The 144,179-nt window shown below is 42.4% G+C and overlaps 1 protein-coding gene across 1 annotated transcript; it reads left to right on the top strand.

The window, feature by feature from the left end:
- Positions 1-38,257: 38,257 nt before the first annotated feature.
- On the top strand, positions 38,258-128,056 carry galnt10 (UDP-N-acetyl-alpha-D-galactosamine:polypeptide N-acetylgalactosaminyltransferase 10 (GalNAc-T10)). The gene is made up of 12 exons (XM_084564642.1): positions 38,258-38,513; positions 68,744-68,837; positions 70,032-70,170; positions 77,271-77,437; positions 101,138-101,323; positions 102,499-102,682; positions 110,460-110,577; positions 117,347-117,454; positions 121,040-121,261; positions 121,352-121,468; positions 124,528-124,677; positions 126,881-128,056. Exons 1-12 carry the CDS (start codon positions 38,355-38,357, stop codon positions 127,043-127,045), a joined length of 1,809 nt encoding a protein of 602 aa, XP_084420768.1. The 5' UTR covers positions 38,258-38,354; the 3' UTR covers positions 127,046-128,056.
- Positions 128,057-144,179: the final 16,123 nt, after the last annotated feature.

Below are 144,179 nucleotides of genomic sequence, written 5' to 3'. Positions count from 1 at the left end.
TTTATTCTTCTGTCGGGAGCCATCCAGAGCGACACGGCGGCCGGGCAGTTCGGCTGCTCACTAATCACACTCTGAGATCTGCTCGCTCCCAGTCTCCCGGGATTAACGCTGACAACTCAACAAGAAGTGGAGCAGATAAAGAAGCAGCATGGTCCGACTCACACAGTGGCTGAAGGTGCACACGGGGTTTGTGTTGGAATTAATTATAATCAGAAATCCTGTCAAAGTACAGTTGTCCATCCTTTGTTTTCAGATTTGACAGAAACCTTTAGAAACCTTTGCAGATGCAATCTATTTTGTTGTGGATGGTTAAAACCTCAGGGACAATTCACTCCAAATGAATCCAAAATAAAAGTTAGTAACCAACCTTAGAATGTGAAGGTTCTCCAGGTCATGGTACAAAAAATAAATAAATAAAAAAAATAAGCAGGAACTAATGCAACTGGACTTTTACTGTTTCCTGACAACACTTCAATGACTCGCCAACTTTCAGGTGGGCAACACAATAGACAGTAAATAAAGATGGAAGTGGAACTACTCCTCAAATGTGAAGCCAAAGCAAGAGCTCCCCCTGGTGGCTGGCTGCAGTATAGGTCATAAGCTCCACCTCCTCCATGTTAGTGGGCGGGACTTGCGCAAAACTCAAAATACACTTAAATAATTTTTTTTCTCAAGGATGGTTTCTGTCATTTTAGCAAGTTAATAAAATGCTGATGAATGTTCAAGTGTCAATTTTCTGGATAAGTTTTGTTTCAGTTATTTGACGCTACAGAAACAGGATGTGACATAAATGTGACTACCAGTTGCCATGTCAACCTCTCCGTAAAGCGGTACCGTGGGACTGTGAGAGTTGATGCTGTAGGCCAGACCCTGAAATGTAACTACGCGTTGCAGCAACGCAGACCACAAGACCTGTGATTGGACCGCTTGGTAGCAGTGTGTTTCTGCTTTAGTATTTCTGGCTGCTTCTCCATCTCCACAATTTTTGAATTGACTGTCTTGGATGAATAAAGATGGAACACATGGAGGAAAGGTTAACTGAGGAGGTTCAGAGATACAGATATTTGTATGACTCATCCACAGCGAAAGTTTCATTGTTGAAATTGAAGCAGGAATTAGAAACAAAAATTAACCCGACTGGTAAAAAAAGATGCAGCGCCAACTAGTGTTTGGGTGGAGTTGTTACAGACTGACAAGCACAAAGGTATAAATGGCTAACACTGGCGTAGGCCACGTACGTAGGTCACGCTGTCTATGACCCGCAGTGCTTTAAATCGGCCTTAAGCCTCAGCTCCCCACCAGTCTTTTAGAACTAAAGAAGCTCCTTGGGTGAAACGTCTTCAAGAAACCCTGCAGGTCCAGGTGCCCTCGTTTTTTAGCTGTTTTTTTTTTTTTAGACAACCTTTTAAAACGGACTTTAAAGGACAAGGAAAACTTAAATGTGACACAAAAGATGCAAAAATTACATGTAGTTGTAAAACCGCAAACGCTGGAAAACTTCGACCACAGTTGAACAGAACAGACATTTAACAGAAGTTCCCATTTCATGTGTTCTTTTCCTCCGCTGCATCTGTGACTCAGATCTGTTATCAGCGATCAGATGCTTTATCTTCAGCGGAGCTAAAAATAACCCCTAAACCTCATCTCTTTTCAATATGGCGTTCTTTACTTTCTGTGTGTTTTAGCTGATAACACCACTGCGCCGTGTTCACCATGACTTGTGCTCTTAATCAGATGTACCTTCCAGCAAATGCAGCTCCCTCATTAGTATTCACAGCGTTCACCCCGCTGCACTGCAGGCCGCTCTCATTCCCACTCGCGCTGCTGTCTTCTTCATCGTAGGATATGATACATAATGCATGTACTCCAATGACTCCCCTCTTACTCTATCCCTATCCTGAGGTCCAATGAGAATAATGGGGTAAAGGATGCAATATTAGCTGAAAGAAAGAGATTCATTACCCCCTAATCCAGTCGGCTGAACTGACCTCGGGCTCTACATGAGCAGCAAAATGGCCTTTATGCAAATGTTGTTTATGATAATGTTCCTTGCTCTGTGATGGACCGACAAAGGATGAAGGGATGAAATATGATGATAGGGAAAAACATGAGGTTTGTTCAAGACAAATGAAAACTAAACTAGCAGAGATTAGACAAACAACCTGAAGTTGCTATGAGGGGAATATGAGCTGCGTTATGTAAACCTCTTCCACATCTCTTTATAGCTTGGTCGCTAATGGATGATCAAGGCTCTGCCCGCCTAGGTAGCCCTCTTGTATAGTTCCCATCTTAAAGGTTTCAGGATGCAACAAGCAAAATAAAATGCTGTCAACGATGCCGCTGCTCCATCTGGGTTCATCTGACACTCCAGCATGCTGAATTTGGTGGCATAAACCAAAGTCATCGACGATGTTTCCTTAACTTTCCGTTGTTCAAATGTCAGTGCAACAGTCAGAAAGTTCCTGCTGGATTAGTGCAGAAGCTCAGTCCTTTCATCCACTGTATGCTCTTTGGGTTTAGCAAATCTGTCCATCGATGAGAATCGTCTCTCTGCTGCCCACAGATCCTAAAATCCGAACTTTGGTATAAAAAATTGAATGTCAGGTTCATTCAGGCTCAGCTTTATCTGCTGTCTGAGTCTTTGTTCTCATTGGATTTGTTTGTTTCTTGTAATATGGAGATTCTTTTTTTTTTCCGCCTGCCTTGTTTCACCTGAAAAGAATGTCCATAATGTGTGTCTGAGTATTTCATGTGAAACCAGCGGCTGACAATAGCTAATGTCATCAGATTAGTTGCTGCTGTGCAGCCTTGTCAGAGCAGACAAAGTGGTGCTCATCAGTCCATCTTTCCTCTTGGTTTCCCTCTCGTTCTTCTTCCACTGAGGACATCTTGTATGTGGCAACTAATTTCCGTCAGATTGAAAAATCCATTACCAGCCTTCTCTTCTTTTTTTTCCCCCTCTTTCTTTGTGTCAGTGTTTCTCAGCTTCCTTTCTCTAAACAAACCTCATCAATCCGCTTCAACAACAAAGCCTCCACAGACTTCAGAGACGGTCCACATCACGCTCTGCTGCTCCTCAGACACCCCTCAGCGACGGGCCTGGAGGTGAGGATTCAGACACTGTTGGGCCCTGGCAAAACGATTCTCTGACAGACGACGGTGATCGTGTTCCAGGCCAAGAAGCCTCAATCCAAGGCTGTAACCTGCACGGTATACAAACTGTGCCAGCAAATGTTACAGAAGGACACATCACAGACGTCATGCTGGGCTGTGTTTGGAAACACACAGAAAAATGGACAGAAATCGGTGGATTTGTGGGCGCTGCTGACAGTAACCTATGTTACGCCTTTGCTCAGGCAGAACAAGACAATGTCAAGATGGGAACAGCCAGTGGCGCTGTTTAGGAATCCTAAGGGCCATGTCACAAAGAGTTCATTGATCTTTATTTACAGTCACAGTGTAGAATAACGTATGATCCTGATGATGTGTAATAGAAAGAAAAAGCAGGTGACACAAGCTCATAGGAGGAAATAAAAGTGTTTCATGTGGTGATTTTTTTTGTCTCTTTATGTGGGATGTGATAACATTTAGTGAAATAAGAGTATTTATTTCTACGGTGGAGTCAGTGCAAATGCCACTAATGGAAGCAGAACTGCCCACTCATGGAGCCTTAGTATTTGTGAATGGCTTCTGTAACAGTCATTAACATTCACTTCATGCAAGAAGGAAATGGAGATGGGGGGGGGGGGGGGGGACATAAACAGAGACTGAGTGAATAGGCAAATTGGAGGAAGAATAGTTTACCAAATGAGCTGACAATAGAGAGCTTCACCCATCTCCAGACATCCAGCCTCCCCGGGATTCTGCTGTTTGCTTGAGGCCATTCAAAAGAAAATAAAGACATGTCCTCATAATAATCAGCCGCTTTGAAATGAAGTTAGAGGATGCTGCACTTGTTAAAGTCCTGTTACAGATGAAAGGACCCTGGTCCGGGAGAAATGGGATTTCAGATTCTTTTTCTTTTTTAGCTAGCAACGACAACCACTTATCTTAGAAACAAAAGCAGCCGCGGCTAAATCATCAAACCGTGAATGTGGAGATAATTTATTAGAACTTTGATTCTGATAGCTGAGATTCAAATACAGTTTAGTATCTCACTAATGTTTCTGGATAAAGATTAGCTCCCAATCACGCCTGCTGACATTACAAAACCTACAGATTATTCACTGTGATGCTGCTTCTGCAAGTTTGTTGTCTCTGCATGTTTCAAAGTCTTTTTTTTTTATTAGCAAAGCGAACAGTTAAGCTTTACCCTACTGCTGTGCACATACATTCACAGTATTCATAGACTGGCACAGATCAACAGCCCCCACACTCACATCTGTCTGAGATGAGGCTCTCTGGGTGAAGTCCTAATGTCTCTGCAGCTGGTGGAGAATCTTCTCAGGTTAAGAGGTGTCGCTGGAGCGCAGGCCACCTCATGTCTGCCCAGTCTAATCTTCTGTGTGATCCACGGGTCGACAGCTTTCCCAGTACCCACCATCTGCACCCAACACATGAGCAGTTTGGAAGCGCTGTAAAAAAAAAAAAAAACACACATGCACAGAGAAATGGTCAAAGAGGCTAGCAACTGTCACTTAGTGCACAGCGGAGCAGCGCTTTCAAATCCAGCATCATGGCAATTTCACCAGCTTGGTCTTTTTTCTTTTTTTTTTTAAAGCAGAGGAGGTGGACAAACACAGTGTTTGTCACCATCTGAGATAAAGTGAGAGTCAAACACTTAAAATATGTGTTTACCTCTGTCAAGCCTGATATATTAAATAAAAGGCAGAAAGGTCTGTTGTTTTACTGAAGTGGTTTCCTCATGTGATTTGAATCATATTTGATGCATCACAAATTCATGACAATATCATTTATTTTAGAACAAACGGTACAAACTGTCCACTGTACTTTGAATATTTCTTTTGGTTCTTTTGGTCTGGTTGGATCATTTTCATTACCTTTTTATTTTGCCTTGTGACAAGAGAAAAACAGTTTCTGTCTTTGAAATGGTAAATCTATATCATATAGGTTATTGTATTTATTAGACAAAAGACAATAATTACCAAGTGAACCTCTGAAACATTAGGTTACAAAGAAAAATCAGATATTAGTTCCGCTAATATGGAATAAATGAATGCATATTATAAAGTATAAAGTAATTAGAGGTTGCTTTCTTGCCATAACTTTTTTCAAAATTAGCAAAGCTTTCCCTGCAACGAACTAGAAGGCCAGACATTTTCGGAAAAGACATGCTTTGCATCAATGAAATATATATTATTGACCTGAATCCATCTGCTGAGAACAGACAGCTCATGTGCTACATACTGTGAGCTGCAGATATGTATAGCCTGTATAAAAACATGCAGCACCCCAGCACCATCACTACTCCACAGCGTCTCTAAAGCCTTGTCTGTACTGCAGCTAAAGGTCTAACATCTTTGACAATGGAATTCACCATCAAATAGTTGATGTGCAGCCTCCTTCTCTTTGTTACCACAATTTGTTTGGGGAAGTTGTTAACTGACTGGCTTTGAGAGGATTTGGACCGTTCCTCTGCTAGCGTTAGCGTTAGCCTTTTCAGAAGCATTGCAGTAGTACTTTAGTTGTATTTCAGTGACTTACACATTTAACATGTCACAGCAGTATGGGCTTATGGGCTTGTGAAATGTGAACGTGAAAAACAGCAAATCTGTCAGACAAGGTCACCTGTATCAGTAAACTGAATCATATCAAGGTGCAAATTTCAATCAAAGTGAGGACAGGAAAGAAGTGAGGTATTTAGTAACCGTTTAATTAGAGGAGGGTGTTGAAGACACTTTACAGGAGATATCTTCGTTTAAAAAAACAGCTCAAGGTTTATCAGTGTGTGCAGCGGTTTTAAACTGATACCTTGAAGCTTTAATGGATTAGCTTCAGTCATTGCGCTGTCTGCCCGCTCTACTTACCAAGATACATGTTTATCTTTGGAGAGGAGCGAAGGTTATCAAGCTCAGGGTAAATAATTTTACCACTGGCGCCGGAGCTTTACGGTGATATTGAAGGTGAGTGAAAATTGAAATTTTAATGAATTAGTTCTACATGCTGTATTATGGCGGTTTCTGCACATAGATGGGGCAGACGGGTTTCTGAGATGATGATAAATCACGTGGCGCGAGGACACCCAAGGTGAGGGTGGAACTGTTGTCCTCTGTGAAGGAGTGAGGGGCCCAAACTTTGCTTTTAAAGCAAAGCACGCATTGGGATGTGGCGACATTCAGCTGTGAACACGCTACCAATGAAACACCGGCTTTCCCAGAGGAAGACGGAGACACAAGGTGATTGAATAAACTGATGAAACAGCAAAGAAGAAGAGACACGCGTTAGTGAAAGTCTTGTGTCTGGTGAAGCAGCAGCGGCAGAACGCTCCACAAACCGAGGGAATTGCAACGAATGTAATCTGGGGGAAGATGGGACTTCTTTTTAAAGCCAGCACTGTCTCACAATGAGAACACAGCACGGCACGCCGAGGCAGCTCCTCGGAGCGTTCTGGACTGGAAGTAAACCCGGCGTGAGTTGTAGCTGTCGAGGGAACTGAAGGTCAGCCACACTTTGCTTTTATGTGTCCATCACCTAAATGTACGTTTTCATACATCAGTTAACGTCATTCAGTCGTCTGATCCAGAAACGTAAAGGCTCCCTCCATTATAGCTGGATAGTTCATACAGCTTTATACGCTGGATTCTTTTAAAACGAGTCTTTAGTGCCTCAGGTTTGCAGTAAAGGCTTTTTACAGACTAGATCTGCCAAGTGATGAGAGATTTACTTCTTTCATCAAGTTTTAGACACTCAAGTAGAAAACATTAAAAGAGCACACCATAAATCAGCTGCTTGGAACATTAGTTGAGCTAACATCTGAGGAAACATTTGCTGACAGTGGTCGTTCAGACGTGTTTGTGTCCATGCGGTCGATGTTTGACCTTCATTTATGACCCTTTTAACCGATCTGGTGTCTGATGGACACACTCCTGGAAACCGGTGTACTATAAAACCACATCTATAGGTATAATGGAGGTAATAAATAAAATAAAATACGAGTAGGATAGATCTAAATTCTCAGACAGGGCATTATAGATAAATAAATAAGCATCTGAATCAGCTAATGTGATAAAAATGTAAAACTGACCAAATGTATATGTTAATTTACATAACCTGCCACGTCCTTGATCCACCTCTGAAATGCCTGACCTTCAGCCATTTAAAAGATGAGCATTAGAAGCTGACTCATTGAGAAAAACACCAACAAAAGTAATTTAAAGACGAGGATGTTTAAAGCAGATCAGTCTAGTTGTTGTTTTCAGTCAGACAGACTGCATTTAATGTTCACGATTCTCAGTAGAGCATTTCTCCGAACTACAGAATTATTTGTTCTTGTGTTCTCCAGGTCTGAGTGCAGACACTCCAGACTAAAATCTGCACTTACTCTTCATATGTTTGTGGATATTTTGCAGTCAGTACTTAGCAGACACTTCAGACACAGACAGGAGACATGGAAAGGGACAGTATTTGCTCTAGGTCCTGCTGATGCAGTCACGTTTCATGGTTTGTCTTTGTTCCGGCTGCTGCATTGTCCTGTTTCTTGGCATGTTAGAGGCTCCAATGTGTGACTAGAACAGCCTGAAACCATTTACAAGAAGGTATACTGCATCATGTGCACGTGTGCCCTGAAGCTGAGAGGATTTGGACCGTTCCTCTGCTAGCGTTAGCATTAGCCTTTTCAGATGCATTGCAGTAGTACTTTAGTTGTATTTCAGGACTGACATGTCACGGTAGTATGGGCTTCATCTTTAGTGAAGTATTTCCACACACTTGATGAACCGATGACCCACTGGGCTCCTCACCTGTCTTCATGGAGGCGTCCATGTTGTTATTGTCACGTGATCAGTGACTAGTCGATGATGCTTAAAGCGTCATGTTGCAGCAGTGAAGTCGACCAGTCTGTACAACCCCTAATACGGACTGCTGCCATCTCCTGGTAGGAACAGTTATTTCCTTTTACAGAAGTGCAGAACATCTGTTCCAACCAAGCATTTGACTTTGCTGTGTGTCCAACTGCAACTTTTTGGTCCAGATCCAGGTGAACTGAGGTGACGTCACAGGTAGTTCTTTCATGTGTCTGTAACTTTGAATTAAAAGCCATCTGGACGGAGGTGGTGGACAGAGGTAGAGGGTAATGCAGTCAACATTTAACAGTGAATCCACAAATAGTGGATCTAAAATAAACTCACATTGAACACCACTGTGCAATAAAGTGGGGCAGGTGGTGTTGGAGTGATACCTGGAAGATCACACGAGTATTTCTCTGTCCCTACTATCGTTGCCTATGGTGGAATTAACTAGCCATGTGTTTTCTGCATGTACTGTAACTGGATCAGTGGAAAAACATTTATTTTTCAACAGACAGCAGTGATGGTATAAAAAAAGACCTAGCTCCGTCCACAGACTGACGATAGTTTCAGACTGTTTGTTTTAAGAGGGTGAGTTCAAGGCAACAGTTCAGGGCAACGAGAACCTTCAACATCCACTAAACTGTTAAACTGTCTGCTAAGAAGTGTTGAATGACGAGCAGTAAAAGCAATTCAATGAAACTAAACAACTGACTGAGACTGTTCAGGTTTTAAAGTGACATCACGTGACACAGGACAGGATCTGGGATGAGAATCTGTCATGGTTGGTATTTTACTACCAGAAAGTTAAAGAAATGATATGGAATAAAACCTGAGCACTGTTTGATTACACTAAGTTTCTGTCCAACAGTATGAAGAAGAAGAAGAAGAAGAAGAAGAAGAAGGTTTCCATTTTCTGGTGTAGTGCAGCTCTAAAATAAATCTGGTTTGAAACTTGATGATGCAGATTATATCATTTATATGATACTTTGATGAATGTACGTTCAAGGAGAATAACGTGTGATTGTGTTAAGTGAGTTGTCAGTGTTTTCTTCATGTTAAGTTTTCGGTCACAGGTTTAATGAGGGGGAGTCGAGTCTCCCGGTTTATTTTCCTAAATTGTCTTGCTATTGATTTTAAAAAAAGAAAGTAAGGGTTTTGTTTTTTCCTCTGGGTTTAAACTTTAAATTAGACACAGCGGCGCAATCACCTGCACAACAACACAATCAGCTCACAGAGGAAATACAGCGGCTCTATGAAGCCTGTTTCCAGACTGCTGCTATTACGTGGTTTTATTTTGGTTCAGATCTGGAGTGTGTTATCAGCACTGACCAAAAGAAAGAAGAAGGTTTTATTTCTCAGAACTCTGAGCCTTCTAATCCTCGGAGGGGTGTTGTTGACTCCTGCTGTTGCCCTCTACTTCCTCTTTTTAATTTTTCTCTCTTCGTTCCCTGCAGTTACAGTGGGCTGCAGTGGCTCTCTGCGCTCAGAGCCCCTCTGGCTTCCAGTTATCAGTCGTTTATGTTCTAATCTCTCCATCCAGGAGCAGCCTTTTCTGGCCTCAGTGTGGGAAAGAGCTGAAGCTGCAGTTGGACCTTTATCACAGCAGGAAGGTTGCACACTCTACTGTAACACACACAGTGATTATCACAAATAGATTATCCGGCCAGATCAGGGAGCAGCGAGCGCTCCACTTCAGTTGCGATCTCTCAGGGAAATGGATGTAGACGGAGCCTTGTGCAACACGTTGCTGCAAATTTACCCGTCTGTGGTTCTGTCTGGGAGGTGGCGAATAAATGCACCAATCAAACCAGAAGAAGAAGGAGGAAAACTAATATGTGTGTGTGTGTGTGTGCAAAGAAAAATACAAACTCAAGGGTGCTACAAGGATGGTTTCTGTCATTTTATTTAGTTAATATAATGATGCTGCATGTTCAAGAATCCTTACTCTATGTATCTGACTGTAAAGAAAAATCTAATTTTTGAGTGAGAATTATAAAACTGTCTAATAAGTCACAGACTAATATTGAAGATGATGTGGTTGACAGGTCAGACAGTGACGCTTGGAAAGCTCAACCACCCGAAGCTGCATGATTGATACGCTGATGTTTGCCTCTGAATAAATGAGCACACATCGCTCTGCTTGATGCATTCTGCAACATTAATTCGTTTAATGAGCGAAACACACAAAAAAAAGCACATTTTCTCTTTAGACTACCCATCATGCACCACTGTATAGTCAAATCCGCTCTAGTTAAGCATCCATTGTGTTTGAGACCCATTGTCAGCGTGGATAAGTGATGAAATAAGGACCTCAGGGACAATAATGGACGTTCCAGCTCATCCAGCCTGCTGCGGTCTGGGCTAAAAAAAAAAAAAAACTTGATGGACAAGACAGAATCCTTAATAACTGCTAAAGCTGTTCTGGACAGGAGCTTAACGGCTGACCAGCTGACCTGGGCCAAGTCCGCTCGTAAAAAACCTCGCCCACAGCACAGAGCAAAACTGGAAAGACAGCGGACTGTGTTAATCAACAACTCACCGGTTTAACATTTAAAGAAAATGTGCATCGGTCTTCTGTGATACAAAGGCGAGGGTATTTTCATATTCTCGTCCTGAACCGAGCACTTCTGGTCCACCTCCAGTGCATACTAGGTGCTTTATGTTGAATTCATAGCACTGGAAATTTTGTATGACAACCCCGATCTCTTCCTCTGCCAGGTTAAAGTGCAACCTCTGGGTACATTTTGAGGATCCATACCTGAGGAACCAGAACCTGAACCGTCCTGCAGTCAGAGGGCACAAAACACAGTTGTTCTGGTGTAAAAAGGCCAATACAGCAATGTAAAGACAAACCTATCTTCTTTTTATTTTCTGTCTCCCTCAAACACACATCACACCAGGAAGGTTTCTACAGTAATCCTCCCCCCCGCCCACCCCACCCCAAACAGATATTCCAGCAGAGGTACAGAGAACCACAGTTATGAATAACTGATGTCTTTCACCACCGTGGTCTGCACTTCCATTTAGGTGGGAACGCGCCGCTGGAGACTCAATAGTTCGGCTCGGCTGAGGTTTCCGTCTTTGAAGATGTTGCTACTTCGCGACTAAAGCGTCCCACTTTGCAAATCACTTCAATATCCCTGCCACAGACACTTTCCATTTTCATGCCAAAAAAAGTCATTTTGCCGGAACGGGCGTCTCATTTTCAGACGGCGAACATCTCGGCTTTTCACAGGAACAATTCGCCGTTTGCTGTGATTACGCTTGAATGTCAAACACTTGGAGCACCGATCTGATTACTGCGTACAGAGAACCAAAATAAAAACATGAAAACATGAGCTCTTATTATTTATACTTAGACTCCATCACCGTCGGTTTAATACATGTTTTGAGGCATGTACTTCTCTCTGTTGTTATGTAGGAATATACTTTACTAGAAGGAAGCTGTGAACTATTAAATTCATTGATGCATGTTTGTGTGAACACCACCAATTATTTGGGACTGTATCGTCCAAATTCATTCATCTTCTGTAACCTCTTGTCCTGTGAAGGGTCAGGGTTGTGAGGGGGCTGGAGCCTATCCCAGCTGTCATTGGTCTAGAGGGGGGGTCCACCCTGGACAGGTCTCCAGTCTATCACAGGGCTAACACAGAGAGACACTCACACCTACGGCCAATTTAGAATCACCAATGAACCTAACCAGCATGTCTTTGGACGGTGGGAGGAAGCTGGAGAACCTGGAGAGAACCCACGCAGACACAGGGAGAACATGCAAACTCTGGGCCGATGGGTTTGTGTATGGTTCAAATGCAGATCTAAAAACTATTAGCAACTTGTTAGCTACAACACATAACATTAACATTTGATTTCCTGACCTGAACACATTAATATTGGTTTCCTTGGATAAATAAAAGAGAGCTTCTCAATTCCAAGCTCTTCCTATTTGACATAGAAATATTTGGACTATTTTTCACTCATCTAAAGTCGAAGCCGACGCTGCTGGGAGCACAAGGAGGTGATTCGAGCGTTATCTTCGTCTTCAGATGCACACATATCTTTGTTTGTACCCCAGAACACTACTCTCACACTGCCTCCGTCTTTGGGCCCTCTCCTCTTCCTCTGTGTGTCTCCCTCTACCAGGCATAATTAATCGCCCACAGACTGCTGTTTACACAGTCTGATGGTTTGAACAGAAGGAAGCGTCTCTGAGGCGAAACTCCAACTCCCTGCCTCAGCAGAATCACAAAAAGGCTCCCAGAAGAAGAGATGAGAGGGAAGAGCTTAACTCCTGGTGAGTCCTGTGGGGGGTAAGATTCAGTGCCACACTTTGGAATTATCACAGCCCTTTAATGTGTGTGGTGGGGGTGGGAGGGGTATGTCATGGTGGTTAATTAGTTAGTTTCCATATTTTTTAAAAGAATTCACCATTAAAACGGGCAGGAAGTATGGACGTGTTTTGCAGACTCTTTATTAGATCATTAACCGTTCTGTCCATGTTGATAGATAACGTGCAGTGAGGATCAGAGGGACATGGTAAAGGTTTTTAAATGGCACCTTTGCTCTTTTGGCACCACAGGTTTTACTGGCTATATTAATTATTCGGACACATCTGACATGAGGTTGGTTTTGATGGTTCAAATCCTGAGAATCTGTTGTTAAGCACAGACTATAAATCTAGCAACAGGCGATGTGGATTAGTTGGTCAACGTGCCAGTCAACAGGAGATCCTGGGTTCAAATCCCTACACTGTCTTTGGATAAATCAAGTAGACTCATTTCACATTTAATTCAGCAAGGAAAGTCTCAAAAATACAATAAAGTTAGTACAAAAATGTAATGAATCTATCAAAACAAAAGTTCTTTATTTAAAAGAATGTTGCACACACCTGTACTTTGACAGTCTCTGCAGTAACAACAACCTCCCACCTCCTGTTCTAGGCCTGAACATGGTAATATAGAGTCCTTTGTGTGGAGCATTGATAAAATGATCCAACAACCATAATTTGCAAACAATAAACTCACCAATTTGTGATTTATAATGAGTATCTTTGACCATTTGTTTGTTGTCAGAGAAATATGACAAAAAAAAAACATATTCCTTCTCTGGAGATGGCGATAGTTATCATCAATTAAACATTTTTACTTTTTGTTGAAGACTATCTTTAGTCTCAGTTTGTTTTCTCACTCTGCGGTGCATCAATAAATACTGTATGATCCATCTCCCTTTCACTCATCGCCCAAAAACTGCATTATTATTATTATAAGCCAAGTGTTTACATGTTTGTGCTCGCTGGCTCTGGCTTTAAATCTCGCAGCATGAGAGAGAATTATTAATCAGATACGAGTTTCTCCGACTGCTTCCTACTGTTTTACATCAACTGTTGCATCACGAGCTGTTTGTGCAGCTCATGAGCCAAGCGTGCAGCCTCCTCTGTGGATTGCTTCTACGTGCAGGAGGAGGAGAAGGAAAAGAACTCCGCTCATCCCTGAAGGAGTGACCTTCTCTCCTCTTTGTGGTGTTTCGTAAACAATGACTGCGCTCAAGTTGGATTTGGTTTGTCAAGAAATAGGAGACGGAAATGTAAACAGCTTTACGAAAGATAGAAAATGGCCCCAGCGTCGGCAGTCTGTATTTAGGTTTGTGTCTGTTGAATCGATGATGTGTTCTTCTTCCTCATCAAACTGTGATTCCCCATGATTGCCGGATGTGATATACAAAAAAGTATCCACCTGGATTTAACTAATCAAACAGGTAGGAGCCTCCAATTGGATAATTACTGCATGGGTGATTATCTTTCAGCTGACAACAAGTTATTTAAGCCCAACTGATGCAATGAGTAGCTTCTCATTTCTTCAACAACCATGTCTAAAGACACATCCTGTGGTCGTGGAAAAGATGTTAGTCTGTTTGAGAAGGGTCAAATCATTGGCATGCATCAAGCAGAGAAAACATCTAAGGAGATTGTAGAAACTACTAAAACTGGGTTAAGAACTGTCCAACGCATTATTAAAAACTGGAAGGATGGTGGAGAAGCATCAGGGTAAGAAGAGAGGCAGATGAAGTGATGCACCCATCATGCCTAGTGTCTACTGTACAAGCCTGTGGGGGCAGTGCTATGATCTGGGGTTGCTGCAGTTGCTCAGGTCTAGGTTCAGCAACATTATGTGTCCAAAGAATGAGGTCAGCTGACTACCTGAATATACTGAATGACCAGGTTATTCCATCAATGGATCATATTCCAAGATGACAATGCCAGGATTCATGGGGCTCAGATTGTGAAAGAGTGGTTCAGGGAGCATGAGACATCATTGTCACACATGGATTGGCCACCACAGAGTCCAGACCTTAACCCCATTGAGAATCTTTGGGATGTGCTGGAGAAGGCTTTGTGCAGTGGTCAGACTCTCCCATCATCAATACAAGATCTTCCATGACGCTCAGATGACGTGCATGACTACATCACTGTTACTCTTCTGTCCATCACAGCATAAAGCCCGCCCAAACCATTTGATTGGCCCAGAAGGTCTTTGCTGGGGCATGATCAGGTCCCAATGGAACAAATCCAGACCAACTTTCCACCACAAATACGTTGTGGGCAGTGAAAGTTCAGTCTGACTTCGAGGCTTGGTATTTTTCCCTATATGTCTGAAATAAAGAGTTAACCCGGGTAGTTATGGTGCATTTCTCACACTGAACTTAAGCTGAGCTAATCAGGATGACTGTCTTTATCCTCTCTCATTTACAACTCCCCCTCTCTCTCTTTTCCCGCTGCTGTAATCAGCTGACTCTGGGAGTTTCTGGTTATTCAGATTTTGCCATGATCCCCATCAGCCAATCATGTCCTTGCAATTTAAATTTAAAATTTAAATATGTTTCTCCCCTGCTGATGTGAGATGTCATTTTATTTCAAAACTACTGAGACCCTCCTAACTGTTCCCCATCCCATCTTCACATTCAGCGTCCGGGTCAAGCTCATCGGAGAAGAAGCAGATCTCCAGGATTATCCACTTTTCATCACCACCTCCAGTTCCTAGACCCATGATAGTTCACTCAGAGCAAAGTCTCTCCTGATTGAAATATCATGTTCAGATGGGCCATGAGAAGAACATCCAGAAGACCAGAAATCATCTTGAAGGATAATGTCTGTAGACAGAATCTGCATATGAATGAAGGACAAGGTTTTGGTTGCATACTGTGGAGAACAAAAGTGGTCAGACATCCTTTTGGCAAACAAGTTAACAGGTCCCGTTTGTCGAAACCCTTAAACAAAGTCCTTTAAATTGGTTGACTACTGTGCAAACTGTGTGCTTGTAGATGTCGTTTCTCAAGTACCCTCAAGTGCAAATGATGAACAGGAAAAGAAAATCAGCTGGAAGCACCAGAAGCCCTGAAAACATTGGCCGTAGACAAGCCGATGGGTGCCAACATTGGCTGGAGCCATCTCTCTAAGTTTGCTTTTTTCCTGTATGCATACATTTATGCTACATAATCAACATTACGTTGGACAGGTCATTTCCATTTGTGTTTAAAGTCATGACTCTGTGGTTGCAGCTCTTGGTTTATTTGTGAAACTCACATGAAACTTCAGACCTGTTTCTTGTTTTTTCTGTTTTTCTATTTCGCAAGAAGCATGACAGATGATAAAACTAAAACTTGGGGCCAATGAAAGAAACAGATCTTTGTCGTTTTCTTTTGGCTGAAAAGGACACCGTCGACCGGCTTCTAGAGATCACAGCATATTTGCTTCAGATTCTTTTGGAAACACAGGGTCCAGCCCCGAGTATTAAATACAGTGAAACATATTCAAGATGATGGGGAATGGCGCTGACTAGTCTGAGGCTCAGACTTTAATCCTCAATCATCCGGTTAGTGATTGGAAACGAAGCCGGTTGCTTCAGCTCAGAGAAATTCTCATTTGAACCGAGGATGTAACTCCTAAATAAACTCTAAAAGTTGCTGAGCCAGCAGCCAGTGAGGGCGACAATAATGACAACAATGGGGACGGTGAAGGGTTTAATGTTTTGATTATTGAATATTGAGTCTGCTGTCAGATTTTGGCTCGCCTCAGCAGCTTTGCAGCACCTGACAAAGCCCCCGGTTTAGGATCTTGAGTTAAGCATTGTTTCCATCGACATAAATTCATTGATCGGACTGCTGCTCTCTGGTTGATCTGCTCGACTTTCTCCCAGGCGGCTTCACGTCAGTGCTGTCACTGTAGTTCCTCCTGCACTGTATGAATACTGTATGCAAAAAGGTTTATGGTGTATTGTTGCCTGTAGATTGTAAAAAAAAGTGGACGACATGACAGCTCCTCAGAAAGTGAAGGCAAAGCATGAGGCGCTCCCCCTGGTGGCTGGCTGCAGTATAGGTATTATATTTAACGCATTTAATGCCACACGGAAAAAACAGTTTCCCAGAGTGTTTTAAATGCATTTGAGGATTGATGTGTTACAGATTTTTTGTATATGCTGCATTGTGCAACTACATCATTTTGTACAGACACACAGTCCTCTGCACACATGGTTCTCTTGTACTACCACCTTGTACTGTAGTCCTGCCTTGTCTGTACAAATGACCAGTGAGATGATGAATGTTGTTGTCACCTCTCCACAACGCTGCAGTTCTGGCAAGAAGAGGAATCAATGTAGAAGCCCCTCCAGAGACCCATCCTGTTCTCTATATCCCTGCCACAGCACACGCTCAATGACCACGGCGTGACAATCCCAACAACACCTCATTCATCATTCAGTCTCTTTGTGTAAGCCTGCGTGAAAGACAGTGAGAGGAGAGGGAACTTTTTTCACACTGAATTACATGCGAGCTACGTGTGCTCAGCAGTCTCTGCTGGGAATCTGAGAGCGGGACTGTTTGCTGAATCAGCAAAATGACGTTATACTGACCTCACGTTACATGATGTCCCACAGCTGCATCTCATGGCTTACCCTCATAGCATGCCAAATAAATACTAACCTCAAGATAAAAATAAATATTTGCTGCCTTCAAATGGAACTTCTGAGCTTGTGGTTACGACAGTGTACATGAAATGTTTGGTGTTTAAATGGGAACATCAAGTGGGTAAAAACACAGACGTCAGGCAACTGTTGGCGTCTAGAAGCCAAATCTGGAAGGTTTGATCCGTCTTGCCCCTCTCATTTTATTGAGGACGCATTGGGGGGTAACTTGTGTGGACTTCGTACAGCCACATATCCCAGGAAGCATTTCGAGGGCGTCATCAATTACACTGAGGTACTCCAGAGTTCATACATCAGACTTGTCACATCCAAAGTTTGCATACTTGGCATTGCTATTACTTTAAGGCAGTGGTTCCCAAACTTTCTCTGCTGGGACCCCCTTTGGTACATAAGAAAATCCCCCTCCCCAAAAAAATAAATATTTTCAGACTCCATTGTAGTTTATTTCACACATTGTAATTAATACAAACCTCAGCCTTTTTTGAACAAATAAAAGATAAAAGTAAACTTTACTGTGTAATACGTTCAGTGTTACGTTCAGCCCGTCAAAAACCTGTCCATCTCATCACTTCCATCCCATCCCGAGCCCACAAAAATACTCCCATCATATCCCGATCACGTGACTGCCCCCCTAAAAAAAAATCCTGTCCCGCAAAATCCCGACAGAAAGACTCCTAAATCCCGTCCTGCTCTGTTTGTTGTTGTTTAAAGTTGGGCGCACTCACCGCATTGCAGCGTCATCTCCGGCTCCGTCCCGATCCGGCCTGGTCCCGTTGATTATTTGCTCTATCCCGTCCCTATCACGTTACCAACAGTGAAAATGACTCCCGCGGGAATACCGTGACTTGCGAAAGTCCCGAAAGATTGTCACCCTCTAATTCGATTTCCCACTTTGGGAACCACTGCTTTAAGGCTAGGAGCAATTTACTGGAATATAATGCAAGTTCCCAAAGACTATCCGTGACTTTTGTTCCTACATAATAACCAGAGCCTGGGGCGTCCACTAGGGACCAACTCTCAGTCACAAAGTAGGTTTTTTTGCATGTTCCTAATTTAAAGGGGCTGTTCAAATACCCTCACTCACTTTTGTTCCAAACGTTAGACGAGAGAATCAATACTACCTTCATGTCTGTGCACTAAATTTGAAGCAAGAGCAAGCAAACTATAAGTTTAGCCAAGCACTAAGTCTGGACGTCGTGTGAAATGGTCCAAACTCTAAAGATCACATTTGTCTCACACCGCTGGCTTTAGCTTCACATTTACCCTAAAGTCATGAGAGTGGTGTCAATCTCTTATTACTCTTATTCTCATCTAACTACCAAGTATAGTGTGTCAAACTTGTTTTTCTTGTTAATTGGATGTCAGGTTAAAGGTGAACAGAGACATCCTTGGAATTACAGTCAGTGCAACTAATAAGAATAATGAAGCTGCAAATAGCAAAACAGGTGCAACCAGATCAACAGGAGTTTGCAGTTCAGCGCTCCTTACCTGTCAGGAGGAGTGATCTTATCAGGCAGTCGGTGAAAATGTCTGTGACTGTGGAAGAAGTTTTTACATTAACAGACCTCAGCTAGCATATATTTTATTTTAATGGAAAAACCTTTGAAATGGTGAAGGTGACCCAGGAGTCACATATTTGTCAGGCTTTAGAAATAAAGAAATGTCTGCTGTCTTTTATATCGTGGGTTCTTGCTCTATGGTGTCTCACCTTCCGTTTGTCCCGTTCAGGCGTCCCGCCGTTTAGTAGAAGAAGAAAGGCACTTCTGATGAATAAAAGAAAACAGGCTTCGTCAGCGCGCAGCACTCTGAGCTTATTGCGTCTGACAGGAATCAGCAGGATGTCAGGGAACACGGTAATGTTCTGAGAAATGTGGATCCTGCAGTTTATCTCTGCTCTCATTAAAGATGATTTCACTTTATTCTGTTTCCATATATTTATCTTATTTTGCAACATGTTTTTCATATTTTTCTTTAGTTTATTTTATTTTATTTATTGTATTTTATGCTTCTGTGAAGTCAACTGGGCTCCATGCACCAAGAAATTCATTACTGATAACGAAATGAAAGTATCTATCTATCTATCTATCTATCTATCTATCTATCATTCATTGTTATGAGTATTTGACCATCTAGGTAAAGTTTAGACTTACACGGCCTGTTCTTTTTCTCCTGACGGAGCCCGTATCGTCCTTAGCTGTCCAAAAAACTAAGATAAGGAGTCAGAGGAGTCACCTGGCTGCTGGTCCCCTGAGACGCATACATATTCACAAACAACACTTCAGCTGGAGACGGATTTTTTAAAGGCTCTTCACATAATAGCAGTTCCAAACGGCACTGAGAGGTTTTTGCTCAGAAATCTTGCCAGGGCGTCCCGCTGTGTCTTGACGGCATCGAGACATTTTACCATCTCGGCCGTACTGTGCCACTTTATATCAAAGAGACAAGGGAAAACATCCCAGAGCAGCTTTCTCCCAGCAAGGTGCTCACTTTATGCTGATGTGATGCAGCTTGTTCTTAGGCTAAATGGCCACCTCTTCTATCAAGGATAAAGTAGTCCACGCACCACGTCAGTTTATCGTCCAAATCTCTCAGGGGGGGCAGCGCTGGAAAGTGTTAGACAATGTTATTGTCATTCGAAATACACACCACAGGTGCACACATGAATGAAATTTCATTGCAAATGGCTCAGATAGCAACACTTAAGGCACAAGTACTTCAAAAAAATAAAGGTGTCTAAAAGCAAAACAGTAAAAAAGTATAAAAAACACCAGTAAACAGTAATAAGGTAATAAAATAATAAGGTGCATAAAAATACTGCACTGGATTGTTGCAGTGAATTATTGTACTGAATTATTCAATTCAGTTTTATTTATACAGCATCAATAACAACAAAAATTGTCTCAAGACGCTTTACAGCATCCGGTCTGAAACCCCCAGAGCAGCCTGAAGGTGACGGTGGCAAGAAAAGCTCCCTTTTAACAGGAAGAAACCTTGAGCAGGACCTAGCTCATATGGAGGGACCCGTCTGCCTAAGGTCGGCCTGGTAGAGCTATGGATGTTGCATCATCCTCAAACCTGACAGCAGACTACAGACTATTTGCAGTTCAGAAGTCCTATGTCCTGAGGTATGAAGCTGTTGCAGAGCCTGGCTGTTCTGCACCTCAGGCTGCCAGAGGCCAGCAGAGAGAACTGTCCGTGATGTGGATGTGTGCAGTCTCTGATGATGTTTTTCACTCTGGACAGACAGCGTTTGGCATCCATGTACTTGATGGAAGGAAGAGAAGTCCTGATGATCTTCTCTGCCATCCTCACCACTCTCTGGAGGCACTGAAACAGCTGCCGCACCATAGAGAGATGCTCAGTGTACTCTTTATGGTGCTCCGGTAGAACATGGTGAGGATGTTGGCAGGCAGATGGATCCTTCTCATCTCTGTGAAGGAAGTACAAACGCTGCTGCGCTCGCTTTTGCATCCTCTGCAGAGCGGTTTGGACGGTGAGCAAACTGGAACCGGTCGAATGTGGAGGTGAGGTGGGAGGTTATGTGCTGCTTTATCAGCCTGTCGAAGCACTCCATCTTTATAGTCAGTGCTACGGAGCGATAGTCATTTAGACTAGGTTATTTTTTGGCACTAGTATGATAGCGGCCTGCTTGAAACATGATGGTACAGTGGCCTGGTTCAGGGAGGTGTTATAAATGTCCGTCAGAACCGAGGCCAGCTGGTCTGCACACTCCCTGATTATGTTGTCTGGCCCTGCTGCCTTATTGATGTTTATTCTATTCAGGGTTTCAAGCTGCAGTCCCTCCTCATCCGGCTGTGGTGCATTGCTGGGGTGATATTCAGCGCCTCAAACCTGCCAAAATCACCATCATCACCAGATTTTAAAAACATGTTGCAGTGATGTCTAAGGTGACCCATTCAATGGGTGAGTTAACAGCAGGCCAACCAGATATTATCACGTTACATTGAACAATTGTTTTTTCTGCTCAGTTCAGTTAGGAGTACCAGCAGTAACCACTTGATCGCTGCCATTTATCAGTCCAGCAGCTTTGGATGTAAAATCAACTACTTTTAAAACGAGTGGTGTACCAACCCAGCTGCAGCACAGTCAGAAAACAGGAGGGCAAAGGTAGAACTCATGGTCGGGAACAGAAGCCTGAGACCGGGAGGCAGATGGAGCAAGAGAGTCAGAGACAAGGAAGGTCGGGACCAGGAAGTCATGACTTCCTGGCACCGACCTTCCTTGTGCAGGATTACAGAGCTAACTGATGCCCTGCTGAAAAACAACGGATCGTCTGAGCGCTGAGGGGGGTGTCACTGTGACGTAGGGATATTAAAGTCATTAAAGCTTTGAAACAGGTTTCATAATCTGCACATTTGTGCATTCGAAAGAGGTAAGTTTAACCACCCAGCTCCACCATTGCCAGCAGATTATCAGTCTGGACAGCTGGCATTCATAGAGGAGCAAAAAATAATTCACTTAATCTGCCTTTTGCAACTCTCAGGATTTGATGGACCTTTTCTTTTTCTAGTCTCACAAAGTGAGAGGACTGTCTCGGATTGCGACTCTTTGCAATGAGGAAAAACTTAAACAGGCTCTGCCTTTAGAGCCCTGATTGCTGCACATTCCAAGCATAGCGCTTAACGACTTCTTGTCATTCTTGACTGTCTACATCCAAGGCTGCGGTTCTTGCTAGATAGAGCCTGGAGCGTATCTGATTTATTGGTTTAGCAGATCATCTGTCATTGACAAAAGTGTCAGTCAGGGAGAAAATTGACCAGCTGGTGGTACACACAGGAAGCTAATGTGTCGTCAAGATTATTAGTAATCCGCCTCTAACATAATTATGCATATCCACTGCAAGTTGTCCTTATCTGAATGCTAAGTTCTGCATGCACAGAGCAGCGTTGTTACTATCAGTTAAAGCCGTTATCAGGCCACAGGCGTTTTATTGTGCTTGCAAATTCGAACAGAAAAGGAGAATAAAACGGGTTCTTGGTTCTTTTACTGCCTGAAAGTGAGGAAGGATTCTGAATCCTTTTGCACTTCAGAGCTTATATCCTCCAGGACACATGTCCAGGCTTCAAAATCATCTTGAATATAATGTGGTGCCTAATATATCCACAGCCCTCCGAGCTGCTGTGACAAGTTGAGCATTATATGACATCCCATGAGACTCTGGGAAATGGGCCACGCTGCAAAAGCAATATCACTCCAGCTATGAAGACATCAGTGATCGCTGCGGACTATCAGAGCTTATAACATGCCAAGGGAAATGATTATGGGATTAACATTCAGAGAAACTGTGCTGTAGCTTCATCAAGTGAGGGAGACGATTAAAGTAATATAAAACTGACAACCACGAGTGACAAGGGGAGGAAATTAGAATGCTGTGGGCACTAAACGTTCCCAGGGAACTTATTTAAAAACGCTGATCATGTCTGGAATGATGGAGTAACGTGGAAGGAGGGAAGAAGCCTCGTCCTTTGTGGGAACATGTTCAAACAGGACAGCAGAAGACAGTCTGATTACACTGCTGTCCTACCGTTCCCACACAGCATCAGGACGGTTTTATCGCCTGGCTTAGCAGAATATCAGGGTGATTAAACTCCATCTGGACTTAATTATGAGGCGTCTAAGTGACACAGAGAAAAAAAAAACATGTCGCAAACAACTGGACATTCTGTAGTAATATGTGACTGTAAGCGACTTTACTGGAGCACAATCAGTTCAGAGACTCAAATTTGAAATCTGTTATCGTTACTAAAATGACTTTGCAAATCTGGCTTCTTAATTACGTTTTGTAGCAGCTGATACAAATTTCCCATCAGCTTGTTTTTAAAAATGCAATAGATTAAATGCATCAAAATCTTTTTTTGGATAAAATGTGAGAAAGCTGTCATGGTCCTTGGTTTCCTGTGCATCCGGTGCCTTGTCACTCTCATTAGTCTCACCTGGGCAGGTAACTGGTGGGAGCACCTGACCCAGCTGCAGCCAATCACCAATCAGTTCACTTTAAAAGGCTGGCCGTAGCTTCCTTCTTGTGCTGGCTAATGCCACATTTCGGTCCGTGCCAGTACTCGAGTTATGCCTCATGCTTTTGTGTTTTTTTGTTTTTTTTTCTTGTTGCAAACGTAGAACTCTTCTCCTGTGTTTACTCTTTTTTCAGTGCCTCCCTGAGAGAGCCAGCTTCCTGCCCTTGCAGCCGTTTTATATTTTTTCCTCACCCCTGGAGACTCCAGCGTTTTTTTTTTTTGTTTTTTTTTGCTTTTGGATTTCCTGCTGAGTTTTTTAATAAACTCACTTTGATTAACTTTAACACGCTGTGTTTCAGTCTCATGCATTTTGGGTCTGGCCTCCGACTGGACAGCCCACAAATTTGACAACCTACTACATAATATATTACATAATGATGATTCTTTCCATTAAATCAGGAATACCACCTTAAAAGTAGAGAATAAAGTATCTACTACTTAAATTAAATGTGTTTGGAGACCTGACTACGGTGTAACCTGCCTCCTGAGCCCCTCGTACCCTCTACATCAGGGGCGTCAAACTCATTTTAGTTTGAGGGCCACATACAGTCCCAATTTGATCTCACGCGGGCCGGACCAGTAAGATAATAACCTATAAGTAACGACAGCTCCTGATTTTTTCCATTTGTTTTAGTGCAAAAAGAACAAGTAAATTAGGAGAATGTTTACAGTTGATAAACTAGCCTTTAAAAAAAGGACTAAACAACAGACAGCAAAGTCTGTTGTTTAGTCCTGGGTGTCTGTGTTCTGTTCTGTTCACTTCTCTTACTAAATCAGTGGACAACTTAGGGCTAACAGTTATTTTGATTGAAAAACTGCAGTCTTCTATGTCATTTTTGTACTTTGCAAATTCACACTGTGGGCCAGATTAGACCCTATGGTGGGCCGCTTTTGGCCCGCAGGCCGTATGTTTGGCACCTGTGCTCTACATGATCAGCAGTTATATATAATGGAAGCAAAGAAGCTAAGAGTGTGAGTGCAGCTGTATTTACAGTAAACATACCTCGCTATCGTCCCCCGATGGAATTATTTGAACAATATGGACACACTTCATCTCTTATGCATGAACCTACTCCAGGTAAATATCCCCCAGTATTACTCATACAGGCCAGCCAAGATATAGCTGAGTAGTATTCATGCATACTAAATATCCAGTATGTTGTATAGGAGGATATTCTCAAGGTCCAGGTCAGGATATCATATTCAAGCAAGTAGACACAAAGCTGACAATGAAATGTAAAGCATTATTTTGTGATGTGTTTTAGGAGAAGAGCAGCAGACGTGTGTGAATTCTGCATTTGGATCAGTGAGAAAATGGAGAGAGAGAAGGAAGAGGTGCAACAGCGCTAATTGACTCTCAGAGGTTGTGACCCAGGCAGGATTCTATCGATCACCGTGACAATTTCACAGACGAGGAGATAAGGACCCGCCAGTCCAGCGTCTGAGCTTCACCGGCTCGCTCTCTGCTGACATCCGCTGCGTCCTTGATGCGTTTCTGGCGTCTGAAATGAAGTCGAACATGCACGTATGTGGAATACAAGCTGGGTACGATAAAAACGATGGCAAAGTACCATAGGATAACATTAGCTATATAATACATGGAGTGACTTTCAGGTCAGCATAGAAACTTAGAAACATAGAGACTTAGACTTGAACAGACTTTATTCATCCACAAGGGAAATTGCTTGGTCACAGAAGCTCAGTTACACATAAAAAACACTCTGGAGAACCAGTAGTAAAAAGAATAGTTGGTGAAGATAGTTAAAAAACAAATAAAAATAAAATAATTAAAAGATAAAAATAAAATATAAGTAACAATGTAGTAAAATAAAATAAAATAAAATATATGTAAAATTGTAGTAAAATAAATTAAAATAAAATATATGTAAAATTATAGTAAAATAAATTAAAATTAAATATATGTAAAATTGTAGTAAAATAAATTAAAATTAAATATATGGAAAAATGTAGTAAAATAAAATAAAATATATGGAAAAATGTAGTAAAATTAATTAAAATAGTATAAGCAAAGAAATATATATATATATATATATATATATATATATACAACATTTGCATATGAACAGGAAAAAGAGACCGAAGTAGAGTTTGGGATGAATGACGTCCTGTAGCGTTCACTGTGGGAGTGGAGCTGGATCAGTCTGTTGGAGAATGAGCTCCACTGTCCCTCTATAGTCTGGAGATGGACTGTCCATGATGGAGAGACGTTTGTCCAGTGTCCTCCTCCTAAAAAGCGGCAAAAAGCAGAGATTAAAAGCACGAGCAGAGAAAAAAGTTATTTGTGTGACCAGCTCCACCACTAAGAAACTGTAGACGGGGAGATCTGAGCTCTGCAGTAAGCAGCATTAGTAAAACAGCTTTGCAAATCTGGCTTCTTAAGTACATTTTGTACTTTGGGTGTATACAGTGGTTTAGAGAGGAACTGGTAAATTAACATTAAAGTGATGAATTCCTTACTTGTGTTAGTAAAATGTTAGTAGGATGGATTTTGTAAGTTATTCAAAACAAACCACTATCCCTTGGTTGTACCAACGCCGTAGATGTAACCAGAGTCTGTGAATACTTTTAGATCCGGTACACAATGTGTGCGCGATTTAACTGCATGTGTTTCCAGATGGAGATGCAGCGATTCCACCCTCGCTCCACAGGGCTTCATCACTCAAGGATAAACATTGACCCCCGTATTGATTTATGTATAAAAAACAAAACAGCGAACATTGATATTATGTCTGTGGTCCGCCCGGAAGCTGCAGAGCCTTTGCAACTCAAAATACTGCGTGTTACAGTGTCAGCAGGGAGCCAAAGAAGTACAGACTGTTAAATCAAACAGCTCAGGCCCTGATAGGAAGCAAAGGAACATTTAAGATCAGTTTGCTTTTTGTTTAGGTGCTTGTTTATCATATACACATATAGTTATTAATGGCATAATGTTTCTCAGTCTGACTGGAGGGTAGTAATACTCTCTGTTTTGAAACATCTGATTTGTCTGCAGACGAAGAAACCAACACAGTTGAGAAGTTGTGTGGGGCATCAAGAATGCAGCCAACCTTTTTTCCTTCCTCCTGAAACTCATTTTCATTCTGCACACAGACAAAGTTAGCGGAATGTGAAACATCTTGCAGCTAAAGAGACAGATGCCTCTCAACGGTTGGACAAACTAGTGAGTGTGTTCACTCTGCGTGTTACAACATGCTCAGAGTTGCCATTGTCACTAATCGATGGGGCTGTGTGGACCGGGTGAAGCAAACACATGTGACCGCTTGTTTGAAACCAGCCACGCACCTCGGCCAACACATAGCGACAAGTGTTCAGCATCAGCTTAGAGCCACCAGTCAGATGTGGAAGTACAACAAATGCTTGATAATATGTTACAATGATTGACTGATTATACGGTAGGTAGTCATGGATGTCGGCCTGCAGCTTGTCACATAGGTGTTCTGACACAACGTGGTCCCATAAATCAGTTGATGTAAAAAAAGGATAAATATAATCATCCAGGTTGTAATAGTAGTAACATGTCCTGAACCTTGCAGACCAACCAAGTGTTTATTCACCAACAAACCATCACAAAAAAAGACTGAGGGGAGGGGCCTCTGTGGATCATCCCACATATACTTGATCAGTCTGGGATCTAGTGAATTTGGAGGCCAGGTCAACACCTTGTGCTGTTCTTCATGTTTTTTTTTTAGTTGTTCCTAAAGTGTTTTTGTGTGTGTGTCTGTGTCAGGCTGCATCCTGCTGGGGATGGCTGCTGCCATCAAGGAGTGTCATTGCTATGGGGTGGGGGTGCCTGGTCTGGTCTAGGTGGGTGCTACATGTCTAAGTAACATCCACACCAATGAATGCCAGGTCCAGAAGTTTCCCAGCAGAACAGTGAACTGTCACAAGATTGTTGATGTTATTCACTTCTCCTGGTCATAATGTTATGGCTGATGGGTGTATTTCTAATCAGTCACAGTAATGAAGAGGACCCTCATTACAGCCTAATTAGTCAGCTTCCACTGCAGGATCCTGAGTTAAATAGTGAATGGTTTTGCATTTCCATAGCACTTCTCTAACTACTGGTCCTCAGAGAGCTTTACAGCGCCATTGACACGTTTACCCACTCAGTCACACACCAGCACCGAGCACTGGGAGCTTGGACCTATGATCGAACCGCTAACCCTCTAGTTGTTAACCTGTCAATCTGCTTAACCTACTCCATTAAGTTGCATAGTGGACATTAAGGTTAGAATTAAGATGTCACGTGACAAAAACATCTGCTGAACAAAACATCTCTGCAAGGTATGGAGATGATCGACCTGCCAGTCTTCAGTTACTTTATTTGTTTTTAATAATGTGAATAACTGTAAACCTGTAAACGCCACAAAAGAAACACAGCAGTGTGGCCTTGAAGCACCAGAACCCGCCGTGTCTAAATCAATCCATCTGAATCAAAATCGATGTAATAACATTTCATCTGCAGAGTCTGACCTCCTGCCACATGCATTCAAGAGAATGAACCACTATAAGGATGTTACAATAATTTCAGCTCTGGACAGTCTGGTGGAAAGTCACTAAATCTTTACCACTGTGAGAAAACGCTTTGGCATTCTAGCGAGGCCTTGACTCCTGGACAGAAACCTCTTATATATTTTATGACTAGCAAAACAAACTTAGAAACTGAACGGTACAATAGACGCTACACCCACCCACATCCTTTTTTCATGTGTGGTAAATTCAAATAAAACTTACTTTTGGCAAACTGCAGTATACGTATATTCTTTTTTTAAAGGTGGAAGGTGGAAGAATTCCTCAAAATACACAAATCTTCATGTTTTCTTCATCCTTGTGATGGACTGGAGACCTGAGCAGGGTGCAGTCTGCCTCCTGAGCCCCTCCTACCCTCTACATGATCAGCAGTTGTAGATAATGGAAGCAAAGAAGCTAAGAGTGTGAGTGCAGCTGTATTTGCAGTAAACATACCTCGCTATCGTCCCCCGATGGAATTATTTGAAAAATATGGACACACTTCATCTACTAGCAGGTAAATATTACTCAATACTTTCAAGATATACCTGAGCAGTATTCATGCATACTAGTACGATAGATGCAACTTTTATTCTTGTGTTTAAAACACATTTGACTAACAATTTGCAGCGCAACGTTAGCTGTCGATCCTCTCACCTGGCCGTGTGTGGGAGTGCAAACAGTGATAGATTGATTAAAGCCGGCGCCATAAATCAATTCAGCATAATAGGATTACATGCATGAGGGAATATTTGTTGCTATAGCGATAGGTTCCTTGCAGTCTGTCAACTAAACGCCGTCATCCAGATTCCGACCATATTCCTGAGCAGCCACCTTCAGGCTGCCGTGTTACAGCATTACACTGTGACTGCTAGGACCGGCGACAGTGTTGGTGCCAAGCCGTCCATACGGAGCAGATGTTCCAGTCTAATCAGACACTCAGTCTTTTTATTGCATCAATATCCAGCAGATTATATGGCTTTAATGGACAGGTGGCCACGTGTGGGAGGTTTAAGATGCTTGACTCTGGGGCGTCAGCGTGATTTGAAACTGAAGAAAGAACAAACACTATTTTGAGCATCCAATACAGGATTACAATTATTCAATCATTTCATTATTGATGTTTCCTGAACAAAGTGGAGGAATATAAAACCTGCTTCAGATATGTATTATCCTTTAATTACTTGTGGTATTACAGGATTCAGATTAATGGACACTCCAGACTCTATGACTTTAACCTCTTAACATAAGACGTTTTCAAATTCCCACAATACTTTTGATGATATTAATAATTCATTTGTGCCTACTATATGGATATACTGTTTATAATATACTGTATATCATCTGAATGCAAAACTGTTTGTATGTGGACTTCCAGACTTTGGATATTAGACATCAGACATTATCTTAGATCACCAGACCATACTCCAAAACATGACCTGAAACTGATGGAGGACAGGAAAGCCATTACAGGCTTATTGGACGTTTCTGGGAAATTATGGCAAATAGGTATATATAATTGTTAGTTAATGATAAAAAGTCAGACGTTGAACCTTTTCTACGAGCACATGGTTTACAGCAGCTACAAATCTTATGGAAGCCACACCTCACGGTTTACATCCAGAGTCGAGATCTAGTGTTCTACATATAGAAGTGTCATTCCCTATACTGTATGTAACAAGCTACTAGTTAAGGTTATGGAGGTCCAGGTGGTGGTATGAACTGTGTCTAACTTTCATGTTGAAGACCAGAGTTTGAGACATGTGAGAAGCCTGACAGGAAGTTAGAAACAAAAAGAGCATTTTACATATCCGTCCCATCGGACAGGTGCACTGGACAGGAACCTGCAGATCAGCTGCTGCAAGGAAACAACCTCACATATAATTAGTCACATCCACATCGTAGGTTTCCTTAGTAGATGATGCCTTTATGTGAACAAAGTATGAGTGTTCATTCATTCATTTATTATCTGTTGACTCACCTGACCTGTTTTCCATTCTACGTCAGGCCTCATACCTGCCTTTATTTTTTCATCATATGATGTTCTTCCTTCGTCATTTGGTGATCTGGTTGTTCTGGTTTTCCGTCCACCAGTAAATACAATGGTGGTTTGTTCTTTACGTCAGAGTTGTTCTTTGTGAAGAGTACATCATATCGTCAGCAAACCCAGAAGCAAATTAGAATTAGATGTTAAATGACCACTAGTCTCCTGTTTTGCAGATTAAGTATTTTTACTCTCTTTGCAATTCTACAAGTTGACAGTTGAAAAGTGGAGTTTTTCCCTTTTTCCTCCACAGTCAGCGTTCTCATTTATTCACTACCTTCAGCATCCAGGAACATGCTTGGCATTCTGCATTAGTAGCATGCTTTACTTTTTACTGCTGAGCAGCTGTCGATCATGAGGTTATCATTGATTGGTTTCACGGCAGGAGAAGCAGAGTCCTTGCTCCACACCAGGGGATTAAAATGAAAAACCTAAATGTAAACATGTTTAGTTGCTCACACGCCACAAGTTCCATTAGTGAGATTGACGTTTCACATATGTGAGTGTTCATACTGGTTGTAATTAGAAGGCAGAAGGCTGGGTAATGAAGGTCCACGCACACAAACACACACAAACACACACAAACATGTGTTTCTATCTTTTAAAGGATTTTACATTTGCATTTATTTATAATGCATCCCTGTGCCTTCATCCTAACCCTCTCAAGTGAGTGTCTGCATCCTAACCATAAGAAATTTACCCTCAAAAAGTCTTAACATGTTTTAATCCATTAAAAGTAGTTGGGTTCAGAAAAATGGCCCCACAATGTCAACGTTGCCCCACAATAAAAGTAATCTGCAAGAGCCTGGCCCCCACAACGTAATAAAAACAGACACAAATGTGCACACAGTCTGTCTAAACACATACCCTCATGGATAGCTGCAGGAGTTTAATGTGATTATAAAAGCTAGTTGAGCACCGTAAGAGTCACACGTAGACCGGAAGGTTAAGAATTTAATTTGAAAAATATTTTTTTCATTTCATTTCAAATTGTACCAAGCAAGATGTTAAGAACAAATCCTTATTTCCATCGAGGGATCAGAAGGCAGGGCGGACACATGAGGGCCAGGGACAAAATTAAAACTATACATGGAAAATTAAACTGCCACATTTTAAATAAGGCTCATTGTTGCTTTTCTTTCCATTTTCTAATCACTGCAGATAGAGACATCTGACCAGTCCTCACCGCCAAGGGCCCCTGAACTGCAGCGTCCTTGACGGCAGGAGTGCAACACAAATTAATGATGCTTTGATTGACTGAACATTTTCTGTGTTTCCATTACATTAAGCAATTATATCCACTATAAACCTGGCACACTAAGAATTAGCACCATCTAAAAATCCCAGAAGTGGTTTGGCACTTCTTCTGTAGAGGATGATGCATTAACTCCACCGGCTCGTACATTTGGCCGCTGGTATTTTGATTTCAAAGTTTTCTGAGACAGTTTTTTGAGTGGAAATCCGTTTCCTATTATTTCCTGAATCCAAAGAATGCGTTTTTCAGCCTGACCAAATAGTTGAGATGTAGTATGAATCATCTCTCTATATTCCACCGGACTCTCTGCATAATCTTGGTACATAAACCAGCCAGTTGTATCTCTTGGCCTGTACTAATGCTCAAGGTTGACATGCAGACATGTAACGGGTCATTGTGAGCAAAGATTATCAACATTAGCAGAGTGGACTTGAACTCTGGATGTGTTGGAATTGCTCTCAGTGCTAATCCCGCCTTTCTCTAATTCCTGCTCAGGACTCACAGAGAGATAACGCCTCATTCCTCTCCTTGTGTGTACCAGCCCGAGTTGTGACAATTCAATCTGTTGAGCGCCCTCCCAGCATGAATTATGGATGAACCCTGCAACCTCCGAGTCTGGCGGGGATTTACGTTGATCGAGGAGCCCTTTTCTTTACAACCCGTCCTGTCTGTGACATGGACATGGCGTTGGTTTGAAAGAGGTCAGAAGAAAAAAAAATAAAAAATCTAGGTAATTTGCAGAGCATTAACATCAGAGCTTCCTGGTAGCATGCTGTTCCTCTGGCGGAAAAAGCAATGATTGTCTGTTGTGAGCTAAAACTCATTAGCTGTCTTCATTCTGGCATTGAGTCCCTGCTAATAAACAATTAGTAAGCATCAGTCCTCTTAAGCAGACAATGCTCTGATGCTGGAGCAGGTCAGGTAAATAAAAGCCACTCAACTGTAAGAAAAAGATGTTTTTATGTGTAATCTATTTCGGTGGACTTACAAGATGTATTGAGTGTGTAGACGAAGGTTATAATACCGCTATAAATACAAAACAAAAAAATTGTAAGGTGAGACTTTTTCCATTATCAGGGCTGGAGAATCATTCAATCATTCAGAATCATTTTTTCCTGTTTTTTCTTTAGCTTTGGTCGTGGCATTGGCTGATCTGCTAAAATATCTCAACAGCTACTGGATTCATTTCTATTAATGTGCAGAGGACGATCAATGAAGATATTTCAGAAGACATTTCTATATTCGCTGGATAGACAGGAACAAAATACAACACAGCTCCCAGATGATGTATCCCAATGAGGTCGGTGAGGCTGACTCATATTCCATTATAGCACCGTCACAAACTAGTAGACTGACGTAATGAACCCTTCATTTTTCATCTAGCGCCATCACCAGGTTCAAATTTGAAATAAATAAATAAATAAATAAATAAATGCTAACATGCTATGACAAGGTGCGTTAGCATTTAGCCAGGTCTCGGTACTTAAGCTCCAGCAAACTACATCCATCCATAATCTATTACCGCTTCACCTTAGAGGGTTGTGAAGGCAACCAGGTAGATTCTGGACATGTTGCATGTTTATCACAGGGCTAACACAGAAAGACAAACAACCATTTACTTGTGGTGCATTCACACTGGCAGTGAAAGACCGGCGAGCTACAACACCTTTTCAGTGGAAGCCAGTTTTATGAAGAAACAAGACGTCTAACACTTGTCTCTGCATGACAGCCGAGCCGGTCAGCCCTAACCCTAACCCTGATGACGTGATGCATCAACCAATCATATGCATTCGCTTCATTTGAGTTTAGACTTGGCGACAAGGTTGCTGTCAACGCTGATTACATGCATACCCACAGCTAATTTAGAATCAGCAGTTAATCTGTACACTGCAGTTATTTACAATACAGTTACTAAAGGTCCATATTATCCAGCTGATGGAATTTTCCTGCAAACCATCAATGAAAATGTGAAAGACCTTTCATACCATTTTCTAAAGGAGACAACTACTGTTTATCCAAGTAGCAAAGCAGGAAAAAGTGTACACAAAGAAAATCAGGTGGACCCATCTCCAAACCAAGCGCTTTGCATTAGAGTGGGTAAAAAATAAATAAATAAAAACTAGACAGCTATGTTAAATCATCTGTGTTCCCTTAAGTAACATTTCAGGCACCAGTGCAAACTAAGTGAAAAAGAACCACTTCTCGAGGCTACATGCCAACAAAGCCTGGAACACCAATATAAATGTGCTTACACATTCCTGCACAGACCGACAGCTGGCTGACACACCACAGTATATGTACAGAAAGGCAACAAAACACAAGCAGTAAAACAAATCAATGGGTTTTCCAGACATAACAACAGCCTGGCACAGCAGCCAGATAACCAGACACCTGGTGCAGCAGCTACGTTCACTCCTTTTGAAGTCACTGAAACAGCAGCATGGCGTCTGCGCCATGTGCGGAGTAAAATATATTAGGAAATTCCACCAGGAAGGAGGCTGTAAATAGCACACCTGTGATGATTGCACATAAGCGATGAAATGATTCCACCGTTGTTCAGTGTTTCAGCTCTGTTTAGTATGGGAAGAGTTTGGTGTGTGAGTCATCACTGATGAGCTGATGCCAGGTTCCATTTGACTGACACAGAGTGATGCTTCTGTGCAGTTTGTTATGCGCGACGACTTGCAGGACGCAATTCATCTTGACGAGTATGTCACAGAGGTTTAACTTCTGCTCCAAGGCCACCGGTGTTGAAAAGCTGACAGGATGATTTAAGGACATTTTTTATTTTTTCAGATCTTTTTTTTTTTTTTTAGATATCATTCTGATGCCTCATCAAACTCTCTTTTTTTTTCCGGTTATGTTTGGTATGTTACAAGCTTTTTTATGTGTGTGCATCATAAACTGTAGAACGATGGACCTCCTCAAATGTGAAGTCAATGCAAGTAGAGCTCCCCCTGGTGGCTGGCTGCAGTATAGGTCATAGGCTCCACCCCCTCCATGTTAGTTGTTGGGACTTGGGCCAAACTAAAACACTAAGGTACACGTCAAACATGCATACAGATCCATACTCAAGTGTCCATTTTTCTGATAAGTTAAGTTAATTCCGCTAACCTTAAGCCTTGACATAATTTAAACAAGTGAGTTGTATAAAAAAAAATTTCTCTCATACAGTTTTCATGAATGGAGATATTAGGTATAAAGGCCCAAACTGTTATTGTACCAGGTTATAAACATGTTTATTTCTGCTGTACAGTTGCTCATTTTAAAATAGAAGTCTATGGGGACTGACTCGCTTTTGGCCTCAAGCGGCCATTTGTGGAACTGCAGCTTTTGGAAGTTAAGCATCGATCCTGGAAGTTACTGCTTGGTCCACATACAGTCTGTAGTTTATCAGTAAAGTTATTGACCAGCCACGCTATTTGTACTTCCAGATCACTTTATTTCTATCCACATGAATCATTAATGTGAGTAGTTTGTGGTTTCCTTGTACCTTTAACAATAGCTTGGAATAATAGCCCGTCCAATTCATGCTATTCTTGCACTATACCATTTTGTTAGAAGGATGTACTTCCCACATAATGCAGTAATGACTTTCTGTTTCAGACTTTGTGCCAGTCTCTGGCTGTGTGTGATTCTCCCAGAACAGGTTATTTTTCTCATTCTGCTCATGCATTTGATTCCCTTTGTTGTGCCAGCCACACTCCTCTGTCTTGACTCGCATTGATTTTTGCCAAGCACTTTTTAAATCCATAACTCTGCAAGTTGCATGCAGAGACATAGAGACAGTGGTGGTGCTGTGCTAGCAGTCAGCAGGTATAACACTGATGCAACAAACACTGTAGAAAGGAAAGTCAGCGGGCATAGAGCAGGGTATCTCAATACAGAACGAAAAGACCTTCTTTTAAAATCTTAATTTTTAGTTCGTGGTTCGAGAAGTCAACTTGGGACTGTTCCCAATTCCCAATTCCTAATCTTCTGCCAAGGGCTGCCCACTGCTCCTGGTGGATGGGTTAAATATGTTTTTGCACCCTTCAGAATTTTCTACATTTCTGCATAATTGCATAAAGAACCCAATGAAACTTATGAAACAGAACTATTATACTTGAGTATTTGTTTATTCAGGGAAATGAGCCAATATTACATATCAGTGAGGTGCCAAAGTAAGTGCACCTTTAGTATAACAAGTTCATTTTAAGGCCAAATCATTTGTTCAAAATTGTTTCCAGTCAATGTAATGAAATGAGACTCTGGCGTCGTTCAGTGCCACGTCTAGTTTGGTTGGTGATATTCTGATCTAAACAACTCATGTTTATTGAAGTGTATGATGGCAAGGACGAAGGAGCTTTCTTAGGAGCTCAGAAAAAAAGTTGTTGTTGCTCATCAGACTGGAAAATGTTACAAAACCATCTCTAAAGAGCTCAGAGTTGACAAATCTACACTCATGCAGATTTAAGATGATTGAAGCAAGCAGTTCATTTAATGAAACCCACCAACGTCTCAGAACTGAAGCGGGTAGTGGGCTAGAATGCCTTCAAGCTGAAAATGAGGGTTCATTGACTTTTGCAACTCACTAATATGTATAAATGGTTCATTTTCTTGAATAAATCAATGCACAAGTACAATGTTTTTGTTTCATTTGTTTGATTGTGTTCTTTTTGTCTACTCTCAAGACTTCCACTGATGTTTTGAATAATTTGCAGAAAGGTAGAATATTCTGAAGGACAAAAACTTTTAAGCAGTAACATCAATAAAGCTGATTCATATTCACATCTGAGAAGGTCTGGGCTGACTGTACTCCCAGTATTAGCCCTTGCAGGATTTCTAGTTTGTACCTTTTATGCAGCCAGACAATCCCAATGCACCCAGAGGAAGACCTGAAGACATACTGTATGTTTCTGAGTTACATTTATGCCCACACATTGAACAAGTAGTATTAATGTTAACAAGCTGCTCAGCCTTAGTTGTCATTATAGCAGCCAAAAACCATGGTGACTGAATAAGTTCACCTCAGACATCTTGTTAACACACTTATATAATATATAATAATATAATATTTTGCAACTCCCCTACAATAGGTCTGATTCCGATAGAAATAGTTATTTGTTCAACTTTTCTATGAACCTTTGAGTCCTATTTTGGAAATACACTCACAGCCAGCCCACAACACACTCAGGCTTTACTCTGTGCTTTCGAAAGTAGGCGTGGTTGCTGCTTGGATTTCCATCTGAGACACAATTTCCTCCATTTGTTCCACCACAGGCTCTGACTCAGCTGTATTGAGCAACTGCTGGAGGATCCTGATGAAATGTGAGATACTTCAGTGATCTGTCTTTACAAAGTTGTGCGTCTGTCAACTGAAGTGCCCTGCGTTTTAAAACAGATGAGACAAGTTAGTAGTTACTGGATGCAGACAAGGGTTCTCTCTGTTTATTGTAACAGTCACTTAATTTGTAGGGAGTGCAGTTTTTGTTGGTGGCACTTATTAAAAGCTTTATGTGCTTCGCAAATCGACCTGACATGGTGGTAAAACCAAGCAGATATGAGCTCAACATCCCTAACAAATTTAGTTTTCTCACAACATGACTACATGCAGATGTCACTGTTAGCTTGTTCCCTGCTGAGTGGCAAACACAAAACTGCCAGCGTTTGCCACTGTGCATTCACAGGCACTACTGAAATGGTACAGAACTAGAAACAAACAGATTTAGAAGGAATTCAGGCAGAACATTTTTTAAAAATGGACATATGTAAGTAAGTAATGTAAGTAATGGATGCTTTTAAAAGGGATTAGTTTCATTCACAAACCACTGACATCTCCACAGGAAACCACTCAATGACTGGAAGTTCCTGTGAGGTTCCTATGATCAGATAGTTCCTGATCCACAGGGGAGATTGCTTGGTCACAGTAGCTTAGTTGCACATAAAAAAGCACTCTTAAGAACCACAGGTAAAATAAATATTAAATAGAATATAAGTAAAATAAAATAAAAATAGTATAAGCAAAAATGTACAAATTAGCATATGAACAAATGTACAAGAAATAGAGATAGAAGAATATATATTATATACATACGAATGTTAGTAAGGTACATTAGTGTCCATTAACATAAATACATGGAGTTGTTGTCCAGCTGGACAGAGAATGGTATGAATGACATCCTGTAGCGCTCACTGTCGGAGTGGATCCGGATCAATCTGTTGGAGAATGAGCTCCACAGTCCCTCTATTGTCTGATGGAGTGGATGAGATGGATTGTCTATGATGGAGAGCAGTTTGTCCAGTGTCCTCCTGTCCCTCACTGAGACAAACGTCTCCAACTCACTGCCAATAACATGTCCAGTCTTTTGGATCAATTTGTCCATCCTACTTATGTCCTTTCTGCCGGTGCTGCTCCCCTAACAAACCACAGCAAAGTATAGACAGGTCTCCAGCAACTTGCTGCATTCATTGCATACATTGAAAGACCTGATCTTCCTCAGGAACTAGAGTCTACTCAGTCCCTTCTTGTCCACAGCATCACTGTTGTCCCTCCAGTCCTATTGTTCATGCGGACTCCCAGGTACTTATAGTGGTTCACTACTTCCACCTCCAGGCCCTGGATGGTGATGGGCTCTGCTGGTGTCCTCTTCCTCTTGAAGTCAATGACTAGCTCCTTGGTCTTGTCCACATTCAGGAGTAGGTGGTTTGGCTGGGACCACTCTACATAGTCTCTGATCAGGCGCCCAGATAGGGAGTTAGGCTACACATCCACGTGTGTGATATTAAACAAAAAAAAACAAAAAACAACGTGTGTTGAAATGCTGCAGTTTTCAGACCTTAAACAGAAATAACTTAACAGACTTTGTGTCAAAGCAAGGTTGGCTTTGACAGGGAAGTCTATCCGGCTAAATCCGACAGCTGGAAATCGAGGGTGTTAACCCTGTAATATTTGTTCATCGTTTCCAACTATGCAATTGAATACTCTTTAAACTACTCATGGGTGTTACAGCTGAGCTCAAGTTACATTAAAAAAAGAACAGGTGACTAAATGACGTGTGGTGAGCTCTTGTATGTCAACAGAGGGCTGAACTGTAACGCCTCTTGAGCCAAAGCCTTTTGTGTGGCGGGTGCAGAGGAGTGTAACAATGAAGCAGTTTCCAAATGCCTGCACATATAACAAAACCTTCCACGAGGAGCAACCCAAGACTCCTAGAAAACACTAGTTGCCTTATTTCCGAGGTGCCTTTGAAGGCAGCCTAAGCTGTCAGTTGGTAATTTTAGTTAGACTTCCATCAGCTGGTTGTGATTACACAAAGGAAAACTTACATTCAAAACACATCCTTTAAAAACCCACACACACACACAAAGCTCCCCTGCTGGCTGCACCTCCTCCCCCCGGCTCCGGTTAATCCGCGCCCCCTAGCGGCGGAGCAGGCGGCCGTGGAGCGTCAGAGCGCCGGTGCCCGTCCCCACAGTCAGAGTGAAAGTTGTCTCCGCTCGGAAAAGCGGTGAGTCGGGACTCGCTAGTTCGCAACCGCCGCTGCTTTTCATACGCTTCCTCCCGGAGAGATGAGGCGGAAAGAGAAGAGGCTGCTGCAGTTCGCTGGGCTGCTCATAGCGGCTCTTCTTTTCCTCCCCAACGTCGGACTGTGGTCTTTGTACCGGGACCGAGTGTTCGACAACTCGCCCGACGCGCTGGACGGTCCGGGCGGCATCCCTCCGGTACAGGTAAGTGGAGCTCGGCTTCGTGTGGCTCCGTGTAGCCGCTGGTTGTCTCGCCGCGTAACAGCGGCGCCAGGAAGACTCGAGAGGGTTATTTAGGCTCGGTGCTTCATCCTCAACATTCAGCTACATTCCCATACTGTGTGTGTGTGTGTGTGTGTAGTGTGCTTCACAACGTGGGCCGTGCTTTAGCACCGTGTTCGGTGTGGCAGGTCACGCCGCCGGCCAGACCGGACGCAGAGCCACGTAGCTAACCGGAGCTAGGCGCAGCAGCAAAGTTGCAATAACACGGACTTCAGGAAGTTGACAGCAGCGCGAGGCGGGCGGTGCTGCGTTCACAGGTTGGTTGACAGGCGGCTGCGCTCCGAGCGCCGCAGCTGCAACCGCTGGCTCCCTGTTCAGTTCCGTGTTCACGGTGATTGGCTCAGATTAAATAGTGTATAATGTTATACACTTATATGCCAGTTCATTAGGTACACTTGTGAAGAGGAATGCATTACAACATAACAGCCCTGCACTAAAACGACTCCATAACTGAAGCTGAAACAGCAGCTATGGTGATAAAAAGTCCAAGTCCCCATAATGTCAGTCATTTCATTTAAAATAAGGATTATGTAGGTTTTTTTTTTTTCTTTTTTCTTTTTTCTTTTTTGGTCAGGGTTTTGGGTACATAATATATTTTGGCCACCATGTCAACATGAAGGAAGGGGGCAAAACATTAGGAACACTTTCAAATATACCTCCCACAACCACCTAAATGTTGAGTGGAATAAGTTGAAGTAGATTGCACTGGTGTCCCTAATAAAGTGCTCAGTTAGAAGATGTAACTTGATGGAGAAATATTTCAATAATAATAAATGCTTTGCTCAGCACTGGTTCACATGCACTCACATGCCAGTTCATTAGGAACACTAGTGAAAGGTCCTGCACTAATCCCCCTCCATGACTGTGAAGTTGAAACAGCAACTCAGTGTCAATCATTTTATTTAATATTAGTATAAAGTAGTAGTAAAAGTAGTTATTATGGTTTGGGTACATTAATGTAAATATTTTGGCCACCCCATCAACATGGAAGGAGTGAAATATTAGGAACATACCAACCGCTGCCATTTCAGCATTGAGTTGAATTCAGTTGCAGAGGTTGAAATGAGGAATTATTTCAGTGGTTCTATGGCCTCTCATTCACCCCGATCCCGAGCAATCTGATCGCAAGTGGCCACCTTAAAGAGCAGGTGTGAACGCACCCAGGACGCATTTGACTGATCCGATCTCAGACCACATTTGGAGGTGGTCTGGGACACATGTGACTGCATTTCTTTGGTAGTGTGATGGCACAATGCTTCCTGGGTCACATTAAGGACCGCCTACTCAACAGGGACGTGTAAGTGGTGTTTTGCTAATTTAATTTAGTAATCAGTAATCACGAGTGTCTCTGGTTAACTTGCCTACCAGATTTCTTTCTGTCAGTGCTTCAAACAGCAGAGCGGTGAAATTATGGTGTGTATGGAAGCTTCTAGGGTTAAATAAATTAAAACTTAACTAGTGTGCTTTCAGTGAGAGAAACTTTACAGCTTGTTCCAAAATATGCATCCAAAACCCATGTCACGACACACACAAAACAACCCAGTGAATGCTGTGAATTTAATTGTTAAATAGGTAGGCTATATAAGTTTAAATGAGAGTAGCCTGGTGAAAGATGTCAGTGGAGTGTGGTGCCAAACCTTTTAAATCCTCAGTGACAGAGCTCAGCTTCTTCAGGTTGTGGTTTAAGAAGTATCAGCCAGAACAAAAGCACCATGTGTATTAGTATAGACTGCAAAGTATATGCAACAGATTGAGATTTTATTCCTCCAGCTAAACTGAATTGGCTGCCAAAGCACTGCAACTCTCTTGTTTGTCCTGTAAAGACACATTTGATTCTCCAAAGGTTTAGTCTCTGGCTCATTCAGCTATATAAATGTTTCTTGCTCTTACTGTATATTTTCACATTGAACAGTGCATTGATATTTTCCGTATGGAGATGGATGGAGACGTCATTTCTGTTTAGTTGAACAGAATGATTTTTGCAGTGAAGAGGATAGAAGAGGCTTTTACGTAACCCAATAAGTTTGTGTTTTCATAGTCTTTATTTCTTGAGGGAAGCTTGTTTGTGGCTCGAACTGAATCATCAACAACAAAAACATCTGAAAAGTGAAAGAGCTGAATACACGAGAGGCCCCAGCTGATGGTGGCTATGCTGTTGTGTTGGTCCACATAAAACTTCTGGGAAAATTGAAAGGCAGCAACAAAAACTTAGCCCGTTTGGCAGACAATAGCAGCTTCTCTAATTCAAATGAGGCAAAATCTGCTGAATGGATGCTTTCATGGGTGGTATGTGTGTGTGTGTGCATGTGTGTTAGTGGGAGTTTTGGCTGATGGTGGTGTTTGTCCAAATGCTGCAAACTTGCTTGACTGGAGTGATTGTAGAAACAGAGTGAAAGCAGCAAGTGAAGGCAGAGTTCGGTCTAATGCTTTAACTAGCTCTTAAAATGCATGCTGCATGTTCCTCTTGAAGGTGGACTGGTGCCTCAAACAGCTCTTTAAACAAGTCCATCCATCATCAGGTCACTGTTTAGCACATGGATGTTGATAAATCTCCATCACATGTCCAGTGGAGTAATTTGGGTCGGGATGCCTCAACGTACTCAGTTGATTACGTAAATATGCCAACTTGGGTTGTAATGTTTCTGAGACTTTATCTGAACAGTGGTGGTCAGTCGTTTTTTAGACAAGAGCTTGTGAGGATTCTCTAGTGCCGATGCTAATGGCTAGTATGGCTAGTATGGCTATGTCTGTGAAGGTTCTCGGTCATCCAGGTCATGGTATATCCAACAAAGGTTCAAAAAAAGGCAACTGGACTTGTAGAGTTTTTTGAGAAGACGTGTCACCACTCATCCTAGTAGCTTCTTCAGTTCTAATGGAAATTAGCTGCACCAGTTTCTGGTTTTTAGCATAACAAGCAAGTTTTTTCAGGAGGATTTCCTATTTAAACCTCAGCCTTCCCATCAGTCCCCTAGAACTGAAGAAGCTACACGGATGAGTGGTGAAACGTCTTCTCAAAAAACTCTACAAGTCCAGTTGCCTTTTTTTGAACCTTTGTTGGATAACCCACATCTTTACTAATTAAGTTTCCGTTGACTTTTGTGATGAATAATATCATTAAAGCCTAGAAGCCAGAGCATCCGGCCCACAACATTTTTGCGGCATAAAGTTGGTGTGAAGTTCTGTTGGAAGCTGATTATGACAAAGACCTGTGGTGATGGGTAGAAAAGTAACAGCAACATAGTCATACTGAGTGTGATGGAGTTCAGTTTGTTTACAGCAAGATGACTGTGATTGGCTGTAGGACCATCTATGCATGCATGGGGACTTTTTTCTACATATCAGTTGAAACATTCCCCATAATGAATTCCATGTTAGCTAAAGTTTAAGTTTTAAATGGTTTCTTCATTTGTATGTGCATACATTACATGTTAGAACAAACAATGGTAGAAGTAGCAAATAGATTAAATAAATTAACTGAAAAAGAAATGATCAACAGATTAACTAACTAACCAAACAAATTTGCACATTTCATGTTCAGCAGTAGCGGCCACTGTTAATCTTTTGGAGCTGTGGAAATGATAAAGCTGGCATTCTGCACAAATCTCCTCCAAGGATTACTTCCACCTGCTCACTCGTATTTGATGTCAAGATGTCATGAGTGGGGATTAAAAAACAATGTCAACGAAGCAAGCTCGTCTGAGAAAGGAGGTTAACGCTTCTCGGTAATAAAGGAACATTTGAAGGGACCAGAAAGTTTTAACTAGTTTAAGAATTGTCATATAATTTTTACAGCTTGCTGATTGAACATGACTCACCTGCTCCACCTCAAATGAAAATAGAAAGGTGCTACCTGTATTTCTCTAGGAGTTGACCTTTGTACTAACACAGTGATATCTGATCCATTAGATAGTCTAAGCTGTAATCATTTGCCCAAGCAAATTGTCCCTGTTTCACAGTAAACAGTCAGTTACAGAGCCTCGCCATTGTGACAGTGACAGAAAGGTAATTTGCACATCCTGTTGAAGCAGAGGTGGCTCGGTGTCCTCCATCCTGCTCCAGCCACTCGGGTTAAGTGAAGGTTGCAGAACACGAGAGCAATGGTAGAATTAAAAAGACGTTGTGTGGTCTGACCTGCTGTGCTGCCCGGCTAACCGTGTGATTGACTGGACGAATGAGTGTGTGCTAAGTTGCAGAAGATTTCAATTTCTTCGTCCAATTTAAGTCGGCCCATTTTGCAATTTCCGTACTGTCACAAACTTTTTAAAAAACATTCCATCGTGATAGATGGGACAGCCGAGACTTTTGATCTCAAGAAATGAGCCCAACCACAATAGGTGGCACCCGTCGTGAGAACTATTTCAGTAGACTCAGCTGTGCAGGATTTAATGACCCAGAACTGAAGCACATGTCTGCCCTGCTAATAATTCAGGCTTGGACCGACAGTGATGTCACTGTGTTTAAGCCTTTCATCCTAAACTTCATGTTATCTGCATTGCATTAAATTGCACTTTGGCCTCGTTCAGACTCTGTGTTAACATCCATCCTTGGGATTCCGATCACAAGAAACCAGTTTAAAGTACAGGTGTGAACACATCAGGGACGTGGTGAGGTCGCAATCGAGAAATCCGATTGATGATTCTTTTGGTAGTGTGAATACACAACGCGTCCTCAGTCACATTAAAGGCACCTAAAAAAAAAACGACATAACTGCAATTATAAAGTATCACCTGAAAAGGATGTCTGTACATGAGCAAAGAGAGCCTTTTAAAGTATTCTGTCCTTCTAGCTGTTAACTAACTAAATAATAAATAAATCTAAACAAGTTGAATATGAATACACTGTGTGTGGTTCTATCATTAAATAACGCATTGGCAGGTGGTTAATTATTAATGTGGTCATGTTGATGTGATGTATGAGGAGCCCCGTGGAGTTAAGTGTATTTCCTCCAATCACTGATGGCTTTATTTGCTTTTATTACTGAAGATTATGGGTACAAATTAGAGCAGACATGCGACCTGCAAGCATTAGCATGCTAACTTAGCCCCGTGGTTAGCTCTGCTCTCCACCGTATAGTAACCACCATTTGTCTTGTTTTATTCCGGCATCAATTCAAAGTGTCGATAACAGAGAATTCAGACAACATACGGATAAAGTTAGGAAACCACACTGTGGACTGTTAATCTCACAATGTCCTAGCGTCGTATTGGCGCCAGTTGGTAAAACAGTCCCGGGAAAAGTGTTTATTAAAGTTTTTTTGTCCCGTTTATTAAAGTTCAAATCATATTGCTGTATGAATGATTTCTGATAATACATCTGAAAAGACAAATTGTGTCTCACTCTAAATAAATGTCCACTCTGATTGGGCCATGATGTGGAGTCTCTTCTTAATTTTGTCCCCCTCTTTGATTGAGTTGGACACCACTGCTTTAGAGACGGCTGCTATTAAAATCTTCTACTGCGCTCCGAGTGATGGCGATGTTTATTTGCATATGAGCTGACTGGAGACGTTAATGGCAGGTGTGAAAACAGGCACTAAGAACTGGCCACTTGCAATCAGATTTCCCAGGACGGACATTAATGCGAAGGCTGAACAGGAGCCTTTGACTCACTTATAACTTTACTAAGCTTCCTCTTGTGACTGTATCTCAGCGTGTCCTTATAGCTGCTTCACTGCCTTCCAGCTATGACAACTGCTTCTGAAAGGATGCTCATTGTTTTGGCCTGAAGAAAATTGAGATTAATCTAGCATGAATTATTAATGGACAGCTTGAGAAAATGAATCAATAATGTAAGTGGCTGCTATTCTGTGACTGGCAATCAAACACAGTTCTGAGGTGTTCAGCTTACTCTGGACACGTAAACTATTGTCTGGAGTCTCTCCCTTGGAAGCTGATTATGACCTGGCAAATATGTTCCAGAATACAGAAAGTTTTATTAATCCCAGAATAAAGCTTTCCTGCTAGTACATGATATGGCCTGGGTTCAAGTCCAATTAATAAATGTCAGAAAGCAGAGTAAACAATGAGAAAAGAGAATAAAATAAGATAGAACTAACAGCCCAGAATAAAAGGTAATATGTGCTTATTAGAAACACGTATTCATTACTAAAACAATTTAGATAGTGCCAAGTTAAAAGATGAGTAATAAATAAATGGATGAATGAATCGCACATATCGGTTCTACCTAAAGTACACTGTGCCAAGAACAGCTCAGTCAATAATCATTTTCTTAGCTGAAGGAATAAATGATCTTGTATCTCCGGTCCAGTCATATTGATGTGGCGGGCTTTATGTTGGAATGAACTAGATCAGACTTCATATACCTTTTTATATATTCCCAGGCCAGGTTCTATTTTTGGAGTGCCTTGCTGGTGGATATTCCTGCTGCTAACTGAATGTGATCAGTTCTGATAAAAGTCCAGAAGATAAAGTGTGCTCTTGAAAAGAAAGTTGGCTGAGATTCACGGCCCTGTCACAGAGAAATGAGAATCATACGGGCTTCTGTACACTGGAGGCTACATTTATGAGCCACGCACAATAGGCTGGATTACTGTTCATTCATCACTGCAGGACCTTGTGCATTTCGCCTCTGACACGCGTCCAATGCTCTCCATGACCCACACACACTGAAACACACACACTGACTTACATATACTGCTTTTAGAGCTAGTAGAAGGTCAGTCAGTGACAGTCTGGTCTTATTAATGAGCAGAGCTCAAAGTAAACAAGGACATTTATGTAGAACATCTCAGGAAAAGGAAAAATCCCAACTGAAAAAAATCCCCCACGTCTTTTAATCTCTCATTTCAGCCTCAGAAGATAACGGATTGTTGAAGCAGAGCTTACAAATTACTCTTGAACAAACTGGTTTTCTGAGTAAATACCACCAGTGCTGTTTGGAATTCCCTTAGCTGTGCGCATGTGATGTATTCTCACCCCACAGTCACAATGCAAATCAGATATCTCCTCGACCCCTCCGTCCTCCAGCCTCCCACGGGCTTTAAGAAACACTGAGAGCCTGACTTTTGTCCTTTATGGGAAAATAAACCAACCTTTAATACTTTCTTCTGTCTATTCGAAACCTTTTGAAGAACTCATTTCGGCTATAATTGAACCGGAGCTGTGGAGAGATATGATTAGACCCAAAAGAATTTGATTTGTAGCTGACAATATTGTTATAAGCCACGCTAACGTTTCCTAGCAGCGTATTATAAAGAAGATGCATATTAACATAATGCTGGTGTTAATTACTCGACAAGCAATATAACTTATCGAATAAATAATTTGTCCTTTGGCAGCTGAAGGGAATGTATTCAAGAAATAATTGATGTTTTTCTTGCTTCTAAAACTGAATTCTAGGAACTAGATGTATAAAGTCATATAAATGTCCCAGACTCTGACGCCTGGGTACAGTCATCTGTTAGACCTGGTCCCTGGTTGTCTTCAGCAGTGTCGAACTTTGACCTGAAACTGTCTGTTACCTCGCTGTTGCTATTCTGATACGCATTAAAGTTGTATAAGAGTTTAGCCTGTGGTCCTGTTAAAGGAAAAAAAACAACAAAAAACTCTCCTTTCTGCTCTATTGACATTATGTGGGAGAAAGGAAAATGTTCTATGCCGATAGCGAGCAGTGATTTCTGAACGCCCAGGAACCTTGAGGCTGCGCCTACAGGAAATATGAATCCGAAGTGCACAGAAACAAATTGAAATTTTGTGGATTAAGGCTGCCCTCGCAAAACGGCTCAGGATTGGCCTCCTCAAGGCACGTTTTGGAATTGAGGGTAATTTCAGGCTGCACTGGATGTCTTCATATGACAGCAGCAGGAAGTGTAGGAGAAGAGGCCTCTGCAATTAAGGAAATCACATCGGCTCCATGAATCCTGTGAGGTTAAGAGCAATTAGAGGGACCGTGAGAGGAGGATTAAGACAGTTTAACATGGTGTACCATAACTGTTGGGTGAGTTCATTACACTGCACACGGCTGTGTATTGTGTTAATGTAAAAATAACAGTTTATTTCTACATTAACATTTCACCAAGTCAACTGTTGAGGTCTTGAATGTGTAATCATGGCTGTGTTTCAGTTTGAACTACAGTAAGTTGTGTGTGGAGATGTGATGCCGACATTTGCTTATAGCTTTACACCTAAAGAAAGGGTTTTAGATAACTGTTGATTTAACTGTTGTTTATGACTTTGTATGACTTCTTATGTATTTTTCACTGTTAGGTCTTGGTGTTTGGCAGCATTTGTGGACATTCATTCATTTTTTAAATGGAACTACAGCTGAAACTCTAAAGTTAATAGGCATTTCATTAATCATATCATAAAAAGCAAGTTAACTGAGTTATTGTTATTTTTGAGAGTACTTTCTCTCAAAAATACCAGATTGACGGGTTTCCGCCACTCAAGCTTGAGGCTTGGACAGTAGATGGATCTTTTTGGTGTGCTGTTTGTATTTTGTGGAACCATGAATGTTAGATTTTTCAGGGCCGGTCTGTTCTGTTAGTGTAGATGTGCAGGCAACACAACAAACGAGCATGTTTCAAAAATACAAAATAGTTACCTGACTAATCAGATAATGGAATGAACACATCGCAGTCACGTTGAAGTATTTGTTGCTCTACAGAGAAATGATTAGTGTGTGCCTCTCATACATAGTTTGACATGAGTGAAATGATTTAGCCAGCTCCAGGGTTTCCTGATGAGGAGGGAGGCTGTTAATGTCAGTACCTGGTGCAGTCTCACTGAGCTGTGGGCTAGCTCTGCTGCTAGACTGGGAAATGAGATTTTATCTTTAATGTGTTAAGCCTCTGGAAACGAGGTAGACTGAGGGGTGAAAGTCATTTGCAAAGACAAGTGGAGTTACTCGCTGCGGACTTAAGTCAGTGCACTTTATCACTCAGAGCGGAGAGAGAAGGAGGGAGGGAATGAAACACCTCAGGAGAAAAAGGCAGAGTGAGTGGGTAAAAGAGGTGTTTGTTCACAGCCCCGACTTTGTTGGAGAGCGTTTCCTCCCCAGGTTCCTCACACAAGGCAAGACGTTGACTCGCTGCTGGCTGCGGCACAGACTGAGCGCGTGCAGAAGCTGCTCTGTATGCCCGTCAGGGATCTGCTGCCCCAGATCAGGACAAGGAGCCAAATGAGGGACAGGTGCAGGAGACAGCCTGTGGATACAGAGCGAGGAGTCAGGCTTTTAATTACAGCCACGTGGGTTATGGAGACGCTTTTTTATGTTCAGATGATTAAGCTAATCCCTGGATGCTAATTTTCGGCCTGCTCTTCACTTCACTGTGCTGAGCCTCAAAAAGAGGAAGATGCACTCGAACGTTTTCTGCTGATTTTTTTCCTTTTTTTTTTTTTTGAGTGGGATTATTTTCAGCATAAATCGTCACTCTTACCTAGTATCAAATATGAACACTTCTGAGCTCCTCATAGAATCTTTGCACAGACTCTGCAACATGCTGTCATTGCAGTAGTTTGTAAAGCCCTATAGATGCACGAGTGTGTATGTCACAACAGTCTAAGCATGCTATAGTCATGCTGAGTTCAAACAGAAAGTCTTTATTACAATCATGGAAAGTCTTGAATCTGGAAACTGGAGCATCTGGAGATCGATGTCTGGGCCGATCCAGGCATTTTTTAAAATGATCGGATCGGTATCTGGCTTCAGCCAAGGCCGAGCTTGTGTAGTTATTTGTTTTAGGTCTGGCATAAACCAAAATCACATCCCTGTAGCATCAAAATACTTTGCTCTGGAAATAAAAGTCAGTCAAACAGCAATTTGTAAAATCGTCCCTAGTTTGAACATTATGGGTGTGCACTAGGCAGGGAATGTCTAAAATGAAAGATACTACTGAACTGACCCTTTGTTGGCTTTCTGATTGGTCTGCTGAGAACCAGAGGGCTCCTACCCTTTGTCAAGGCTAGGGACTAATTTGTCATTCAGCCAGCTGTTGGTGCTAGAGGAATGTAATGTAAATGTAAATCAGCTTTAGTTATGTATATGGACACCCAAGGAATTTGTTCTCCAAATGTAACCCAACCAAATGAGCACATTTGGAGCAGTGGGCTAGACAAGGTGCCCAGGGGAGCAGTTTGGGAGATTTAGGTCCTTGGTCAAGGACATAGAGGGGATTTGAACCAGTGAGCTTACAGCCCCATAGTAGGTCACCATTTTTGAAAATTTCCATCTTCTTGGTACAATGATTTATTTTAGGGCTGTCAAAATGAACCTGTTAACGTTGATTAATCCATCTTCGTGATTAATCTGGTTAATACTTTTAACGCAGTTAACCCATCTGCAGCGCAGAATGACTCTAAACATCTCTGGCAACGCATTTCGGGCAGTTTGTCCAAGTAGAGTTACCGTCGCGCAAATGGGCAGTTGATCCAGTAGTGACAGGCAGCAGAACCAACTGATTAAGATGAAAGACGCTAAACAGCACGTTACCTCTATTGGTTGGTTCTGAATCTATAACGCAGATTAATCGTGATGATGGATTAATCCACGTTAACGGTTTCATTTTGACAGCCCTAATTTATTTATCAACTGCTTATTGAGATCAGTCTTGTGCCATATTGTATTGCTGTTCCACTATCATGGTTGAAACAGGATCAAAGAGTCTTGTTTACAACTTTACAGACGTTTCTATAGCTGTCATGGTTGGGTTAAAATGTTGTTCATCCCCCTGGAGAGTTTTTTGTTGCAGTTTTCCACATTTTACTTTATTGCTTAAAAAAAAAAATATGTTGTAGATTTTCTATGCATGTTTTTTTACCACCTGAACACCTCGTTATCAGCTGCTAGTAACTGTGATGAAGAAATCACCTCCCGTTCCTCAATAACTCCCAACACTGACAAGCTGCCGGCTGGTAAATTGGATTCCAGTTCAGCTCTTCTTCACACCAGGCTGTCATCGTTGTAAAAGATTGGCATGTGTCTCCTTTGTTTTTTTTATTTATTTATTTTTTGGCCGAGTGTACTTGACCACAACACCAGACCTGTGATGAGTTTATCTCTATCAGGGGAAATGCACCAGTGTAGTTTTTCCCGGGAGATTATTCTGTTTGTCTTCTTCCAGTGGTATGCTTTGATGCGTGAGATGTGTGTCTTTCTGGAGCTCATGCTCTCGGAGTCTGCTGCGTTTAAAGGCGCTCTGCTGTGGGCTTTGTGCATATGAGATGAAAGCTCTGGATGTGTGTGTGTGTGTGTGTGTGTACAAAAGACAAAAAAAATAAAAAATCTTTTCCACTTCACCTGCCTGGCTGCACAGCAGTAGAGATCAGTTGATAAGGAGAACTTCTGTTAAAGCAAGGCAGACGAGCATGATGGGGAAACTTTGAGTATCCACAAACCATTTAATGTGAGCCAGGCCGCTGCTACCGTATGTTCTTCTCAATCAGCTGTGTCCATTAACCTCTGAGCGCTGTAATGTGTTCACATGCTCTTCACTAGCATAGTCATTCCTCAGGCAGGAACACAAATCAGAAATGTCAGTGGAGACCTGGATTTATTTTTAAGAATGCATCGGGGAAGTAAAGCTGCTGGAGAAACGTCATCAATTGGCTGAAATTTCTGATGAGGGATCAAGCATCAAGTTTTGTGAATTAATTATTATCATTATTAGCCCCCAAGATAGGTTACACTTAGGTCAGGGGTCTGCAACTTTTATGGAAAGAACATATCTGGAGTTGCAAAACATATTGACCCCCAAGGTGAAGATAATGCAGCTATAAAGTGTACCACAGTTACACTGTCTGCTCAATATCCTTTACATCACTTGACTCAGCGGTTGAGTGTGGTAGAGCTAAATTGGATTGAGCTCAGCAGTTCCAAAATTGCTCTTTTTCGCTTATCTCCAGCTTAGTACTTCTCAGCAAATGCTGTGTGCTGGTTATGGAAATGTCTGGTGATTCCTAAAGGCTTTTCGTCTCCCTTTGTATCCTCCTAGATGTGACTGGATGCAGTTCAATAAGTATGTCTGTCAAAGTTACTGTAGTATGGAGAGGGTAGCTCGTACCTTAGCTCCAGAAAACCTGTGTTCTCTACTCCAGAAATGGGCTGATCATCCAACACTATAAACTCCCTCCACACTGTCTCCAGGAGGCCTTTCTCTTATTTTAAATGTAGCATTCAGTGTTTTATGTTCTTGTTTTGATGCTGCCAAGTTCACTCGGTGTACTACGTATTTTTTTTTGTTCTTTGTTTTTTTCCTGTGCGGCGTCTGAATCAAGTTGTTGCTACCAACTCGCTCCCACATTGCACAAATTTCTGTCTGACTGACTTAATGTTTTCCTCTTCTTCTTAAAATTTTGGCAGCTTTACGCTAGTCATCCAACCGCCCCTAGAACAGAAGAAGAAGAAGAAGACGTTTTGACCCTAAAAGCATGTGGTTTTGGCTTATGGCAGACCTTGGCTGAAGCTGATCCGATACCAGTCCGATCCCATCATTATAAAAATCCCTGGACCAGCCCCCAGTACTGATCTTCCAATATCGATCATCATATCGACATCCCTCCTTTCAAAATTAGATTTTTTGCCGATGTTTTTTTCACCACATATACAACCAGCATCCGTCTCTCTGCACCTCCACTGGCCTTGCAGTGGAAGTGGAACGGTGTTTATCAATGCCAGGTACAGACTCTGGAGGATAGGAAGACGCAGGATGATCATTCTGGAATTTGAACAGCACCGTGCCTGAAATGCATTCTGGGATACCTGGCTGCACCATGTCCATGCATATTTAAAAAAACGGACAAGGGGAGGAAACATACCTTATTGAACTAAACCCTTTCTTTCTGACCGGTCGTGCATCTCTTTGGAACGTAGGAACTTGTGTTTGGCATTATGATTGCCAGTTTTCTCGTTATTGATTGGGTCATTATGTTGTTTGTACGTTAAAAGTTCTTTAACTATTGATGTATTCTCCTCAGTTTACACAGATTTGTGAAGTGTACCTCAGAAAACACTCTACCACTCCGCCTGCAGCAATCTGGACACAAATGCAAAATCATTTTAATCGTTTAAGCTACTCAAAATGTTCTTGAAAATGGAACAAATGTGCATGGATACACATTGTGTGGAAAATTAACTTGTATAGTGACAGCAGGAGAAAATAATTACCCAATCACATTAAACTTGGAGTCCATATGCGAAAACGGAACAAGAAATGTTACTATAGCAATACCACGACACTAGACTGCCTGTGTTTTCCATCCAGATTGCAAGTCTGTTCACTTAATACTGTGTTTTATCAACATATTGTACATTTTTTAAAGGTTGATTTTTAGGTGCAGCGGCACCAGAATTGTAGCAGTGGAACTACTAATGAAGTATCTCCATCTGCTTTCAGAAACAGCTGATTAAATCTGAAGAAAAGCAAAAAATATGAAAAACCTGCCGATAAAAAGCACAGAGCTGGAGCAGATGCTGGCCCGTAAATGCTTTCAGTGAATAATCCATCTTCTTTGCATGTGTGAATGATTGTGAACGTGTTGATGAAGGGCTCAGCTCTATCCACAGAGGCACGTCGGCAGCTGTTGCTTGCCTAGCGCGAGCTTTGTAAAACTTTCCTCGCCCGCGTTTCCCACAGTCCCGATTCAAACCACCAAGCTTCTAGAATGAAACCTTTCTTCTCTCACCATTAAGCTGCCGCCGCCCTGTGAAGTGTGACGGCTTCGTTTCATTTCTGACAGATCATGGTGCAGTAGATGTTTCCTTTTAGCTCAGACAGCTTCAGAGGAAGGGTTTGAACTGAGGCAGCCGGTCTCGTTTTCTAGTCTTAAAGTACTTTTCGGTAAAAAGACTGCAGCCACACCAGCACTTCTGAACAGCTGTTTGAAGATTGACGTGCTGTCTGAGGAAGAAATTGCAGCATTTTTTGCTCTGCTGGACCATGGCCTTTATTTATGAGCTTTTCGTAGGAACAGCAGGTGATGTCACTGGTATTAGAAAAATAAAAAAATAAAAAAAATAACCCCCTCCTGTATTCAACTTGGATCATAGACAAGGGAAATATGCTTTAATCTTGTTTTATAAAAGATTTGCATCAGCATTGAGGGATATAAAACAATGCAAAAAGATATTTGTTTTGTATGTGAGCAGGATGAAAATAATCCATGAATGCTGGGATTATTTTCTGAACGCTGGAAATGTCTGAGCTGGTAGCTGATGCAATGTAGGAAAAGTCCAACACTGCTGTCATGAAATGCTCTGGATGGATTTTACACAGTTTTGTTTTGGACATCTTCAGTATAACTTTGAATTAATGTAACGTGTGTTCCAGACATTCAGTCTCACGCTCTATGAACACAACCAACAGCACTTCAGCCTGAGCTCTGTGATATTTCCATGCATTAACCCAAGGCTGGCTGCTGCTACTGTATGCATCATCTCAATCAGCTGTGTCCATAAACAGCTGAGCAACACTTCTGAGCGCTATAATGTCTTCACGTGCTCTTCAGTATTGTAGTTATTCTCAGTGCAGGAATATGAATCAGAAATGGAAGCGGGGGAACCTGGTTTTGTTTTTTAAGATTAGATGGTGACTGGTTTTATTAAAACCTTTGCTTCAGTTAGGGCTTCAGCTTCAAGTAGTGTGAAGGAATTATTATTATTACCTCCACACATCAGGTTTCATGTAGCTCAGGGGTGTGCAGCCTTTACCGTCAAAAGAGCTTTTTTTTTGACCCACAAAATAAAATTCGTCAAGCACAATTGACAATGAGGATAACACAGCTATAAAGTTTTATATGTAGTGATATTGTGCTAACGTACAAGCCTGTTGTAGTCAGACTCTGTTCTTATCAGAATATGTCTGGTAACCATTGGGATTTCATTATGGGGCGTGTTTCAACTGACGCACGGGGGAATAGTCCTACAGCCTATCAGAGCAGTTGTGTTGTAAACAAACATGCCTCTTGTCTCTACATGTGTTCTTGTGAAACGTCATCAGTTGCTGCTCAAGCACTGTTCTAGTTCAAAGTACCATCTGCCCAAGTACAGTCCAAATACCTAGAACGTAGATTCTTGCCTGTTTATGGAAGCATGGGGAGGTGACTTCTGTGAACTTGGGACAGTAAGAATGCATTTTGTGTGTGTTATCAAATACACTGCAGGATGACCATAGTGCATCCTCCCATCTGTACTTAAAAGTCTGAACTACCCCGATGTTTGCATGCTTGGTATTGATATTGATAAATGCCCAAATTCTACTCCATGGCGCTCTTTTTTTCTGTCACCGCTTATAAAGCATGTCCAAACATATTGATTGGTGCTGCAGATTATTACCAGCGTGTAATCAGCGAGGCGATTGTAGACCAACATTCACTCACAAAAGGTTTGGGTTTGGTACAGTGCACCGATCCACCTTAAATAAGCAGCATGAGTAAAATTGCTCAACCATTGCTGCAAAATATGAAGCTTGCTGTTGTCGGGATGGACGGCACATTGGTGTGGTGGTTGGCATTGATGGGGCTGACTGGGGCCTTGCATGTTCTCCCTGTGTCTGCGTGGGTTCTCTCCAGGTACTCCAGCTTCCTCCCACCGTCCAAAGACATGCTGGTTAGGTTCATTGGTGATTCTAAAGTGGCCGTAGGTGTGAGTGTCTCTCTGTGTTAGGAGACCTGTCCAGGGTGGACCCCCCCCTCTAGACCAATGACAGCTGGGATAGGCTCCAGCGACCCTCCAGACGATAAAAGCTTACAGAAAACGAATGAATGAATCCTGTCGGAATGATGTTTGGGTGCTGTAGAAGCTGAGGTTGACATATAAAGACAGTTTTATAGTATATTTGCAGGTTATATGGCATTTAATGATGGGATAAAGCCAACATTTCAATCTGAACTGACCAGTTTTTCTTTCTTCACCCTCAAGGTTAGTCAGGTCAGGGCGGTTCTCTAAAGTTAAGGAGATTTTTTTAAGATACATGGCCCGACTGTTACTGTTTGAACCCTAAAGAAACCATAGGCTAGATTTATATATGCCTTCAGCACCATTTAAATGTTATAAGGTTGTTTAATGTCAGGTTCATGCAGATTAATGGCTTTTGTTTTCTCTGCAGTGATGCAGATGGATTGTTTTATTTTTGCTGTGGGAAAGGATGATGAAACACTTCTGTCTGACTTTAACATAAATAACAGAAACGACTTGGAATAGACATTCAATAAATAGTCCTGTGAAGCTTTTAAAGCCTGTCAGGTGATGATTCACCTCCTTGTCCTTTTCTGAAGCTACAGTGCGTTGAATTGTAAATCTAATATACGGTTGCCCTGACGACTTTTCCTTTTCTCACACTACAGTTGTTTGTAATGTTTGTGAACGATGCTTGTGCCGGAAGCAACTGTTGTGCTATCTTTATACCTCCATAATTGTCATATTTTGGCACTAATTTATATAGAAATGGTGGATGTCAACCTTTGAGGAAATGTGACGAACGGTTATTTGGTGAGTCACTAGTGCAGCTGCTGGTGGAAATGCGATTTGCTGTAGTTGCTTTCCGCCATGAATGTGTGACTGACAAATGTGAATTAAGCTCATGACAAATATGTCATGCTGTGGGGAAAATATCTCCCCTCCTTAGCTGTCATACAATCCCACCTTTCTGCCAATGAAGAGACTCCAGATGTCACCAATGTCAACAAGTTTCTAATTGTTCCAGCAGCAGTTTCAACGCTTAAAATAGTCTAAGAAATTAAAGATATGTTTTTGAACAGAGTGATAGAGATTCACTGATATCAAGTCTTCTCTGCGGGAAGAGGGTCATCAAGTGACTGCAATTGGACTGTTGGATGTTGGAGAAGGAAGAGAAGAGCTCTCAACAGCTTTCGAAATTTTGCTTTTACAGTTATCAGTTGATTCTGTTCTGAGCTGTTGAGCTGCTTTACCACATTGTTATTCATGGGTTCAAGCTGGCTCTGTTGTGTGAAATCATGCCCTAGCCTTATTTGGCAAACCAAAAGCTGATGGCAGATGACCATTTCATCATTTTGAAAAGTTTAAGGCTGTTACAAGACTTCCCAATGATGTAATACATTTACTAACCAGTGTTTCTGGAAGCGTTGGTTCATCCAAAGAACAAAAAACAAATTGTCTGTATTCAGGTCTTGATGGTTCAACCTCTGGGGAGTCTGTAGGTCAGTGGGATTTCATTTATGCAGACTAAAGCATTAAAAAGTCAAAACTGACATGACTTTACAAAACTATGTCCTAGTACGTGGAAATACCTAATCATACAGAAAATAGATCCAGTGCAGACCGTTCATGCCTCGGCCTGTGGGTTGTCTGGAGTAACTGGGCATAAGGGAGTTATCTGTCGCTTACATCTAAAAAGATTTCTTAGTCAATCAAGTGCTTGCCAAAAGAGATCAAAGGTTGATTGCAAGTACTGAAAGCCAAGTCTTCTAATATTTATTAGTCTCAAGTTTTATCCAAATAATTGTCTTAGGAAGCCCATGAGATGTGGAGACACAAAGCAAGTAAGTTGACTAATGAGCTCCTAGTTCTTATAAAGCAAACTGAGGAAAAATATTTTTACTGGCGCAAATTGCGACTCGTGGCCATTAGCAGGTTCCAAAAGAACGCCTGCTTTGACATTGACTTCGACATTCATGACAAGTTTCTCGCATTGAGCAGTTTGAATGACGGCTTCTGACTTCAACTCAGCGCTGTTCCAACAACAATAAGGTTTTTCGCAGTAACTAACATTGGCATCGACAAAGCGATCTGATTTGATTGAGGAAGCTACTTGAGTTTAAGTTTTTACTCTGTCTTTGCTGTCTACCAGTTTTCTTCCTACACTGTTAGACCCGCTTCACCATGAAAGGTTTGCAGGCTGTGTCAAAAAACCAGAGGTAAGAATGGAAATATAAACTGTCTGAAGCATTGTGGCTTCTTTTGGTATCCTGATCTTGAATCTGATTCCCCATCTCTGCCTCGATTGTTGGGTCTCTTTATTGCTCAGTTGAACTGGAGCTCGTCATTAGTCTCAGGACCCAGCAGTGATGTGTGCGGCGGGCTGAAGCGTTTTGGTATGTGTGCAGCTTGTTATTCTATTATGAGCCAGCCTGTGAGTAGGGGTCTTTCCAACAGTTCACAAAGCTCCCTACTTTGTTTCGCATTATGCTCTCATATTGGGCGGTTGTCTGTTGAACCCCAAGCTATCATCCGGCAGCCTGATTGTCCCCTTACTGACAAATGTTGATAATTACCTTCCAGTGGAGCTGTAAAAGCTCTCCCCGCTGAGCCCATTGATTCTCTCTTCCTAACCAGTGGTGGGAAGGAACGCGGTGCCTCGGGCTCTTTGGCTCTCCACGGCACAGTAAATCTTGGCGCAGCACGACGAGGAGATGTACAGAGGGATGCTAGCGGGATTGAGCCACCGAGATAACTGATTTGATGATCATTATGTAAGCCACATCTGTCCTCTGTCCCCTCCGTGGCACCCGGCCTCCCACGCTGTGACGCAGCCAAACCCGGCAGCAACACGAAGAGATGAGGCTCAGAGCTCTGCTTACAGAGGGGGAGACAAATGATGGTGTTGAAATGCTGAAATTGAAATGTTTTCAGTTTCAAAACAAAAGTCTAGAGACAGTCGTTTTCTGTGTTGCTCACAGCGTCGTCATTTCAATCAGCCATAATGGCCTCCTCTTTTTTATTACCTTAATAAATATAAGCGGGCCTTACTGTTCTTCTGTGTGGCCTTCTGCTAGATGACTCGCATGCAGCATGTTATTGGAGGCATTAATTGCCATACCCAAGGATACATCAGGGTTTTGTCTCTCTATACCTTCTACCTACGCATCCCTGAGGGTTCTTTTGCATCGAATAAAGGATCATAGAATTTCAATGTCTCGCATGAACAACACAAGAAGATGCTCTTTGAGCTGACTGCATCATGGCTCTGTGTTTAATGGTCACTGTATGCTGTTGCCGTTCCTCCTCTCCCTCAGATGTCATAGTGAGGAGCTTATCTGTATGGTAGTTTGGGCTTAGTCAAGAGTCGTGGCCATGTCGACAATTTACCATCAAAGCTACTTAAACGTCTAACACACTATGCCTCCTATGAAAATGAATCTTGTATCTTAAACGCCATGAGATAACTGCTCCTGCTCAGTGTTGACTTTGCTGCTTACAGGAATTTAACATATGCTGTTGTCTTAAACATCTGCCCGAGTTCCAGTTTTGCCACAACTGTGTTCCCCTTGTTTTATCTGGACTTTGCTTTACCTTTGCCCATTTTATTTCCAGAATACCTTGAACTTTCAATATCTGGCAGTTATTTACAATTTACTGCATGTTATAAGAGTGTAATAACCTTCGGGAGAGGCTCAAGTAAAATTACCGTAACGATACTACGCAACGTCTCAGCTTTCAGAAACCGTTGGAATTTTTTTGACACATTCACTTAATTAATTCAGTTTATTTAAAAATAGTCAGTGTTCATGTGCTGCGAAACAAAGTCTCGTATACCGTGGATGGATTGATAGATGGATAGATCCTGCAAGGGGTGACGCTGTTCACACAATTTGAACGTTTCAAAAATTGCCACTTCATTTGCATCTGTATGTAATCCATCCAAGACCTTAGGACAGTGATGTTCCTGCAAGAGGCAGAGAAGCAGCCATCTGTCATATTCTGTGTCCAGTCCTCTGGACCTGGTATCTCTGGTTGCAGCAGAGCTGTGTCTAATGACTCCTGTTGGGAGCTGAGAATCACTGTCACAGTGCTGCTGGGTTCCTCTTCCAGGGAGGTCTCAGTGCCTCAACCTTTGCCTGGAGATCTTCAGCTTCAGCTGCAAAGAGCAGTAGGGGATGGGCAGAGGTTTGGAAGAGAGGCTATGTACGTGACGGGACAGAAGGCGGAAGCCCAGCGTGAATGGACACACAGGATTCAGAACATTTTAATTCTGTATTCCTGGCGGGTCGTAGCATTCGCAGACCGTTCAGAGCAGCAGATTTTCTTTTGTGTACTGTTTGTGTTGGTTGAAGCCGCTGACATGGCAGCGTGTCATTGCTCATCCTCACTCCAGACATAGCTGCAAACATCAACACCGCTGCAACACATCTCTAAATCCTGCACTAAATACTGTCCTTGTCTTCTCTTCTATCTACTGTTTCAATGTGCGTTCATTTCTTCTCTGACTGTGTTTTAACTTGACACATAATGTTAGTGAGTCACAGTGTTGGCTGCATGGGCAGTCTAGCTGTCTTACTGTTTTCTAAATAATTAATATTAATTAGTGTCTTTTCCACTTTAATTCCAGACTCTTTCCTACTTGTATGACAAAGCAAGAGTATTTGTACGTCTTCAGGCTTTGCTCTGTGTATTTCTCAGTGAGCTACTCTGTGTAACTCACAGTTTTTCTGATCGTTGAGACAATGGCAATCAACTCAATCAAGTTCATCAGTGTAGCTGTCTTCACCTTATGTCATGCCTTATTTTTTGTTTTCAGTTGGACTTCCTTATCATAGGCACATAGAAACAGTATGAGGGAGAAGCCAAAACTTTCAGCATGATGATGAATCCCACTGATGTGCAGCATGTTCAAATCCAGAACAGCTTATGGCACCAAAGGATACCGTTTGCCAGCCAACCTGTTCACAGGAGATGACATGACTCACCCCAGTTTTGCAGTTGAATCGACACCGTGTTGGATGTTTAACTGGAGGAGGTGTAGGCTGGTGCTGGGTACAGCGGTAACTTATAATATTTTTAGAAAGTGTGGTTTGGTAGCTTATGTTTCTGCAGGATGAAGCAGTAAAGGCATTTATATATATTTTTTTACATTTTTATTGTTTTTCTTTAACAACAACACACAACCCATTTTAGTAATAAAAACTCGGTTTCTATTTAAAAATAAGGTTAACAAGGCATGCAGGATTAAATTACAGACAGCTGAAATTGGATGCAAGAATGTACGGCACAGATTATTATGGGAGGACTGAGAGAAAGTCAGGGCTTCGAGCAAAAATGTTACAGTGGAGACCAGTCAGGTTTTCCAGAGGAAGAAGGGTCGATATCTGTGAGATCCACATGACAGTCATTGGGACATGAAGCGTAGACCACCTCAGTAAGATACCATTTTTGGTGAGAAATAAAAGAACTGTTAGCAGGAGTCTCGTGTCAGTATCCACACCATTATCGGACAGGCAATTTGACTTGGCTGTGAAGTGGTTGAGCGGAGGAAGAGGTGGAGGGGGAGGACGAGCAGAGGTTGAGGTGAAAGAGGAAAGACAGGTAATTGTGTCTCGCGGGGTTGAGGATGATCTGCCTGTGATCTGACAAAGCAGGAGGAGGAAGGAAGAAAGAACAGAATAGTTTCCTCTTCTTGCTCTGAGCTACTGTCTGCCCTCAGCAGGACGAGAGGCAACAGAGAAAGAAAGTATTGACCCAAGGTGGTCTGACTCGTCCTCCTCAGAGAATAAATGCTCAGCTCTGTTCTGCTGGTAATACCAGTGCCTCTACTTCAAACAAAGGCAGTCCAACATTACCCCAGAAACAAGAACACGGGTATTTTTCTTTCTTTCTTTCTTTCTTTCTTTACTATGGAAGTACAGTGGCCCATGAAATTCAGGCAGCAAGAGCTGTAGAGTTTTTCAGAGTTACCTCTGAAACCTTTTTCCTGAACCCCTACAGACATTCTTACAAGCTCAGGATATCTTACTGCTTTTCAACTGTGGGAATGTTGGCTCCATAAGGTCTTATGGATGAAGCACAGAAGTGCTCAGCTAGTCATCGCTCTCACAGGTTCTTCCATCCATCAGAGTAAGAGTGTGAAAACTAATGAGATCCAAATACTTTTTCAAGTGACTGTAGTCCGAGTTTCAGGTCCTGAGCTGTGATACGCGTTCCTTCTCCTAAAGTAGTTCTTTTCAGATGAATAAGTATTGCAAGAGCAAGAATTACACGTCACTGACTGGACAAACACAGTTTAATGAACGTTAAATCATTCCATTGTTTGTTATTATACCGGAGGTCCACAGTTTTTCTTTTCTTTCGACCCCTACGGGAGGCTTTTTTGTTTCCTGCTTTATTGTAAAATCTCTGGTGCAACTTCACCTACTACCAAGGTGCGTAGAGGAAGAAAAGACATACGAAAAAATCAAGACTACAGCAACAGAGGCCACAAGTCAAAATGCATCGGTCTAAAAAGTTTGACTTCCCGTCGGCTCGATCGTCTCTTTGCAGTGTGGTGTTGCTTCTGTCAGCAATGTTGTAAAGATTTTTTTCCTGTGGAAGAGTAAAAGTCAAGACTGGATACTTTTTGGAAAAAGTTAACACTAAATACCCAGAAACCCTGCAACAAATGAAACCTTTCACCCTTTCTGGCATTTTCAATCTCGCCTTCCAACACATTGAATGAAATACGTTGTTGTGTCGTCACCTTCAGATTCAGGTTATACACGATGCTGTTTGTTTGCTAGGTGGTTGTCTCTGTGACAAGCAACAGATTAAAGATTCAAGCATAGAAATGGTCTGTTCCATCACTGAACAGATACAAGAAGAAAACCACAGGCGCCACCATTGTGTGCTCCACGTTTGCACTTCACACCTCAGGGCTTCATTCAAGCCTAAAAGCTGAATGTGTCAGGCAGCCGGCAAGAAAATTAATTTGTAAATGAGAAGACGAGGAAAAAAATGCTTTGTATTACAGAGTTCTTATTTTCTCCTTCCTTTCAGCAGCACCTTAGAGGTGATCATTCATGGGTGACAGCAATATTACCTGGGCACTGTAGCTCTGAAAATGAAAGGCTGCACTGAAAGCATTCTGGCAGCTGGCTAGTATTTGCAGCTGGTTCCTACCTTAGTGCAGGGCTGAATGCTGCCAAAGGAAAGCCAAGCACGGTGTTTTGTAGATTAAATAATGATAATTAAAAACTAAACTGAAATAATTAGGGTTCCAATAAAGAAGAAGATTGCTCTCGGTACAAGACAACTAAAGACATGGTCTGCAGCTGAGGATGGATGTTGAAGAAAGAATAAGAAGGCGAGGAAAGGCTGAGTTGATGATGAAATTAATGAAGGTTTGACATCTGCTCATGAGTGACCGAATGTACACAACGTCTGACATCATCTTATACTCAGAAAGAATCAAAGACACCGTGATGCGTGGCAAGTCGGCGCTGTATTACTGTGTAATGTCCCACAACAGCTGCTGAGAGTCTCAACCCACAGCAACAGCAGCCTCCTGCTCCCTGACCGAATAGCAAACATAATCTGCAGTTGGGCAGATTAGCAGAAGACCACAGCAGCATGGAAATGAGGTTAGGCAGCCAGCGGTTCAGAGACTCGACATAATCTGCAAATCCCTCCATCGAGGTCAGTGGGAGGAAAACCGATGGACTATTGACTGTGATTTCAGTGCAGCTCGTAAAGTCCTAATTTAGGTGGTATTCACATGTTTGTATGAATATATGACATGACTCAGCCATGCTGTCCCCTTTCATTTTCCTTATATTCACTAAGAGATATTCATTTATTTTGCTTGGTTGTTGGGGATCAGGCGACACGGTGGTACAGGGATTAGCACCGACGCCTAGGTTCGAATCCGCCGGCCGGATGGGTATTTACGGTGTTTGCATGTTCCCTCTGTGCTTTAGCTTCGTCAAACAGCCCAAAGACAAGCTTGTTAGGTTAATTGGTGATTCTACACTGGCTGTAGGTGTGTTTGTGAGTGTCTTTGTGGTTTGTCTTTCTCTATTAGCCCCATGAGAGACGGGCAACCTGTCCAGGGTGTACCCAGCCTCTGCCACTGGTAGAGCCATGTAATTCTGATTGGCTGGAAGATGAAGTTGTTCCTCACTGGCTGCAGTATAGGTCATAAGCTCCACCCCCTCCATGTTGGTGGGCGGGACTTGGGCCAAACTAAAACACTAAAATACTTGTCAAATATATATATTTTTTTCAAGGATGGCTTCTGTCATTTTAGGTAGTTAATATAATGCTGGTGTTTGTTCAAGACATCTGCTCCGTGAAGTGGTCCCATAGGAATGTGAGTGTTTCTTTATAAGGGTGTAGGTGGAGTAGAGCATCGTATTAATTAAACGAAAACGCCAGTAAGCCTAGAAGTGTGGGCGGGTCATTGATAAAGTGGCTCCACTCTCGGACAGTCCTGCTCAGAGTTTTGATGTAGCCAATTGGAGGAAGTGGAGACATGTCGTCCTATTTTCCTACAGTCTCTTGTACTACCGCCAACCAAGGCTGAATATGACGTCGTCTCACGTTGCCTGAGTCGGGACCACTGGTCAGCAGTTTGGTGTGTCACAAACTTAAAGAAAAGAGTTGGAACGTGGTCTTGGTGAAGCTTGCAAACATCCAGTATTGAAAAGGACATACCTCAAAACGTTGTGTCTGTCTAAGGAGACAATTCCTTAATTTGGACAGAGCTGATGTGTCGTTTCAGGTCCATTAGAAGACGTTTCTGTGTCATAGGCAAATACACACACACATTTGTTAACTGACACGCTCAGTCTGTCTTTTATGAATCTGTGTGCAAACACTGACTGACATGTGGCCTTTTGTCATCAGTTAAATAGACCACTAAAAGGCTACATTAAATTTAATGAGGGATCACGCTGCCAGGTGACAGGAGTTACATCCCTGTCCTTTCAGCTCCCTCACAGCTCTCTCACTCGGCCTCACTTTTATTTCACCAGAACGCGTGTCCTTTCTTGGACATTTTGTATTTGGAGGCCTCTCAGTTAATGGGAGACTGTGGGATGGAGACAACACAGCCTGCAGAGCGGGGTGTCACTCCTTCAATGTCCTATCAGTGTGTTTGTGCTCTGTCTTGAATATTAATAGAGCAGAAAAGTGCCCGGAGTGGAATGAGTTTGTGGCAGCGTGGAGCCTCAGATTTCTGATGATGGTGATTAGTAGAATGGAGGGAGGCAATATTCTGCTGTGTACTGCAGCAGAGAAACAGATGACTGTGTTTGGTACTACCTCATTTTCAGCTCCGTTTCAGTGCCTCATCCAGGCTGCTGTGAGTGTGTGTGCTCCGGCAATAAATGGCCTTACTTATGAGGAGGATGAAATGAAGCTAAAGTCGTCTTGGAAATACTTTGTGCCTTACATCTGCTACACTTGTCATCGCACAAATTTAAAGATACCCTATTGAGGTTTCTTCCAAATAAATAATTTTATTACATTTATCATATTGAACCAGAACACACTGTGTGCTTCCTGTAGACTGTATATAAAGATGGATGTCACCCATATGTTTCCTGAAGAGTGTTTTTTCAAAGCTCAGTGCAGTGTCTCTGGCCTCCACCATCTTGCCATGGACTTATTCTAAAAACGGCCAAAGAGGCGGCGCAGAGGTGATACTGAGGCAGACAGCTGTCGACCTATGAGTTGACCCACCTGTCACTCAACGCAGCCACGCCCCTAATTATGCATACCTTCACACCTTAAACAACGTACATTTGTCATAAAAGGAAAAAACTAGACATAGAGACTAAGGCGCCTTGGCTAAAATTCCACCTAATTAGTTTGATCCACATCACAGTCTGTAATGTCTGATCGTAAAAGCCAGTCAGATGGTGCAGGAACAGAGAGATCATTTCCTGCTGCATGCCCATGCAGAACGTTATTTTACTTTTTTCTATTCTGTCATTTTTCCAAAAGAAAGTAACGCTACTTCTGTTTGCTTTTATGTGTTTAAAAATGTGTACCGCTGCTTTCTTTAAGTATTCCTGAGCAATCGATGTATAAATCACATTATAGTGGTATATAGATATTTTTTACTTCTTATTGGAACCACTTCCAGCAATCAGGCTGCAGAAATGCTGATTGGTGCACTCCTAATAGAGACCAAAACTGTTTTCTGTACCAGGTTGTAAACGTTTTTAATTCTGCTATAAAACCAGACATTTTAACGTGGAGGTCTTTGGAGATTGACTTTGTTTTGGAGACAGCCTTGAGGTTGCCACTTTCCTTGTATTTTATTATACATGAGGCTTTATAACGAACATCTTTTGAGAATCAAACTCTTCTAGTAACGCTTCTAGTATATATCTAATGACTGCTTATGACACTGAGACTCTAGATTTTCTTCTGTCAAAAATAAAAATAAAGAAATGACTGGTGGCACATTTTTATCTTGTTAGAAACTCTCTCCTACCTCAGGTCTACATGCCTCATCAAAAATCTTTACAATGTTTCAGCAGATTTCGCAACATTCACTCTGAAATCAACTCTGCATTAAATAAAGACCGACGTTGATGGTGTTAATACTGGGAAGTTAGCAGCGTTCGGTTTATCCCACATATAAATCTACTGTCAGACAGGATTTATGATAGGACATTATCATGGTGGATATTATCTTTTATTTACACAATCACTAGTTAAATAATAGAAATATGGCACCCTAACAATAATAAAGTAATAAAGTGATCTTGGAGGAACGTGTGTGTGTGTGTGTGTGTGGTCACTGCTGTGTTCTCTCTCACAGAACTGAAGCTGGTCAGATCAAGGCCATACTCAGTTTTCTCATATCATAAAGCTCTGTGGTGAACATCATGGATGCATTATGCTTCTTCACCTGTATTTCATGAACTTTAGTGTCTGTCTGTGCTGCTTGTCTGTCTATTCTACGCCTGAACCACTCTGTGGGAACAGGAACAAGATGAATATTGAGTGGAATAGCTTTGACCTTGCCAGGGACAGCTGTACCAGCCTGCTGGTCAGCGGGGTTGTGTGGTCGAGACTGAAATATTTGGATGGCGTGCCGTGACATTAGAGTTCATCCCTCTGGATGAACAAATAAGGGCTTTCCCCTGACTTTTCTTATGGTGGCATGACCAGGCCAGAAGTTGCTCTGACCTGTCTAGGTGTTTGTGATGTGAATTCAGTTGGGATGTTTCCATTATTTTAGGTTTAACACACAACGTGCATTTCCGCTGCAGCCACTCCTGTCCTCAGATTTCTCTGACATTTTTATCTGAATCTCTGCAGCCTGGAGTCTAGTTTGAATCCTGTCTCCTGATTTGTTCACATGTACATATCTGAGTGAGTAGTGCTGATTGATGGCGATGCAAACCGATCCTTTCCTGCTGTTTCTGCTTCACACTGTAACCTTTCTACTGAGGTTAAAAAAAGCTACAGCATAACACCAGACATAGAACAATATTTGCCCCTTTAGTTAACCCTTCATAAGTTTTTAGTTGATGCCACTTAAACAGTTTCTGAAGTGTTCATCCTTAGAGAGATTGCAAGGACACTTTTTTGTCCCTGCAACGTCATCCTAAGCAACGTACACCATAACCTGACATCAACCAAACTAAGTTATAGAAAAACATAAAATCTTCAGACAGAACCAGTGAAAGCTCTCTTAGGAAGGTCGTCACTGTCAGGGTATATGAGTATGTTCAAGTCGTTATCGAAGAAGCAACGAAGGCCAACGTTGACATCACCTGTGTTTGGACCAAATTATTGCACAAATTGTCCTACCAAGCTGGCCTCCTCATTCTTGATGGACATGTTATTGTTCAGAATTTTATATATCTATCTATATATATCATTTTCATCTGAGTGCGTTGTGCTAATTGTTGTTTCCGCTTCATACAATAATAATCTTTCTACTGGCATGTAGAATGCTTTAATAGTGAAGTTAAATGAAATGCAGAATGCTGGACAGAGTTAGCAGAGCTTCAGGTTAGGTGTGCCTTACTTGGCAGTTCTATGCTAATCCCATCGCTGCAGACGAACCTCAGCTTCAGAGTCCTCTTACTTGTCTTACCCCCCACCCCCCCTCCTTTCCTCAAGATTATTCTCTCTTCTTCATACACAATCAGCTCGATTACCTTCTCCCGTTTCAGCGCCCGCCCACGTTCTGCTTCCACAAAACTAAAACATGTGCTCACATTAGCTGGGAAGTTTTCCCTTTCTCCTTGCCGTGTGTTTCAAGGTCTTGTTGCACAGCGAGAAAAGCCCCAGAGGAATATCACGACGACATGCGCTGAAATTTTAATCAGGAGGAAATGGGGCGGCACAATCTTGCTTCTTTTTAGGATAAATCTGAACAGACGGACTCTTGCTGCTTGTCAGGTTTCCTGTGTGACGTACCGAGGGCGTCCGTCCGTCCATCCGTCCGTCCGCGATAGAGAGAGGAGACGTGGGTTCAAAAGGGGAGAGAAGGGAGAGAAACGGAAGAAAAGAAGAGGTGAAGAAGGGGTAGGAAGGGCTGAATGGACTTTTATAATGGGCACCTACACACAAAGTAGAGGGGCCAGTCATTCATCACACCAACAGGCTGAAGGTTTTTCTGTGTCGGCTTGACCCAGACAGTTGATTACTCGGTGGAGTGAGGACGCAGAGGGGCACATAAGAGCTTTCAGTGGAAGAGTCAGGATTAAGATAAACACTGAATTCAGAATAATTACTTTTATCCTTTTAAACTGACGTGAAGAGCTCCAAGTATGAAGGTTGATTTTCCCATATCCATGCTGCTGCAGCCCGTTCATGCAAGAAAGTTTACCAGACTAAAATCCTCATCAGCTACACTATGTCTTATGTCTTATGTCTTAAATATGTTGCTAGTATTGAACAATGATCTCCTACTACCACCTCACCAAACATCCACATTGCACAGTTCACAAACTGGTGTGTGAAAGACTTTATTTTCCAGAACAAAGTAAAGTAGTTAGTCACGTGATTTTGGGTGTTGGGTGCTAGCTTTGACGCTAGCCACCTGCCACTAAAACAATCAGAAGAAGTTTTGAAGCTACAGGGACGTGGTTTTGGTTTATGTCTGGTTCCAGTCGGATCGTGGATCATAAAAATGCCTGAATCGGCCCTGATGTCAATCTCCCTATACTGATTAAAACATCTGAAGATAAAGGCAGCATGTCCACCTGTCAGACTGGTGTGTCTCTGCCCTAAAACGTGGGTCTCTGTGGTTGGACACTGTATATAAATGTATTCGTTTAGTATTCAAGGTCATGTTCCTCTGATTAATCATTCATGTTGTTTCATACAGTCAGTTTGTATTTAAAGTGTTTTACTAATTGCCTCCTCCCCTTGAGCTAATTATTTCTCCATTGTGCTGTGATCCTGTAATTCACGACGCACAGTCACTGAAAGTCACCGGGTGTGTAGAATGGCTTAGTGGAAGAAGAAGCAGCCTCTGCCTTTGTATGCTGAGCTGCAGCACATATCTGTCTGTCTGTCTGCATGCATGCGTGTGGTTGTGTATATAAAGCCTCTGCAGAGCTGTGTGTCATAGCATTGATATTCTCCTCACAGGGTTGTCAAGCATGAAATAGAAGAGTACACTTTCTGTGGATAAACTCTCGGCAGAGCGCTGTTAGATAGTGAGAGCTGATGCTCAGGAGAAATCTCTTGGCTGACACGGATACCGACGGAGTGCATGAAGAAAATCATTCTGATTATGTATGCGGCACTGTTGTATAACCACGCAACAGTGTTTAAAGGTGCACACTGGCACTTCTACTAATTGTAGGTCATTTAACAACACATTGTGTTTCTTTAACGTTTCAAGTTGAGGCTTTGGCCTCACCGCTGAAGCTCAGCAGGTCTGGGATGGTAGGTTGTGTCCCACTGGGGAACAAACACAGACAGACTACCAAATACTATCCAGGTGTTCATCCTAAGGACTTCTGCTGAAGGATGAATTGATGTTTTTCAGCACATTGATAATCAGTCACAATTACCACTCTAGCACATTTTATCAGATATGTCCTCGCCATGTTGAGAAGAAAACTGCAAGCAGACTACATTTAAAGACTCTTGCAGCTGATTATCCAATTTTAAAACTTAAACATGGACATTTTCAGTTGTAGAAATTGCAAATATTTCACAACTTACTGTACATAGCTCATGGATTTGTTTGCTATTAATAACCAACTCCCAAATTTCAGATTCCTAAATGTCATTGAAAGCATCATTGCTGACCATCCTGTTTTACAACAGAGATCTGTGGAAATCAGTCCGAAATCCTGTAATCTATCACGAAGGGTAATATAATATAGATAGTTTAGATTCATTCCTTCAGTTGCTAAGTGGATGCAGCATCAACAGATCAGTGGTACGGTGCATTAAAGTAGCTTTCGGTGCAGAACAAATACAGATTTGTGTCCTGGTGTATTACAACACTCATGACTGTGTCTTTGTGTGCTCGTGTTTTCCCACAGGGGCTGAACCGGATGGGTCAGGTGGGACGGGACGGCGTGCGGAGGAAAGACTGGCACGACTATGAAGCAATCAAAAAAGACGCTTCTCGATCCGGTAGGTCCAAAACTTCTCATAGTCTGTCTCATAGTCCCGCTGTGGATTCTTTTGAATGGAGGAGCGGCCCACGTGACAGATTCACTACGTGCTCAATTTCACTCAAAAACCATAAAGAGAAATGTGTTTATTTCCACAGTGACTTGTTCTTTACTCACAGCCTCCTATTCCATCTCTGGGTCTAATATTATTCCTGTCAGTGCGGGGCAGACGGAGGGTAAATCTGAAGGGGCCTCCATATTTATAACTCCTACAATAATCAAGTTAAATCTTCTGTTCAGGGAAATCGAAAACAATGTGAATTAGTCAGTTTATCCCTGCAATGAGCCGTTAAAGGCTAAAAATTATTTTCTGCACTCGTTACCTTTAGGAGGGAAAGAAGGTCATTTGTGCTTAATGAAACATGTACAGTATGTCTGCAGATGATTAGGCTTGTTTTCGTTCTGTGGATGTGCTCAGGCCTCCGGTCTCCTTCTATGAGCCTTCACAACATGAAACGATCTTTAGCAGTTCAGTCATTAGAGCTCAGTCATTGAGGATGGATATTTTTGTTTGAGCTGCAATACCAAACTGTTATTTATAGATGTTGTAAAGGAATGTGTTTTATTGAGGTGTTTGTGGCTTTTTATTGTTGTTCTGTCTTTAAATGCACAACTGACCAAAATCAGAAAATAAGAATTGTGCAGTTGACTTGTGCAAGCCTCTAATCACCACCAACGCTCCATCTCCCTGCTGTTTATTTTATGGAAAATAATTCAGTTTTTGTGTCTTTTTGCAAAAAAAACTATTAATACTTCACATAATCAGACGGGCATTTAAAGGGTTAAATCCAGAAAAGGTTTGAAGTTTAAGTGATTTATGAAAAAAAACAGACAAAAATATTGATGTATGAGAATTTTATGGCATATTTGTGTATATTTTTGCCACGAGGATAGTAAATTTGAGGAGGGCATGAGGGTTAATCATGTGTAGCTGTGGGCCTTTATATAAAGTGAGACATTTAAAAGTGGATGATTGGAGCATTGGAAATATTGCTGTTTGCAAAAAACTTCCCGTTTTGCTTTGTTTGCTCCCTGTTTAAAGGCGGCACACTATTATCTCTCATTGATTCACTTTTTCTTATGATGTTATCCAAATCTAAAAGTGTAAGAACGTTGTCTTTGTCCAGTAACGGTCTACATGTGTTTGACGTAGGTAATGGTGAGCAGGGGAAGCCGTTTCCCCTGACGGATGCAGACCGGGTGGACCAGGCCTACAGGGAGAACGGCTTCAACATTTACGTCAGCGATCGGATCTCCCTCAACCGCTCCGTCCCAGACATCCGCCATCCAAAGTGAGTCTGTCCCTGGTCTGCACATCACCCTTTGATATGCAATAACATTTTACATAATTAGATGTATACGATGCAGTAAATAACAAATATTGGTGATACTCATCCCATCTCAGTCTGCTTCATCAGTTTTTCTTCTTTTTTTTTGCCTTGTCACCGTTCCACAGTCCATAAAATAACTTCCTTTTAGAATTTCCTGTAAAGTGCCCGGTAACCTGAGGCAGAACTGCCATTTTTCTCCCAAAAAATAAATCTTCTGCGTGTGTGTGTGCGGTTTCATCTGAATAGGGGCAGAAGAGGCCACAGAGGGCCACGACTCTGCAGGATTTCATTCCAGGCTGCAGCAGGTTATTTCACAGATTGGCACTCCATCAACCGGAGAGGAAAAAATGAATCACCTGCTGCAGTCTTTAGTTGGATTGAAAACCTGCCGACTCTCAGCCCTTCACGGCAGATGGTTGTTGTTCCCCAAAAAATAAGGTTGACTATTGGATGTGACGGTGGCCGGCTTGAGTGCAGGACCAACATGGGAAATCTGTTGGTATGAGAATGAGATACCGTGATTGAGATAGCTGCTGCAGTTCTGCTGTATTAAAGAAGTCGATTTCGAAATTTGGTGAATTTGTTAGCCTGCTGTTACCAGAAACTATTTTTATCAGAGTGTGGTATTGTGGTATTTGTATGTCATTGTGGGGGGTGTTTGCACACAGCTGGAGAGTGCTACAACCAATCAGAGTAACAAATTGTCTCTGATACTATTCTGTCCATCACCACATAAAGGCTGCACCCAATGATTTGATTGGCCAGAGCATTATCAGTTCCCAAGGGAGCACCTCCAGACCTACTGGGTGGCGCAGGGGAAGATTTAGGAAGATTAAGGACAGATTTAAGCTAAAGGACTTGTTTTGGCTTATGTCGTATGACCAAAGTAAGGGCCTTGATATCTACACTACCTGGCTCAAAAAATAAAGTCTCCACCTTGATTTAACTAATCAAACAGGTAGGAGCCTCCTATTAGATAATTACTGCATGGGTGATTATCTTTCAGCTGGCAACAAGTTATTTAACCCCAACTGACGCAATGAGTAGCTTCTCATTTCTTCAACAACCATGTCTAAAGACACATCCTGTGGTCGTGGAAAAGATGTTTGAGAAGGGTCAAATCATTGGCATGGATCAAGCAGAGAAAACATCTAAGGAGATTGAAGAAACTACTAAAACTGGGTTAAGAACTGTCCAAGGCATTATTAAAAACTGGAAGGACAGCAGGGAACCATTGTTTTCCAGGAAGAAATGATCAACCCTGACTGATGGTGATCGGTGATCACTTAAACTCAAGGGATTGGGACTGAACAGCTGTGTAGCCTTAAGAAAACTACTAATCAGTGAGGCTAACTGGAAAAAAAGGCTTCAGTTTACTAGGGAGCATAAAGATTGGACTCTGGAGCAATGGAAGAAGGTCATGTGGTCTGATGAGTCCAGATTTACCCTGTTCCAGAGTGATGGGGGCATCAGGGTAAGATAGATAGAAAGATAGAAAGATAGATAGATAGATAGATAGATACTTTATTAATCCCAAGGGAAATTCAAGCATCCAGTAGCAGTAACATACATTGAACATACAATACAAAAGCTATATAAAAAATAGAAAGTGACTAGGATTAAAATGTTTTATACAACTATAAACTATGTTAAAATATAAAGTGACCTGTTAAAAATATAAAGTGACCAGTAGAAGTAGAAGGTTTTTTGTTTTTGTTTTTTTTTATAAATATGAGAGCTACAAATGGGGGAAAAAAATGAATGAAAATCACAGTCACCACATGTAGCAGAGGTAGACAGACATGGTAGTGTCCAGTAACTAGGTGCAAAAAGGTATGTCCATTGTCTATTGTGCCTCCTGCCATCACTGAGAGCTGTTGTACAGCCTGATGGCCAGGGGGACGAAGAAGAAGAAGAAGAGAGGCAGATGAAGTGATGCACCCATCATGCCTAGTGTCTACTGTACAAGCCTGTGGGGGCAGTGCTAGGATTCATGGGGCTCAGATTGTGAAAGAGTGGTTCAGGGAGCATGAGACATTGAAGATGCATTGATGCATTGAATCCCGCTCCTCTCCTAGTTGTGGGGTGACGGTAGCCGCCAGCAGGACATTTCTACATACGTCATTGTTTACACCTTTATTTTCAGTGCTGGGTCTGTCCCAGCTCATTACAGCAGGTGAAACAATCGTTCCAATTATCAGCCTGCCCATCCTATCCACAGGAGAGATGTGGCTTTACACAGACAGGAGGCTGATAGCACAACACACAAGCTGCTCTGTACTTACAAACTCGGATGTTCTTTACAGCAATTATCAGTGTCACTGACGTCCCCCTTTGTGCACGAGGTGTGAAGAAGTGACAGTAGATGTGTGCTGCTGCAACCCTTGTTTTTTCAAGGGACAAGATCAGACTCTCCCCGGGATAGTTGCACCAGCTGGATGTAAAAAAGTTGACTGTGAGCCCTACGCTGGACGTCCCACATCCAGCCTTGTGATGAATATTTATTCCAGTTATAGCATCTAGAACAGGAGTGTCCAAACTGAGGTGTGTGGTCCATTTTTTAATTACCAGCAGCAAATTCTGAACACACATCCGTTTGAGGCATTGATAAAGTGCTGTAGATATTAAGCTGAACATTTTCAAATAAATAAATAAATTAAAAAGTAAAACAACAGATGCTTCAGCAACACGTTAAGTTGCTGCTGGGTTCCTTCCAGCTCTCCTCTGACTCATTAAAGAAGAAAATACTGAAGATAAACGCCCTCCATCACTATTAATATCGTCTGCTAAACAGCTTCAGACCTGTGACCCAGTTCTTCACAGATCGGCCTTCAGCGCTTTCCCGCCACCTGACAAGAGTTTTCTCCTGACCCGGCTGTCACTTTCCTGCAGAAAGCAGTTTCAAACACGTTCTTCTCAGTGTCTCTTCAGGACAACCCTCCGTGTTCTTTCTTGTTTTTTCCCTCCAGCTTTATAAATCTATATCTTTCCAACCTTATGAGGGGTTTGCCGTCAAGAAATCTAATTAAGATAAGTGGGATGCGCTGATATCAATCAGGTTTTAGGATTCTTTGGAAGCTGAAAGATGGAGCCTAAAGCATTTAGACTATGTGTCTCAGTTGAAGTTTTTACAGCAGAACTGTGACAAGGAGTCTTTCCCTTGTTTATCTGATCAGCTGTGTGTATCGTACACAACAACTAGCCAACAGTTTACAAAACCGGGGAAGAGGAACATGCTCAACATTTATGAAAGGCTTGGACATCAACATATTGTTGGATATGAGCAAATACTGCCAGCTTTTCCAAATTGGTTGTTGGAAGAACGTAAGACACAGGCTGTGTTCACACTGCTGATTTCCTGAATCGATTTGATTCTGGTTCACGAGGTCCTGACTTGTTTCGTTTCGAGATATTTCAGTTTTCAAATGTGAGATTTGTGATATTTTCACAGTATTATCCTCCAGCTGGCACCTCTTTCATACTTTAAAATGCTGCCACACATCAGCCTTCTGGTGTGACGGTGCTCAGAGTTGGAGCTTATGTCGTGTTTTGGATCTCCCTCAAATGTGGACTAATCTTGTTCTGTGTTCTCATGAGACTAGTCATGTGAAATCAGTCTTGCAAGACTAGTCATGTGAAAGGAGGATGCAGGAAATGGGTCAAAAATGGCTTGAAAAATAAAAACAATCTGAGGATTGTATGAATCGATCTGTCAAATAACGACCAATTTGAATCAAAACATTTGTTTTAAATTACTTTTTAACGTATCCCTACTCACTGGGTATCATTAATGGGCTCCTGAATCGGCTTTTGAAAGAGGTTTTCACAAACCTAATGTTGCCTGACGGTGCTGTCAGATAAGAAAGATGCATGCAGCCAAAAGCTTAGAATATGTGTGTACTGCTAAGGACAGACTCTCTGGGAGCTTACACCAATCAGCCACAACATTATGACCATCTTGAGACAATTCAGTGTTCTGCTGGGAAACTTCTGGACCTGGCATTCATTGGTGTGGATGTTACTTAGACATGTAGCACCCACCTAGACCAGACCAGGCACCCCCACCCCATAGCAATGACACTCCTTGATGGCAGCAGCCATCCCCAGCAGGATGCAGCCTGACACAGACACACACACAAAAACACTTTAGGAACAACTAAAAAAAAACAACATGAAGAACAGCACAAGGTGTTGACCTGGCCTCCAAATTCACTAGATCCCAAACTGATCAAGTATCTGTGGGATGATCCACAGAGGCCCCTCCCCTCAAAGGCCCCCCCACTAACAACATAACGTCAGAAGGCCCAGGTCCATTCTCTGATGAGTCACCACGAGAGAGACCTACGCAATATTAGGAAGGTGGTCATAATGATATGTCTGATCGGTGTAAGCTACTGCTGTGTGTTTGTAGAGAAACAAATCACTCGCACGGCTACTTGGTGGTGTTTTATTTCCTGATTGCAAGTGTTCTGAATATACTAACAGTGTCCCAGTGTAATTCCTCTTCTCGGTTATTTCCACAGTTTGTTGAAACAATTCCAATGTTTGGTGTGACGTTGTTGGACGTGTTTTATACAACCAGTGCTGTTGTGTTTAATCAGCAGACTCTGTCGTTTATAGGGAGCAAACATTCGTTGCTCATTTTTATATATAATGCATTGAGACTCATTCGTGCAGTGACCAGGAACACAAGGCGGTTAAAGAGTGGGACCCAGATGCTTGACACAGGCCAGACAGGCATGGGAGTGGATGGAGGGCTGATGGATCTATTTGACTGGTCGCGGTGGCAGGAGACTGACAGGTGTCCGCCACATCAGTTCTCAGCGGGCCCAGACCCCCCAACAGCATCCATTTATTCATTCATTCATTTCACTCTCACTCAGTAACTGAACGACATGATGGAGAGACACAGGGAGAAGGAGTTTCAGGCAGCCAGACAGGCCTGAGCGACTCCAAGATAATTACTGTCTCTACAGATTCCTCCTCCTGATCTCTCAGAGAGAGAGAGAGAGAGAGAGAGAGAGAGAAAAGAATGGAAGGGCAAGCCAGCAGGTGGTATGCTTCATTACATCTTATTAAAAGAGCAACACATTGTTCTGGTCGGGTTGGTTGGGAGCACAGCAGCACAGAGAGGTAAAGGGCAGCTTCACGGGTTCCAGGAGATTCTCTTCCCTGCTGTCAATTAGCATTTGAGAATTTAAATAATAACCTTAACACAGAAAAGCGCTGTATGGAAATTTTATGGCCAACTATTATAGAGCTCATTTGGTCTTTCAAAGTGAGGAAAATACTTTCTAGCCTTTCTGCTTGTGCTAAAACCAAAGCAGCCCAATAAGGGGCCTTCATGTGCAGTGTATCTCAAGAAAATATAAGTTGTAGTGGAACTCATTAACTCATCGCTCCATGCAAGCATACAGTAGGAGATATAACTTTTACTAATGAAGGTTTGTATAATCGTGCATGTACACACTACTTCCACACCTTGGTCATTGTCCCGGTCAACCAGGAGCACTTATCCCTCGGGTTGGTTCATTTGTTCTGGTGTGAACGCAGCAGTCGGACTCCATTGAGGAACAAATGGACCAAGCTGAGCCCGCGTAGAGAGGGTGGTCTCCTCTCGAAAGCAGTCGTTCCCTGGAACAGCTCGTTTGCAGTGCGAACACATGTTACCCACGGACCGATATGACTACCCTATAATTATATAACCAAGCAGGTATTGCCTAATGCGCACCCGACAGAGGGGTCTGACAGCAGCACTACACCCTGTCATCATTTATATAAACATAGCTTTAGCCTAGATGCTCCATCAAACTTGATCAAAGGACGATGCAAAGGCAATACACAGTGCAAAGACAACTAATAAACAGATTAACATGAGCTGGGGTAGTTTTTTAAATCACCACCACCCTGACCGGAAACAAACTCCCCTCACCATAAATTCTCTTTTTGCCATCTCTCTTACTCTAAAGAGAAAAAATCTAATCAGAAATACACTAAAATAAATATGACAATAACAACAATATCACACCCATGTCCAAAGAAAAGACATACAAAAATAAAAACAACATCTTTGCTATGACACCCCACAACACGTCCCCGTTCCCGCTTTGTTTGGTTGTAAACTAGCCTGCATTATCCTTTTCAGTGACTTGATTAAATGGTCACCAGATGTCCTTGTGTTTCTCCAGTTTCTCCTTTAATCTGTGTATCATTTCCTGGATTGACATACATGCACCAGATGTAGGTGCCTCGATTGTCAACCCGTCAGTATAGCAAAGTAAATGCATTTTGTGTCTCACGCCAACATACAGTAGAGGGACTGAACGTGTGTTTAATATTCTTACCTGCTAATCAGAATGTTTAATGCAGGGCATGCCAATTTGATTACACGCTAACATGGGAATTGTAGTGAATAAGCTAAAGCATAAGGCACCAATGTGCTGCCAGTGTGCAGTCCATTTATCATTTACCATCCATTAGTGGATTGACAGCAAACTTAATCAGCAGCTACTCTGATAATCAGATAATCGTATTAGCCATTTAAACCACGAGTTGCAGTTTTCACTTGATGAGAACTTTAGAAGGGGAGGCATTGACATTGGTGTGTTGGTCAGAACATAAACATCACCCTGAGAAATCGTCAAAATTACCATCATTTTGTTGATGATATTTGATAAATTGATGATATTGATATTGAAGTATGGGAACTGAAGTTAGTTTCTATTGGTGGTGCCAGAGTAAATCACCTTTCAGGTATGTGGAGACAGCATGAAGTAAAGTTAGCAAAAAAGCTGAAACCCTGTAAGCTGGACTTGTTGAGTTTCTTGAAGACATTTCACAAGTTTCAGTTCTAAATGACTGGTGGGGAACTGAAGAAATGACTTTGCTGAGTGGTGAAAGGTCTTTAAGAAACCCATAAAGTCCAGTTGTCCTTGTTTTGGCTTTGTTTTTTGGACTGAGAACCTTCGCTCTGGACTAAAGCACCAGATGGACCAATCCAGTCTAGAAGGACTAAAAATATAATCACTCTTCTTTGTTTCCTTGGTTTCATGTGTGTGTAGCTGTAAACAGAAGCTGTACTCAGAGAAGCTGCCCAACACCAGCATCATCATCCCGTTCCATAACGAGGGCTGGTCGTCGCTGCTGAGGACCGTTCACAGCGTCCTCAACCGCTCTCCTCCACAGCTCATCGCCGAGGTCATCCTGGTCGACGACTTCAGCGACAAAGGTACGGAGGACTCGTCGCACACCTGCACAAACACACACACACATTTCATGAGCAAGGCTGCAGTCCGTCTGCTTTGCTGCTAATAACCAAACTAATACATTCTCTTTGCCTCCTTTCTCTCTCAAACCACTGAGTCATTTGTTTGCAAGGATTGTTGACTGTTGCACAAATAATGAGCCGCTCGGAAACAAAAGCATTATCCAGCTTCAGCAGACGCCCAGTTGTGATCTCAAGACCCTCTCGTGATGGTATATTATAAACAGACCATGAGAGAAACACACACACACTATTCTGACTTACCTGAGTGTGTGTGTTTATCTCACCGGCTCAGCTGGCTATTTATTAAAAAGACCAGAGAGCTCTCTACCCTGTGAGTGTATGTATGTCTTTGTGCACGATGCATGAACATAACTACAGTTAGTTGATTTAAATTAGCTATTGACTGGTAAATGCTGCTGATATCAGATACAAAAGAAGTTTAAAATAATCTACAAATGTTCAGTGTAATCTGCAATTTCTGCATTAAAGCCAAATGTACTCATATCATCCTTTTGGTCTGTGTCCCGCTAGTCGTACAGATTTAGAAAAGATTCACCTCCAGGGCTTCCTTTGTGGAATAAGACTGATGCTGAGTCAGCATCCCTAACACATTCCACTGAGGAGTGTCTGGTAAGAGGCTTGAGTGGTGATTTCAAACCGAACCAGGGTTTATATCTGTCAAGGTTCTCAGTCGTCCAGGTGATGGTACATCCAAAAACAAAGCTGAAACAAGGACAAGTGGACTTGTATGGTTTTTGGAAGGCGTTTGGACACTCATCCAAGTAGCTTCTTCAGTTCTAAATGGTGTGGTCTGTAAGTGGTACTCTAACAAGCTGTTTCTCTGGGGAAAGAAAACAGGATCAAAACAGGCAAGTATTTGGCCAATAGCAACACTGACACTCTCATAATGTTCCTATTTAAACCCTCCTCCTATCAGTCTTTTAAAACCTTAGAAGCCATTTAGATTAAACATCTTCAAGAAACTCTACAAGGGTAAAAACAGATTTCTCCAATTATTGTGATTATCTGCTCATTTCAGACCCTAGTCATGTGAGTTTCAGGTTGGCACAACCCACAGGTGTTCCTATTAAAACCTGAAACCCTCCACTGGTCTTTTACAACTGAAGAAACCACTTAGATTAAACATCCCGTTGCCCTTGGTTCAGTTTGTTTTCTGGACTACAGGTGTACCCCCACAGACAAACTGATCAATAAACAGTGGCGGGGTCCTTTAGAAATAGCGACGTTCTAACAGCTAGGACTATCGTAACGGTAACTCAATGAGTAGCCTGAACTAAAAGCAAAAGGTAAAAACTAAATCATTAAAACCAAGGTGCCCAGTGTTGATTTCAGGGTAGAGAAACAGAGCTGTGTGGGGTTAAGTGTTGGGAAAAATAGCAAGAGAGGAAAAAAGGAAAAGTATGTCATAAAAAGGAAAAGGAGAAAATGGAAGGTATTTATGTGTTGGAAGCATGACGCTAAGTTTAGGGGAAGAAGAAAGGCACGACCCGCTAACGTCCCTGCTGCCCAGTCTTGTTCTTTTCGTGGGGAAGGGGCCATTGGACCTTCAGTTTCGTGATGTGTTACAACCATTACAACTAGGAATGTGCCGACTAAGGGTTTTGGCCCCGATCTAGTACGTAAGACCCCGTACCCATGGGGGAATCTCTAAGTACAACCTCACATGGCTGCCAGCTCTAGGTGGTTTGACCTGTCGCCTCACTCACACATAAGCTGCTGATGGAGTGGTTTGTCTTTTCCCGTTTGTTCTTGTTCATTTTTAATGTGTGTTCTGTGTGTATTATGCTTGGTCAGTTTTCAGCGTGAGCTTCTTTAGCAAACGTGAAAATGATCTAGCTTTGTGTGCGATGCTCCAGGCCTCCAGTAACCTTTGAGCAGATGGATGGACCCTGGCGGTGCCGCCGTAGTTAGCGGCAGAACGCTCCAGCTTCTGGCGTGGACCGCTGTTCTCACACGGGCAGCTCGATCAGTTTGAACTCTGGCGTTAACGCACAGCTCTGAACCCTTGCATAATAAATCGGGGGACAAGTGCAGTGTTATCAGTGAGAACAAGATATTCATCACGAATGCCGGTTCCCGGCCGCTGTGTGATGCATAATTTCCTGTTCACGTTTCCATTTCCTTAGATATTAAATAATGCACTAAAATTATACGGCGAGAGAAGAAGCAGGAAGGGCTATGAGGGGAATATTTTATTAGACTTTCAGGGATGAAGAGCGAGCAGAGATACACATGTGAGCAGGTACCCCACCCTTCAACATGTTGTCAAAGCCTTTCTTTTACCTTGATTAACATTCTCTCTGCTCCATGGCAGCATCCCAGCCCGCAGTAATCCTCTGTCACTGTCATATTAATTGACGCTGTTTTGTTTTGGTAGCTCACCGGTGACATGAGGAAGATGAACAATTGAAGAGATGCTTTTCATGGTGCAGTTATATTTTCTGAGGCGCTAATTAGCACCCCGTTTCTATGTCGTGTAATTATAGCCTCGCTGCAGAGCCGTGCTCCAGGAACAGCGTCTTCTTTCCTTTTCTTAAAAAAAAAAAATCATAATTAATGCAACTATTCATATTTGACTCAGAGGATACCTGAGGATTTATATTTATCTGCGTGCTTTCTGTATGCTCGCTCTCTCTTTCTCTCTCTTTCTCTCTCTCTGTGTTATTGAAGCAGAAAAGTTTGGGGATCTGGAAGGTCTTTGGAATGAAAGGAAGTCCACAATCCATCAAACTGCTTTAGCTTCTCGTGATATCCAGTCAGATCAAATCAAGCTGCATTCTCATTATGACATATGTACGATGGTTACGCACACAGAAATGGCGTTGCTCTCTGGGATCTGTGCAGACTTGGCTAAATGCTGATAAAGTAAAGTGCACGGTGCACATCCTGGATCAGGTCAGCCGTTGAGCAGTCTAGCAGCATGTGGAAGGAAGCTGTTGATCAGTCTGTTGGTTCTGCTTTTAATGCTCCGGTACCTTTTGCCTGAGGGCAGTCGCTTGAAGAGTTCAGAGGGGTCTCTGACAATGTTCAGTGCCTTGCTTCTGCACTGGCTCATGGACAGCTTCTTGGACTTCTTTCTGCCACCGTGTAGCTGGAGTACCATGAGGAAATGTATATAATATTCCACTACACTCTCCAGCTCCAGTTGTGTGGATGCTGGTGGGGGCAACAAAGCTTCAGTAGTTTCAGTTTCCTCATGAAGTACAGTCTCTGCTGGGCCCAGCATATCGTGAAGACCTCACGGGGTGGTTGTACTCTCTGTTTCTCTGACACGGTTGATGTAGAAACAAACAACAGAGGAGCGCAGGGGCTGTGATCGCTCATGAGTCGGGGTTCATCAGATTCAAGGCGGGAGTCAGATGGCTTTCATTGCGAGCCTCTATATATTTATTCCCCACTGTGTCACTAGAAAGATTGTTTGCCGTTTTAAAAGTTCTCGCCACTGCATGTTGAAAAGCCACGTCCACATTAGGCCTCTCAGTTTACTGTTCCACTTAGAAACATGCCTCATGTAACGACCTCAGTCAGGACAGACTGACCTGATCACAAGGAAGATTGAGAGGGGCAGGGTAAACCTTTGATAATCTGATGTCTTAGTAACCATGTAAACACTTAATCAGATGGTTCCTCTCTGGTTGGAATAAATTAATTCTCTCTGAGCATGTCTGCTCCACGTGGGCTAAACATCAGGTGAAGAGTTTCCAGGAGAGAAACATGGAGGTAGAAAAACAAGATGAACCAAGACGGAATCCATCTACTGCATTTGTTCTTTCAGGGACATCACAGGGCCTTAGTTCACATGACTACACCTGCAGATTGTAAGCTCTCTTTGGAGAGTATAAGGTCAAGTAAAAGTCCATCTAGTTGCTTTGTCGGACCTTACGATCACATTTCATGATTTCCATCTGCCAATGCCATTTGAACATCTCCAGTTCCATGGCAACGGGGCAAGTTTCCATTTTTCTAGGCACTTTGAGGCCGTTTATCTCGTGCTGGCTAAAAAGCTGCGGTTCAGAGATCAATGTTAACCTTGGAAACGGCTGCAACGGACTATTTTACTGTCGGCTACTGTCAACAAATACACAAAAACATCGTTATTGCAGCTGATCTAGCACTGACATCTGGAAGTAATCAGATCCAGAGAAGCTGAACATTTCAACCTTGAAATTTACCTTTTAATGTTTTAATTAGTGAATTATTTTTCCATTAAACTTCAAATGCCTCCAGCGGTGTTGGAAGGCTTTACTTCGCCTCCTCTTTCCTCTAACGAATTTAATGCTTTGAGCTAAATTTGGCGTCGGCTCGCTCACACCAGCTGAGACACTGCCCTCCAGCTGGAGCAGCATGAAATGGATAAGTGCATATGATGATTTTTGTCTGCTAAAAATTCAACAGAAGTCACAAAACACTCCAGCCTCAAATTAAAACGGACAATACAACCAGTGTTGGTTAATTTATGTTAACTATCTTCTGCCTCTAAATCATCACAAAATGTTTTGGATTGAGATGCAACACTCAGTTAAGATGTCTTTGTTGTATTCTGTGGACTTTGCAAACAGAATACTTGTTTCATTCACTGCATTTTCTTTTTGTGGGTTTATCAGCCGTGAGCGAACACAGAGACAGCCTTCTGGCGTAGATAGGGTACGGTTGCAGTTGTTTCCTTAGGCAACCAACAAAAACATCAAAACTCAAAATTCTGATGTGTTCCTGCACCAACACAGAATTGGACATTCATCAAGGGGTTGCTGTGCTAATCTATGCAGCAGTTAAAGAGGAGAAAATGGAAAGCTGAGGAAAGATTTCATTTGGATGAGACACTGGATGGGAAGATGAGGGCGAACTCTAGAGAAAGAGCCGGAGGAGAGAGCTCCTCTCATGGAAGCTTTCCCTTCTTGTTTCACTCCCCATTTGTCGGCGTCAAACATGTTAAAAACGTCTTGAAGGACTGGAACGGTCGATGATAATTGACCCAGACAGATCATATAGAAACAGGATGTGAAGTAATGGTGACCACCAGTTGCCATGGGACCACTTTTGCAAAAGTTGCAAAAACTATTTTTAATATTAAGTCCAGTGTATAATCCAACCTTTCCTTGTAACTGGTGGAGGTAGAGTAGAGCGTAATATTAATTAAATAAATGAAAATGTGAGTGAGTCTGGAGGAAGTGTGGGCGGGGCATCAATATCACGGCTCCACGTGGCTCCGCCCTCAGACCGTACTGATCAGACTCTGGATCCAAACTCACAAGATGATGCCGCCCGCCCGTATCCCCTGGAAAATAGTGTCAGTTTGGCCAATGTAGAGATGTGTTGACCATATTTATATACAGTCTATGGTTTAGTCACAGGAACAACATACTTTTTCATCGTGGTTTTTCTTGAGCTGAAAGCAGTCGTATGTTTTTATGTATAGATGACGGAATTCAGTACTAAACCTGATCATAGTTTTCATGAAAAGAGATTCAACCGTGACTTCATTTAAAGTGCAGCCAAAAAGAATCTCAAGAAAGTTTTTGTTCTCTGTGCACGGCATGCTGGGAAATCTGCTAATATGTTGGTTTAGTTTCTTTAAAGATGAAGTTTTAATGAGTAAAGTGAACTTTAGTCAAATAACGATTTAAAGTTATGCCTAAGTTTACTTACTGAGAGAGAATTTCAACTTCTGTCTTACATTGAAACCTGATTATAGAAATCAGGTTTTTCCTAATCCCCAAACAGTATTTCATGTAATCCCACTTGTGACCTCTGAGTGCGTGTAAACGGGCCGACAAAAGGAAACCTAGATGTCTTCAGCACTGACAAAAACTGAAAAGACACAGAGTTGTCTTTTGAAATAACACCCTACCTGACGTTCAGCGTTCTGTTAGAGAGAGTGATCTTTTTCTGTACAAGCTGTTCTCTGCTGGATAATGTTTGGATTACATCTCACCTGTGTGATGATTATAATTTCCTGTTCAGCCCACGAGTGTGCAAAAAGAAAAAGAAGAGAGAGAAAAAATAAATGCATCTAGCAATGTTTACATCCATATTCATCTGTTTTTCGTGGCGCCCTGTCAGAGTAAAGTGATCTCAATCCCGCCTCGCTCTCCACCTCGCTCTACCTTTCTCACTCCGGCTCGCCCACGCTCACCTCCGTGCCGCCGGAGCAGTTCATCGAGGCAGAAAACTGACTCACAGATTAACGCGCAAACACTAAAAACCAGCTGTTTTCATCTGCCGCCTTTCCCTCATCCTCCTTAATGTCTCATGAGTTTCCTCTCTCTCTCTATCGCTCCTCTTCTTCTTCTCTTTGTTTCCTGCCTCGTCTCTGATCTCTTCTTTGACTCTGTTTCTTTTTTTTTGTCATTTCTCTGACAGCTCTCATCTTTAGCACATCTGAATATTTCTCGCCGTCTACTCGGTTTCTTCTCTCGTCTCCTCTCTTTTACCTCTTGTTTTTGTGTGTGTGTGTGTCCGTTGTCGTGTAGTGTGTGGAGTTTTTGGCCTTTCTTTGACATTTCTCTATATTTTACTTCTCAATTACCCCGGCTTCGCCCTGCCGTCCGTATTCCATTATTTTCTTTTGACTTGGCTCACTTTCTTCTTCCTCTCTTTCCCATAAACACCACCGCTCCTGTGTAATTGCCGAACGCTTGTCAGTAATAAGATGCAACATCAGAGCCATTTTCCATTATCGGGCTGTAAGTGTAATAAATTTTATATCCTGTGATCTTCGGTTGCACACACACAAAAAAAGAGCAGAAACTGCATTTAGAATAATTCAAGCAACCATTAGCTAACTGCACTCTTTACTCAAGGAAATGACGACTACTTCCTGCACATGAAAGATGTCTTGTGAAGATTTCTTATTAAATATGTATCATATGTAAAGTTCCTTCCTCATAAAAGATTTGAAACATCAGTTATTTCCATGCATGTGTAGTTGATAGTAGTCTTCCCTTCCCTTCATAGTCCCTAGGGGGGAAAATTCTTTTTTACTACTATCTACATGGGCTTTGAATGCTACCACCAAAAAACTGACAACCAGAAATACACAAGGGACAACACAATGGAAAAACTTCAGGTTCGTGGTGAAGAGCTTCTTAGTTGACGTCTGTCTGGATTCACAACCATTAGGAGGCTTGTTCGGCGTCCTTCTGACGACTTTGCTCATAATGCTGGGGTTTGCAATCCCACACTCTTCTAACCTTAAAGACTTGTGCTTCTCCTTCAGGGTCTCTTTTATTTTTGGACTGATACAGGGTTTGGATTGGGGTATTTCTTTGTTGTTTTGAATGAAGAAATAGTGTGAAAGAACCAGTTAAGGCTGTTATATACTCCAGAAGAAACGAGAAGTTTGTTCTCACCTGGGGGGCGGTCAACCGGGCAGAAATTTTTTTTGTGTCCGGCAAATTAGAAGTGGGCGTGGTTAATAAAGTAAAGCGGAAATGCTAATGGCTAGTGACCGCTAATCTCTCGTGGGTAGAGGTTGTCATACTGTGCGTGGGTGCATGCTGTGATCTGACGGACGTGGTCGTCAAAACGCCTGGCCGATATCTGGAAATGATAAGAAAAGTGCCTCTCGTCGTCCATCTCCTGCCTCTCCCACAGTGCTTAGCGTGTGTGATGTATGCTGCAGTGGGAGGGGCCTATGAGGACTTCCCTGGAGTTCAAGCATTTCAGTTTCTCATGATGTGTAAATAACTTGGCCAGAACGAACTTTGTTCTTGTTCTCGCGGCCCTAGGAGTGAGAACAAATTTCTCTCTTCTCGCTGCAAATGGCTAGTGTGAGGACAGGCGAAACAAGATCACACAGGAAGGAATTTATAAAGCACAAAATCCTGTGGGAAACCCTGCTACAAAGTTGTATTTAATGCAGGTCATGCTTGTGGTGATACATCGTTTTTTTTTTTTATATCAATGTCTCACATAACCTGTCCTTAACCAGCAGAGTGGATCGGTGTAACCTTACTGGAGACAAAGCTTCTAAATAACCCATCAGCCATCACACTGCATACACTCTCACCAGGTGTTTTAGTACAATACTTTGATTTCTGGTTCAGCTCCAGAAATAATCACGAGTTTCAACCCAAGATTTCTCTTTCCTCTTTCTTCTGGGTTATCTTCTCCTTGTCTTGTCCCACTCGCTCTGTCCTCCGTGTTATCTGTGGATGTGATGTCCATCTCTTCCTGGGATCGAGTCAACAAAGCTCCTAAATCTGGCTCTGGTGGATCCGTCAGCCTCGGTGACTGCTGCGACTGTTGCCTGTCATGTTTTTGACCTCACTGCTGCTCTCCCTGCTAATCTCTGCTGCTGTTGACTCGGGGAGACTTTGCGCCGGTAGAAGGTGGGGGTTGGCAGCAGTAAATGTCAAGTTTCTGTGCCTGTCTATCAAATCAAAAGAGCAAGTGTTACTTCTCTCTATTTTTATTCCCACTGGCATCCAAACAATCATAAAGGAAGAAATTCACCATAGAAAAGGCGGAGGGACCAATTTTTCCTCCCACATGAGCCTCAATAGAAAATAATATGATGTAGCCACAGCACCTGCTGGGTTTTGATTAAGGCCTAGGAGTGTTGCTCAAATATGTTGTTTCTGGTCCAGAATGAAACATTTCTTCTCTGGATGAAAGAAATATTGTTAGAGGAGCTACCATGGCATGCTGGAGGTTGATTACTGAATACTTTACACACTTTGTTGGTGTCAAAATAACACACAAAATATATTTTTTCTGTATTAACTTAAATCTAGAAATACATGGAGCCTTTTGGCGTCTTTCAGCTCTTCCTTTTGCTTTTAGAGACTGCAGTCAGTCTCACAGCTCTCATCGACTTCTCCCTCCAGCTGTTTTTAGCTTTGATAAGCCAATTATATACACCAATCAGCCACAACATTATGACCACTGGTGAAGTGAATAACATTGACCATCTTGTGACAGTTCATTGTTCTGCTGGGAAACTTCTGGACCTGGCATTCATTGGTGTGGATGTTACTTAGACATGTAGCACCCACCTAGACCAGACCAGGCACCCCCACCCCATAGCAATGACACTCCTTGATGGCAGCAGCCATCCCCAGCAGGATGCAGCCTGACACAGACACACACACAAAGACACTTTAGGAACAACTAAAAAAAACAAAACATGAAGAACAGCACAAGGTGTTGACCTGGCCTCCAAATTCACTAGATCCCAAACTGATCAAGTATCTGTGGGATGATCCACAGAGGCCCCTCCCCTCAAAGGCCCCCCACTAACAACATTGTGTTGCCAGACACCACAGGACACCCTCAGAAGGCCCATGTCCATTTTCTGATGAATCACAGCAAGGGAGATCTTATGCCTGATGGCTGTAGAACAAAACAGTAAGTTAGCATCAAGCTGGTGCATGTTCCGATATTTATTTTCATACGTTTCTTTCCATCTGTGCTAACTAGGGTTGGACACGTTTTTTGGTGTGAATAGTTCTCCTGTGGAGTTTTAAAGCATTGTCCATAGATTTAGTTTTTCGTTTTACAGTCCAGCTGTGTTTCATTGAGGTTGTTTTTAGCCGTGTTTGCAGTTGTCCATTGAGGCTGACATGACTGCATTCATATCACAATTCTGCTCTGATTGCCGGCGGTTGCATCTGTGAATAGGTGGATGGTGGTAGGTGTGAATGTTTGGACGTCTCTTTGTATTTGTCCTCTGATGGACAGGCGGCCTATCCAAGGCGTTCCCCGCCTCTCGCTCCATGCCAGCTCCACGACCCTCTACGAGACCAGAGGTTCTGAATACTGGATTAATGGTCTCATCTTATTGACGGTCTTTTTCTCAACTAGAGATACTACTAATGCGTCGGCTGTGATGAAAAAACAAAACAACGGCCTAGCATCAGCTTCATATTTTTTCCTTCATATCTAATCTAAGGAACATGATTGCGCTCAGAGATCCTCATGGCAGAGTTTCATTAAACCTGGGACAGTGTGAGTCCAGATGTATCCATCATGGTTAACTGTGACAGAGAGGAATCTCTCTCAGCAGGACCACGCGGTGCAGTGAAACCCTGTCACTGACTTCAGATGGATCATCCGATTATGTCCTCCGGTGCCTGATCAATAAGACGACTGTCTTGGAAAGCAATAGAAATGAGAACTTTGAATTTTAATATGGATGAAGCATTACAGTGCACAACAAGATACCGCTTCTGCTGTATCTGTGTTTAGTGAATGTTAGAATTGTTTTTGGTTTTTTTAGCACGCAATTAGTTTTATTGACTGGCTTGCCAATTTGTTGCTTGCAATTTGAGACGGTGTGACACATCTTAAATGGCGCTTATCATGTTTTGGCAGGAAAACGAAAGTGCAATGCAGTGTGCAGGCAGGTGATAAATGTGGTGGAGAAATAAATTTACTCATCGAGGGAGAGATGGAGCAATTAAGAGGCATGAAGCAACGTTGAAAGAGGGTGACAGATAATGAGACTGGCACCGACAGAGATATGAGCAGCATGATTTAAAGTGGAATGAAGCAATTTATGACTTTTATCAGCCTGCATGAGTGAATATGGTTGACCTCCACGGATCTCCGCCCAATGGTGACCTCTATTAGACCACAATGTAAAAGGCACAATGGAATAATTAAACAGGCTAATGAGAGCAGAGGTCCAAGAACATGTGCATGGAACTGAACTTTTATCCGTCTTTTCTTTTCCTCTAGGTTGATACCAGTGTTGAGATCTGAATTTACAGGAACATCCTTTGTGTTTGAGAGGCGGAAAAATGTTAATACGGTGATAATATTGTTTCCATTACAGAGTACAGGCCTGAATGTGAGCCAGCGAACGCCGGTTCCTGGCAAACGAATAAATCTTTAACCAGATTAGTTTACTGCAGTCTGAGTAAGCACAAGGTCTGGACTGCAGCTGCTGGCAAGCAGACGGTGAGAAATTAGAATCTGGCAAAATAGTTGTCATGAAAACAAACACCCTCCTTTTGATGTTATTGTCCTCATTTCTATTCCTCTTTCCTCACGTCTACCGCTGCCACTCACTCTCTGGGAATAAACTTGATTATTATAAAGAGGATATCAGGCTACTGCCGATCAAATGGTTAATTAGTCCTCTGCCTTAATAAATGTACTATTTTCAGTCGTGTGCTAATAAAACCCTGTGAATTCATAGTGTTGTTTCAGGAAATACTCTAATTTAAACAGTATTTTAAGTATTAAACGCTGACTGCTTGCAGTTTTTAAGGTTTGCTCTTACTAATATGAAGCTTGCACCTGTGTGGAATTAATCAGGTGTGGACAGTATGTGTAGTAGTAGTAGTTTGATCTATTGATGCAGGTTGCAGGATCATCCAGGTCATGATTTATGATAAACAAAGCAACTGGACTCATTAGTCCACTTACAACATGGTTTTAAAAAGAGTTAAGACTCTCAAGATTTTCTGCCTTTTAGTTGTCTAGCTACCCATAGCAGGGTTTCCCATATAATGGTAACACTACGGCGTCCCGCCAGAGTCTAATTTACTCCGCCATGGTCTCATTACTAATCGGAAATATTTCCGCAAACAACATTGTGCTTGCATTGTGTTTTTCCCTATTGCTCCGGAAAGCATCTCATCTCATCGGGCCCCTGTTGAGGATGCCTCCTGGGAGCCTCCTTGTGAATGTTTACCGGGCAAGGCCAGCTGGGAAAAGACCGAGGGACTACATATCCTGACTGACCTGGGAACACCTAGGGATGCCCCAGAAAGAACTGAGGAGAGGGATGTCTGGGTTTCCCTGCTTAGCCTGTTGCCTGACCTGACCTCAGATAATCAGTTCAATCAATACCTGTCTAATTTTGGTGTAAAGTTCAACTTTGGTAACCTATAACAAGTAGATATATAGTACTGATGGTACTGATGGTTGTGACCTTTGACCAATCCCCCACCGCTACACTAAAGACCTAAATGAGTCAGGAATTGCTGGTATTAATGCAACTTCTGGAGCAGCTGCATGAAGGTATTGTCTCAATTATTGACCAAACTAATGAGCTAATTGATCAAGTTAGCTCTGAGAGCCACAGTGACCCCTGGTTGTGACAGAGCAGTCTTGCCTCTTAGCTAAGCAGGTGTCAGGGTGCAAGAACAGGCAATGGAGACCGAAGAGACGGAGGGACTGATAAAGGCTCGTAGTATGTCTCATGTAGCTACGCCATGAGACGCTGATGCTCTGTGGACAAAGACAGTGGCAGTCTGAGAGGAACCAGGCAGACCTGCTAACCTGCCCAGTTACAGTAAATGATGAGCTTCAGCCGGGTGAGAAGAGGGAGGGAGTCAGGGAGGAGGAGGAGGAGGACGAGCAGGAGCGGCGATGGTGCGGGGAGGTCAGCTCACTCTTCATTAGGCTGTAATTGAATTTCCGAAGCCCATGCAGGGAGGATGTTCGGCTCTCGCTCTCCCTGCGGGGGAGAGTTGGCTCGCTCTGGCATCCTAACCTCCCCCGATACTTTCAAGGTTAGCTCAGCTAATGGCCAACTCTCTCCACGGATTTCTCTGCTCGCCATCTGTCATCTGCATGTCCGACCATGTAGGCGAGCAGGTACACCCTCCATCATGTGAGGCTGCTCCAGTACAGGGAAGCAGGGAGCTAAAGACAGTGTTGGGCACTGCAGAAGGCCGCCTCTGGCCCTGATAACAGCCCACGCTCATCAGGGCAGTGACTCCACATGGGACCTGCAGTGACCCAGTGGTAAAGTTGACCTGCAAAGTTGGAATTCATTATTATCTCCCCTCAAAAAAAAAAAAAGTTGATAGATGGATATGATAAAGTATTACAGACACTTAGCTGACAGGTAAACTTATTATTTTGTGAAATAATGAAAAATATGCCATTTCCTCTCTGGAAAACCAGACCAACTTCCTCGTCCACGCTTATTTTTTTCTCTGTGGTGGTCTGGACTCTGGGCAGGTCTTGATGTGGTGATAGATAGAAGAGTAAGGGTGACATAGTCATACACGTCATCTGAGCTCATGGAGTTGAATTAGATTATGACAAAATGGCTCTGATTGGTTGTAGGTCTCACACTTTATATCCAAATGGCGTGTTACCAGACCCCCTTTTCAGTTTCAGCTTTTCCTGCATCCCCTGGTTAGAAATCTCGCTATGAGACATCCAAAACATGACAGAAGCTCCCAACCTGAGAGCACAGCCAGGCCTGAAAGCTGATGTGTGGCAGCGTTTTAAAAATGACTGCATGAAGCACGACAAAAGCAGAGCCAACTAGAAGAACTGGGAATACCACAAATATTAGTTTAGTGAAAATCTCTTGATTTGAGAATTAAATGTCTCTAAATGAACTGAATTAAATCAAATCAGAGCCTTGTGAATCTAAATAGAATAGAAACAGGAAATCAGTAGCAATAGCCGGCCCTTACATCCATTTATCTATGAATGTGGTTTCAAGTTGGGGGGGGGGGGGGGGCAAGTCATTGAATGCCTCATTTAATGGACTCTATATTTTGTTTTCTGTTAAATCAAATACATTCGACCTACTTATTCATATGCACGGGCACACATCACTCTTCTCTGCCTTGCTCTTCAGTCACGTTCATTTTATTTGTTTTTGCAAATTTTCCTTTCTCTAATAAAGCTGTGTTTTGAAGGGCTGGGAGTAAACGGCTTTTTTTTCCTCTACATGAGAGCCCGCTTGAGGCAGTGGAGCATGTTATCATGTTTTAGCAAGTGTTTATTTTTTTTCCTCCTTTTTAATTGGAGTGTACTTTGGAGATGAGAGGGGTTCTCCGGGGAGGCTGACTTCATTAGCACCTGTAAGTGTCCAGACATGTTGGCGAAAAGGGAGAAGATGGAGAGAGGAAGGCAGACTGGGAGGGCTGCCGTTCATAAATGCTTGTTGCAGAGGATTTGGAGCGAGTCAAAAGTCCATGTCCTCGTCTCAGACAAGCTGTTTTCCCTGTTTTATAACACTGACTGAACACCACTTTGCTGAAAGAAGACATTTTCATTATTTTGTCCTGTTTTCATAAAACGGTTATTATCATTATTATTACTATTATTATTATTATGATGATGATGATGATGATGATGATGATGATGATTTCCTTTTGAATCAGGATCTACAGCGTCTCCCAGAGGAGCGTCATCAGTAGCCATAATAGTGGAAATAACTGGCATTGTGCCAGCTTAATGGGGCTGCTGTTAATACCAACACAATCATAATGGAAGTTAACCATTAAGCACAAGGCAAAGCAGGAGAGGGAGGAACAAGGAGCAATGAGCAGTGAGAAAATAAAAGGCGGTGTTTCAGCTGAAGGATTCTTATTGTGTTTTAACAGCTTTACCCAAAGAACGGGGAGGAGGACGTATTAGCCGCTTAACAAATCCACAACAACAACAAGAGAAAAAGAAGCTCTAATGGACGCATCGGGAATGATTAGACAGTTAGCTGAATGCACTTATTCTAATCACAAGGAGACTAGCGTTTTATTAATCTAATGTTGGTGTCACACTTGCTGCCTGATGGAGGACAGCCGTGACGAATGAGAGTGAGTTTCAGTGCTCACCAAGCCTCTTTATACTGGATGAATGGACTCAGATACGTGGCCTGCCTTGACCATAGACTGTAGAAAAAATGAATGACGCGTCTCCATTACCTTTCAGTGGTCAAACTGAGGCTAGTATCCCGTGGCTACTGGCAGATCCATCCTGCAAAATTATAGCCCGACTCTCAGCAGTACTGTCGTAGATTGGCTTCGTCATTGACACGCCCGTTTTCCCTACAATCACGTTCCTAAGCGACCGCTTAACAGTGGTTGTCAATGGCAACTGTAAACTAAAAGTTTCTGGAGAATGGTGAGTAGAAGTTTTTATTCAGCAGGCAGACAGAACAGGTAAAACCCCAAGCTGTTCACAGGGAACAACTTCAACTGTCCTAAGCTTCCCTTGTTTACCCGCTGCTCCCTCTCTAATCTCCACCTGCGTTTTAAAATAAATGTCATGCCACTTTTCAAGTAAATATTGGTGGCTTTCCCCCTGATGTCTTTACCAAATGCTGTCATGCTATTTTTTAAAGTTCACTACTTTAAAATAAAGATGGAACACATCGAGGAGAGGTTGACCGAGGAGGTTCAGAGATAGAAACATGTGTACGACTCGTCTACGGCGAAATTTCGTCGATAGTTTCAGTCGCCATTGTTGAAAGTGAAGCAGGAAGTGGAAACAAAAATGAACCCGACTGGCAAAAAAGACAAAGCGCCGGCTAGTGTTTGGGTGGAGTTGTTACAGAGCAAGACAGACTGATGAGTGCACAAGTATAAATGGCTCACACCGGCGTAGGGGTCTATGTCCTGCAGTTCTTTAAATGAGCCTTAAAACACCCACATTTGAGCCATTTTAGGGGCCATGAGGATGTTTAACCTTTTAAAACCGAATTTATCTCCAGCAGCACGTTTGCGCATTTTGGATTACCATAATTACACCATAGTTTGCGCAATCAGAAGAATTCCAACGGTTTCTGAAAGCTGTGACGTTGCGCTTTACAGCCAATATGGTGTCATTATAGTAATTTCACTTGTACCTCTCCTGGGAGATATTACTTATAGCATGCAGTGCATTGTAAATAACTGCCAGATATGAAAGGCCCAGGTATTCTGGAAAAATTGGCCAAAAGCACTTACTCACGGGACATTTTCTGACCTTTTTTTTCGTCAACACAAGCAAAAAAGTCCAGGTGCGCGTTTTGCAGCTTAGGTGTTAAAGGGTTAAATTAAAAATATAATAAATGGCCCAATTAGTAGTTTAAAGCTCTTCCTCTGTCTCCCCCCTCTTCTTTCAGCAGTCATTAACAGTACCTAGACAGCAATACAGTAAGAAACCTAGGTCCAAGCTGGGAGGCTGCCGTCCTACTCTTGACAATGACTCTCAAGGACTAACAATCCCCACAGGGATATTTTTACAGCAGTCGACAGCAGCAGTACGAGAGCCGCCCGACAGGATGAGGTTCGGAGATTTACAGTGAACACAACATCCGTGCTGCTGTGTTAACACTGACTAACAGTGACTGTTTCTGCTGCTGTTTGGTCTTTATGAAGTGAGTTTGGCCTCTGCCTTCCTCTGTCGTATCACTGCTTCCACTTGTCCAGCAAATAATGTTCCGCATTTGACTGTTTTTGCGTTTTAATGCAAGATATATGTGAGGGTTCTAAGTCGTCCAGGCCAAAAACAGGCTGACATCAGGGCAACTGGACTTTCTGGGTACTAGAGTACTAGAGACAGGCCTTTTTCTAGGCAGTTAGCATTAAAGTTCCTTTAGGTTCAAAGCTTTGATTGAATTTTTTGATGCATTTTATTACTACTTGTGAATTAGATAGCAGTATTTCAAAGGAAATTTGGCATGAATATGTTCCTGGACCACTACAGAAGGAGAACAAATGTGGTGTAACATTCAAGTTTCCCAAAACATGTACTTGCTTTTTAGCAGAATATCTTCCTGTATTTTTGCAAGCTAATGAAAAAACTAGGTAATTCAGAAAATGAAAGTGACTGCTGGCATTAATGTCCTAACTGGCCAGAAATCCAAACTAGACAAATGGAAAACTGAAACCAAGGTGCATAATTAGATTTTTTAGTGAGAGGTGCTTGACGCCCGAGAGAGTGGTTGTGAAATAATTACACCTCAAATACCCTCGGCCCAAACAATACCCAAACAGAGGGAGAACACTAACACTGGAAACAACTTAATGCACCATCGATAAATGACTGCAGTCAATCAGTAGCAGCTTTCCTGAATAATTCTCACTCTTCAAACGCGTTCGTCTCCCACGAGGATGAAGGCTGATTGAGAATCTGATCCGCTCAAGCATGAGCCGTAGTATCACACAGACCTCAGACCAGCTACCGAAAAGTGGAAATGAACTTGATTAGGAGGGTAAATATAATTTGGACCCAGGAGATCCGGGTCCTGGATGGATCAGGATACTGGAGCAACTGTTGGTGAAAAGATGTGATATTGATGGTTGAGATTAAATAGATTAAGAATCAACATGTTGCACATCGATGTCCCGGTCAAGATTATTTGCCCACCCCCAATCTGATACTAATCTTTTAATATTGAGTATAGGCCAATCTGATCTTAAATACACAAAGTGTGCTCCCCTGTAGATTCATTCAAGACATTTCTTACCTTAATTGTTCTCATGGATCGTGTGACTGGATTAAGGCAGCTCGTACCTTGGCCCATTTATCAGCCAATTTCTGTACTGTAGAAGTGGGCTGGTCTAACGCCGTAACCCTCTCTGTATTCCATTTTTATTTTTATTTTTTGGTGGCAAATGAAGTTGGTAGTATTGACTAACAATCACCTACTAGAACCTTGTAAAGTTCTTCCACACAGCAGATTGAATCTGCCAGTAACTACCAATAAAACAGAAAAGAAAGAAGATGTTTTGACGCTACTACAAGGACGTGGTTTCAATTTATGGCAGACCTAAAATAAATAACTACAAAACATCAGCCTTGGCTGAAGCCTGATACAGAGCCAATCATTTTGAAAATGTCTGCATCGGGACATCCCTGATTTTGCATGTGCAAGCACACACACACATCTGAGCAGTGTTGGTTTGTGGAAATGGAAGACGAAGACGAAGGAATTTCAACATATCCAGCAGCATATTGGTGGAGATGTCAGTGTTTGCTGAGCGGCAGTAGCATGTGTGCCTGTGCTGTAAATGTGTGACAGTGCTTGAAGGCAGAGATGTGAAATTGTCCATCCTTCCCTCTTGCTTATCAAAATGCTGCTTTCACCATTTTGTGCACATTTGTAATACGTCATTTATCACCGGCTCAGTGGCTGTTTAAGATGTGAGTATTTTGTGTAAAAAAAAAAAAAAAAAAAGCTTATATCATCACAGACTTTCCTTCAGCATCCTTTTCTTTCTTTTTTTTGTTTTTAATGACTCTTGCAAAAAAGCATCTTCTGATGTTCCCAGCCTGGCGCTCGGCTAAAAAAGGGAGGATGTGTGATGGAGTTCACAGGAGCAGCAGAATATTTTGGGGGAATAAATTAGCAGCTTGGCTCTTTGGTGCCACGCCAAGACGTCTGGGAAGTAATCCAGCACCTTGGAAAGACAGGATTTGGTTGCCATATTGGATCCACTGTAATTTGAGGTTAATTGAATTCAAAACCCCTCTTGCATCAACCAAATAAAGAAAGAAATACTGAAGTCGGGATTGAGGAACTGCATTCATGGATGAAATAGTAACCGAAATCAGTCTGTGAATTGTCAACAAGCGTGACGTTGCCGTGGTTGAACACATGTGACGAGCTGCTGCCCACACTTCACTGTTACCTCTTCTTTGACTGGCTTTAGAGTTGGTATTATCATATAGCAATAAGCGGATCAGAGAAAGGTGCTGTACATTCCAGAGTATATGAAGGGCAGCGGATGTTTGGTTGTTTGGTAAATGGAGGTCCCCGGAAGTGACCCAGGCGTCGATGATGTCTGAAGCTCAGGGTTAGGGTTTAAGGTCCTCCAATTCTAATAATGACTAATGTGTTTGCCGACGTCAGCCTGCTCTCCTTAGAGTGATTTATGGCCTCGACAATTTTCAGTAAACCAGAGAAACCATATTCCAATTTATTCAGGTCAAATTAACCATTCATAATTAGACGCAGTGACCTTTCCTGCTTCCCTCTCCCGTCTCTGAATGTGCCGTACATGTGATGCAAATGTTCCCTGTTAAGTCTTGTCATTAGGAAGGTGATGTAAGAATCAGCCCATGCAGGGCAAAAGTTGCTTGAATCAATCTCCTAATGGTTAATAGCTAATGGGCTGATTTATTGCCGTGTTATGGAGGTGAAGGCGAGCCTATTCCTGCGAGGGTGACACTGACCCTACGCTGGCCCTCAGCTATTATTCCATTGTCAGAGCCTTGCTGCATACATTAATGAGTCATTATAACACTGAATAAGTAGAGATTAGATGATTAGAGATCTAGACTTTCTACTATGAGGCTTGTCTGAGCAGGTTTTGAGTACGAGCTTGGATACGTGGTTTCTCTACAGCAAGTTTAGCAAACGCCTACGGCCATTAGTTTATAAAAATAAATGAGACTAAACATTTAAATACATTTAGAATAAAACAATACATCAACCTGATTATGCAAACCACACCATCAGTTGCTTAAACACAGCATTAAATATTAATTTCCTTCCACACATATAAGAGGGGCTAATTTGAGCCAGACCACTTCAGGCAGGTTGCATCTCAGACGAGGCCTTCAGGCTTAACCAGGAGAGACCTCTGTGACACGTTGATAGACAGCGGCCCTCACCCTGCTCTTGATTACTGCTCTGTTCTAATTCGCTTTGCTCTGCTTTAATAATGTCTGATCTGATGTGCTCTCGTCAACAAAGACTCCTCTGATGTGGATTGGTTTCTCTGTGGAGGGGACGGGGGGTTTTGGGAGATACTGTATGCTGTCATTTACTCTGAGCCATTAAAAAAATAAATCACAGGGGAGCGAGGAAAGAAGGAAGGATGGATTGATGGATGGATGGTGAGACGTTTCTCGGGACCTGCTGGCTTCAGGTTTGTTGGTTTTGGCTGGTCTTGTCTTGTGCCTCGTGGTCTTCAGCGTCTCAGCTGTCTGTTGGGATCACAAGTACCTCCCCAATAGTCGACTGCTGCCAAACAGTATGAGCTGAATGAGAGCGGTGAGATGAAGAGAGGGAACAAAGAAGGGACAAGGAGTGAAGACAGAATAGATTCTGAAGGGAACGACGGAGCTAAAGACGTTCTGTCTGTCATTAAAGCAGCTGCAGGTTATACCGTGAAGGTGTCACCAGACTGCAGCCTTTCTTCCATCCTCCTCTGATATTCAAAATCCAATTAGCGGTTGTGTTGGAGGGGGGCGTTGCTTTGTGACGGCAGGCCATTTGTACGAACCGCTATCAATGAGGAACACTGACAGAGGTAATGTGTTATTAATGTGAGGACAGGCTGCCTGTACTCGGCCAGTAATGCTCTATTTTCTGGTCTTTGTTCTTGTTTAAATTTAGATGTACATGGCCAGTAACATCAGTTAATTGAAACCCATTCTCATTGTTATTTTACCGACAGACAGCCAGGCTCTCTTTTACAGTGTCATGACTTCCTCCTGGTAGTGTAAATCTGTGCACAGTTATGGATCTTGTCCTAATTGTGTTAGCAGAGATGTTTTTCTGCGTGACGTCGCCTGTAAACTTTAACATCGGTGTTTAAAGGCACCGTCCGTGATTAATTACTGAAACAGGCTCGGGAAACGCAGGCGCTTCTGGACCTTGAATAGCCGTTATTACGTTGAATTAAAAGATAAAGCTGGCGTTATCTTATCGTCTAATTATGGTGAACAAGAGAAGAGAGAAAAAACTGCAATTAATTGATGTTGCTAACAATTTTAGGGCGGGCTTAGCTGGAAAAAGAAAAATGTGATAGTGAGGACAAATATCTGAGTTTTGGGTAAATGTGTGTGAGGGCAGCAGTCCAATTAAAAGTCACCCAGGACTTAACTCTTCTCAGTAGTTAAAATGGAATTTAAATGAGAAACTATTTCACATTTAGTGCCAGTTTTTCAGAACTTCAGGGTTTCCGGGACTCTGCTCTCAAAATAGCTGGTAGCAGTTGGTAAGACTAGTGGAGCGAGATAAACAGGGAGGGTGGCGGGGCCATTGTGCAGACCGTGGCGTCCAGATAAAAGTGTTGCCAGCCCGTGTGATTAAGCCTAAGCAGATTGGCTGTAGAGGGAGGTTTAAAGCTACATTAGATCAGGGTTAGATAATGATTTTGTCTGTCGGATGGCTCCAGAGTTGGCTCATTCAGCGTTAGCACAAGACGTCCACCAGCTCACATCTTTACACTATTTCAAATGTGGATATGTTTCTGTTTGTAAGTAAAGAGCAAAATGTATTGACTTAACAAGATATTATCGGCTCCTCAGCCGCCTAGAGGATAAGCAGTAATAGATAATAAACGAATGCAAAACTGATGATGCAAATGGACCAGCAGGAATAGCCTGGATTAGCCGTGAACAGATAGAGACAGAACGTGTGAACAGATCTTCCCTACTGAACTCTGACCTAAGCTTTATTACTGTTATGCACCAAAGAGGTGTCAAAGTTCACTGTCTTTAAGCAAACCTGTGGAGCCCCAGGGTGATATAGCACACACCTTCAAGCTTGTTGTGTTGATAGTAAAGGAAGATGTCCTTGAATTCAGCAGTGTATTTCTCATTGTGGTTAATGTTGATGCATTAAGTCTAAATGGTGCCATTGTTCACTGAGGCTGTTTGAATGTGTGATAGAGCCTGATTCTCCTCAGAGTCACTCTATAGACAGTTTGTGTTCCAGGAGACGGACGAATTAAAACACACCGCTGAGTCATATCTGCCTGGGGGGGGGGGGGGAGAACGAGCAATTAAGCATCACATTTTGTGCTTCCCAAATCTGTTTTGTGTTTAGCAAACGAGGAAAACAACATATCTGGAATACTCAAAAAAAAACAACAACAATGCTGAAACAAGGGCAGCTGGATTTGTTTGTTGGGTTTCTTGAAGAGTTTGCCGCTCATCCAGGTAGCTTCTTCAGTTCTGAAAGGCTGATGGAGGGTTGGGGTTTGAATAGTGTCATGACGAGGGGTCTGTAAGGACCAGACTCTCACCTGTAATGTGAGGAATCTGTTTTGGTCTTCTTTTTCATCCCTACTGAGGTGTACTCTAATAGGTGGTTTAGACTTCTTTGCAAACTGGACGCAGACCCTACATAGACCCTGTGTTTCTGCTTTAGTATTTCCAGCTTTTTCTCTGTCTTCACAAGTTTCGGATTGATTGTTTTGGACGAATAAAGATGGAACACATTCAGGAAGGGCTTACTGTAGAGGTTCAGAGATACAAACATTTGTATGACTCATCAAAATTTTGGCGAAAGTTTCAGTCGCCATTGTTGAAAGTGAAGCAGGAAGTAGAAACAAAAATGAACCCGACTGGTAAAAAAGACACAGCGCCGACTAGTGTTTGGGTGGAGTTGTTACAGAGCGAGTCAGACTGATGAGCACACAAGTATAAATGGCTCACACCGGTGTAGGCTTCGTACGTAGGTTACACCGTCTATGACCCATTGATTGGCCAGAGGCTCCAGTCTCACGGTGTGAACAGGGCTCCACTATTCAGAGCTGTATATGATGTCTTTACTCTTCATTTAAAACCATGTGTCGTCTCTATCTCAAATGTGGACACCGTTGTCCTCAAAATGAAGCAAAACATCTAAACATATTCCTCCAGTTGTGGGTGAGTACCTAGCCGGTGCAAACTCTTGTCATATGAGTTTCAGGTGGGCAACACACACAGATGTTAACTCCCCACCTGTGTTCAAGACGTTTCACCCAAGCAGCTTCTTCAGTTCTTAAAGGAACCCTACAAATCCAGTTGCCCATGTTTTTAACTTTTATTTTCTTTCTGGATGTGCTCTAACCTGGATGATTGAGAACCTTCAGACAACCATTATCTGGCAGTCGTGTGGTATTTCTCCAGTCAAGATGGCATTAATAGCAAATAAATTTCAGCAAGATGTTGAGGATCAGAACAGAGACAGATGATGGATGGTATTAGATGCCGCTGCATGACAGATGCAGGAACAGACGGGTGGAAATGTAGAAAGATAACATTTTATATTGACCCTATAAATATTGGGCTTTCGTGGTGTTTCTGATGGAAACACTGTGACAGTAGTCGGCTGGCGAATGTGTTTCATTCATCGGCTCCAGTTTTTATTTATTTTCATTGACCTCTCAGAATTGAGCAGAGATGATTTACAGGCTTCATTCAAGGAGGGATTGATTTGTGTCTGAGGCAGCTGTGATGAAAGATTGGAGAAAAATCCTGAGCCCTTTCTTTGACTGACTGATTGATGCTTTCTGTACCGTGGCCCTCTCCTTTTGTATCTCTATATGTCTTCACCTTCTACAGTATTCCAGTGTATTTCAGCAGATGGGACTTTTCATTTGGCCGACATCTGCCTCTGTGTCGAGATTTATGTGTCACTTCATCTGGAGAAAGACATGAAATCACCCGAGGAGGCACAGCTGTCATGTACACAACCGATAACTGTGTTTTTTAAAACTCTTCTGTGATTAACTGACAATAAACGGAGCTGTTTATTGTACGACAGAGTTTAGTAGTTCTGGTTGAACGTCGAGCTCCATCACAGTTTTTGAAGAAGCGCTGTTATTTTGCCAAAAGATTTTATGACTGCTCGCGTTGGGAGGGGCTGATTTAATTCCATTTTCGGTCGTCACGGTTGGATTTTTTCCTCTTGGGGGTAACATTCTGTCTAATGACTGCAGAAAGGACATAAAAAAGCCAGCGAGTGCAGAAAAATATAAATGAAAGTATAGTTTTTCCCAGTATGGGTGAGAGTGTGTTATGATGTAGAGGCCTAAAGGGGAATATTTGAGTCTGGAGCATGTGGCAGCGGCAGATGTCCTGTTTGATAGTCGACGGCTAATGGTTTAGTTTTCTTTTGATCTTTCTTTGTGAGACTATGTTAGTGAGACTTTGTCCAAAGCATGTGACCTGATGTGACACGGTCAAGATGTCTTCACCCATCTAAACTCTGCTGTCTCTCTCTTATTGTCTTTTCAGAGCACCTGAAGGTGGCGCTAGAGGAGTACATGGTGCGGCTGCCGAAGGTTCGCATCCTGAGGACCAAGAAGAGGGAGGGTCTGATCAGGACCCGTCTGCTCGGAGCAGCCGCCGCTAAGGGGGAAGTCATCACTTTCCTGGACTCCCACTGTGAAGCCAACGTTAACTGGCTGCCTCCTCTGCTGGGTGAGAAAAAGTCTCATATTTAACTTTGAAGGAAACTACCAGGATTAGTGCAAGAGGCAAAAGCGGAATTATAAATTAACGTTTGATCCGTTTCACTCTACATTTAGTTGCACAACCTGCAGCTTGTGTCTATAAGTTTGGTCAATTGTGGGTAAGGCTTACAGTATATGGGTGAAGGTGAAGCACCCATATGTAACCATGTTGCTGAGGATCTGTTGTTCCAGTCTAACTGGATTAGCCCTTGGGACATTTACTCATCCATCACACTGCCAAACAGAAAAGACTCTGAGATTTGTTTCTGCCGGGAGTCTCCTCCGAGGTTGAAACCAGATCAAGATGTTCAGTTGTACGTCAAAAGATATTGATATTATCAAGTCTGTTGATAAATTTGGACTTTGTTAGGGCAGGAGGAAATTTAGAGTATGAATGTGTCTTGTCATCAAATCCAAATCCCTAACTCCATGTCTATGGGTCTATAACCTCAAAAGAGAATTCTGGTTTATTTCAACATGCTGTGTTTCTTATTTATTTCTCAGTATGACTGAGTATGTGATCTGATCAACAGATCAACAGAGCACACATGAAACCTACTCAGAAAATAGAAAAATGAATCATATCCATGTAAGAGGCGTGTGCTTCCAACATCTTTTCATTTTCCTGGAACAAAAGGGATTTGATTTGATTTCATTAGACAGAACTAATATATAAATGGTTGCCAGGTTATTACTCTTTTAAATCCTCCTCTTACTCAGAGTTTAATCTTCTCTAATTCCAGGTATTTCATCACCTCGTTCATTAGATTTGAGTGTGTTGGTGTAGTTTTCTGTTTCCAGTTGAGTAAAACTGAGCCGGTGACTTTAACACAATGCAGCACACACAGCAACACATGTAAAATAGATACTCCATCACCAATCAGTCACATCACTCCACTCAGTAAATTATATCTTAGCTCCCAGAGCACACGACATGGTTAACAGAGTAAAAATATCATTCTGCTGCATGAATACATTTAGAACTGCTCAGCTCCAGACATCTGCTGTCTGTGAAGAGACGTTGTGAGCAGACATTCCTCGGCTACATAAGGTCTAAAGTCACAAAGCTTGACAACCACTTCTCTGCACCATCTGTTGTCATTACCATCTACCAACCTGTCTGCCTCTCTCTGCGTCTCTCAGATCGAATCGCCCAGAACAGGAAGACCATCGTGTGTCCGATGATCGACGTCATCGACCACGACAACTTTGGCTACGAGACGCAGGCGGGTGATGCCATGCGAGGGGCGTTTGACTGGGAAATGTACTACAAACGGATCCCCATCCCATCAGAGCTGCAGAAGGACGACCCCAGCGAGCCCTTTGAGTGAGTTATTTTTGACCCGTCTGACATTTGGCCTGGGGGAACTTGGTCCTGATTGTCTGATTGTGGAGGGTGAGCATACATCTGCGGCACAAGCGTCCCCAGCGGGAGTCGAAACCTTTCATCTGGTTGTGTTAGCGCCGCGCGGTCGAGTGATTTACTCTGGACCTTTTAATCCTGATGATTCACCGAAGGCCTTTGTCAGCGCTGCTCATTCACACATTTGCATCTGGCTGTTGTAAAGCTCGGTCACTGAAAGGACTACATCCATGTTTAGCTGCTGAATCTGAACATAAATCATTTACATTATATTGTTGGACTTGTGTCCTCTGTGGTCGGAATGATTTTACACCTTAACAGGCGGTTTAGACTTCTGCGTTGATGCATAATCTACGGCGACAGAACAGACCCTAGCACTGTAACTGGCGTGCACATGCGCCAGATATATAACTATGCACCGCGGCAACGCAGAGCACAAGAGCTGTGATTGGTCCACATGGTTGTAGTGCTTCCACTTTAGTATTTCCGGCTGCTTCTACATTTGAGCAAATTTCTAATGGATTGTTTTGGATCAATAAAGATGGAACACATGGAGGAAATGTCCCGCAGTACTCTAAAAGAGCCTTTAATACTGAGCTTTTAAAAAGAACTGTGTTTCTGTCTCATATTTATTCATTTTAATGATTTAGTCAGTGCACTACAAGTTATCTGAAGCATAAAATATGTCTTGTTAACAGGACCTGGGAATTTCCGTATGCACAGATATGTTTGAGATCCATTCATCTCCCAAAACTTGAGACACCAGTTAACCTTTCCAGATTTTTAACCACCTGTTTGGTACACATTTAGTTGTAGTTTCTTCACTTAAAACAAGTATTAGTTTTATAGAAAGTGATAAATGCGATAATCAGTTAGTCCCAACTTTGTAGAAGCAATAATTTGCTGCTTATGTGTGATTTAGTATCATTTCAAAGTCAGCGCTGCAGGTTCTCTGCCAATGGTTGGAAAAAATTAGTTATTTGGAAAATTGTGAAATGAGTAAAAGATGATTGACTTGAATCTGACTGTGAAAATGAGGTCTGCTTGTTTCAGTTGCATGTGTTGGTACTCCCTTTAAAGTTATCACTGCATTTATTTGACATACAGATAAATGAGGATACTATCACATCTCCAACAATGCTCCAGTCTAAGTAGTGACTGACTGACTACATTTCTCAATACACAACTGTGTGTACAGGTAACATATAAATAATGGAAGCCAGAAAAATAGGACACACTTTGCTGTTTGTGAGGCCAGATAGCTCAGACGCTCCATTTGTGAATCTTGAGGAATTAGTCTGGCATCAGACACAGAAAAATTTTGCCCAAGGCTTCTTGGGTGTCCTGGGAAATACAGTAGGTATCAGCAGGCGGAGCGGGCGTGCTGCAGAAAGACATGAAGCTAAAGGAAAAACGAGCTGCAGAACAATCTGAATCAATCCTCATTTTGTGAATTAGTCTGCTCTTCTTGCCCAATGAAATGACCTTCATCAGTGCAAATCCAATTTGAGTCGCAAAGATTTTCATTTTCATTCTGATTGACATTGACGCAGCGGAGAATGAGGCATGGTGGGATGACAGAATCCATCTCAGAGGTGTGTGTGTGTGTGTGTGTGTGTGCCCTCGTGCACCAGAGTACGATTTTATCCCTGTTCTCCTGCGTCTCTTACGGCCTCTATTGTCGGTGCCATCACCTCTCTCTTCCTTCATTTCTGCCTCTCTCTATCTCTCTCCCTCCTTTGGGCTTCGGTGTTTCAGTTGGCAATACGTTCAGGCCTTGACTCGTTCCTCAAGGTCAGTAGACTGAAATGGAGAATATCAACTTGAGCATTTCTAAGTGAATCTAATTTGCGAGTTGGAATATTCATGGACCATTGAGTTAAATCTTTTCTCCTCCAGCAGACAGCCGCTTGACAAGGACCCAGGAAGACCGAGCAGTGATACCTCCTCCCAGAATAGTTTAAAATTTGCAAAATTAACATTTACATCAGGAACCGTTGATACCAGAATAAGAGAAGAACAAGCATTAAATGTAGACAGGTTTTGGCCACTGAAGATATATCTCAGCTAAGAATATTACAGACCATAGTTCTGGCATGTTTTTTTCCAGTAGTCAAAAAATGTTGAGGTTTGATACTGAGCCGTGCGCACTAGGAGTTGTACAGACTAGTGGACTAGTCACTGATCACGTGACGACAACAACATGGACGCCTACTAGAAGACAGCTGAGGAGTCCGGTGGGTCGTTGCAGCAAACTAGCAGCGGTTCATCAAGTGTGTGGAAATACTTCACTAAAGATGAAGCCCATACTACTGTGACATGTCAGTCCTCAAAAGGCTAACGCTAACGCTAGCAGAGGAACGGTCCAAATCCTCTGGACAGCAGTCAGTTAACAACTTCACCAAACGTCCTGTGGTAACAGAGATAAGGAGGCTGCACATCGACTATTTGATAAAGTTATTAGACCTTTAGCTGCTACACTATCCCATCTAACAACACACTGTGGAGTACTATTAAATGCTACTGATGGTGCTGAGGTGCTGCCTGTTTTTATACAGGCTATACACATCTGCAGCTCACAGTATGTAGCACATGAGCTGTCTGTTCTCAGCAGATGGATTCAGGTCTAGATTATAGATTTCATTACTTTCTACTGGGTTTTTATTAGTGACATCATCAATAACTAGTCGACTTGACTTTCATCACGTAACAGTCGACTTTAAAAGATCTGAACTCGTGCAACCTCTTGTAGGCAGATGATGAACCCAGTATTTTGCTCATGCTGTTGGGTTTTACTTGCTGTTTTCTGAACTGTTGAGGTCAGTTTGGTCAACGCTGGTCAATATTCATTCAGCAGAGCTGCACACTGGCTGAAAGCAGAGGTCTGCAGTCGTGCGGTAGAAATCCAATTTGCCACTGTGTTTCCAATGGGATTTTCTTCTTTGAAAAGAAATTTGATTTAATGTCGAAATGCTTTAGACTGGCAACCATTCAGAGCCGCACGATATCACCCCCGTCTTAGAAAGATTACATGAATAAATGCTCCTGAAACTTTGTCGTCGAAGGCTCAGCTTGTACCTCACAGTGTGTGTGAACAGGTAATCAAAAGGAGTCCGTATGGGGTCCTGGTACTAACAGATGGTCTGGTGCTGTAGAATTTCTGTGTATGTGTGTTTGCATGTCCAGTAGCACGGTAATGACGTCTGTAAACAAAGCCAGACCAAGAATCAGAATCCAGTTTAGGGTCTCTGTGAGCAACAGTTAGAGCTACAGTAGATTTATTTGATTCTGAAACTGTCTTTCACCAAGACACAGTTCCTGTATGGCAACACAATAAAATGGTTCCTAAGCAACACAGGAGCCGCAGCAGGAGATGTGACTTTGGGTCAGCTCATTACCATTTTAAATGAAGTGTTGTGCAGCTACAGGTGTTTTTGTCTGGTTTTTACTAGCAGCTGTTTGCCAGAAAAGGAAATTAGCACCGTTACTGTTTCTGTTGCAATCTATTGTTTCTTCAGTAGGTGAATGTTGCTGGAGCATTTAAGGAGGAAATAAACTATTTAACCAACAAATTATTAAAAATATTTACTATAGAAATAGAGAGTACCAGAGATACTGTACATAACTGTATGTACAATGTTGTATGTTTGTCTCCTTTTCTAAAGCGGCTCAAAAGACTCATAACATATAAAAGGGACTCCAGATCACAGTTGAAGGTTCAAACATTGTGTGTTTTATTTAAACTTCCAGAGAGAGCTGGGGAGAAAACCAAACTAAAAAGGGGCTGTAGGTGCCGGCCAGAAAGAACAAAAGAGGAAGTTGGAACAGGGCCAGCACACATGGGGCAGTAGGACCCCGACCTCAGTCCACTAAGTAACCAGACTACTTAAACTAAACCTAAATAATATAAACAAAAGCCGAAAACAGGACTAAAGGACAAAACTAAAATAATAATGCCCACGAAGTTCTAACACCTCATAGGAAATTAAATAAACCGCCTGCAACTCAGCCCCATCAATAGCATTTAATAGTACTCCAGAGCGGGATAATGTAGCAGGTATTTCCCTGCAGCTAATAACTTTATCAAACAGTTGATGTGCAGCCTCCTTCTCTCTGTTACCACAGCGCTTTGGGTGAAGTCGTTGGCGTAGCTAGAATCTGAGTCTGGTATCACACCGTTTTGATTTCATTATGGGTCATTTATTAATTTATTGTCTGTTACAAATTATCCACTAGAGAGGGTCAACACGATCCCAGCTGTCAGTGGGCGAGAGGCGGGGTACACCCGGGACAGGTTGGCAGTTTATCACAGACGTGCTCACCTTCGGCTCAGTTAATCACCAATAAACCCTCAAACTGTGGGAGAAAGCCGGAGCAGGTTCGAAACCCAGAGCCTTCTTGCTGTGAGGCCACAGTGCTAACCACTATAACACTGTGCCGCCCTGAAGCAGCCCTGGGAGGAGGCATGGATGTTCCTCTGCACACAACTGGATAGTCCAATGGATAGTCTGCAACCAATCAGAGCCGTTGTGTTGTAAACAAATTCAGCTCAGCAGCACTCTGGTGATGTGTCAGACTACCCTGCTGATACTCCTCTCTTCATCCCCACATGAAGTCCACCCAAACGACTTGATAATCCATCCCCTAGGGACCAGCTCCAGACCGTCCTCCCCCCACAAAAATGATGTGGTTCAGTTTGGCTTCCAGGCTAATGAGTCATTAGAATGATGTGTGCCCTTCCTTACTTAGCTGCACATTTTATCATATGACCCTCTTCAGACATGTAAATCAGACCTTCATAGCAAATCAAAGATGATGTTTTTATATTTGCTATTTTAAACACGAATTGAATCAGGCAAACTGTAGAAAATGCATGAGTCCTAAATAAAACACTGGTAATCTCAGCAAAAGTAAAAGTCCTTGCAGAACGTCTTTTAGTGCAGTTGCTTAAGGCTAAAATAGTTCTTTCTCAGTGTAGCCTATCATGTCCGTGGTTGTTAGCCTCCTAAATTAATCTTGTTCTTGTGGTTAAGCGATCCTCCTGTTCACCAGCTTGTGCGATCCCAGCGCTGTCTCTCCGGGGGCCATTGTGTTCCACTGCACTCAACTCCAGGGAGGTGAAATGTGTTTGTGCTCTCTCCCTCCGGTGAACAAGAGCTAAGAATCTCCACCCCACCAATCAGCGCCCGCACACTGTCTGTGCTCTCTCTGCTAAGCTCCCACACTCCGCTGACCACACCACCATCAGCAAGTCAAACACCATCCCTCTGCCTCCCCTCCTCCCTGCAGCCACTGCTGTTTATCCTTTGTCTTCTGGTGGATGTCTGTCCTGTGCATTTGGCTCAGCGCTGCTCCGAGGAGGTACAGTGTGTGCGCGGACGCTTTTTGTTTGCCCCCTCCAGGGTACAGCAGTTACCAGTAACGGACAATGAACCGCAGAGACACGCTGTTGCCCGGTCAGGCGAGTCAAGTGTGTGGAAAAAATATTAAAGAGGAGACAAACAGAAGCTGGAGAAAGGTCTCAGAGTCGCTTTGTGTGAAGATGAAGGAAGGCAGTGGTGGAAAGTGTGTGACGTATTCTTGTTTTTCTGGACTTCTGAGGTTTAATGTGTGACTGAGGTCTGACTCGTCTGTGCTCACCCCTTCACTGTAATAATTAGTGTGAAGCTTGATTTAAATTAAGTTTAGTCTGGAATACGTTCTCTTGTCTGTTGCTTTTTTAATCAGCTGCAGATGTAAGACGTCACACACATACATACCAACTAAAAATAAGACTGCCTTGACATTTCATTCAGGAGGTCGTTGAGTTCTTTCAGTTCTTTGCAAGCGTGTTATGTTACTGCTGGTTATAGCTGCCAGGCAACTCAGCTTTTCTTCAAGTTTTAGCAAAACCTTTTATCTTTGCAATTTCTGGTGCTTATCCAAGACAAAGTCACGTTCATTGAAATGACAGTATTATTAGGAATTATTATTATTATTATTGTCACATGTAATGAAAACTGTCATCTTTCCTGGTTTGATGGCAAACCTTTGTCAGTCACGTAGGAATTCAGTTGCAGTCTGTTAAGGCAGGGACTCTCTACTGATCTGAATCTATTCTGATTCAGAAAATCACAGCTTGATTTAATATTAATTCATATAGAGATATTTGGTTTTCAGAACTATTTCACTTAGCTAGCAAAGAGATTTCCTCAAAACAAAACTTGTCATTAGTTCCAGAGATTTGTGGTATTTCCACAATATTTTACCTCTGGTTTCTCCTTTTTCCTGTGTCTTTGCTTTTCTCTATCGGCACACTTTTTAAATCCAATCAGTTCTGTCGGTGCCCTTACATTTGCACGTCGTGTCATGTGTTGGATCTCCCTCACACATGGATTAATCTCGTTGCACGGTCTTGCAAGATTTGTTGGGCGAAACCAATCTCCTGTGTTTGCAGCAGGATTTCTATGAAAGGGCGTGGGAACTGGTGTCTACAATATTTAAAAGATAGATCCCAGGATTTTATGAATCCCCCCGACGGTCCTCTGGACGATGAGCGGTAATAGAAAATGAATGAATGTATTGTGAAGTTAGGTTTCAAATGGGGTAATGTTTGTTGAGGTTGTTTAGGGGCATGGCTGATTCTCTTAAAAAAGTGACTGACTTCTTTAAGATGTCACTTCCTTTGCAAACATCTGTGTCTGCTTTTGAACCATAATTCCAGCCAGGACGTCCAGTTCCTACAGTTTTTTTCCTTCAGTTTCTCTCTTATATTGTTCTGTAGTCTATGCTTCAGTTTAGATTAGGTGTGAACTTTCAGTGTTTTGGCCAAGCGGTAACTTCCAGAGCTGAAACCTGAAGCCAAAAAAGCTGCCGTGTCCACTTCAAAAGCGACCCCCATGTTAAGAAGTCCAACAGGTGGGTGCAGTCACAGGTTGCTTACTGTTTCCGCCTCCTGACCTCCTCTGCTCCTCTCAAACTCCTCCTTTTTAACAACTTTTGAATAAGTGGGGAGTTACGAGGAGAAATGCAAGATGGCGATGACCTGTGACCTGCGCTGAGCTTCAAAAATCCTGTGGGTGGCGTCATAGAGGGTTCATCCCTCTTTATATACTGTTAGTCGTTCTGGCCGTAGCACACTGGGTTGGAAAATAAAACCACATTCTGTCCTGAGCTCTAGTGTGTCATCAAACATTTACTCAGACTCAGGTCTAAATGTTTTTTAGTGGAGGATATAAATACAGTGAAGCGTTTTTCCACTGTCACAGAAAGGACTTGGCAGGATAGTTTGACACCAAGATCTCATCTATCTTGTATGATTTTATAGCTCAATACACAAAATGCCCTCTGGATAAAAAAAAAAAAAAAAAGTTTCTTTCTTTTCTTGACTTCTCCTTCAGTTTTCTACCAGTTGACTCTGGAGTCCTGAAGAGAAGCTGTTCAATAATTTCCATTCGGTTCCTCTGCAGAGAGGAGCTCCCTCTGCACTCCGAGCCCAGGACCATTATGTTGTTTGGCACCACTGAGCTTGTCACACCAGTCAGAATCCTCAGTGGAGATGGGATAATTGGTTTTGCAGCGTGTAGAGAGTCACTGGGATGCTAAAAACATATAGGAACGTGAAAAGCACGGAGCAGTGGAGTCTGACTCATCCACATGCATCCTCTTGATTTAATCCTGTGTGGGTTGAAAACTCTTTATTCAGACACAGAAGAAAAAAATAAATCATCTCACTGACTGTGTTTCTTCTGTCTGTCTTCAGGTCACCGGTGATGGCAGGTGGACTGTTTGCTGTGGAGAGGAAGTGGTTCTGGGAGCTGGGAGGATATGACACGGGTCTGGAGATCTGGGGAGGAGAACAGTACGAGATCTCCTTCAAGGTAAAAAACAAACAACAAAATACATATATATATATATATATATATATATATATATATGGATTTAAACACAATACCAGCACACACCAATCTGCAGTATGGTGTAGAACATGCTCAGTAGTGTCTCATTGACCTGGGTGGAGTGAAGACTTAAAGTCAGAGAAGTCAGAAGGTTCCTCCACGTTTAAAGTTTGCAGTGACTCACCGTCTAACAACTTCTGGTACATTCTGTGCTGAATATCTTAAACTATTATTGGATCATTTATTTCATAAATGGTGTGAATGACACCCAGTGGAGTTGTGATGCAAATTAAGTGTTTTTCCTAAAAAAACTGTTTATCCCCAAACTGTTACAGACTTAACAGTACTTGAGTTTTGCTTTGCTGAGATGATTTTTTCGTTATTTAATGATTCATTTTGTTAATTAATCTGTCACTTAATAGTCTATCGGACCAGATTGACTAGTCAGTGAATCCTGTGTTTAACATTTAATAAACTACCATTAATCAACATTTTTTAACAGATATTGCTGAGTGTGATTTCAGCTGTCAGTGCAGATTATCAGTCAGTAATGCTCTTGTATTATTTGTACTACTTACAGCTGATTTACAGCGACTCTACCTCGTTTAGTTTTATGACTCTAGACAAACATAAATAAACTTACAACGTGCAAATGTGCTGGAAATTGGTGTCACCATACTAGATTCTGGCGTACGGGTTCTTCATTGACTTCTAGGTGTTGAAAGATTTTTTTAAAGTCGACTATTATGTGGTGAAAGTAGAGTTGACGTTGACTAGGCGGTGACATCACTAATAAAACCACAGTAGAAAGTAAAGCTCTGCAACAATGAAATCTGCGTTGAATGACCTGAATACATATTGTAGCGTCTGACACAAAGGAAGCTGCAGAGGCTTTTCTACAAGGTAACTGAAGCTTCAACACAAGCTACTGATGGCCCACACCATAAACACTATCAGTCTGACACTCCTAATATGCGGCTCTCGCTCAGCAAACTCTCAGCTCGACCATAACTGCTGTGTCTCTCATGGTGCATTCACTGACATCAAGGACAAAAAACACGCTCTGCAATCACAGCAACAATGTCAACTAATAGAACACAACAGAACTAAACATAAACACATGAGCTTATCAATACTGTTCACAGCAGAAATGTATCGCCCATATAAATCGGCCCTGTCAATAGCATAGGTATATCTCCGGAGCCTTTCCCATGTATAGCAACTAAATTCACCAACAAATAGTTGATGTGCAGCCTCCTTCTCTTTGTTACCACCTCTGTTTTCTTGGAGGTCACAGAACCAGAGGATGTCTTCTCTTGAGATGTTCGTAGGATTCATAGCAGTTGTGCTGCCGTGTACTTGGACCGTTTCATTTTACAAAGTGTGCAGAGCTCACCTTTTGTTGCCTCAATTCTTTTATAAATCCAGATACAGATGCATGCAACTGAATAGTCCTCCAACCTGTCGGAGCCATTTTGTTGTTAACAAATTCAACCCCATGACTATATGTGACTATATCCTTGTTACTCTTCTGTCCATCACCACTTGATGCCTGCACAAACGATCTGATCTGCCCGATGAATTGGGGAAGACTGTAAATGGACTTATTTCATGCAATCAACATCATCATTGATTATGTTTGTGCGTTGTTCCTGCCAAACTTCACTGAAAAATGAGACGTGTCCTTTGCAGCTAAAGCTCTGTTAAAGACGAGTAGTAGTGTCATGAAGTACACAGGAAAATTAAATAATTACTTTATTTTTAGGCTAATTATATTCATTTTGAGAGAGGACTGTTGTCACTGTGATTACATTCATTAGTGAAATTCCCATTTCATTTTCACAAGGCTTTTTTTTATGTTCAAGTTCCTCTCTAAAGCTCCTTCTAGTCAACAATCACTGATATGAGCTCAGGTGTAACAAACCAGTATATAACTATACAGTTACGTAGTCCCATATGTTCCCCGCAGATTTTTATTTTCCACAGCTCTTTAACTGAATAGCTAAAAGACTTGTTGAGCATCATGAGACATCCCTCATTGTGGTTTCAAGTCTTGAGCCAAATACAATCTGTTGCACTGACGACCCTCCACATTAATCATACTCAGAATTCCACATTAGATTATGTTTTTGTCTGGTGCCTCAGCATGAATTATTCCACAGGGTAGCCATAACTGCTTGGGATCTGGCCGGTACGTTGAGGAATAGTCCGGTCCCTCCTCTCTGCTGCCTCCCGTCAGTGATCTGGACAGACAGAACGGCCCGTCACAATAATTGAATTCCGCTTTGAATGAGTTAGGACTTTTGTCGTCTCACTCAATTAAGCACAAAGGCCACTGCCGGGTAGTTTGATTTGATTGGACACATGCTCCAGTGTGATTGTACTGCCATTGTTCCTTAGAGTGAATCCTCCAGAGCGGTCGCTTTGTTGTTCGCAAAAATTGAACACAAATTTATATTACTGTCTTAATGATTTTGCTTTCTACTGTTTCTTCATACGGATACTGACCCATTTTGTTATTTGTGGCTTATGGATATGGAATAATAGTATCTATAATTCAACGTGTATTCCGTGTATGAAACCTTTTTAGGTATTTTGCTGCCACACAGAGGAAAGCAGGTTGCAAGCTGAAGAATAGCCAAAAATAAGAGCAAGTAAAGGCTCAATACAAGCTGAAACGGTCACCAAGTCCAGAACTTTGTACAAAGTTTAGACAGGAGAGTTTGGGGCTGTCTAAAAACTAATAACAGCCCAGTCAGAGCAATTATTAATAACAAATGGATTAAAAGGACCTTTAGAGTTCTTTTAAACTCCGTGGCAGATGAGTAGGTTTGGTTTTCATTTTGGAGGTGACCTAAAAACAAAGGCAGAATAGAGATATTTGAACTCCCAACTTTCCACAGTGTGTCAGCTGGTGTACACAGCTGCCATTTGACACGACTGGCATACAGCTGACAGCTGAGAGAGCCAAGAAAGGAAAGAAGTCTTCTGAAGCTCAGAGATCAAACATCAAACAACCCGTCACGCTTGGTAAAAACCACACCTGAATTCATATGTGTAGGTGATGATGTTTGCTCTCCGGTGGATCACGTTTTAGTCAGTGACACAGTTTTAGAATAAATTCTTTATTCTGTTTAGTTTAATTGTGGAGCCCCTGCTGTGCATCAAAGACACTGACTTATTTATTGACTGAAATCTGAAACGGGACGACACAGGTGTTTTGGAATTTGAGAACTACATTTCTTCCATCTGTGTTTGCTTGCTTGTGTTCCTTTCCATTTCCTTTTTGTTCTGTTGTAGTAGACTCTAAACAGTTCATATTTTTCACAGGAATGAAACAGGAATATAGAAGAGTGAAGTTTCCCCTGTTACGAAATATTTGTGTTAGACAGTTGGGGCAGTATACGTTGTTGTCTGTCTTTGTGTTTTTGTGAAAAGTCACCTGTCGCTGCCCAAGTACTGTTCCAATTCATAGCATCATCTAACCAAATAGAATCAAAATACCTGGATGTGTTCTTGCTCCGGCTGTTTTATTGAGGACGCATCAGGAGGTGAACCGTGTAGACTTGCTAGAGCCAGGTATCCCAGAATGCATATCGTGGCTGTCATTAAATACGCTGCTGTTCCCGTTCCAGAATGACCGCCTGCACTTCAGAAGTCTGAATGACCAAGTACACAAGTATACAGTTCACATACTTGGTATTGATAAACACCCTTGGTCTGGAGTTGCTCCTTTGGGAACTGATTATGTTTCCGGGAAAGATCTGCCAAATCATTTAGGTTGGGCTTCGTGCCATGATGTAGTCATACACGTCATCTGAGCGCCATGGAGTAGATTTCTTTCACAATAAAAAGGCTCAGATTGCTTGTAGGACCATCCAGACTCTTGCAGAGGTAGTTTCTTTTCTGTATTGGTTGAAAGGCTGTAATGAAATCCAAACGGCATGTTACTGGACTCATAGTTAGATAAGAACCAAGTGAGTTATGACCATCTCCATCTGGTTTAAATCTATGGCACAGTGAAAAGCTTTACGTTAAACATTATATACTATACTAATTAGGTTACACTACAACATATTTGATTAGATACTTAATTCAAATTGTTCAGCCCTAGTCACTGACATTTAACAACTCCACTGAGATTGTTTGATGCTTTTTCTTTGATAACTCATGCATATATTAAACATTTCCATGACTTTTCACCAGTTAGGTTACTGTCAAAAGTCAGATATACTCCAATTCAATTGATGACATTGAAGGGTCCATGCATTTTGTAATTTGTTCTTTATAAGTCACCATATGAACACCTCCTTTACTGTGCTGTGCCCTGGTGCTTTGCTTTAGTGTCCGTGCTTTGCACTGAGCAGATTGTAGAGGTTGTATGTTAGAGGTGAGTGATAAGACTTTTAATTTAATCTGACCGGCACTGAACTCGAGCTCTTGATCCCTCCTGCAGCGAGGCGCCCCTGTTATTAAGCTCAGGAATCTCCGTGCAGGGATGAAGAGGATGGAAGGCTTTGGTGCGGCAGGTCAGACCTTCCCTACTGCGCGATGTGGAGAGGGTGGATTCAATCTGTTATTTCCCCCGATTGTGTTTGTCCAAGCTGGAGTGGTGCAACAAACTTGACAAGGAGTAATTGAATTGAAATAGCAGCCAGCTGATGTCCACTCTGGAGAATCGGGGAAATGGAGCGATGCGGAATATCAACATGCCGACTGGAAATTACCATTTCGCTTTTGTAATTAACCGACCGAGCTTGTTGTGTGGCCAGTCTGTGTCCATCTTCAGACAGATTTCTTGAGGAAGATGGTGAACTGCTGCTTGTTAAGGCGTTGAGTTTATTCTGGATGAAAGGGTTTCAGATGGTAAACATACAACATACAACATCAAACTAGTCAGCAGGAGTGATAAGAAATAGTATGGTGTGAAAGGACATGGATGACCATGTGCGGCGCCAGGAGAGGTCAAGGAAAGTGTGATGTGAATGAGATCGTACAGTTACAAGATTCCACTTCTGTCACGGCCTATATATTGACTGTGTTTAAATATGAATGGAACCCTCTGTGATTTCACCCGTAGCTTTATTTAATAACTTAAAGCCTTGATATATTCTAATTTAAGTCGACCGTTATGTGATGAAAGTCAACACTGAATAGTCTCTGCTGGTGTCGCTAATAAAAACACAGTAGAAAGTAATAAATCTATATTCTAGACCTGAATCCATCTGCTGAGAACAGACAGCTCATGTGCTACATACTGTGAGCTGCAGATATGTATAGCCTGTATAAAAACAGGCAGCCCCTCAGCACCATCAGTAGCATTTAATAGTACTCCACAGTGCTTTAGTTGTATTTCAGGACTGACATGTCACGGTAGTATGGGCTTCATCTTTAGTGAAGTATTTCCACACACTGCTAGTTTGCTGCAATGACCCACTGGACTCCTCACCTGTCTTCTAGGAGGCGTCCATGTTGTTATTGTCATGTGATCAGTGTCTAGTCGACATGATTCTTAAAGCGTCATGACACAGGAGAGAAGTTGACTAACTGACTAGTTTGTACAACCTCTTGTACAACCTCTAGTAAACATGTTTGTTTCTGCTGTAAAGCTGGACATTTTAACGTGGAGGTCTCTGCGTTCATTTTTCAGCCCTGGAGGTTGCCACTTGGGTTTGCCATTTGTTCAGCATGAAGCAAAAATATAACGACTAATTTATTTAAAACCTACATTTTAGAAGAGTATTTTATTTAAAACAGAGCAGCACAAAAGCAGTATTGAAAAGTTTTAATTGTAGAAACTCTCTTAAAAACGGAGACAAAGAGCAGTGAGGTCTCTTGTCTGCAGCTCTACAATGCCTTAACCGAAGAGTTAACCTTAGCTACTTCAAAGGTTTCTGCGGTTGAAAAATGAAAAATGAGTTCAAGTCGACGGTTCACTGATTTAGTGCGCTGCCTTAGATACTGAAAATACAAATTCTAAACATGTAGTGGAGAAAGAACTCGTCCAGATCCAACAGTGCTCACACAGACTTTGACTGTCTCACCCTTTGACCTCACACTCATTAAACTGAAATGAAAACATCACCGTAACTCTAGTTTCAAATTTTCAAATATGCGCACACTGTGGACTTGAAAGGTGGCTCTGCTCTCACTAAGCAGCAGAACAAATCCAATTTCAGTCTTTGTCGTCCCGCTAAGCATGATTGACTTGTCTTCTTCTCTTTGGTGTAATTTTTCCGTCTCTTTTTCTGTGCAATCTAGAGACACGTGAACTTTTTAAAGGGTGCCATCACCCATGCAGTCCTCACTGAACAGGATTAACATCTGCAATTTTTTAAGATTAGACCTGACTGATCTAAAAAATAAAAAAAATCTTAATCTCCCTCTCCTTTATTCTGGTTGCCACGTGAACACTCTCTGTTATTTTATTCCTCCCTCCAGGAGTTATGACCCAGTCAACATTGCCTGCCACCCGGTGCATGCAGTACACAATGCCTCATGCTCCTCTGTTTAGCATCCACCCCCACGCTTTCCATCTTCTCTTTAAATTCTGACCTCTACAGCTCTCCATTGGGTTGTCTTCATCATGCCCTCCCACGCTTTGCGTTTTCTTGGTCTTTCTGATTTGTCAACCTCATCTGACCTTGACGCTGTTCAGTTACACAACTACCCCAGCCATGACGGAGCCCCCTCTCCGATACAAACATGTTCTTTATCGCTGCTGACTCGCTCTCTGACTGTGTCTCTGTAGGTGTGGATGTGTGGTGGTCGGATGGAGGACATACCTTGCTCCAGGGTGGGACACATCTACAGGAAGTATGTCCCCTACAAAGTTCCTGGGGGCGTCAGCCTGGCCAGGGTGAGTCTTACATCATTTCACAGCATGCTAATGTCCACACCATTGACTGTATATACTACTCCACACACGCACTTAGTTTGCAGAAAGTCTTTTTTTTTTCACTGTTGTGGGTAATGTTTATCTTTTCAGATGTGTGTCATTTGTTCTAATGTAGAAGATAAACGTTTGTCGGAAAGAGATCTTCACTTTTCTTTCATTGTAATATGATGGAGGCAGAGGTATTCGCACCAACCTTGACTTGGCTGTCAAACCTCAGCACCAACTAGGGTTGTGTTTAAAAGAATCATTTGAAACACCCTGCATTGTTTCTTAAACTTCCTGCATCCTCTTGTTGGAAATCTTGTTGCAGCCTTGTGAGGCTGGTTTTGCTGGTTTTGAGTCAAGAACCTACAGCTCTTGAGGGCACTGTCGAGACTGAGAGCTGATGTGTGGCATCATGTTTTGGATTTAAATTGGTTTTGTGAATTGATGATGAAGGAAAGTTGTTTTGAACCTGAAATATCTCTAAATAACTGGACAGGGAATTGAATCAAATTGAATTCAAACGTTGTGATATGGAATCAGTTGGATTTGCAGATGAAATACCCGATGTAGGCAATCTTTATTCTCTTTATTATGCTCTTTATTTCATGAGTTAAGGTGATACTTTATTTAAATTAATTTACAAGCTAGGTAAAACAATATAAAATATGTTAAAAGAACAAGAAATATTTACAGCTGTTGTATTATGGGTGACTTGAACACAAGACATGTTAAAAACTGTTCACCTGGCCTGTAGCATAACATTATTTATTATGCATGACTCAGCTGCAGCTTGACACCTGGCTCTGTTTGGCTCATCTGATTATGTAATTAAACCTCTTGGCCTGTGTTTTGGCCTCCTCAGGCTGACCATTAGCCCCTCAGTGAGGCTGGATTGAATACAAATAACAAACCGGCAGCAGATTTAACGGTACTGAAGAACGTACTGTACTAAGTCTGGCTGTGGTCAACTCTTTAACGTCATTCACTGCTCATGTCTTTCATTTTAATTCTGCTTTATGTGCAAATAAGTATAATTAGTATAATGCACTTTAAAATGTTGTTATGTAGAGAATACTGAATTATTGACAATGACACCAATGTGGAGTTCTTGTTTTTGGAGCTGCTTTACCCCTGCAGACGTTTAAGAGCACTTCCATACCACAAACATGGGTGCTGCTCTGAATATGACAGTTCCTTTACCAGCTATGCTCTGGCAGAAATAACCTGCTAGAGTACTCTCTTAAAGCCAGCCAGTAAAGAGTTTGATTAGAGCGAGCATTGAGTGGTGGTTCACCAGGAAAGGCTTCAGTCACTGTGTAAAAATTCTTCGCCTGAGGTGAGAGACAATCTTTCTTGTCCTCCGTGCTGTCTCAGTACCAGACTATTGTTGATTCTGCTGCCGTTCCTCATCCATATAATCACTTCGCGGAGAGCAAAACATTTTCCTTCCACTCAGTGTGAACCCGGGACACTATTTGCGTGCCAAAAAGCGGACGAGTCCCTTCTGCAGATACAGATACAGACAACAAAGCATCTCCAAATACAGAGTATGCCGCATCAGAGGATTCATGAAATTCCCATTTCCCAGCCCCCTAAGAGTCCAGTCAACATGTGGGGAGATGGAAGCGCTGAACTACACTTCACCTAGAGAGCACAGAGCTGAGAACTGCTGCAGGCGGTGAGCGTTGCTACAGGGAGTTAGTGTGGCTGTAAGCTTTTCATTTCTGTACTACCTCCAAGGGTTGAAGGACTTGTGTTTATTCACACTGGGAGGATTGTTGAACCTGTATTGTAATTCATTTCATTATCCATACCTCCTGCAACTATCTGGATCTGCAGACATGTGTATGCACCTCGGAGGGGGCCGGTTCAGTTTCCCTTTACACCTCAAAGGCTTCAGGTGGCTGGTTTCCCCTCGCTCACGTCTAAAAATTTCATATTTGCAAATGAAAGGGAACTGTTGAAGAAGTAGTCTGCTGCAGTTACGTTGTTATCTTTTTTATTCCACTCCGTCAGGGAAAACAAAAGGATAGTGCTTTCCCTCTGTGCTAAAATCTATAAATGCACACTTTAGTGGCCTAAACATACAGCGAGTAATGCGCTTCGACCGGTGTGCATCCATAATTTACTGAGTCTCTAACCTAAAAAAGGAAAAATGCCAACACACCAAATCAGCTCAGGTCCCAGTGCTCTCAGTTTGCTCGTGTCTTTTATGAAGACTACATTAACTGGTCGGGATGGGAATTGATTAGATTTTATCAATATTGTCAATTCTTTATCGATTCTGTCATTAATGCCTGAAGAGTTCTTTTAAAATGATTCAGAGTTGGTTATGAGACTTTGGGGGGCTGCCATAGTCTAGGCAGTGAATGGAGACAATGCTTGTATAAAATCACAGCCTAGCACTGATTAGAGTTTAGTGAAATGCAGCCATATCACTTCATCCTTTCCATGAGCATTCATTGATACTAAATGAACAAACTTCAGACTTGAGTACTTGGTAGTTTTGCACTTGACAAGTTTCATTTTGAAGTGCGGACTCTGAAAGGTGGGCGGATGCAGGACGCTCACTCTGGAATTGGAACTGCAGTGAATTTGACGAAGAGCGTGAAATGCATTCTGGGATGCCTGGCTGTCCCAAGTCCTCACAAGTTACCTTCCGATGCATCCTAAATAAAACTGAGAGCAAGAATACGTCCTTGCATTCAGACAGATGGCTGCTTAGAATCAGAACAAGACGTTTTATGAGAACACAAGTATACCAATAACGTCAGAGGCGTCAATTCCAATGGATCATAAAAACTGGAAGCAGTTCTCAGTCGTAGCCAGGGATCAGTCCCCACCTCTACTAAGAAGCCTATTATACAACATAAAGAAGACCTGTTTCAGGACTCTTTGTCTTAGCTTCATACTGCATCTAGAAGTTAAAGCAAGCTTTACTCACCATTGCTTGCATGTTATTTTCAGGATGAGGCCTTGCTGGTCTTTACACCAGACCTGCAGGTGGCTTGGTTTTGAAATAAGAATGAAACTCCCAGACATTCAGGGATTCAGTGCATTTGTTTGTGGTGAATGGTTCAGAACTAGCAGTAATGCCATTTTAGGAGAAAAACAGACAAAGCAAGGTTGTCGTCCTGTATAAAGCTCCCTTGTAAAGCAGCACATAATTCAGTTCAGTGTAGTATCGACTTTCCTGACTAAAGACGAGTGGCCTCTATTTATTTCATCACTTGCCTCCCGAGGCATGACGGCCTGACCTGCACGATGACTGGCCTCCTTCCTGCTGAGTGGCTTTGATCATTTTGTCATGTCAAATCAGTCAAAAGGATGGCAGGATGTACAAGTGATGGTTTAGTCCGAGTTTCAGTCAAGACATGACGCCCGGAAATGTCTCCTGCTAAGAAACCAGCTGCTGGAAGACATTTCACTTCCCACACAACTGTTGTAGTTTTTGCTGATTTGAAAACTTAAGGTGAATTTGTTGTTTTCTTAAAGTTGTTGGCCGTCAGTTAAATGTGGCACAAACGTGTTCATTAAAGTATAAAATCCTGCTTATTTCAGAACCTGAAGCGCGTGGCGGAGGTTTGGATGGACGAGTACGCCGAGTACATCTACCAGCGCCGGCCCGAGTACCGCCACCTGTCCGCCGGAGACATGGCGGCGCAGAAGGAGCTGAGGAACCGACTCAACTGCAAGAACTTCAAGTGGTTCATGAGCGAGGTGGCCTGGGACCTGCCCAAACACTACCCGCCGGTGGAGCCTCCTGCTGCTGCATGGGGAGAGGTACAGCACGTGCCTCGACAGTTTTGTGAACTATATCTGCAACCTCTGGTCACTGATGCTGATTCTTGCTGTATGAATGATGTGTTGTAGATCCGTAACGCTGGCAACGGGATGTGCATGGAGAGCAAACACTTTGTGTCGGGGAGTCCCATCCGCCTGGAGAACTGTGTGAAGGGACGGGCCGAGGTGAGCTGGAGCCACGGACAGGTGAGCACACCCCACTACATACAGCCCTGGGTTTCCTCTTGTCACTTGTCAAGTCGTCTGTAGAGTTATCTGCTTGTTGTCTGGGTGTTGCTGCCTGTTTTTACCAGATTCTGTGTACCTTGAGTTTCACTCAAGGCTTTGCCGCAATGTGTAGTTAGATTTCTGCAGCAAAAGCTACAGCGCTAAGTTGTACCTACGGCATACATCCGACACAGAACCATAAATCTGCCTAAAGATTAATGATGATTTGGCTGAAGGTCTAAATAGAACTACTACACTTTAACTGCTCCAACTTTTCGTTGTGAGGCAGGTTTCCCTGAACGTCAGGCCGTTCCTCTCTAAGAAGAATCCTGAGATTTCACCATTGATTATACATCGTTTCCTTAATCATATTTCTTCAGTTAAACGCACATAAACGTCGCTCATAAACAACTCACACTCAGGAGCTTCATTATCTTTGCACCGTCCTAAACGACTGTGTTGGTTCTCACACGTCACTCTGACGATCTTTAAGCTGAGCTCATAATACAACCTACAGCATAATGGATTGAATGTCCTCTTTTGTTTCCACAGCTGAAATACTGCACCTCACAGCCCTGACACTTTAATTGCTTTAATCTCAAGATGCATTGTAGTTTAATTTGTGTCACCGTTGCGATTTGTATTCGGAGCCCAACGCAAAATGGATCTGCTGCAACTCACAGGAGGCCATCGGGGCAGCCGTCCCTGTCGGGTTTTTGAGAGTTTGTGAGGCAGAGGAGTGAAGTCACTGATGGTCCAGTTCATTTACTTTCAGATAACAGGAAGGTCAAACAGCAACAATATTGAAAAACAGCAGAACGAGATCGTTTTCCCATTCCAGGAAACTAAACACAAAGACGAAAGGCAGGCGTTTGCACTTGTGTTGACTGCAGACACACTGCACAAGTCAAATTAAGCTGATTTCAGCTAATCACTGAGTTCATGTTGATGGTTTTAAAGCAACTTTAAGATACTTTGCAAACTTTGATCGTGGATGTTTTTACTGATTGCTTCAGTCCATCGTTACTTTGTCGACACAGTGCTGACTAATGAACATTTACAGAACTTAGAGAGTTGGACTGCTGTGACACCAGGTCAGCTGTTTTCTAGTGTCGATGAGCGGCCCCCAGTTTTTCCTCTTGTCCCCCATCGATGACACCAGTCCAACCCCTGCCACAGGCTTTTCAGCTTATTCAGCACGTTGAATCAATCTGAGAGATGTCTCTGACTGGCTTTTCTCGTTCAACATTCAAATACAACGAGACAATCATCTATGGGTCAGCTTCCCAGCTAATAGTTGCTCTTCCAGTTTCCGGAACAGCTATTTCCTGTATGTACCAGCTGGCTGTAGTTTTCGTGTGAAAGAGTAACTTTTTTGGCCCAGACAGAGTCGATGTGAGACGGCAGCCTAGTCAGCTTTCACTGCTGGTAGATCTCTGACGTTTAGTTTTGGGTGTCTTTACCTTTTATTCTAGGTCTTAGCTGCCCTCCAGCCTCTGACTTCACAGTTTCCATTTACTCTCAAAGGATCACTTCTGTGTGCAGCAGGCAGCTGAACCTTCCAGACACAGAGATAGCTGATGAATGCTGTAGTGTTTTGCAGCTTTAAAGCCAGATACTGGATTCCCATGGTGGGCCGTGCATTTTCCACCTAGTCCTTCAATGACCTCCAACCTCATTAAAACACCTCTTAATACGATCGTTATGACGTCATTACTATAGAAACCATCAAGACAATAAAACAGGACGTTGCATCATAGACAGGTATCTCATATAGAGAGATGAATGTCGTTACTAATGAAAGAAACTCACTTAGAACAATTCATAAAGTCTCCTCTCACTCACTGCAGCCACCAGCGCCACATACGTCAAATCCAGCAGAAGCCTCAATGTCGACCCAATAAAATGACAAAAATATACATAACAGATGTAAATATAATTCATTTTACTCACCAGAACTTTAGAAACTATTCAGAGTTCTCCTCAGAGCCTGTCAACCAAGGGTAGCGCTCATAGTTGCTGACCTGAAAGTTTCCCCGGCTGGGTCAGGCTAGCGAGCTCCAGGGTTGGGCGGCCTTTCCTCACAATATCCAGCTTTTCCTTCAAAGGCCTCCATGAAAATGTCTTTCTAAGAAGATCTGCAACCAAAAGGATAGCCTCTCCTCCTTCCTCCATGGTGGCTTCAACAAATAGCTATCAAAACGTTAACGTTGTGCAGCTAGCAACAGATGAACATGAACCGCTACCTTCGCTTAAAGGGAGCGGCTCTCTGACCGTCCAATCAGAGGATGGTAAAACACTGACGCTACCGTAGGACACAGAGAAGGACTAAGAATACCAACTAGAAATGTGATTGGTTGAAGGAACAGCGTCATTACAATGTGTTTCAGTTTTAATTGTGAAGGCCCAGCAACATGATGATGAAATATGATTGGATAAAAGCTCTAATGCTAAGTTACACTGACAGATGCACCACAGCTGAGAGACTGACAAGATTAATGGGAAAATATTAAAATGTAAGTCAGTGATTTTGAGGTTCAGGCCAGTTAGGCTAGTTTTATTTTTTTGTTTTTATGCAGCATTAAGAATATGAATATCACGCAGGTCGTGTTTTCAGCTTTCATATAGCCCTGAGGCCTGAGGGGATGTTCAGCTTGCCAAGAAAATAATCAGCACACAAGTCATAATGGCCTCAGTCATTCGGTTTGATTGGTTAGATTCATTATTATCCACAGGGGTTGAACTGTTTTTAAATGAGCTGATTTCAAAAGCCTGTATGATCAGCACAGTTCAAATCAATAATGAATACCACAGCAGTAATAATAATAATAATAAGAAGAAAAGTAGTGGCTGAGTATTAGAGTCAAGCCCAGGGGCAGAAGCAAGATAATTAATTGATGTCAAAAACAGGAAAGTGTAGATTAATAATGGTTTTATTTAAAAATCTCCAAGAGCAAGAAAAGTCACTTTTATAGACACATTGTGGAGCATGTTTCGCTTAACTTTTTATTAAAAGTTCACATCTGTGCCTCCTGCAGGTGTTCACATTCGGCTGGAGGGAGGACATCCGAGTGGGGGACCCCATGCACACTAAGAAAGTTTGCTTCGACGCCATATCCCACAACAGCCCCGTCACGCTGTACGACTGCCACGGCATGAGGGGCAACCAGCTGTGGCGCTACAGGAAGGTATGCCCGGGCTGAGGGGGGACTCTGGAGACATACTGGTCTTCTGTTCTTCTTCTGTCTCTGTCCGTCTTTCAATACAAAACAAAGCTGCGACGTAATTACTTCAAAATAAATGACTTCAAGGCCTCTTCATCATTCTAACATATTCCAGCCTGAAGCAGATGGGTATTTATAGGAGCTCATTAAGCTGGATTTAAGATGTTTTTTACTAAAAGTGTCATTCAGGAGGCCACGTTTGTTATTTCTGGAACATTTGTGTTTGTTGCCGTAAACGACAAGATGCAAACTTCAAAAAAATAATTAGAATGCATGGAGGAAGTCGTCTGCATAACGAAACGCTTCCTCTGGAGTAGATGGAGCATGTTTGAAGTATTAAAACTATGAAGGACAATAAGGACAGCTGCATTTGTGCCCTTGGTGGCACGTCTTCATCACTTATACCACTCTCATCACTTCACATATCTTTGTATTTTGATTGAATCTTCTCTTTTTAATCATAAGAGCAAGTACAGTCAAAAGAATGCAAAATAAAAATAGAACTCACTAAAGCCTCGTAGCACTGTACCGATTAATAAATCTCTTAATACGTGGCTCAAGTTCCACTTTACTGAGTCCAGTGAAGTATTTAGTATTTAGTATAGAACTCTCTCTATCCCATGATTAAATCCACACCAGGCCACGGCTGTGCTGTGAAATGAGCCTGAACTGTTTTGCTTAGCTTAGCCCACCGTGCTGTCACCAGCTAATATTGGACTTTGTCATTATTCATGATATTCATGAATATCAATATGTATATTCAGCCTCCGCCACTTCAAACCTTTTGTTCCACTCAACTCTACAGTCTGTAAATATTTTTTTGTACCTTTAATATTAAAGCGCCGCACCCCTTCACCACCCAGTATGCATTTTATGCATTTCTGCATAAAAATGAACATCAGTGGATTTTCAGTGAGGTGTGTGAGGTAACAGAAACTTAACCTCTCTGTTAACTTCTGATCAGCAGCTCGGCTCATTCCTCAGTCCAGAACCGCTTCAGTTCTGAGATGTTTTCAGGTTTCTTCACATGAACCCCTTCCAAACTCTTTAGAGATGATTTTGTAACCCTTTGCAGCCTCTTGACTCTTTTTCCTGAGAGGTCCTAAGAATCATACACTCCCATGAACATGTGACTGTGACAAATCTCTCGTGTTCTTTAAACAACACCTGAGTCTCATCTTCTGAACAGACTGACTCTAATTTGGCCTTGAAATCAACTTCGTAGAGAAGCGCTTACTTTCGCCTCTCACAGATATGTAATATTGGCTCATTTTCCTTAATAAACAAATAGCAGTGTATAATATTTCTGTTTCATCTGTTTGATTAGGTTCTCTTTGTCTACCTTGTGTGAAAATCCATTGATGAGTTATTTAGGGTTGAGACACTATATATTGTTGTGTTTAATGACTTGAGGTTAAATGTGGTTGTGTTTTTTGGGGGGAAAAAATGGACGCCACATCTTTACTTTCTCCCACTGGTCAAAGTGGAGCCACGTTATGGATGCCCCGCCCACACTTCCTCCAGAATCACTCACGTTTTCATTTAATTAATACTACGCTCTGCTCTACCTCCACCAGTTACAAAGAGATGTTGGATTATACACTGTACTTGTTTTTATTTTTATAATCTATCGTATCCACGGGACCGCTTCATCGAGCGGTTGTCATGGCGACTGTCAATTACCATGACGCCACATCCTGTTTTTATTGCGTCAAATAACTAAAATGAAACTTCATGGGAAAATTGACACTTGAACGTACATTAGCATTATAGAAACCATCCTTGAAAAAAAAAATGTTTGACATGTATTTTAGTGTTTTAGTTTGGTCCAAGTCCCGCCCACTAACACAGAGGGGGTGGAGCTTATGACCTCTGCAGCCAGTCACCAGGGGGAGCTCTAAATGATTTGAGGAGTTGTCATGGCGTTTACAGTCTAGCTGCTGTCGTGACTTTACCGTCATCTGTTTTGCGAAATTTGTTCAGGCAGAAATAAAAACCTTCAATTTCAACCTGTTCAAACTTCTATTACTTCAGTAATTATGACAGCTTTCTCTTTACTCAGATATAAATGAATGGTTTAAATGATATGACAGGAGGAGAGCTGTAATCAATTAGAGTTAATATACTCAACATGTTCTTCCTGTTTCTCTCCCTCGTCATCTTTCAGGATAAGACTCTGTTTCACCCCGTCAGTAACAGCTGTGTCGACAGCAACCCCAGCGAGCGACGGATCTTCATGAACACGTGTGACTCCTCCTCCCTCAGCCAGCAGTGGCTGTTTGAGAGAACCAACGCCACCGTGCTGGAGCACTTCAACCAGGGCGCCAACTGAGGCCCTGCAGCATCCGAGAGGAAGGACTCACCAAGGCGCAGAGCTGCTGCTTCTGCTGCTGCTGCTGCTGCTAATGTGGGCGTTTCCTTGTTTACCTGGCGCTGAGGTGACAGCTGTTTCTCTTTGGGGTGCGTGGAGTGAAGTGGGACGGGACACTGTTGGCGGGGGGGGGGGTGTTGGTTTAACCCATCAGACTAAGCTGAGCTCTGACTGATGGGTTTGTGTTTAAAAGTGACTTTGTGTGAGATGTCCTGGTTCTGTCACAGTGGTGCCGTGGCAGCGGGGCCGTCTCGATTCCTGATTTTCTTCATGATTGATAATCCGGCGTTCCTCTTCATTTCTTCTGTTTATTTAGGCCCCCCCACCCACCCCGGCCCTTATCTGTTGCCTTTCTTTTCCTTTTTTTCTTGTCAGTTTTCTCTCTCTATCCTCTAACTCCACCTCTGCCTTCTGTCTCTCCTGGTCAGCCTCTGCCATCATGTCCGTCCCTATCTGCCTGCTTGACTGCACCTTTGCCCACCTCTTCCATTCTCCCTCTCAAATCCCCTTATGTCTCTGCAGCTCTGACAACCTCCCAGGGGGTTGAGCGAGGGGGGGTGGGCTCCTGCTGAGCCAAAGTCATCCTGACACCTGGGTGAAGCCAGGCAGAACCACTCTGAAAATCACCCGGCGAATTGATTCTCCCTGTGTTCTCTCTCTCACCCCCCTCTCAGCTTGTAGTTCCTCCCGGTCTGCAGGCAGAGCTGCTTCGGACGTAGCCGTAGCTGGAGGTTGACATTGATAACCTTATGCACGAGACGAGCTCAGTTTTCCTTTATTCTCTTCATTCCTCGCTGTATTTATTGATGAGTCATTCACAGATTTGTCACTGTGCCACGTTCTTCTTATATCCCTCAAAGGCGAGCGCTACCTGAAGCCAGAGTCTGTGCAGGATGACTCCTGCTGAGTAATGGCACAGTCAGACTGGATTTAACTTCCCGGTGTGAGCAAATTGACCTCAGCAGTCTGACCTTTGACCCACAAAATGACAGCGAATCAGAGTTAAGGGTGCGGCCCTGTCATCTGTTTATGCCCCCCCCCCCCCCCCTGCTTTTCGCCACACCACATGTTTACCGGGCAGGACTTCCTTCGCTCTGACTGCGCCATGTGACCTTGTTTGCCGTTATGCCGGTGATATTTGGTTGCGGGAGCTGCCGTCACACCTTTCAGAGTCTCCCTCTGCGTTCTCGTCCGCTTCCCAGCCAGTCACCGGAACGACCTCGTCACAGCCGGCGAGCGTAGGGGTCACGCAACGGACGCCTGGATAGCTCGCCGCATGACTAACGGCGTGACTGGCAGCCCGGCTGATTCACAGCGGGGCCGCCTGATTGGCCGACGCTGACACATCACGGGATGAGAGACGATTTACTCTGGACGGGCCCGTCAAGGTAGCTCCAGGATTGAGACGAATGTGAGGGTTTAAAATGCATAAAGCACTTATGGAAAGATAAACTTGAATGAAATCTTAGTGCCTTGTTGGAAGAGGACTAGATGCAGGTGTGTGTATTTGTAGAATGTGTGTGTGTGGGTGTGTGTATGCCGGTGTGTGTGTGTGGTCCAAAAACTAAAAAAACAAAAACCCAGATCAACGTAGAGAACAGTTCAGTCAAACCAGGAAGTGGCTTCGTCACTGAGAAGACTTCTCCTGAGTCTCTTGGAATCAGACATGAACTGGCCTCTGGTGCAGGACCCTGAACGCACCGCTGGCTTTGTGATTCCTCGTGAACACACATTTAACTGCTGGCTGTGAATAGAGCTAAAGAGACTTTTTTTTCCACCAATGAAGCCCTAAGAAGACCTTTGTTATGTTTTAATCACGACATGATGCTGTGTTGGTTTTTGCTCCTCGCCCGTTCAATCCAAAGTACTTTAATGGGAAAGGAAACTACCTTGATACCAGTTTTACCTTCCATTCTAATGAATCTCCTTTTAGTTTTTTATTATTAAATGTTCTTTCATCTTTATGGTTTGATTCTGTGGTTCAGCTGATGGTGATTTACCTGTTTGACGTGATGGTCTGGGACGTTCTGGTCTGTTCTCTCTAATCCGACTTTGCGAAGCTGCAGCAGAGTGTGTGGTGGGCCATTTTAATCACCATCAGACCAGGTAACATGCTCTGCTGTATACTAACACCTCTACAATCCTTATACACCTTTAGTCAATGTAAAGGTTTTTTTTGTTTGTTTGTTTTTTTGTCCCAGTTTAAAAAAAAAAAAAAAAAAAGCAAAAACTATCTCACATTTAAACCAGTTTAGCTGCAAAAACCAGATGTTTGGATTGGAAGTCTTTGCATTTCATTGCAAACCAAAGCGATAATGAAGAGAAAATGTTGCACATTTAATCCAGTTTTAAAATGATTCCCACTTTTGCACCTTGAACAACAGAGGCTATGGTCTTTATTTAGTTTATTTAGTTTACTTTATTTAGCAGCTTGCACATTGCCAGATGGCTCAGAGCTGCTTCAGATCACAGAGTCACTGCAGCGGCCAGGTTTCCACCAGACGACCCAACAGGACCAAACTGAACCGGCGTCAGACGTTTCCTGCTCCCCTTCTTATCTTTTGCTCATAATCCAGCATCTAGAGCTAATGAGTGAAGTTCTGTTTGGAGCTGTGGTGTAACCGAGGGCTGCTCATGTGACAGATTATTTAACACAAACACTGTATTTGATTTGCTGAGGGGTGGATACACACGGCAACGTTTTGGGTTGAAATGAGACACAGAGACTTATTTAGTATTACCTGGTGTACCTGTTAGTGTTTACTCCCATCCCATCCTGCAGAGATCAACTGAAACCTAAATGTTTGACAAAGAGGAAGCATAATAATCGCTCCGTTTCCTCACCTCAACTACTTCTGTCTCATTGCTTCTTATCTGGAATACAAAAAGAGGAGGCAGGGAGGAGAATGTTGAACAAAGAGACATCGTTCAAAGCCGCTGACATTTTAAAATGACATCAGTTAAAATCTGACATGTAGCTGCATCATCGTCTATTGTTCTGTTTTAGCGTTGTTGTTTTTTTTATTATAGGTCTTTGTCAGATAAACCCAACGGTGTCGATGACATCTTATGCAGTATAATTACTTTTAATCCAGTTGACAACATGGTTAAATATTCTAGACGCCCCTTTTAGACGCCACAGGTGCAATTAAAATAAATAAAAAAGTCTGTGCTCTCTTAACTTATCAACAGGCGTTTTATGCACTTTTAAAGGCTCGAAAAGAGGACGGAGAGAAGAGGAATGAGCTCTTTGTTTTTCACTAAACAAGCTTTGATGAAGCAGCTGATGAGGACAGAGGAGCATTAAGCAGCTAAAGAGCTAGATGTATTTCTAAGGTGTTGGTGGAGAACTACTGCCACTTCATATTTCCCAAAGTCGCCCCAAAACATTTATTCATGCAGCATTGAGCACAAACTATTATAGAATCAGTGTTGGCAGATGTTAAATCAAGAAATATCGTACTGTCACTTTAAAATGATCCAAACTATGGTATGAACTAATACAGCTTGAACAATCACACGCTAGGACAGCGCATTTAAAATCAAAGCTGTTGTGTGTGCATGGAACTGTAAGAACCTGAGGAATAAACACGGAGGCCACTTGAATGAATATGTCTGTGAAGGTTCTCAGTCATCCAGGTCATGGTTTATCCAAAAAGCAGTTGGACTCGTAGAGTTTTTCTGAGGAGACATTTCACCTCTCATCTTAGTAGCTCCTTCAGTTCTAGGGGACTGGTGGGAAGTTTGAGGTTTAAATAAGAAACTCTCCCATCAGGAACTTACTTGTTTGTGTAAACAACCAGAAACCAGTGCAGCCGTTGAGGAGGGACTGTTTGTCCCCCTCCTCTTGTCCTGTTTATGATACTCTCACGTCCATTATCAGTCAGAGGCTCCAGTCTCAAGGTGTGAATGAGGTTGAAACTTCTTGGGGACAGAAGTTAAAACTGTATTGTAAATTGATGGCTGATTAAATCTCAGTCCACCTCTTCTGTTTAGTGAAGGTTTTTCCAAGTTGACATAGATGGCTTCCTTTACTCCTCTTTCAAACCATCTGTCTTTTCTGGCTTAGATTTGGACCTTGTTGTCTTCAAAGCAGTGTCCTTCGTCCTTCAGGTGTAGATGGACTGATGAATCGTTTCCTGATGAGCTGGCTCTCCTGTGTTGGTCCATGCGTTTGTGGATGGGTTGTTTGGTTTCCCCGACGTACAGACAACCCACATTGGATCGTATAAATATAATTATGACACCCTTAAACATCTGGCAACACTGTATAGAATCATCCTGTGCACCGTACCCGCCTTTAAGAAAACTGAGTCACTATCAGGTCTCGACATTGGCAACCCGCTGTTATTTAACATTCGTCTGGAAACGTCAGCGTCTCCGTCCTCGATCAGAGCAGATAAAGATGATAAAGATAAAGAACTGTTCTGTGGGACCGGATCCAGGGGATTAGGAGAAAACTAGATAATGTCCTGAGTTTTATGAACCTCTCTCTCCCCAGCAGCCATTTAAACAAGAACAGAAAAATCAATCAGGTTTCACTGAAGAGACGAAGGTAAAGTCTCGTTATGGAGATCTACCCAAGATGCTGCCGACTGTATCCCTTCAAGTAACGTTTACTAAACTGAATAAGCTTATGAAAGCAATTTCATCTATGGTGGTGAAGTATTAAATGATATTTTTTGTTGTTTCTTTTATTAAAATATCAAAATACATTTGTAAGTGTTTACCCCCCACATCCCCCTGATGTTATGGCCGAACTAAAAGCTGCAGAGCAACGTAAAAGAATCTTATTTTATAACAGCGACAGGTTTTTAACGTCTCCGGCCGACGTCGGCCCGTCACACCATGTCGTGTACGTGTGTGGATTTTGATGTGTAGGGAACTGTACATTTTGTATCTCGAAAAAATAAAGAAAAATATCCAATATTTTTTTCTACTGACATCGCAGCTGTAAAAGTGTATTTAGGTATTTAACAAACTGTACAATTAAACTGGAATTGTATGATATTTTTGCTGACAATTGTAAAATAAAAAGGTTTCTATATTTGGATGAAAATCTGTCTCTGTGGTGATGAATTGAAATGAACTTGATGAATTCATTTTATGTTCAAATGGAGAGTAAGTGACGGCAAGAAGAGCCTTCTCTGTCCATACACTAGTTTATTATTTTATATATATATATATATATAGATTTCATTACTTTCTACTGTGTTTTTATTAGTGACATTATCAGCGACTTGTCTGTATCAACTTGACTTTCATCACATAACAGCTGACCATAACAAATCTGAACTCGTGCAACCCCTTATTGTGTGCAAACGTATATTTTGTCTGTATCAGAAGAATTGCATCTGGCTGCACCAGGCTATGTTCTCTTTGTTTCACATCTGCTGTGGTGGGAAACGTACAAGAGGAACTGGAAACTGGAACGTCCACTAGCGACCGATGGTCAACTACAAGCAGATGAACGACGAGTCACAGTTTGCTTTTTGTGTAGACGGTGCTTTAGTTGAAATAGTTCTGTACTACAATACAGTCAGATCTTGTTTTTCATTATTTGTGCCAAGCAATACAGAGCTACATGTGTGATAATGGACATAAACAGATAAACAGTCTTATACAACCTCCTCTGTCCTTCGATCGTGGATTCAGATTGTCAGCCATATCCTTTCCAAGCACTCCTCACCAAACATTACTCATCAGCCTTTGATTGATTTTATCTTTCCTCTTCAGATTTTTTATCCTTAGCCAAGATTAAACTGTCAGTTGAGGGTTTAAAAAAAAAGGTGAACACCGAAATTGTCAGAAGAAGAGTGATCATCAGGTACAACGCTCCACCTCCAAAAAAAAAACTGCTGCAGCCAGAGAGGGCAAACTTAAAATTTTTACTTAACAAGTTACTTAAATGGCAGAAACCACAACAGTAGATCCAGCAAACAGATCATCTGACAGAAGCATTTTAAATACACTGCCTGGCCAAAAAAATACTCACCACCTGGATCTAACTAAGCAAATATGTAGGAGCCTCCTATTGGATAATTACTGCATGGGTGATTATCTTTCAGCTGACAACAAGTTATTTAACCCCAACTGATGCAATGAGTAGCTTCTCATTTCTTCAACAACCATGTCTAAAGACACATCCTGTGGTCGTGGAAAAGATGTTAGTCTGTTTGAGAAGGGTCAAATCATTGGCATGCATCAAGCAGAGAAAACATCTAAGGAGATTGTAGAAACTACTAAAACTGGGTTAAGAACTGTCCAACGCTGATTGATGGTGATCTGTGATCACTTAAACGTTTGGTGAAATCAAACGGAAGAAAAACAACAGTAGAAAAAAATCCCTTCTATGTCAGAAAGCATTTCTTTCGTGAACCAGAGCACAGCCTCGGTGCTAAACCAGGTCTGTGTGAGTACAATGCAAGTAAATGAAAATGGAAAAGCAGACGACGGCATCCTCACGAATCTCATTAATGTGACCAAAGTGCATTTATTTCCTTCGACAAAAGAGAAGAAGAGATTGTTTTGCATTCAGCGTGAGGCAGCGATCCATCCACAGCAGAGATGACAGAGCACCAGGTGGATGAAGAGGCTGCTCATTCCAGCCGCCATCGTTTCCCCTGAACAACTTCGTCTGCTGCCCAGAGCTTTCTAATTTCCTCCCCTTGTCACTTCTTGTTGTATGACTTTAATCGGCTCGGTGACTGATGGTGCAAAAACACACTTCCCACAAACGTTAATCCCCTAATCATTTCTCCTGGCGACCGGCTAACTCTGCTAGCTCTCAGGTTTCAGCTGATTTACTCGTGGTTCATGTCTGGGCCTCTCCAGATGTCACGTGAAGCCCCGACTCGTCACAGCAGCTCTGAGAGACACTTCATAGCCTCCCTGTCATTGGAGCATTCACCATGTTACACAGTGACAGCAACAGAAGAGTTTTGCAGTAAAATGCTAATTAAATTGTGTGTTATTTTTTTTGTAATATTGTCAGAAGCCGTGGTTTTACATTTCTTAGTGTGCAAACCGGGCCGGTGTCATCAGCAGAGGTTATACATCTGCACACGCTAATGGCTTCCCCCCATTCATATTTATTTCCAGTTAATTAGCAAATAATCAGCATTCCCTCAGACTCATGAGCTGTAACTGGGACAGAGATCAGGCTATTACATTAGCACAGCGTTCCTCTAAAGCTATCCATTAAGTTTCTTTATTGGGCTCAGCACCATTATAAAAAGAAAAAGGCAATCCAATTGTCTCCCATAATTCACTAATACCCCGTCTCTCTCTCTCTCTCTCTCTCTCTCTCTTTCTCTCGGCCAACAGCTCCCTCCAATTACGCAGCAGAATGGGAAGATGCTTCAGTGGCAGTGTGTCACAGGCACGTCCTCCGAGGGTGGGGAGGGTGGAGGGTGTGACAGATTCCACAGCTGGGCTGTACTAGTGGGGGAATTTGGCAACAATTTTTATTTATTTATTTGTTTAATCCATTTTAGAAAGGGGAAAAAAATGAGAGAGATTAGAAAGTTTAAGGACGGATGAGGAGCGATGTGCAGGAGAGGTACCAGCATAAAGAGACCAAACAGGCTTAAGAAGAATAAGTGGAATTTTGGTGCATTATTGTCGTCTGCTGTTTAGTTCCTGGGTGGAGTATACACTGATCAGCCACAACATTATGACCAGTTACAGGAGAAACTAATAACATTTAAACCATCTTGTGACAGTTCAATGTTCTGCTGGGAAACTTCTGGACCTGGCATTCATTGGTGTGGATGTTACTTAGACATGTAGCACCCACCTAGACCAGACCAGGCACCCCCACCCCATAGCAATGACACTCCTTGATGGCAGCAGCCATCCCCAGCAGGATGCAGCCTGACACATACACACACACAAAAACACTTTAGGAACAACAAAAAAAAACATGAAGAACAGCACAAGGTGTTGACCTGGCCTCCAAATTCACTAGATCCCAAACTGATCAAGTATCTGTGGGATGATCCACAGTGGCCCCTCCCCTCAAAGACCCCCCACTAACACCAGGACACCCTCAGAAGGCCCATGTCCAGTCTCTGATGAGAGAGGAAGGTGGTCATAATGTTATGCCTGATCGCTGCATTCCTCTGTTTTGTGCAGCAACTTTCTGGCTTTACTGGAAATTTCTCAGCTGCTTTCATAACAGCTGTTCACTGCAGCAAGACATGAAGGAAAGAGAGACGTCCTCGGAGATTAAATAATGGAACAAGAATACAACGCAAACAAATATAAGAAAAGAAGATGGATGGAATAATGTTTGTTTCTCATGGCCTCTCTCTTCTTCATCTCGTTTCTCGTCTCTCTCTGCTCCTCCGTCTCGTTAGCTCAGTCTTGGTTCTGCTCTGGATAAGGGAGTGAATACATCTCTGATCAGACCTGACTTCAAAACAAACTAACAAGCTCCACAGACGGACACGCCGACTGGTTTGTCTGTGAAATTTACAACGACACAGAGCTGGAGCCAAAGCAGCCCCCCCCACCACCCCACCGTCGTCTCATTGTAATCTCGGCACGGCTGCACTCGCTAACGGGAGGTCCAGCTTCACTGTTCAGGAGACAGAGGCAAGACTTATCCTTTCTTTAAACTTGAGCCGAGGAGCGTGTCTGTGCTCTACTTCTCAATTTGAAAACAAATGAGGACTAGTGATGCCGGCTCACAACGCAGTTCACTTTGCTTCTCCTCAAAACCTCTGACACCTGTGTTCATGTTCTCATTGCTAAGAATAAAATGACAGTAATGTTAAATGTCTCACTACGTCAGCTTCTCCTACTCATGATGTTTGAATACGGGGGAGGGGATGCAAGAATTTGTAGGCTTCTAACCTGATGGATCAAAACAAAAAGAACAAAGACTTCAGAGCATGAACTTAATGACCTGCTGCATTCTTGATGTGAACATTAATCTCTGAAGTTTTCTCAAAGTTTCCTCAGACGATCTGTGCCTCTCTGAGGTGAGAATGACAAGAAAAGTGAGTTTTATCTCCCCGCATCGATTAAATAAAGGTCAGAACATTTATTTTTAGAATCATTGCACGCTCTGAAATACTGAATCGATTATTTTTCCAGCTGCTTCTGATTGATGAATGGTGGCCCATTGTGATGCTGCGTCCACGGTGTCTTTGGTGGGGACGCGGGGACGTCTCTCCGCTGATTTCCCATCGATCCCTCTGCGGCTGGAACTGCAGCTTTGTGGAGAAATGACAACAACATTCATCATCGTCTCGGCCGTTTAAAACAGCTGAGCGGAGATAAAGTTTTAGGGGGAAGCGCGACGGCATCGTTGTGTCTGAGCGTGGATGTGCACACTGAGCAGGGTCGGGTGAAATGCGGGGAAACGTCTGCATGTGTTGACGACTGGAACAGTGACTAATCCTTTTCCCCAGCATGGAAGGATTACACGACTAGAAACAGGTTGGAAGTGGTTTGACATTTAAATAGTGCCTGGAAAGTGAGAGGATGTAGATTTCCTCTTGGAGCAGATTTGACTCGCACAAAGACAAGAAAGCCAGGCGAAATCACAGAGCCCTTCCTCACTGAGTTAACTATTCTTATTTTTAATAACTAACTAGTACTAGCAGCAGTGTTGCACAGCTGTACAGTGTACCTGTAGATGCTCTGCAGAGAGGGGAGTGGAGTCCTGGTGATCTTCTCAGCAGTCTTCATCACTCTCTGCAGCCGTTTTCGGTCCATGGCTGTAATGCTGCCGTACCACACGGTGATGCACCTGGTCAAGATGCTCTGAATGATGCAGCTGTAGAAGTATCAGGTATCTTAGGCGACATGCCGGACTTCCTCAGCCTCCTCAGGAAGTACAGCCGCTATCGAGCCTTCTTGACCAGCTGTGTGGTGTTCAGTGTCCAGGTGTAGTCTTCGGTAAAGTGGACCCCTAGGTACTTGAAGCAATAACCTTTTAATTGTCCCACAATGGGGGAAATTTCAGTTCCTGTTGTTTGACCCATCCATTTGTTCACACAGTAGTGTGTACTGTTGGAGCAGTGGGCTGCAGCCTCTAAAGACTGCGCCCTGGGAGCAATTTGGAGGTTAGATGCTTGCTCAGGGGACCTCAGCCATGGACACGGCGGGAGGCAAACCTGGCCAACCTCTTGACCAATCAAATATGTCAAAGTTTCCATTCCTGGCGAGATGAATAAACTGCAAACAGGTGGATTAATTAAAAAGGATTTTATTACTTTTGAAAGTTATCTCAGCATTATCAACGTCTGTGGAGTGTTCTGGGTCTGATAAAGCCTCACAGCCGCTTTGTTGAGTAAAAGTAAATGTGGCATATTGTTATTTGTACTTTGATATGTTGGTAAGCTTGGCCCGCTCTCTACAGGCTGTATATATCATATTGTGGGGATCCACAGGTGTTTACAGCTGAAATTATCAAGGACAGAAAGCTGGTATGGTGCATTTGGGTTAGGACGCTTTTTTAATTCACTGCATTCAGGCTCATGCAAAGCTTGAAGCTTTTTGATATTGTGTAAATGAATATTTGCATCTTATCTGTATCATAATAAAGTTAAACTGACGGCAGCGTCAGTCGTCATCAGCATTCAGTGATTATTTCACACATTTTAAGCCTCCACTTATCTTCCAGATCCGTGAGAGAGCAAAGTCAGACAGAACCTATTAAAGTAAATAGATAAGAGATTGAAGTGGTAGGAGAATAAAAAAAAGAAGAAGCTTGAAGGAGTGAGGGAGGAGGACATGGTCAGATTGCCGAGCAGAGGTGATGAGAAGGGAGATAATAATGGACAGCAGAGAAAATTAGATGTGGGGAGATGAAAAGTTGGAGTGGAGCACTTAATCTATCCACGGTGTTGTCCAGGATTCAAACTGATGACGAGTTCAGCTCAGGTAAAGGCTCCGCTGCTGAATTAGAGACAAATAAATACTATGCCATCAGGAAAAATATATATATATATAAAACTAGCTGAGCAACGACGATTAGAAGAGACGAATGATAGAAAATAAGGATGTGCATTTCAGTAAGTACGCTTATGAAGGTCACAAGCGTTATTTAGATAATGGTACTGATAAATTCAATGGAAAAAAAGTAGAGGAGGACTCTGACCTGACAGACGTAAAAAGATCTGACAAAAAAACTGCAAGAATTTAAAAATAAGAGGTAGAAGAAGAAGAGACATAAAAAGTCCAGAGATCAAGAGAAAGAAGTCACAATAAGATGGTGGCAGAGAGTGGAGATCAGAGGAACAGACACACAGGAACATTTCAGATGGATGTAATATGAAATGGATAAAGGCGACCAGACAGTCATAATATTCCTGAGATAAAGAGACGTACGGCCTCATTCCCTCCGTCACCCTTCCTGCTTGATTCAGAGTCAGCGCTCATATCTAATTCCCGCCGTCCTCTTCCAGGCCGACCTGAAGTGACAGCGACGCGTGTGGGCAAAGCAACAATAACAGAACATGTCACATCCGCTTTCCTGCCGCCGACTCCTGCTCTGATGCATTTCACGTCTGGTACCGGCCTCCCGCTTCACGATGGTATTTGACTGTCCTCGAAATACCAGACGTGTCGGCTTCCCGCTTCTTTAAAGAGGGTTTCCCGGGCTCACACCGGCTCCGCTAAGCTGCCAAGTCTGTGGCATTTGTCTAAGAGGTGGATGATGTGAAGGTTTAAAGCTACTTGTAATCTCTCTGTGACCATGCATAACATAAAGAAGGAGCTGAGAAATGAACATAAAAAGTAAAGGAAGTTTAAGTTTCCAGACCCAAAAGGATTTTATCATTAGAGAGCAGCTCAAATACAGCAGGGATTCTGTTCAGGTTTATAAATATCATCTAGTGGTTGTACTGACTAGTCGACTTTACTGCTGTCACATGACACTTTAAGCATCATGTGACAATAACAATATGGACGCCTCCATGAAGACAGGTGAGGAGCCCAGTGGGTCGTTGGTTCATCAAGTGTGTGGAAATACTTCACTAAAGATGAAGCCCATACTACCATCACATGTCAGTCCTGAAATACGACTAAAGTACTACTGCAATGCATCTGAAAAGGCTAACGCTAAGGCTAGCAGAGGAACGGTCCAAATCCTCTGTTGCCACAGGTGAAGTTAAGTGACAGATGTCCAGAGAGGAGGAGGCTGCACATCAACAGTTAGCTGGTGAGTTTCATTTACAAAGTTAACAGACCTTTAGCTGCAGAACACGGAGAAAGCTGCAGAGAAATACTGCATTAAATACCGCTACACTATCCCATCCAGGGGTCGCGTTAACCGAATGTTTTCCGTCATTGACTGTTTTCTTTAGAACTGTAACGGAAAAATCTGAATGCCATCCGTCATTTTGACAGATTGCAATTCACACCCCTGACCACTTGGTGGCGAGTGATGTTATTAATTGGCTCTTGTCTCTAATCGCAGTTTGCATTCCAAACATCTCTGAACTTTTATCAGTGCACGACTTCCTGGTACACGGACTCACACGTCAGAGCTCGGCTAACCATAGACATACAATATATGTCTATGGTTAGCCGAGCTCTGGGACATATGTCTATGTCTATGCGGCTAACGGCTACCAAAATGGAGGAATCAGATGAAAGCACGTTGCTAGGACTGATGAGTTTTTGTGCAAATTGTGCAAAATAAAAGAGTTAGCATACCACCGAAGCCCTTCAACCATACGGTACCGTCTAAGAGTTGTTAACACTAGTAGTCCAGGTCCGAGTACAGACAAGATGTGTCCTGTCAATACAGAAAAAGTACTTAAAGTTAAATGCTACTGAATTGCATTATTATCATTTTAAAGAAATGACGGGTAAAAATAGATTATGACGGGATTTGTATGACTCTGTCAGTCAAAATGACAGTCTAGCGCAACTTCTGATCCCATCTATTAAATGCTACTGACCAGAGACATGCAGTCAGGTGAGGCAGTGCATCACCTGTTGTCATGAAAACTAATTAAATAAATTATTATCAGTTAACAGTCACACTGAGGTTTGTTCTTAGTCCTGCCGCTGTTTGTCATCTCTCCCTTCAGCTTTAAACACTGTTGTCCACTGAGTTTCAGAAAGCGACTGCTCAGTCTTTCTGCAGAGACGTGTTTCTGTTGAGATAAATACGTTGTCCTCGCCACGGTTACGACAATGACTTGTCAGGATAATTGAAAATGGCTTGATTGCATTTAAATATCCGTCTTAGATGAAGAGAGATGAAAAACACTTGAGTCTAATCATCCCTGATCAGATTGTTGTCTTAATTACAAAAGCAGACGTTTATTGTAATGAAAACTTTATAGGCGATTATTTAAGGAAGTTCTTGATATAATGGAGTCGAGGTAATCAGATCACTCGCTCCAGCTGCAGAAGGAAGCAGATCTAATGTGACGTGCTTTGGAAAATAAAATCAGTGTCACCAGTTGGGCTGATGGCTTCAGACACATGGAGGCCATGATGCCGTTAGCTGAGGGAGGAAATACAGTCAGTTAGCTTGATTATCCCAGCGCGGGCATGAGGTAAATAAGCAAACGTCCTGCATCTGGGGACGCTGACAATAAAGACCCTTGTACTCTATTTGTAGTAAATTCAATCCTTCATGTCCCTCTCAGAGTTGTTTGCTTCGTGCCGAGCAGATAACAGCCGGCCTTCCTCTCATTTACAACCTTATTTCCTCCCCACTGCTGCTTTAATACCTTCATCAGCCTCTAAACAAATAACAGCATTAATGGATCTGGCTGTTATCTGTGTGACGACGGGGAGTCTTAGTTTCAAGTGGATTTCTCAGAAGGTTCCACCGGCGACAAAAATATGCATCATCACATACATGTTTTATCCATTTAGCTCAGTTTAGTCATGCAGATAGGTTTCCTGTTTACTCAGACTGTCAGATATCCGCTCACATACGTTGGGATGATTTGTGATATTCTAAAAAAAATCATTCCAGAATTTATGTGATGCAGTCCTGTTTATCAGAGGAGTAGGAGCACGAACATGTAGTATAATCCTAAGTTGGTGGAGGGATTTACAGTTTCTTTGGTATCATGGTTTTGAATATCTGCATGTTTGACTTTACAAGATGATGAAGATCGTCTTAAGCCACTGAAGGCTCTTTACTGACAACACAGAGGTACAACAGCATCAGTAATTTTAATAGATACCAATTATACAAAATTATTTTAACATTTAAGTGATAAAGCCGTTCAGCTCCAGGACTATTTTTAGAGCTACGCGTTGACAAAGGCCCCATTCAGACCTTCCACTGACATCCAACCTTGGCAATCCAGTGACGAGAGGTCAGCTTCAAGTACCCTCGGGTCACACCTGCCATTAAAATATGTCTCCATATGTGTCTCCTGCACTTGAGATCTGATCTCAGTTTCTAATGGATCACGACCATGGCAGCAGAACCAGCTGTACGTTGGAACAAGCTGTGAAGTCTCCCTCACTCACTGACATCATACACCTTATGTTATTATGGATTTATGCAGAGTAATTTCACTGCTGTGCTGTTTGAGGCTGTGAAAGAGAAACAACTGGTAAAAGACACCTAGGACAGGATCTTATTGCCAATGAACAGACGGTGCCTTTTCTTTTTCTGGTGATCATTTAAAATAGCCAGGATCGGCCCTGTCGAGTAGGTGGTCTTTAACATGACCCAGGAAGCATTGTGTGTTTACACTACTAAAGGAAGAAGGTCAGATGCATCCCAGACCATGTCCAAGTGTGATGTGAGATCAGATCACTGAAATGAGTCCTCAACGTGTCCTGGGTGTGTTCCACCTGTACCTTAAGCTGGCCACTGGCCACATTTTGATTGTCCAGGATGGATGTTAATGCAAGGTCTGAACGGGAGCATAGAGAGGAGGTTCAGCAAAGTAGTTGTAGTTGTTTTAATTAGTTTGTTCGTCATCAAGCTCCTGAACCAAAAGTTCAACAACAATCTGTTGCACTGTGACATGAAATCTGAAATGGTTTTAGAAAAGTCAAATCAAATCACTGAGCTTTAAACTCAAGACGATCACGATTATACTGATGAAAAAAAAAACATGCAATTATTAATGCATATTAAATAGTGGTGTTTTCCCTTGACTCTGAGCGGCTCTTCTTCATAGCTAATGGGTATTGTAGGGTTTAGGCTGATTCATTTAAATGTTCCTTTGAAGTTAAGCAATTTAAAACTGGTGGCTGTAGCACAAACTGATACACATTTTGTCTGTGAAATTCCAGTGTTTCAGTTTTAACTTAATATTGCTAATTGTATGATGTGACATGGACCTAAAGAATGAAGAGTAATGCTCACTTTATAGAAACCTACAGCTGCATCTACTGTCAAGACTCTCAAACATCCAGTTCCTGAACAACAAACTGAAGTACGTCTTGGTTTAAAATACTCATGATTGCATCGATTTTATGAGATTAACATGTCAACTAGTCCCCAAACAGACAAACGGCTCAGTAGCTCTGTCTTTAACTGAAAAATGAAGCCGGTGTCTCAGATGGTATTCTTTTAAATCAGCCAAATTATTATTTTTTTAAGACTTTGGGGAGTAGTCCTCCTAGACGTGATTTTAATTTAATGTTAGAGTTTCTCAGCTCATTCAAGCACATAAATAAATCTACTATATCAACAGTGAGAAGAGAGGAGGAACAAAAGAAGAACAAACAGGATTTTCTTCGGATGACGTGAACACAGAAGGAGGAAGAAGGTGGAAAGAAATGAACGGCTGAAGTTTTATTGATTGACTTCAGATATATTTTATGCTCCACACAGAGGGGCATGTGCTGTGGGAGGGCCGAGGCGAGGCGGCGCTGAAGTGCAAACAGAAAGTGTTTTAAATCGAGCTTCTATATTTTATTCATCTGAGTCAAGCGATGCAGGCGCTCCTGACGCTCCTGACGCTCCTGACACTCCTCGGTGCATGCGTGACCTTGTGAGTCAGAGCTGCTGCGAAGGAGTTTCGTGTTTTTACTCTCTCTGTGCACACAGTTCAAAGTCATCTCTTTGTCTCTGGCACAGACCAAAACAACCAACGACGGCGCCTCGCTGGAGACGTTCGTCTGCATGAAACCGTATTAGGCCGAGATATGAGCTATCACACAGAGAGAAATCTGAATAAAATGAACTCATGAATAACAAATATTTCAAACTCCTTCTTTTTCTGTTTCCCCTGGTGTTGCATGAAAGCTGGGAAAGTGAGCATCGCTTCAGCTGAAGGAAAAAAAAAAAGTCTGAGAATGATAATCAGATAGTGGCTGCAACGACGGTCTGATTGGTTTGATATTCAGCTTTAATCATAGAGAATGCTGAATTCATTATTCATACATTTCATTCTTTCCTTTGTAGCTATGGCCTCTGAAACATTGAACTTTGGGAGCTGTGTAATTAACGGATTGCCACGCTGTGCTCTGGATTCACAATGGCAGCCTTTGCATACGTGTGTGTGTGAGTGTGTGAGAGAGTGTGTGAGAGAGAGATAGAGGAAAATCAAAGACGAATACCAACAGATGTCTGAAAATGATATCATGATGGGTTTTTCCTCCAAATGTCACCGGCTCATAACAGAGAGAAGAAACAGATTTAAAAAAGGGGAGAATAAAATCTCAGATGATTCAAAACATCACAGCTTCACTGTCACTACCTTAAGAAACCTAAAACTGTGCTGCTTGGTAAACTTAGAACGACACCTGGAAAAATGAATATGGTATACGAGGTGATATTTGTTACGATCCGGCACGAGGGACAAGAGTTAACAGGTGACAGAATGAGGCATGGAAGGGTCTCCCAGGTCTATCCAGCCATGCTTTTAATCTTCACTGTGGCTGATTAGACTAAATAAAGCTGCAGGGCCAGGGTGGCTGCAGAGGAGCATAAAAACATTGAACACTTGTTGAAAACCACAATAGGTTTCAGGGTTAGGCAACTGAAAGAACTCGGGCAACACAGTCAAACTCTCTACCCACCGTTCCATCAGTTTACACAGTTTGAAAAGGTTCAAGAATATTGATCAGAAATGTTTGCCAGACAGGAAGAGAGTTGTGGCCAGATCTAATCAGCCGGTCGGTTAAAATGCCCTTCAGCTTTTTG

This window comes from Chelon labrosus (genome assembly GCF_963514085.1).
Source record: "Chelon labrosus genome assembly, chromosome: 17".
Taxonomy (NCBI): domain Eukaryota; kingdom Metazoa; phylum Chordata; class Actinopteri; order Mugiliformes; family Mugilidae; genus Chelon; species Chelon labrosus.
The sequence above is the reverse complement of the archived record's forward strand: the minus strand, read 5'-3'. Positions and strand labels throughout refer to the sequence as shown.

Excerpts from the sequence above, each read along its gene's own strand:
- galnt10 (XM_084564642.1), top strand. The coding sequence starts at position 38,355 with ATGAGGCGGAAAGAGAAGAGGCTGCTGCAGTTCGCTGGGCTGCTCATA. Across the intron at positions 38,514-68,743 it reads GCGGCATCCCTCCGGTACAG|GGGCTGAACCGGATGGGTCA; the intron begins GTAAGTGGAGCT and ends GTTTTCCCACAG. Across the intron at positions 110,578-117,346 it reads AGTACGAGATCTCCTTCAAG|GTGTGGATGTGTGGTGGTCG; the intron begins GTAAAAAACAAA and ends GTGTCTCTGTAG.